We start from the raw sequence: 118502 nt of genomic DNA on the forward strand, positions 1-118502 counted from the left end.
ATGGGGTTTCACCGTGTTGGCCAGAGTGGTCTCGAACTCCTGACCTCAGGTGATCTGTCCGCCTTGGCCTCCCAAAGTGCTGGGACGTGGGCCACCGCGTCCGGTCAACTTTTAAAATTATTATTTTAAGTTATTTTAAATATTTTCAGAGACGGGTATGGGGGGGGGGTTCACTATGTTGTTCAGGCTGTTCTCGAACTCCTGGCCTCAAGCGATCTTCCCGCCTCGGCCTACTTCAAAGCGCTGGGATCACAGGCAGGAGCCACCGCGCCCGATCCGAGGCGGGGTCACTTTTTACTAAAATGTAGACACGGACTACTAAGAATCAGGAAGCCAGATCTGGCCGGAGTTCTGTCCAAAGTCGGGTCCAAATTCACAGATGCCGGGACGGAGACCCAAGTCGGCAAAGGCACCGCTGAGGCTCCCCGCGGGGCTCTTTGACCCAGAGCCGGAGCCAGCCTCGGTTTTCCCGCCGGGAAAATGGGTCTGACGTGGCCCCCTCGGGGCCGTGATACCCGCTGGCACCACTCAGCACGCAGGGCCGGCCCGAGGAACGCAAATACAACCAAGCAGAAGGGGCCGCGCGGGCGGCCACGCCAACCCGAGAACAAAACTCCAGGACCCACCCCGGCCGCCTCTCGCGGCCTCTAGTCTCAGAGTCCCGCCTCCGCTGCGGGGCGGGGCCGAGAAGAAACGAGGCGGGGCCTCACCACGAATGGCTAGGATCCCCGCCCATCAGACTTTCACGGCTTCCGATTGACCAGACTGTTCTGCCTTAGCTTTCAATCTCACGTGCCTTACTCGCTTGCGTCATTGACTAAGTGCACAGCTCGTGTGTGCTTCCGCGGACGGGGATAGTCCGTGTTTTCTCCCCGCGCCGTGGCCCGACCGCCTCTTCTGCGCGTCCCGGCTCCCAGGCTCTGGACCCCACGGGGATTCGGGGTCCTCACGAGGGTGCTCGAGAGGCCGAGCTGAGGCGTTCGGGTCCGAGCCGCCCGGAGATGGCGGAGGGATCCGCGTGGGCCGCCGGGCGGGGCACTCGGGGGCGGGGCAGGGGCGGGACCTGCGCGGGGCGGGGTGGGGCGGGGCGGCGCGGGCGGGGGGCGGAACATGTCTCCCGCCGCAGGAAGATGAGGCAGCGGCGGCGGCTGCGGGCGTAGCGGGCCGGAGCCGACGCGGCGGCGGGCACCGCGGGCACCGCGCACGCCGCTGCCCCAGGGGCGCCCCGGCCGGCCGCGCGCACGGGCCCCGCGGGACGGGCCACGCGGGGGTGGGAGGGGCCCGGGCCACGCGCGCCGCTGCCGCCGCCCACGCGCGACCCTCGGGGGCCCGGCCGCGACGCCCCTTTGTCCGGGGGGGGGCCCCCCCGCTTCATGCCGCCGCCCCCCACGCGCCGCGTGCCCGGCCGCGCCCAGCAGGTGAGCCCGGCGGGGGGCGGGGGGCGCGCCCGGGACCCCCGCGCTTTGTGCCCAGGGAACCCCGGCCCGCCCCGCGCGCGCTTGTTAGGGGGAGCGCGGAGGAAGTCGGGGCGGGGGCGGCGTCGGGGGGCGCCCCGCGGCCCAGGAGTCATTGTTCTCCAACTTCGCGCGGCGCCGGGGGGGCGGCGACGTGGAGGGGCCCGGACCTCGCCAGGCCCGCGCCGCCCCCGTCGGGCCGGGCACTTCGGGAAACTTTGCGCAGCCCCGGGCGGGGGCGCGGGGGGCGCCGGACGGGCTGTGCAACTTAGGCGCGAGGACCGTCCCCCCCAGCCCGGGCGCACGGGGACCCCGGGGCGCCCCCTTTCTGGGGTAGAGGGGGGCCCGGCCCGGGCGCCGGATTTTGGGGGGGGGAGCGCGCGGGAGGGGCGTCCTTTTGTCTGCGCGGGGAAGGTGCCGCGCGCTGCAGGCGCTGGTCGGGGCCGGGCGGGCCGGTGGGGGGGGGGGGCGCGCGGGGAACATCTGCTCCGCGTTAATGCGGGGCGAGGCGGCGGCCGCGCTGCGAGCTTCAAAGGCTCCCGGGCCGCGCAGCCTGCACCGGCTGCGGGGGGGAGGGGGTCCGTCTTCCCGGGCCGCCTCCCCTCGGGAAAAAGGCGTTTCAGCGCCCCCACCCGCTTCGGCGCCGTGCAAAGTGGCTTCAAACATTCTCCAAGTCTCTAAAAGTCCTTGGGACGCCCCAGAAGTCTTCCAGCTCCCGTAGAATGCCCGTTTTAGCTCGCCACCCCCCAACTAAGTCTGTCTTAAAATCGGTTTCAGCTACCCCACAAAAAAGTGCGGTTTCGTAGTCCTCAAAAAAAGTCAGTTTCACACGCCCTCCAAAAAAGAAAAAAACTGAGCGGGGGAGGGGCTGCGCTGGGGCGCCCGCTTCACACCCGGCCTCCAGTTGGCAGACAAAGAGGGGATTTCTCTGCTTCTGAAGTTGGGTCTCCCTCGACCTCGGAGGCCCCTCCCCACCCCCAGCCTCGGAGGTGTCTCCCGGGCTGCCCCCATCCCCACCTAGGGACCCCTGGGGAAAGTCGAGACTGGAGGGGCCTGGAGTGCATTTCTTTGGGACGGAGATTTTTCTCTGTACCTTTTTCTGGGGGTGGAATGGGTTCCGGCAGGTGGATCCCCGATCCCCCATCCCCCATCCTAGAATGGGTCCCCCTGGGACCACGCGGGGGCACCCTGGTCTTGGAACCCTCTCCCCGCTCACGGAGGGCAGGCAAGGGATGTTGTCAAGTTTTGCTTAAAAATAATTCCCGGATACATCCCGACAGTATAGCAACCTAGGGCTGTTTTTTTTTTCTTTTCTGAATACTGTTGGGGTTTTTTGGGGGGAGGGAGATTGAGGGTGGTGGGAAGCTTTGTTGGTCCCTGCATAGGGTGCGCTTCCCCCCCCCCCCCCCGCACTTTAACTCGTGGAGCTTGTAAAAGAGTTTCGTGGTTTTCTGACTTGTGGGTTTCCTTCATGTCGAATTTGGGGGCGACCTGGTCTTCAACAGGCTGTGACATCTGCTGGTGGGGGGGAAATCACCAAATTTCCTTCGGGGTACGGTAGGGCCGGGCTGTTCCTCCCCTTCCCGGGGGGTAGGGGGGCCTCAGAGGGGTAGGGGGGCCTCAGAGGAAGCCCGGGGGTGGTTGGAAATGAGAGAGGTGGAGAAAGGAGAGGTTCTGGCTGCCCTGCGTGCAGTTTAAACTTGGCAACTTGATGCCTTGGTGGTCCCTGGGGGAGTTAGGGAGTTTATGTTTGCACACCCTCCCCCCATTTTTCAGATTGCCTGTGGCCTCTGGGGAGGGCTCTACGGGGACCCAGACTCTGGAATTCCAGCTTCCCTGCTCCTGCTCCCAGGGCTCCCCCTGCCCCCAGGGCTCCGCTGGAACTCAGACCCCAGGGCAGTTGAGGGTTTTTTAGGCTGCTTCCCCACTCTGTGCTTTGACCACTCACACCTCTTCTCCCCTCCCTGTTTCTCCCTGTCCATCTGTCCCCACATCCACCATGCAGGCTTTCCAGGCCTGAGGTGCCCGCCCTGGCCCCAGGAGAATGAACCAGCCGCAGAGGATGGCGCCCGTGGGCACAGACAAGGAGCTCAGTGACCTCCTGGACTTCAGCATGGTGAGCCAGGACCCCCGCCCAGCCCCTGACACCCCTTTGTCCCCACAGTTCACGGGAAAGTTTTCAGGGGAGAGTGTTTGCTGAATACTTCAGTGATGGAGACTCAGCTGTTTGGATGGGAGGCCCCGGTGGGGCTGGGGGAGTGGGCCGCTCTCACGGCAGTGCGTGTGCCATGGGGCTTTCGCCCGGACGCAGCGTGCCACAGCCCACTGCTTTACAGATGGGGAAACTGAGTCCTCAGGGGCATGGTCCTGGGCCCCAGCTTGGCTGGGTAAGCAAACTGCGGCTTTGATCTTCTGATCTGTAAAATGGGCCTAATCAGAGTCGCTTACTCCATTGTAGATACAAAAATTAAAAGTAAATAAAAGGCCATTGCACTCCAGTCTGGTTGACAGTGAGACCCTGGAGACCCTGTTTCAATAAATGGGAGGGGGGCTGGGCACAGTGGTTTCCACCTGTCATTCCAGCGCTTTGGGAGGCTGAGGCAGGAGGATCGCTTGAGGCCAGGAGTTCCAAGTCCAGCCCAGGCAACATAGTGAGACCCCATTCTCAAAAAAAAAAAAAAACGAAATAAAAACAAAACTCAAAAAAATTAGCTAGGAGTGGTGGTAGATGCCTGTGGTCCCAGCTACTCGGGAGGCTGAGGCAAGGAGGATCACTTGAGCCCTGGAGGCTGAGGCTGCACTGAGCTGTGATTGCGCCACTGCACTCCCTCCTGGGTGATAGAGTAAGATCCCTCCTCAAAGAAGAAAAGGAGGGGGTGCCCAGTACTGAGCAGACCACCCTCCGTGAACAGGGCAGGCACGACCTGCCCCATACAGGACTCCCCTGATGGGCAGAGGACACGGGCATGAAACGGTCTGGTTAATTAGTCACACACGGGTGCTGAAGTTAAGCTGCCAGGAGCCGAGCTTGGTCCAGGAGGAGGCTGGGTTGGGATTGAGTGGGAATTCGTAGGTCACTCAGCAGACAGCAGCTCCACGGTTGTGACTGTCACGGTTATCACTTCGGAGCAGGCAGGCCCGGTGGGGAGGGCGGGGTGGCTCCCTCAGAGTCTCAGGTGGTTGGATCTGTCCCTGAATGGCCCGTTTTCTGGCTTGGTGGATGGAGGCTCAGAGGGTGCTGGTCCTCAGAAGTCACACAGCTCAGGCAGGTGCAGTGAGGCTGGAATGCCAAAGCCCCCTGGGGTACCGGCCGCTGCCAGGTGCTGTGAAGGTCCGGGGCCTTGGTTTGCCTGCCGGCACAGTGGGGCCATGTGTTATGGGTTCCTGGAGAAGCCCAGGGACCTCGGTTTGTTTTTTCTGGCTCGTCTACAGATGTTCTTAAATCCTGCTCCCCCACCCCACGCCCAGTGGCAGGGTTTGGGGTTGAAACAGGTTGGGGGAGGCACTTTCAGTCTGAATTTAACCCTCCCGCGTGTGAGGCGCAGGCCACTGAGGTCTGTCAAAAACAAAAGTCCCCAAACTGAAACAACACTGGCCACCCTGCGGAAAAAACAGCCCAAGGGCCAGAGGGGCCAAGGCTCCGGAAGGGCCATGCTGGTATTTTTAAGCCCCGTTTTATTTTTGCCTCCCTGGCTGAGTAACCCGAGGTGCAGTTGGGTTGTTTTTTGTTAAACTGACAAGTCACAGACCGCTGGGCTGGAACAGACCAGCGTTTTGGGGGAGGGGGCACAGGTTCGGCCCCAGGACCTGACTCCTCACCTCAGGCCACTCAGCACGTCTCCCTGTCCCAGGTCGGAGCCGTTCCCAGGTGAGGAAACAGGCTGGAAGCGGCGAGGTGCCCGTCCTCTCCAGTCGTCCCCCCTTGGGCTTTACCCAGAGCTGGAGTTTCACCTCCCTGGCCAGGACGGGGAGGCAGAGGCAGCCCCCGTGACTGCCCGCAGCCCCTCTCTGTTCCTGCATACCTGCCCTCTGCCCCCGCTGCAGAAACTGAGTCCTGGGGGAAGCGCTTCCCTGGACCAGATTCGTATAAAATGGGAGAACAGGGGACTCCAAATATATACGAGGGAGAACTCTAACCCAAGCTGTTCCCAGTGCGCCTGCGTCCTGCCCCGACCCAGGCCAGCTTTGTCGGGAGCGAAAGACCTGCCAGCACTGGCCTGGGCTGACGTGCCCTCCTGGGGTCCCAGGCAGTCCCTGGGCCTGAGTCGGGCTTCAGGGATGAAGGGGGAGCGAGTCCCTGGGACCGAGGCTGTTGGAAGCGAGCTCCCCAGGCCCTGCCGCGTGCAAGCCTCCCATGGGCTCTTGGGTTTCACCACATCCCACGCAGCCGGAGCCCTCAGTCCATTTCTCAGAAGAGGAAACTGATGCTCCGAGGGGTGCGGGGGCTGTTCTGGGCTGCTCATGAGGCCTGCGGAGCCCCCAGGACACAGCCCGGTACCCCTGTGGCCTGTGCCACGTTGGTGCAGCCCTGGTGCCCTAGGGGACAAAGCGGATAGAGACGCAGTTGGCTGTCCCCCACAGCAGGCCTTTGTCTCCCAAATGGGAGGTTGGCCCTTGGAGACCAGGGTCCTGGGGAGGCTGGGCACACGGGAACCTGCGGGAGGGGGCGCGGTCCTGGGCGAACACTGCCTTCAGCCTGGGCGCCACCCCTACCCGCAAGGCCGTTCTTCCTCTCTAGGGCCAGGTGAGAATGCCGCCTCCGTTTCCCCTTCTGTGCGACCAGGGAGTGGGGGACAACCCTGCTTCCTGGGTCCCCTTTGGACCGGTGGATCGTGGCCACAGGCGCTGTGCCTTCACCTCCTGGCTGGCTGGGGAGGGTGTTGGGGATCTTGGCCGCTCCTTAAAAAGCCCCTGGCTCTGATTCCAGCCACTTTGATCACTTGAGCCCCAATGGGAGCCTTAAAACGCAGCCCCTTGGGGCAGGGCGGAGGCTTGTGTTTTTTCTGTGGCAGAAGGGTTTGTTGCCGTTGGCTTTTCTGGTTAATGCCGCTGAGCCCGTTCATCTTTAGGGACTTAGTGTTCTGGGGACGGGTGAGCCGGGCGGGAGGGAGGGTGGCAGTCCCACACCCCTGGCACCCAGGAGCTGGATCAGCTGTGGGGTGCAGCCTCTCCCCAGCCTCTCCAGCTTCCTGCTGGGCCCCGGGCTCCATCCCGTGTCTTCCTCGACCTGCTGCCTGTCTGAGCCTCGGCTTCCCCTTTTGCCAAGCAAACCCATACCCAGCCCTGGTAGGGGGGCACTGAGCCCTACCGCCTGCTCCAGAGCCTGCCATGCGGGGCCAGTGCACACACCGGAAGCGTGGAGCCAGCCAGGGCTCAGGCATCCGGGGACTCTCCACGTGTCCGCCTGTTGAGTAAACCTCTCACTTTTCAGAGCTGAAATGTAAAGACAACTTTGTATCACTGTCAAGAGCTGATAAGTTGTATCGTTTGCCTAAATGGGATATCCCTCCGCCCGGAGCAAAGGCAGGGGGAACGGCGAGTTTTCAGTGGCAGGGACTCTGCCTGGCGGTGCAGCAGGGTCATCGTCTGGAGTTTTCTCACTCTGGGCGTGGGTGTCCAGGGTGCAGCGTCGCTTGAGGGCACGCAAGGCCTCAGTCTTCTGGTCGCTGATGGGACGGAGCAGGACAGGCCGGGCCTAGATGGAGCCCAGTCGCAGGTCCCTGGGCGTCCCCAGCTCTGCTCCCTGCTTGGGTTCGAGACCGGGACTGTAGGGTTTGGTTTGCTGCCCGCCCCGCTCACCTCTCCCCTCTCCTCCCTGCAGATGTTCCCGCTGCCTGTCACCAACGGGAAGGGCCGGCCCGCCTCCCTGGCCGGGGCGCAGTTTGGAGGTTCAGGTAGGACCCCACCTTCCTGCCGGCGCTCGTGGAGTGAGGAGATCAAGGGTCTGTTGAAGATAGTGTGTGGGGCGAGGGAGGCTGGGGGCAGCAAAGGAGGGAGACGGTGGGGAAAGGGCCCCACAGGCCGGGTCGGGGGCAGCGAGCCTGAGGACCCCTGAAATCAGCTGCCATTGCCCATGCGACCTGCCTTGGGAGCCCAAGCCCCTCGTCCCCTTGTCTGTCGTCCGTCCTGCGCCTGGAGCCTGGGTCTGGGGGCTGGGTGGGACTTGCCTTTAGGCGCAGGGTTGGAGCTGGGCCTGTGTGTGGGTGGGGACCTCGAGCATCCGTTTCTCCAATCAATCCACAAGGGGGAAACTGAGGCTCTGGAGGGGGCGTGGTGCGGGATCCTGGCTCTCACTGGATCCCACTCACCTTGTGAGTCTCGACCACGTTCTTTTAAGCACGTATTAGGCGTTTGCTGTATGCAGTCCAAGCACCAGGGTGACCAGCCACTGTGGTTTGCCCAGGACTGAGGGGCAATTCCTGGGACCAGGGGCTTTGAGTGCTCAAACCAGAAACATCCCAGGCTGACCTGGATGAGCGGGTCACCCTCGCTGATGGCACGGCAGTGGGCGGGACATATAGAGGAGACGTGGGGTCCAGGGGTTGGCCTGAAAATCACACTGTGGAACGTGGGCAGGGCTTCACAGCACGCCCAGTGAGGGCCAGGCTGCCCCAAAGCAGGACCCCCAGGGAAGGTCTCCGCAGAGGGCGTGTCGGGGCAGAGCCCTAAGGGTGAGAGGAAGGGGCTGTGGGAGCATGAGGGGAAGAATTTGCCAGGCAGAGAGAACAGCCTGTACGGACGGCCTGCGGTGGGACCGGCTGGTGGGGCGGGGTGGGGGTGCTGTGTTCGTTGCAGGGGCAGCAGGGAGCCCTGGAGGGTTGTGAATGGAGAGAGGGTCTAGTCTGATGTGCATTTGGGCAGCCCAGGCTGGCTGTCGACAGAATTTGGTGGGGGAGGTTGGGACGGGTGCCCCTGATGCTGCTTCAGAGCCACAGGTCTCTTTGTGGCCATCAGCATCTTTCCGGGCAGTGGGGGCCTCAGGATTGGGGCCTCTGAAGCTGTGCCCTTCCTGCCTCCGGGATCTGGGTGGAAAGTGCCATCTTGCAGTTGTCTACCAGAATCCCCCAGGGGTGGGCCCTGGCTGGAGTGTCGGGGTTTTGAGCGGTGGGCAGAGGGGGGTCTGTACTTGGGCACCTGCACCCTCACACGGAGAGGCATCTCTTTGCTGCCCCCACTGCCTCACACTGGCCTTCCCCTCTGCCTGAGGAAGTGGCCACAGGGCTGGCTGGAATATGCTCCCTGAGGCGTGGAAATCCCCAAACAGCACCCTGCCAGCCCCCCGGAAACAGCCCCAGGAACCGCGCATGCCGATGCTTCCCTGTGTGAGGCAGAGGGTCAGGCCCTGGGGGCTTCCTGGAAGAAGAGGCGCAGCTCTCAAGGCCTTCCACCCTCATTCTCCTGGGTCTCTGCCTGGGCTTACAGCAGGGCCTGGTGGGGAGAGTGGGGTGGGAGGTGTTTTCCTTCGTCTCCTGTCCTCTCTCACCCCCTCAGCCCTGGCGTGGACCCCTAGCTGTGAGGTTGGTGCCTGGGTAGCCAAGAGCTGTGGTGTGTGGGCCGCCTGGCCCCGAGAATTCTCCCTCTGGGCTGCCTCTGCCTGGACGCCCAGCCCAGTCCCAGCAGGAACCTGCCAATGTTTGCAGATGTATTTTCCGTGGTTCCCACAGAGTCTCGCCCCGTGCTCCAGCCCTGCCCCAATGCCGCAGGTTGGGAGGGTCTCGCCTTGTCCCCCCACACATCAGGGCGGACGCTTTGGAGGGCCCAGTGAGGGCCCAGTATGTTGCATTTCTTGCCCTTGAGGGATGTGATGTGGCTGCTCCAGCCTGGGACCCCCCAGCTGCTGGACACAGAGGGGTGAACCCCTCCACGCTCAGTCCATGCAGTTAACGCCTTCCTGAGCCTGGAGGTGGTGGAGGATGCAGAGCTCCAAGGCCTGAGTTGGTGGCACCGTCCTCACTGCCTCCACTCCCCCAGGCCCCTGCAGGCTGTGGTGCTGGTCCTCCCGAAGCTCCCGCAAGATGGGCACCTGTTCTGTTCCATCGTCAGGTTCAGCAAGTCGGTGGGGGCGAGGGGCAGAGGGATGCCGGCAGGGCCCAGGAGCTGCAGTAACTCATTTCCCCCCTCCCCGCTTCTCCTCTCTGAGGACCCAGGAAGAGGGGAGTTTGGGGCTCAGCAGGATAGAGGATCCCGGAGCTGTGGGAACCCTTCCCAAACATCGGTTTCTTCCTGGAACAGTGGGTGCAGCTTCCTTCCAGGTGGGGCCTAGTTGGCTTCAGGGACCCCACCCTTCGCCAGGAGTCCCCAGCGCTGATGGGGTCCCCCAGCCGCGTTCTCCACCTTGGCCCCTTCTTCATGCGCCCTGTTCTAGCGCCCTTTTAAGTCACCTCGCTTTTCTTAAGTTCATTTGAAAGGAAACTTTAGATTTGAGAACCAGAAGCCCAGGCGAGAATAAAAGGTGTGCCTGAAAATTAATTAAACATAAGCTTTGCCCTGTGAAGGGTCTGCTTGTTCTTCGATGTTAATTAATATCTAAAAATTGGTGTCGAGAGAGGAGTTAGGTACTGGGCGAGGTGGCTCATGCCTTTAATCCCAGCACTTTGGGAGGCCAAGGCAGGAGGATTGCTTGAGGCCAGGAGGTCAAGGCTGCAATGAGCTATGATTGAGCCACTGCACTCCAGCCTGGGTGACTGTGAGACCCCAACTCAAACAAACAGAAAAGGGCCAGACACAGTGGTTCATGCGTATAATCCCAGCACTTTGGGGGACCAAGGCGGAAGGATCGCTTGAGCGCGGGAGTTAGAGACCAGCCTGGGTAACACAGCAAAACCCCATCTCTACTAAAAATACAAAAATTAGCTGGGCGTGGTGGCGCACTCTTGGGGTCCCAGCTACTCGGGAGACTGAGGCAGGAGGATTGCTGGAGCCTGGGAGGCAGAGGTTGCAGTGAGCTGAGATCGCACCATTGCCCTGCAGCCTGGGTGACAGAGCCAGACCCTGTGTCAAAACAAAAACAAAACAAAAAAGGCATTAGAGATGAACGAATAGGAAACCACGATTTTCTGGTTGTCTGGATTGGAAGACATTTAAAACGGGAATAATTTTTGTACGCCTTCTCCCGCCCACTGCCTCCCATTTTTGGAAACCCTCAGGCACAGGTCTCCGAGTGACAGCTCTTCTTCTGCCAAAAAAGACAGGATCTGAGGCCATGAGAGACACCAGGAAATTGCTTATTGACAGACCAAAGGAAAGTTCTTTCCTAGTTTTCATTTCCCCATCGCTTTCTCTGTCCGTGCGATTGTAAGTGTGACACACACTCACAGTGAAAATCCACAGAACGGCACCTCCGGATTCTGCTTTAAGAGGAAACCCTGGGGGAACCTGGCGCACGGGTTGTTTCCTCTGGGTGAGTGTCTGGGAGTGGAATTGCTAGGACCCTGGATGTTTTTTCACATTGAAAATGTCCCTTGTGCTGGGTGCAGTGGCTCAGGCCTGTAATCCCAGCACTTTGGGAGGCCGAGGTGGGCGGATCACGAGGTCAGGAGATCGAGACCATCCTGGCTAACACGGTGAAACCCCTTCTCTACTAAAAATACAAAAAATTAGCCGGGCGTGGTGGCGGGCGCCTGTAGACCCAGCTACTCGGGAGGCTGAGGCAGGAGAGTGGTGTGAACCCCGGGAGGCGGAGCTTGCAGTGAGCAGAGATTGCACCACTGCACTCCAGCCTGGGAGGCAAAGCGAGACTCCATCTCAAAAAAAAAAAAAAAAAAAAGAAAACGTCCCTTGTGACCCGGCATGGTGGCTCAGGCCTGTAATCCCAGCACTTTGGGAGGCCGAGGTGAGAGGATTACATGGGGCCAGGAGTTTGAGACCAGCCTGGCCAACGTGGTGACAGCACGGCCTCTCTCATTTAATAGGTAACAAAGATCATGTCCTTTGACCTGCCGCTCATTTGATTAATAGAGGGTGGTGGTCTTCTCAGAAGGGGATTGACCCTGTGGATGGCTTTTTGGTGAATTTTCTGTTACTCTCGGGCCCTCGTCCTTGAAGTTGATCCACTTTTTATTCCGAAGTCATTCGGGATTCACAGGAAGTGGCAGAGTGTTCTTCTCTCACCTAGCCACCCCCAGGGGTACCGTCCCGCCCACCCGTGGTGCCACGTCAGACCTAGGAAGCCGACATTGGTGCCATCCACAGATCCTGATCAGATTCCACCAACTTTACACGCACGTGCACGCGTGTGTGTGTGTGTGTGTGTGTGTGTGTGTAGTTCTGTGCAGTTTTGAGACATGAACCTTCCTCAAGCCCAGGAATCACCAATCTGTTCTTCATCTGCATGATTTTTTTTTTTTTTTTTTTTTTTAAAGACCAGGTCTCACACTGTTGTCCAGACTGGAGTGCAGTGGTGTGATCGTAACTCGCTATAGCCTTGGACTTCTGGGCTCAAGTGATCCTCCCACCTCAGCCTTGTGAGCAGCTGCGACCATCTAATTAAAAATATATATATTTTGTAGAGGGCTGGGTCAGCAGCTCACACTAGTAATCCCCAGCACTTTGGGAGGTTGAGATGGGAGGATTGCCAGAGCCCAGGAGTTCAAGACCAGCCTGGGCAACATGGAGAAACCCTGTCTCTGTTTAAAAAAAGAAAAATTTCAACTGGGTGTGGTGGCTCACACCTATAATCCCAGCATTTTGGGAGGCCAAGGTGGGTGGATCACATGAGACCAGGAGTTCAAGACCAGCCTAGTCAACATGGCCAAACCCCGTCTCTGCTAAAAATACAAAAATTAGCTGGGTGTGGTGGTGCGTGCTTGTCATCCCAGCTATTCAGGTGGCTAAGGCATGAAAAGCACTTGAACCTGGGAGGCGGAGGTTGCAGTGAGCTGAGATTGCGCCACTGCACTCTGGCCTGGGGGACAGAGGGAGACCCTGTCTGAAGAAGAAAAAAAGACTATAGATGGGGTCTTGCTGTGTTCTCCAGGCTGATCTCGAGTTCATGAGCTCAAGTGATCCTCCTGCCTCAGCCTCCCAGAGTGCTGCGATTACATGTGTGAGCCGCCGTGCCCAGCCCAATTTTTCACTTTGAGTATTTTGTGTAAATGGAATCCTATAGTTTGCAACCTTCTGAGATTAGCTTTTATTCGGTTATATTACCATAATTCCCTGGAGATCCACCCAAGCTGTTGGCTGTATCTTTTTTTTTTTTTATTGCTGCCTCATTAACTTTTTTTTTTTTTTTTTAAGATCGAGTTTTGCTCTTGTTGCCCAGGCTGGAGTGCAGTGGCGCGATCTCAGCTCACTGCAACCTCTGCCTCCGCCTCCTGAGTTCAAGCGATTCTCCTGCCTCAGCCTCCTGAGTAGCTGGGATTATAGGTGCCTGCCACCATGCTCGGCTAATTTTTTGTAGTTTTGGTAGAGATATGGTTTCACCACGTTGGCTAGGCTGGTGTCAAACTCCTGACTTCCAGTGATCCACCCACGTCGGCCTCCCAAAGTGCTGGGATTACAGGTGTGAGCCACTGTGCCTGGCCGCCTCATTAACTTTTCAGCAACATCCGTAATACAACAATTTACATCACTTTTTTCTTTTTGAGACGGAATCTCACTCTGTCACCCAGGCTGGAGTGTAGTGGTGCAATCTTGGCTCACTGCAGCCTCCACCTCCCGGGTTCAAATGATTCTCCTGCCTCAGCCTCCCGAGTAGCTGGGATTACAGGTGCCTGCCACAATGCCTGGCTAATTTTTGTATTTTTAGTAGAGACAGGGTTTCACTGTGTTGGCCAGGCTGGTCTCGAACTCCTCACCTCAAGTGATCTGCCCGCCTCGACCTCCCTAAGTGTTGGGATTACAGGCATGAGCCACCGCTTACATCACTGTTTCTTTTTTTTTTCTGAGACAGAGTCTCGCTCTGTTGCCCAGGCTGGAGTGCAGTGGTGCCATCTCAGCTCACTGCAAGCTCCGCCTCCTGGTTCACACCATTCTCCTGCCTCAGCCTCCTGAGTAGCTGGGACTGCAGGCGCCCGCCACCACGCCGGCTAATTTTTTTGTATTTTTAGTAGAGATGGGATTTCACCGTGTTAGCCAGGATGGTCTCCATCTCCTGACCTCGTGATCCGCCCGTCTTGGCCTCCCTAAGTGCTGGGGTTACAGGCGTGAGCCACCGCTTACATCACTATTTCTTTTTTTTTTGAGACGGAGTCTCGCTCTGTCGCCCAGGCTGGAGTGCAGTGGCGCGATCTCGGCTCACTGCAAGCTCCGCCTCCCGGGTTCACGCCATTCTCCTGCCTCAGCCTCTCCGAGTAGCTGGGACTACAGGCGCCCGCCACCACGCCCGGCTAATTTTTTGTATTTTTAGTAGAGACGGGGTTTCACCATGGTCTCGATCTCCTGACCTCGTGATCCACCCACCTCGGCCTCCCAAAGTGCTGGGATTACAAGCGTGAGCCACCACGCCCGGCCACAACATCACTGTTTCTTGAGCACTGTGCATTGGACACAAAGCTTGGCTTATTCACTGGGAATTCTCAGTCCTAACAGGTTAGCAAAATAGGTGCAATTATTACCCCATTTTACTGGTAAAGAAACTGAAACTTAGAGAGTTTAGTAACCATCGCGCTAATTTTTTGTATTTTTATTACAGACGGGGTTTCACCGTGTTGGCCAGGATGGTCTCGGTCTCCTGACCTCGTGATCCGGCCGCCTCGGCCTCCCAAAGTGCTGGGATTACAGGCGTGAGCCACCGCGCCCGGCGTCATTTGGCTGTTTGATAATGTTTGGAGGCGCCTGTCTGTCCACCTGCGCCAAAAGTGCTGGGATTCCAGGCCTGAGCCGCTGCGCCTGGCCCTGTTCGGCACTTTGATAACATTTGGAGGCGCCTGTCCTTCCACCTGCACAGGAAGGCTGAGGGCGCCGCGGTCCCCAGTGCGCCAACTTTTCGGTGGTTTCTTTGTCCTTGACTCGGCTGCCCTGTGCATTTTCTCTCTCATTGATTTTTCTTCCGGAGAATCTGCTTCATTGGCAAATCGATATTGATCAATTGATCAATTTTCTGTGTATCGGTATTTCTTCTCTTTCTAAAGTTTTTGGTGACTTTCAGATCACAGGCCCCCTTTGCTGACTTCTGCCCTTTTCCGTTCTGTCAGTGGGGTGTTGAGGGTTCCACCCCGTGAACCCCATCCCCTTGGTTTCCATAATGCATGTTTTTTTCATATTACTGACATTTGTTAGTTGTTTTTTTTTTTTTTTCCTAATTTCCTCTTCAGGTCAGTTTGCTTCAGAGGTTTCTGAGTTCCGAGTTGGAGGTCCTTTCTTGATTTCTAGGTCTCCAGTGCCAAAAATCAGCTTTGGCTTAAACGGTAGCTACTGTTGGGAGGATGCAGAGCTCCTCCGCCGAGGCTGAAACATGGATTCTTTCTGTCCTTCTTCGTGAGTACTTGAGGGATAGTTGGATGTGGAGCTGTGAGGCCTTTGAACCGTATTTAGATTTTTAATCCGTTTAATGTCAGGCCGAGAGCAGCGCCATCCCCCTCTGTTCTGTTTGTCGGTTTCTCTGTTGACGTATTTGGATGCCAGGTTTGTGGGCTTGTGTGGGCTCAGACAGTGGGATTTCGTTGTGGGTCGAGCCATTGTCAACAACAAAAAAAACCCTTCCTTGGCTGGTGGTGGTGGCTCACGCCTGTAATCCCAGCACTTTGGGAGGCCAAGGCAGGTGGATCATCTGAGGTCAGGAGTTCAAGACCAGCCTGGCCCACGGGGCGAAACTCCATCTCTACTAAAATATAAAAAATTAGCCAGGCATGGTAGCAGGTGCCTATAATCCCAGCTGCTCGGGAGGCTGAGGCAGGAGAATCACTTGAACCCGGGAGGCAGAGGTTGCAGTGAGCTGAGATCGCGCCACTGCACTCCAGCCTGGGCGACACAGCGAGACTCTGTCTCAGAAAAAGAAACCTCCCTTGAATTGAAACTTCGATATGAACGTTGCAACCCTTCCTTTTTGTTGGCATTGCTTGGCAGATCTTTGTGCGTCTGGTTGTATCTCCTGAGTCGCTTGTTTCAGAACTGTCTTTTGTTGGCACCGTGTTTTTAAATTAACGACATTAAGCACCCGTCCATCTTCATTTTCAGCTTTTCTTTCCATTATCTTATTTTATGTTTTTCCATCTGTGTGCTTCTGACTCTGGATTGCTTCCCCCGGTGCGTGTTTTCTGAAGCTCTGTGCCGCTTTGCGGCTCTGCCAGTGGGTCTTTTCTAGTTTTGAATAACGTGTTTAAGGCTGTGATTGGATAGCGGTTAGTACTCTGCGTTGTGAATAACACATTTAAACACTCTGTTTCTCGCGCTCTCAACTTCCAAAGTGAAATCTCATCTGCCCTCTTCTGTGAGAAGAAAATTGAGCCTGTGTATTTCTCTTCCCTGCTGGTATTTGCTACCAATAAATTGCTACTTTTAAAAAACATTGTCCGAGGTGGGCGGATCATGAGGTCAGGAGATTGAGACCATCCTGGCTAACACAGTGAAACCCCGTCTCTACTAAAAATACAAAAAAATTAGCCGGGCATGGTGACGGGCGCCTGTAGTCCCGGCTACTCGGGAGGCTGAGGCAGGAGAATGGCGTGAACCCAGGAGGTGGAGCTTGCAGTGAGCCGTGATCATGCCACTGCACTCCAGCCTGGGCGACAGAGCCAGACTCAGTCTCAAACGGAAAAAAAAAAAAAAAAAAAAAAAAACTTTGTATCTGTTCATAATTGTGTATTTGCATCTTACTAGGAAACATTTGTATCATTAAATAGTGACTCTGCTACTTACTGTGAGGGCCTGAGCAAATGACATCTATCCTTTGCGTCAGTTTCCTCATCTGTAGGATGGGGATAATGTAGCCACTGCCAGGATTCAGTGAAATGAGAGAAAACTCACAAAGTGCCCCCAGAGGGCTTTCCTTGTGTGCCTGTCTTGTTATGGCTTCTAGGAATCTCTTGATTCGTAGTTAAATGTGCTCACCATCTACTTCATTCCGTAGAACCCCCAGGCTCTGCCATTTCTTTGAGGATCCATGGGGCTTACGGGCTTAAGACAGTTTTCCCTCTCCGTTTTATTTAGGGGTAAATCAAATGAACTGAACTTCTATAAAATACAAAATTCGTATGGGAGTGTATCCAGTAGGAGGGGAGGAGAAGGGGGGGGGGGGAGGGGAGAGGACTGACTCATGGAAAAAAAAAAAAAAAAAAAAAAAAAAAAAAAGTCTTCTCGTTTTTTAGGGTAAATCATTGAACTTCTTGAACTTCATTCTTTATGTTCCATGTTGGGTTTCCTCTTGTGTCTCTCTTTTTTTTTTTTTTTTTTTTTTTTTTTGAGACGGAGTCTCGCTCTGTCGCCCAGGCTGGAGTGCAGTGGCACGATCTTGGCTCACTGCAAGCTCTGCCTCCCGGGTTTGCGCCATTCTCCTGCCTCAGCCTCCCAAGTAGCTGGGACTACAGGCGCCCACCACCACGCCTGGCTAATTTTTGTATTTTTGGTAGAGACGGGGGTTTCACCCTGTTGGCCAGGATGGTCTTGATTTCTTGACCTCGTGATCCGCCCGCCTCGGCCTCCCAAAGTGCTGGGATTACAGGCGTGAGCCACCGCGGCCGGCCCCGGGTTGGTTTCTGAGCTTGTTTTGAGCGGCAGGTTCTCCAGTCCCCACACTCCGGTGTTGCTGGTGATTCCCATAGACGTGGAAGCAAGAGCGGGATGGGGGTCTCGGTTATCTCTGTGGTCACTGAAATTCAAAGCGGGGCCCTGTTTATCTGAGTTGTTACTTGCATCTGTGCTCGACGCCCACTCTCGGGGCCAGCTCTGCCCTCCAGGGAAACCCCAGGGCCTTGGGGGAGCGGGGTTGCGAGGTGCCCCTGGTTCTGGGGGAGGAGGTTGTCCCCGGTTCTGGGGGAGGAGGTCGCGAGGCGTCCCCGGTTCTGGGGGAGGAGGTCGCGAGGCGTCCCCGGTTCTGGGGGAGGGGGTCGCGAGGCGTCCCCGGTTCTGGGGGAGGGGTGCGAGGCGTCCCGGTTCTGGGGGAGGGGGTCGCGAGGCGTCCCCGGTTCTGGGGGAGGGGGTCGCGAGGCGTCCCCGGTTCTGGGGGAGGGGGTCGCGAGGCGTCCCCGGTTCTGGGGGAGGGGGTCGCGAGGCGTCCCCGGTTCTGGGGGAGGGGGTCGCGAGGCGTCCCCGGTTCTGGGGGAGGGGGTCGCGAGGCGTCCCCGGTTCTGGGGGAGGGAGGTGTCCCGGTTCTGGGGGAGGAAGTTGTCCGTGGTTCTGGGGGAGGAGGTTGTCCCCATTTCTGGGGGTGGAGGAGATTGCCTGTGTTGCCCGCACAGCGTCACTGTGCCTCTGCCCGAGGGCATGTCCTGCCACTTCAGGTGTTCTGGGGACCCCCACTCCTAGGGTGGTGTGTGGTCTCTACTCACTTTCTCTTCAGCCTCAGGTTTGTCTGCTCACGGGTGGGCCACAGGGCCCTGCTTTCCTGCCCCCCATCGCCAGACATTAGGGGCAGACGGGGGGGCTTTGCGAGATCTCGTCAGCCCCCCAACAAGGAAGGGCTCTGTGGTGCCCCAGAAGCGTTTTCTCCCCCACTCCGGATCCTCCTCAGAAGCTGGGAGCATGTGCCACAGCCTGCGGCCCCGGACCAAGAAGACACGACAGGAAGATAAACCCAGGGCGGCCGCAGTGCACCAGCCGGGCCGAGGGCGTCCTGGTCTTTCACCTTCTCCCATAGATTGAACTTAGATAAAATGGAGGCTGGGCACGCCTGTGACCCCATGGCTTTGGGGAATACAAGGCGGGAGGAGCACTTGAGTCCAGGAGTTTGAGACCAGCCTGGGCAACATAGTGAGACCCCATCTCTACAAAATTTTTTTTTAAATTGGCCAGGCATTGTGGCTCATGCCTGTAATCCCAGCACTTTGGGAGTCTGAGGCGGACGGATCACCTGAGGTCTGGGGTTCAAGACCAGCCTGGCCAACATGTATGAAACCCCGTCTCTACTAAAAATACAAAAATTAGCTGGGCGTGGTGGCGGGCTCCTGTAGTCCCAGCTATGTGGGAGGCTGAGGCGGGAAAATCACTTGAACCCAGGAGATGGAGGTTGCAGTCAGCCAAGATCGCACCACTGCACTCCAGCCTGGGTAACAGCAAGACCCTGTCTCAAAGCAAAAGAAAAAAGATTTTTTTAAAATACTGCTCCACCCAAGGAAAGGCCACCCCCAAATTCAAACCTCTGTCTGATCTCACCCGTCGTGACCCCTGGGGGGGCTGGAAATGGGTCTGAGAAGCATCACAAGCTGCAGGGGCCAGACCCAGGCAGGGCAGTGGGACGGGCTGCCATCGGGGTCCTTCAAGATTTTAATTATAAGGAGGAAGAAGAGACAGGGCGAGGCACAGGCTTGGGGGGTCAGAGTGACCCTGTATCGGGTTGCCTGCTTCTACTCCCAAGTAAACGGAACCTGCTTGAGGAGCTGTCGAGGTGTTAATTGGTTTTTAGGTGTGACCGTGCTACTTGGTGGCGGTTGGTGGTTGCTGTTATTTCATTTGCTTTTGGGAGCTGGGTTGTTCAGTATAGCAGGTACTAGCCATGTATACATTTTTAAATGTAATTTTTAATGCGCTTGAAAAAATGCTGGCCATGTGTCCGGCAGTTGGTAGTGTGGCTCCCGTGTTGGGCAGCAGAGGTGGAGAGTATTTTGATCCTCTAGGAAGGTGTTCTTGGAAGCACAGTTATTTATGAGTAAAACGAAGACGTGGAGGGTGGGTGTTCTGGGGGCCTCAGCTGTGTTCCAAGTGGTGCTGAGGACAAAGAGGGGTCCCAGGCTGGGAAGGGGTTCAGGCAGGGGGTGTGGGTGGGGGTCACCTCCTGTGTTGGGGAAGAGGAGAGTGGTGAGGTCAGGAAAGAGTTTGGTCTTTATCCTGAGGACAATGGGGAGCCATGGGAGAGGGTAGAGGGAGGGAGAAGAGCCAAGTTTTGCTTCTAAAGGCTCCACCCGGCTGCCTGAGGATGTCAGCAGACTTGGGAGGAAGCTGCTTCAGGGACTGGGCTTAACCCACGGCTGTAGCTATGGGGCGAGCTGCTGTTCTTTGGGAGGAGGGAAGGTGAGAGGAGTCCCAGGACTTTAGCCTGAGCACCTGAGTGGGGGGCGCATCACAGAGCTGGGGCTGTAGGATGAAGTCCCCAGGCCCATCTGAAACCAGACCACCTGGTGGTGTGCCTGAGGGTTTGGCAGGGGCAGTACACAGGGCTGTGCTCAGGGCTTGTGTCCACCAAGAGTTTTGCCTGCCCGGCATGGTAATCCCACTCCTGGTATTGAAGTCTGTCGATTGGGTTTCTTGTGCAGAGGCAGCTGAGCCACCTGGACAGTCTTCTTCTGTATCAAGGTCAGCCGGCCTTCTCCGGAAAGGACCAAGGAGTGAATATTTTTGGCTGTGCAGGACAGATGGTCTCTATTGGAATTAATTCAACTCTACTCTTGCAGCAAAAGCAGCCGTAGATAGTACATGGACAAATGGGCACAGTGTGTGCCAATAAAACTTTATTTAAAAAGCAGGCAGGGGGCCAGACGTGGTCCTTGTGTACTATTTGCAGATCCTCGTGCAGACAAATCTCAGTCCTACCCGGTGTTTACTGAGCGCCTTTTGAAGCCCCCCTCTCCCATTTGCCAGTGAGCCACCAGGCAAAGACCAGTCCCCAATCCCTCTCAGGAGGGGACCCAGCGGGGACCAGGGCTGGGAAACCGCCAGCCTGGAGCGTTCCTTGGCCACCGATGGCCTCTCTGAAGCAGCATCTTTCATTGTTATCCTCACGGCGGCCCAGGCAGGTGGGCAGCTTCCACACCCTGTGACTGGAATTGGAACCGAAGCCCAAGGGGTGGGCAGCTCCTGGGGCCCTCTCCCCAGTGCTCCCGCGCCGTCCACTTGCAGGCCTCTCCCAGGGCAGCCAGGCTGGCCCAGGGCAGGAAGGTGCCCTTCCCGGGTAAAACTCTGCGGTGCTTCACCAAAGAAATCACAGAAAACCACACTCTGACAGCAGCGTCTTACTCTATTAGTACATTTTAATTAGAACAGGAGCAAGGGATGCATTATGAATATTCATGGTGGGCTATTAACATGCATAATTAATCGGGGGGATTTTAATAACTGTATTAATGTGGGGGATGTCCTTATTTTTGTCATTTCTAGGAGGAGGCCAAGGCCGGGTGAGGGAGGGTTCCCCCAAAGGGCAGATTGAGGCCGCACTGCCTCTGCCAGGGGCCCATTGGAGTGAACTTTCGTGGTGATCCCTGGGCATGGGGCCCCAGGAGGCCCCCCACCACGCCAGGCCTTCCGGGGGTGAGGGCTGGGGTGGCAGGAGCCTCCCGTTTGCTCAGTTGGGGGTCTCTGCACCTCCTGGAGTACTGACTATGGCCAGAGGGAACCAGACAACAGGCAGGTGGTATAGAGGCAAACTGAGGCCCAGAGGGTGCCGGTGCTGTGCCCACCCCCACACAGCCAGCCCACCCTGGCCTCAGCAGCTGCCCTGTTCGCCAGGGCCCACGTGCAGGACCAGGATCTCGGGGTGCAGATGGCCCAGACCTGGCAGCACATGCCGTGTGGATTCCTGGAGACCACAGGAGCCCCCTGCCTGGCCCCCAACCCAGCCAGGGCAGCATCCCAGCCCCCCACTCATAATCACATTGGAAATTTTTGATTAGAAAATAAAATCTAAATGAGGTGCATGAATATTCATTAGACTTGGAGATTAATATGCATAATTATGCAAATCAGACAGCAATTAAACACCAATACTCCCCGGGGAGGAATGATTAACACAAAGGCACTGAAATAGAAGGATGCGATTTGAAAGAAGTTTCTGGTGCGGATGAGCAGGGAGGGCAGAGGGGCAGAGGAGCCTGCAGAACAGCCTGAGGTTGTGCCTGTCACAGACGTTGGCACTGGGCTGGGTCCCCCAGGCCTGGCTGTCGAGAAGCCTCTGGACTTGAGAGTTGGACACGGACACCCCCAGCCCTGCAAAAGTAGGGCCTGTTTGTAATTCATTTATAGAGAGGGAAACCGAGGCAGGGCGGCAACCCCGTGGTCAAGCGGAGGAGGCCCAGGGCCGCTCCTGCTTCTCCAAGGGTGTGCTCTGTGGCCCCTGATGGAAGGTGGAAGGATGCAAGCAGGCCCGCCCTGCCCAGGGCAGAAGATTCTGGAGTCCTGGGCGTTGCCCGTGAGTGTTCTGAGAGATAAGCGCCCCGCCCGCCCCGCCCTGGGACCAAGGTCCTCCTGCCATCCCTTGCTGTGCTGGGAACTCCTGCCCCATGCAGGCTTCTGGTCTCTGCACTGGGCTTGTTCCTGGGTGATGAGATTCGGCTCCACCCTCACGGGCTGCCAGCCTCCTGCCCGGTGGGTGAGCCTCTGCTGCTGCTTCAGCAAAGGGTGGCCCCACTTCCCACACTGGCAGGTGGGGACAGGAAGACCCTGGGCCTCCCCAGAGCTCATAGTTTAGCTTCCATACCCTCATGCTGTCGTGAGCCTTTCTCACAGGGTCAGAAGAGTCTGCACCTGACACAGAGACCCCAGCCCATGTAGTCAGGGCTGGGCCAGAGGGAGGGACTTGGGGCTGATGGGGAGGAGGCTCGGCATGAGAGCGAGGTCTCTGCCCAAGGAGGGCATGAAAGCTGGGGCTTCAGTGGGTGGGTAGGAGTTCGCCAGCAGAGAGCCGATGGAAGAGTTAATTTAAGTTTATGGACCTGTGAGTGCTCCGAGTCCCAGGGTGTCTGGGTGTTAGTTGCTGACTGGTGTCCTCATGAGTCGGGCTGGGTGAGGCTGGGTTAGGAAGGGTTCCACAAGCCCCCTGCGTCCACTGAGGTTTGCCCCTGAGACGACAAACCGAAACTTTTAGAGCTGGGCAGGCGTGAGGGTGACCCATAACTCTCTCTGTCCTGCCTGCAGGTCTTGAGGACCGGCCCAGCTCAGGCTCCTGGGGCAGCGGTGACCAGAACAGCTCCTCCTTTGACCCCAGCCGGGTAGGAGTCCCCGTGAGGCCTGAGGCCCTGAGTTTCCTGTCCTCAGAGTTGGGGGTAGGGGGTGTGGGGAAACTGAGGCTGAGAGAAGGGGCCAGCCTTCCAGGGGTTTGGACTGGGAGACGTGGGTTTGAGTCCTGCCTCTCCAGCTGTAATACGGGGTGGGGGTGGGCTATGGAGCCCCAGCACCTCTCATCCCCACCCCATCTCCCCTAGACCTTCAGCGAGGGCACCCACTTCACTGAGTCGCACAGCAGCCTCTCTTCATCCACATTCCTGGGACCGGGACTCGGAGGTGAGTGCCTGGCCTGGTGCGGTCCCTCTGCTGTGCACAGATGTGCAGATGTGGGCCTTGGCATGGTCAGTGCACGCACAGCGCCTGGCAGGTCCCCAGCGTTCACCCAGAGGGTGTGGACAGCCGAAGCCTCTGCCCGTTCTGGGAGCAGCTGTGGGAGGTGCAGGGGACGCGGCCCGGACTCCCTGGCACAGCTCTCTGCAGCTCGGCTTCCCTGCCTGAGTGTAGAGGCAGGGAGGCCGTTCCAGACCCCACTTCCTCCCTGGGATTTCTGCAGGGCTCCTCCTGCTTCCCGGGGAGGGGTCAGCAGGGCTGGCCTGTGCCCGCTGGGAAGGAGGCGTAGGAGTTCTGGAGACTGGGGAAGGCGGCCAGCGTGTGCGGTGGTCAGAGCCCATGCCCTTCCACAGACCGCCCGCCCGCCCTCCTTCCCTGGGGGGGCCCTCCTGTTAAACGAGAGAATCATGACTCAGGCCGCGCTTGGTGGCTCACACCTGTAATCTCAGCACTTTGGGAGGCCGAGGTGGGTGGATCACCTGAGGTCAGGAGTTTGAGACCAACATGGTGAAACCCCGTTTCTACCAAAAATGCAAAAATTAGCCAGACATGGCGTTGGGCACTTACAGTGCCAACTACTCAGGAGGCTGAGGCAGGAGAATTGCTTGAACCCAGGAGGTGGAGGCTGCAGTGAGCCGAGATCACGCCATTGCCCTCCAGCCTGGGTGACAGAGCCAGATTCCATCTTAAAACAAAAAAAGAAATGACGACTCAGGCCTGGTGTCTGGTCCACCCCACCACAGAACCTGGGCAAGCGCCATCTTCTGAGCCTCAGTTTCCCCCCTGTGGGAAAGGGGCTCTCTCAGAACCTTCTTGGAGGGAGGCGGTGAGGAGGTGCCCAGCTCCGCAGGCCCTGCCCAGTGCCGGGTGGGGGTTGGTGCCTGGTCTTGGGAGTATTCCAGCCCCGTTGCAGGCTCACCCGTGCTACAGGGGAACGAACCGACGCTTGGGAAGGGCACTCTGGCCGGGGGTCTGTGGCTGGGTGGGGCTGACCGGGGCGCCCTCCTCCAGGGACCTGGGGCTGCGGCTGGGACGGTGTCCCGTGTGCCGTCCCTCCTGCGGGTGACCCAGGAAATCCCCCGAGCTTCACACCCTCAGCCTCCTGCAGGAGTGTCAAGTGCTGTGCCCCGGGGTTCGGGGGGCTCAGGTAGGGGTCTTGGGGGGGTCCCGCTGTCGTGGTCAGCCTCCTGCCCCAGTGCCTCAGCTGTGGAATTTGTGGTTTCGTCCCTCAGTCACCCTGGGATGCGGGATCCTTCCGTTCTCTGGAACCCGACAGTTTGAGGCTGGGTTTTCGTGGTGCGGTGGGGGTGTGTGCTGCTTAGAAGCCGGGAGCTGTGGGGCGCTGGACCTGCTGCAGGGCCCGGGTGCACACCGTGTACCCCTCGGCATTGTTGGCTGGGGGGGAAACTGAGGCCCGGAGGACTTTGGGGGACCCAGCCTTTTCCCTGGACCCTGAGGGGCAGCCCCTGTTTGGGCCCCACAGCAGGGCAGGGATGGTCCTGTCTCGCTTTGCCCAGCCTAGGACTTGGCGTACAGTAGGGTCAGTTGGCGTCCTGAGTAGGAAGCGAACAGCGTGAAGGTGGGGCAGGTGTGTCTGGGGCCCACCACGTGCCACGGGCGGTTTCTGTCCATTCGCCATACGGGGCAGGTGAGGCCTGGCCTCGCCCCCCTGCCTGGGGTGGCCCCTGCACCTGGGAGGCTGGTTCCCCACTGGCTGTTCCTTCCTCCCGACCTCTTCTTCATACCCCTGATGGCCCCAGGGTGGGCAGGGCTGACGTGGGCAGTTCCCATGGCCCGGCCAGCAGTGCCCAGAGCCCAGCCGTGTCCCACCTGCCACCCCCACGGGGGGGGCCTGGGCCATAGCCAAGCAGCTTGGAGAGGGCAGGCGGGGGTCCCAGGGAGGCATGGGGAGCTTTTGGCATAACCTCAGCCTCCTAGGGCCTCAGTTTTCTCACCCGAGGAGCCGGGCAAGTGACTGCTGTGGCTGGGTGTGGCCTGAGGGGTGGGTCGTGGCCATCATCTTCCCCATGTCCCCCCGGTCACCAAGATGAGGAAACGGGAGGCAAAAAACAGCAGCATTTGTTCCCGGAGTTGGGAAATCGTTGAACTTTTAGAATTCAAAAATCGGGAAATTTTTTTCCTGGTTTGAGAATAACGTACATTACTCGATCGCGTGTTCCAGCCCCTCACAGCAGCCCCAGTCACATTCCATGCCCAGTGTCAGCCAGAAGGGGATTTAAGTGGCTCCGGTCTTGAGTAATCTGGGTGCCTGCTTCAGGCAAGGCTGGATCCAGGTGTCTCTGCATCAGCCCCAGGCCCTCCATGCTGGGGGCTCGCCCTGGCCAGCTGTCCCCTCCATAGCTCCGAGGCCTCACCTGTCCTTTGTCACTGAGCACCCCAGGGAAGTGCTCATTGGCGGAGCGCAGGTCACATGCTCATTCGTGAATGAACCCTGGCCTGAAGGCTGCATGCTGGGCACTCTGGGGGATCCTGTGCCAGGGGAACCCAGGGGCCTGTGTGCTGAACCTGGTGCGGTGTGCACAGGCCCCGGGGCTCCCCGTCAGGGCCCCCAGGCCTCTCCCCTGGGACAGGCAAATGCCTCTGACCCCAGCACCCCAGGGCATCAGCCCCTCAACACTTGGAACAGAGGAAACTGAGGCTCTGGAAGGGCAGGGGCCTCAGCACGAAGCAGGGCCCTTGTGAGCTCTGCTGTCCCCTTCCCGCCCCACCCCTGTGAGCTCTGCTGTCCCCTTCCCGCCCCACCCCCTGTGAGCTCTGCCGTCCCCTTCCCGCCTCACCCCCTGTGAGCTCTGCTGTCCCCTTCCCGCCTCACCCCCCATGAGCTCTGCTGTCCCCTTCCCGCCCCACCCACTGTGAGCTCTGCTGTCCCTTTCCTGCCCCACCCCCTGGGCAGGGCTTGTGTGGGCTGCAGATGCTCAGAGTTGGCCCCGAAATCATCGAGGACCCTTTCTTGTCCCCAAGCCTGTCACTGGTGGGCAGGAGACGGGCACACTGAGGGCAGGGCTCTGCGGGAGATGGGCACACTGGGGTCAGGGCTCCCCGAGATGGGCACATTCGGGTCAGGCTCTGCTGGCGTCCTGCCGTGGCGCTCTCAGTCGTGTGCACTTACTGAGAGCCTGTTGTATGTGGGCACATGTCAGGCACTCGGGGGGCCTCAGGATATTCCTTGGGGTCACCTCCCACTAACCTTCCTTCTCCCCTTGCAGGCAAGAGCGGTGAGCGGGGTGCCTATGCCTCCTTTGGGAGAGACACAGGCGTGGGCGGCCTGACTCAGGTGAGGGGTTCGGGCCGGGCCGGGGTATATTTTAATTTTAAACAAGTCTGTCACCCACCCTCTCTGATCTTCAGAAGCTCTCCTGGCTCAGCTAGGTTCTGTTTGCTTCCTGATGGCAGCGAAACCAGGCTGGGCTTGGGCCAGGGTGGGCTGGGTGGATGTGGACCGGGAGGAGTGGGGAGGCAGATGAGGACCAGGGAGGCCAAGGCCTGCGGGGCTGCCATGCTGCTCAGCTGGAGGGGCTCAGTTGCCCGCTCACCTGAGTGGCAGGCAGGAAAACAGGCCGCGCAGCAGGGCTTTGCAGGTGTGGAGCCCCTGGGGAGCCCATACAACAGGCCCCTGTGCAGCCGAAATCCTCACCCACGCTGGCCCTGGTTGTGAGGCTGGGGAAGGATGTTGGGGGCTGTGAGCAGCCGCAGGGGTTCCGTGCAGTCTCTGGTGCTGGGCACCCCCGGGGTTCCTCCCTCACCCCAGGACTTCATCTCTGTCCCCGCTGTCGGCTCCTGGCTCTCGGTGGGGCTCAGCCTTGTCACAGGTGGGGCCGTCTGTGTGCTCACTGTGCCCAAGCCAGAACAACAGCAGCCACAGTGATTGAGGGCCAGCCGGGTGCCAGGCTCTGCACCGCGGGCAGACTCGCGTTTCCCAATCAGTCCCCACAACGAGGGGCCGCGGCCTACGTGCCCATTTTAAAGACAGGAATACGCAGGTGCCCAGGCTCCCCATCCGAGAAGCAGAACTAGCTCTCGGGCCCTGCTCTCTGGCGCTCCCTGGTGACTCATCGAGTCCTGCGGTGGCCACACAGGGTGCGGGCTCAGGACAGGCCGGGCCTCGGGAGAAGGCCCTGTTCTGGGTGCTGGGCCCACCCTGTGGGGCCACTGGATGATGATAGAACAGATGAATTTTTTTTTTTTTTTTTTTTGAGACGGAGTTTCACTCTTGTTGCCCAGGCTGGAGTTCAGTGGCACAATCTTGGCTCACTGCAACCTCCGTCTCCCGGGTTCAAGCGATTCTCCTGCCTCAGCCTTTTGAGTAGCTGGGATGACAGGCACCCGCCACCATGCCCAGCTAATTTTGTAGTTTTAGTGGAGATGGGGTTGCTCCATGTTGGCCAGGCTGGTCTTGAACTCCCGACCTCAGGTGATCTGCCTGCCTCAGCCTCCCAAAGTGCTGGGATGACAGGCGTGAGCCTCCGCGCCCGGCCTTAGAACAGATGAAATGCAAGAGTCACTTCCGGGACCTGGCTCAGGGCATCCCTGGCTTCCCAGGAAGAAAGCCCGTCTCACACTAACATGTACAGAATCCACCCGAGGGCTTTACAAAACAAAACCAAAAAGATAGGAAGCAGCCGGGTGCACAGACGCTGAGCCACGCAGCCTTGTACTTTGCATCTCAGAATCCAGGGAGCAGCCCCTTGGGTTAGCCACGCTGGCTCTGTTTCTCATCTTTCGTTCTTCGTGAAAACAGCAGTGTGGGATGCGGTCAGTCTCGAGTCAGAGAAACATGGCAGGTGTCAGAGAGAAACGCTGTGAGCAGGCAGAAGGGGCATCACCCACCGAGGGGCGGGTCCGAGCGGCTTTGGCCTTTGCAGTTTTCTCTTGATTGGAACAGCCTGGGGTCTGGATGCCAGCTGGGCGCTTCCTGACCACCTGCTCCCCACCAGGCTGGCTTCCTGTCAGGCGAGCTGGCCCTCAGCAGCCCTGGGCCCCTGTCCCCTTCGGGCATGAAGGGGGCCTCCCAGTACTACCCCTCGTACTCCAGCAGCTCCCGGCGGAGAGCGGCGGACGGCAGCCTAGGTGAGTGGGGTCTGGCCGGGGCATTGGGGGCTTCAGGGAGGGAGCCTGCAAAGGGAGGTAGGGGGCCCCCCGTTAGCTGAGGGCACCAGAGGGAGCAGACCCCGCACCTTCCAGGTCCTGGCTGGACGCCGGGTGCTCGGGCCGTGGGAGGGATGGACGGTGATGGGGCTCAAGGCCGGGGCTGGCGGGCGTGACAAGTCCAGGGAGAGGTTCCTACGAGCCTCTGGTCCCGAGGTTCCTGTAGCTGACGGGCGTGGGCTCTGCCATGTGGTCTCTGTGTAAGATGCCTCGTGGGGCTGCATCGTGGCTCCTCTGCGCTGAGCCCTGCTGCTCATGCCGGACAAAGCTTGCACACACGGGCATCCCCCACGAGGCGCATCACAGCCTCGGGCTCAGGAGCACTGGACGGCGCCTCGAACTACCTGGGGCGCATTCCACGCGGTGCAGTCGCCAGGCATGGTGGCAGTCACCTGGGGTCCCAGCTTCTCTGAATGCCGAGACAGGAGGATCACTTGAGGCCAAAAGTTGGAAACCATTCTGGGCAACATAGGGAGAGCCCATCTTTGCAAGAAATTTTAAAAATTAGCAAAGCATGGGCCGGGCGCAGTGGCTCACGCCTGTAATCCCAGCACTTTGGGAGGCCGAGACGGGCGGATCACGAGGTCAGGAGATCGAGACCATCCTGGCTAACACGGTGAAAACTTGTCTCTACTAAAAATACAAAAAATTAGCCAGGCATGGTGGCGGGCGCCTGTAGTCCCAGCTACTCGGGAGGCTGAGGCAGGAGAATGGCGTGAACCCGGGAGGCGGAGCTTGCAGTGAGCCGAGATCGCGCCACTGCACTCCAGCCTTGGCAACAGAGCAAGGCTCCGTCTCAAAAAAAAAAAAAAGAAAATTAGCTAAGCATGGTGGCACACACCTGTGGTCCCAGCTACTCAGGAGGCTGAGGCGGGAGGATGGTTTGACCCTGGGAGTTGAAGGCTGCAGTGAGCTGTGATCACACCATTGCACTCCAGCCTGAGCAACAGCGCAAGACCCTGCCTGAAAAAAATAAGCGTGAAGTCACCCACAAAAAGCACAAAAACATAAAAGATCTTGGCTCTGAGTAGACCAAGGACAGGAGCCCCGTGATGCGGGAGGAGGCCTCTGTTCCGCCTCGGCTGGGCACGTGCGCCTGGGCCACTCGGACTTTTCCCGCTCTGTGCACGTCCGCGAGTGATCAGGAAGGCGCCTGAGTGCTGGTTTCCGGGTTATGGATTTTATCCTGTAGGCGAGTTTGCAGACAGCAGCCCCGAGAGGTGAGGCCTGACTGCGTGTGATAGTCGGGGCCGTCTTGGAAGGAGAGTGGGGCCAGGGAGCTTCTCAGCAGAGCCTTGGCTCAGAATCCACCAACTCCTCGTTTTCTGAACTGCGCATCGCGGGAGAAAACCATTGTGGTTCTTTTACGTCTTTGGAGCCATATCATATAGATAGACCCGAGGCTTTTTGTTGTTGTTGTGTTTTTGAGACGGAGTCTCGCTCTGTCGCCCAGGCTGGAGTGCAGTGGCACGATCTCAGCTCACTGCAACCTCCGTCTCCCGGGTTCAAGTGATTCTCCTGCCTCAACCTCCCGAGTAGCTGGAATTATAGGCTCCTGCCACCACGTCCGGCGACTTTTTGTATTTTTAGTAGAGATGGGGTTTCACCGTGTTAGCCTGGATGGTCTCGATCTCTTGACCTCGTGATCTGCCTGCCTTGGCCTCCCAAAGTGCTGGGATTACAGGCGTGAGCCACCATGCCCGGCTGACCCGAGGTTTTAATTTATGAAACGGGAACTGGGAGGGTCTCTCCTCCAGGGTGTAGGGCAGGGGCTGTTCTCATGGCCAGTGGCCAGTTCTCACCCCTCTTGCTCCTGACAGACACGCAGCCCAAGAAGGTCCGGAAGGTCCCGCCGGGTCTTCCATCCTCGGTGAGTCGCACGAGGGAGAAGGGACCCCACAGCTCATCGGTGGCAGTTCCAGGCCCTGTGTCCTGGCGAAGCTTGGGAACACACATGGCGGGGTGGGCCCTGAGCGGACAGGCTCCCTGCGATTTCTGAGCCAAGATCTGAGCTCTGACCTGAGGCCGCCTGCAAGGGAAGGCAGGGAAGTTCTTCCCTAGGTCCAGCCTCTGTCCATCTTGTTTTGAGAGAAAGGCAGTTCTGGTGGCTGAGGCCCCTTTAGAAAGGGCACAGTTGGGCCGGGTGCGGTGGCTCACGCCTGTCATCCCAGCACTTGGGGAGGCCAAGGCAGGTGGATCACCTGAGGTCAGGAGTTCTAGACCAGCCTGGCCAACATGGTGCATCTCTGCTAAAAATAGAAAAATTAGCTAGGCGTGGTGGCGGGCGCCTGTAATCCCAGCTACTTGGGAGGCTGAGGCAGGAGAATCGTTTGAACCCGGGAGGCGGAGGTTGCAGTGAGCCAAGATCGTGCCACTGCTCTCCAGCCTGAGCAACAGAGTGAGACTCCCTCTCAAAAAAAAAGGGGGGGCCACAATTGGGGCTCCCTGTTACATCCTCACGGGTTCAGGCTGCCCCACATCCCTGCCTCCCTGCCTCCCTGCCTCCCTGCCAGGCCCCGCAGATGGTCCAGGCTGCTGTGCCACACTCCTGCGGTCTCATCTCGCTGGAGGGAGAGGAAATTTGCCGATTCCCTGGCTCAGTAGCCACCAACCACCCTCTGCCCAGCGCCTGTGCTGGCCCCAAGAGCCCTGGGCATACGTCTCCTCACCCCTCGAGCCGACCAGCTCCCCAAAGGCCTGGGTTCCCAAGCCAAAGGCGTGGTCAGGCTCTGCTCCCAACAGTATCGCTCACTCCCCTCCCCCAGGGTGCACTTTCTCTGCCCTGAAACCACCCCCCCAGTTTCTTACATCAGGCCCACCCGGCACACTTCCCACTCCAGCACAGCGGCAGACGTTACCAACTGGCCCCAGCCCCACAGTCCAGGCAGTGCCAGCCAGTCAGAGCTGGCGCTTATCACAGACCCCTCTTCCTGTTACTTGAGTGAAGGACAAATGTTGCTCTGGGGCCAAGGGAAGCTCAGCGCTGGAGGATTGATTCCAGCTGGGGAACAAGGGAGAAGGGTGGGATGGGGGTTTTGGAGCTGGGGTTTTGATGGCTCAATAGGAGTTTTCTGGATTAAGGAGGAAAAAGGCTTAGTAGGCAGAGCCAGATCCAAGTCCTCAAGTACAAAGGTCAGAAGTTCAGGGAGGTGGGAGGTGGGGTTTGGAAAAGGAGTAGGAGTGAGAGACCAGGACACCGTAAGAACCTCAAACTTGGCCAAGGGGCTGGGATTTACCTAAAGAGGGGGGTGGCTTTACAGGGAAGGGAAACGGGGTGGTAGATGTGCTACCAGGAGAGGGAACAGGAGGCCAGCAAGGTGTGTGGGCTGATTGACCCCGCGTGGCCCCTCTGTCCTGACCGTACACCCCCCACCACCCACCTGCCCGCAGGTGTACCCGCCCAGCTCAGGTGAGGACTACGGCAGGGATGCCGCCGCCTACCCGTCCGCCAAGACCCCCAGCAGCGCCTATCCCGCCCCCTTCTACATGGCAGGTACACAGCAGGGCGGGGGCTCACCAAGGACGGTGGGGCAAGGCTGGGGTTCCCCGCCCGGCCCCCGCCTTACCAGCCCCCCTCCGCAGATGGTAGCCTGCACCCCTCAGCCGAGCTCTGGAGCCCCACCGGCCAGGCGGGCTTCGGGCCCATGCTGGGTGCAGGCTCGTCCCCCCTGCCCCTCCCGCCCGGGAGCGGCCCCGTGGGCAGCAGTGGAAGCAGCAGCACGTTTGGTGGCCTGCATCAGCACGAGCGCATGGTAGGACCCAGGGCAGGGGGCAGGGGGTGGGCGGAGGGTGGCAGTGCCCCATCTAACCCACCCTCCTCCTGCCTGACCCTCCTAGGGCTACCAGCTGCACGGAGCAGAGGTGAACGGCGGGCTCCCGGCTGCATCCTCCTTCTCCTCGGCCCCCGGAGCCACGTACGGCGGCGTCTCCAGCCACACGCCGCCGGTCAGCGGGGCCGACAGCCTCCTGGGTATGGCCCCTCCCTAGGATGCGGTCTCTCCGAGGGGACACTGAGCTCCAGGCAGGGCCTGGGTGGGCTCAGTGGGGGTGGCGAGGACTCGCGTTTGTCGGGCCTGAGAGCAGGTTGTCATCGGTTCTCATCGTCCGCTGTCTGCAGGGCCTGCCACGTGCATTGGGCTTGGGATGTCTGGAAACAGATCTTTGAGGAGCGGCTTTCCCGCCTTACAGCCGGGAAACAGGCCCAGAGAGGGACTCACCCACCCAGACCCAGAGAGGGACTCACCCACCCAGGCCCAGAGAGGGACTCACCCACCCAGGGTCCCCTGCCAGCAGCCTGTCCCCAGTGCCTCAACTCCTGCGGAGGCCGGTTTCAGGGGGTCAGACAGAAACGACCCAAGTCAGGCTGCTCTCCCCAGCGCAGCGGTGTCTGTGCGGGACGGCAGAACGCAGGAGAGCTTGCCATCAGCGGCGGCGCCCAGGCCGGGTTGCGTGGGCCTCACCTCTCTCCACCCACAGGCTCCCGAGGGACCACAGCTGGCAGCTCCGGGGATGCCCTCGGCAAAGCACTGGCCTCGGTGAGGCGTGGGGCATGGGGGGTGGCCGGGCAAGTGACCTGAGAGGCCGGCCCCTGACCGCCCATCTCTCCTGGTCCTCCTCGCAGATCTACTCCCCGGATCACTCAAGCAATAACTTCTCGTCCAGCCCTTCCACCCCCGTGGGCTCGCCCCAGGGCCTGGCAGGTCTGTGAGGGTTTTGGTGGGGAGGGGAGGCTGGTTCTGGTGCCTGCGCCTTGCCGGGATAGGCAGGCAGGTGGGAGGGAGCAGGTCGCCCCCAGGGGCCCGTGGCATGTCTGGTCAGGAACCGACAGTGAAAGAGAATCCCCCGTGGGCTTGTGTTCCACTGGGCAATCCAGGAAAGCTGCCTGGTGGAGGCAGCCTCCAAGCCAGCCCTCCAAGGCTATAGCACATAACCAGGCAGTGAGGGAGTGCTGGGAGGTGACATCCAGGTTAGGTCACAGCACAGGCAAAGCCAGGAGGCAGGACCTGGCAGTTCACGCTGCGTGAACATGAGGGGACACTGGCGTGCACAGCAGCTCCCAGATCCGATGGGGCCAGCGGTGCCAGGGCTGTGGCCTGGACTCTAGAATGTGTGTGTGTTGCCATTTGCTCACCCACCGGCTATTTATTAGGTACTGTTTACCCCGCGCGGGGCTCTGGCACGGTGGGGCAGACCCTCCTATCCCTGTGAGGACGTGCTTATTGGCAGGGGGTGGGGGGTCAGGTGCAGGAGGAGGGGGAGTGAGAGCTGGAGGTTTCCAGAAGGCCTGGGTGGTTAAAAACACCCGTGAGTCCTCACCTCTGTCCCATGGGAAGCTCCAGGAACCCTCACTTTACCTCAGCCTGTCTGGTCCCGCCTGGAGCTTGCCACTTCCTTGCCTGCTGCTGGAGCCCAGAGTGGGTCAGCTGGGGTGGGGGCAGCATGGGGAGGAGCCCCCTACTGTGTGCCGCCGAGCCACTTTACCCTCTGGGTGGGGAGTTGGATTTTGTAGATGGGGAAACTGAGGCTCAGAGATGGGAATGGCGGTATCCACTGGGCACCCAGCGTCCCTGCCTGGCGGGGCTGAGAGCAGCTTTGCGTCGGTGTGGGGTGCCCTGGAATGGCCATCGTGGGCATCACCAGAGGCTGGACAGGTGGTTATGAGTCCCTCCCCATGGGCATCAGGCCATGCTCACACCCTGACCCTTGCACCCCATTCACGTACCCCCACCCCCTTCCAGGGACGTCGCAGTGGCCTCGAGCAGGAGCCCCCGGTGCCTTATCGCCCAGCTATGACGGGGGCCTCCACGGCCTGGTGAGCGCCCGTCCTGCCCCGCCCCACCCTTCCCCTGTCGTAGGACAGATGCCCCTTGAGAAGGAGAAACCTTTTAGTTAATTTCTCGTAAATAAGCCCCCAAGCTGTTACTGAGGTCTCACGGCCACCCAGGCACACACATTTTGTGTGTGCTCCCGGACACCATATGCCTGGCATACGCAACTTTTTGGGGAAGGGGAAAATGGGACCACCGGCCACTTGCATGCAGAAGGGACATGAATGGGGGCCTGTGGGGTCCCGCGGCTCAGGCCCCTCACCACCCATCGCCCACCCTGCAGCAGAGTAAGATAGAAGACCACCTGGACGAGGCCATCCATGTGCTCCGCAGCCACGCCGTGGGCACAGCCGGCGACATGCACACGCTGCTACCTGGCCACGGGGCGCTGGCCTCGGCTTTCACTGGCCCCATGTCGCTGGGCGGGCGACACGCAGGACTGGTGAGCACTGGGCGAGGGTGGGGCTGGGCAGTGGGCGGGTACCTGGCTCCCCCTGATGCGCCCCTCTCCCCATGCCTGCAGGTTGGAGGCAGCCACCCCGAGGACGGCCTTGCAGGCAGCACCAGCCTCATGCACAACCACGCGGCCCTCCCCAGCCAGCCAGGCGCCCTCCCTGACCTCTCTCGGCCTCCTGACTCCTACAGTGGTAAGCCTGTGAGCTTGGGACTGTCCAACCCCTGGTTCCAGTTGGGGAAACTGTGGCACTCCAATGGTGGGAGTCAGGGTGGGAGCCCAGGGCAGGTGCGGTCACTGTGGGGGCACCTGGTGACACGGGCACCCCAGTCAGCAACTTCAGGAGGGTGGGTGAGACCAGCGGGGCCGGCGTTGGTCCTGGGCGTGTGAGGTGGACGGCTCTGGGCTGCCTCTTCATTCGCCTGCTCCCAGACGCTGTGTTCCTGGCAGCGCTCGACACTGGGGAAGGGGAGCGAGGGGTGCAGCGGGATGCTTCTGCCTCGGGAGACGGAGCAGGAGCTCGCTGCACAGTACAGGTGCCAGGGAGAAGGAACCAAGTGGCTGGGGTGGGTTGGGGGTTTTGTGTGGCTTTGAAGATGGTGGCCCGGGAGGCCACAAGGTGATATTTGGGCAGCGTCTGGGAGGAGGCAAGAGTCGGCAGGTGCCTGGAGGAGGAGGGTTTCAGGCAGAGGGCGCAGCCCAGGCAAAGGTCCTGGGGCTGGACGGCACCTGGGAGGAACAGCCAGGAGACCCGTGGGGCTGGAGCAGAGCGAGGAGGCGGGGAGAGGGAGGGGGGGAGAGGGAAGGGGGGAGGGCAGGGAGAGGGGGCAGGTCAGGTCATGCAGGGCCTTGTGGGCTGCAGGGAGGACTTGGGATTTGACCATGAGAGAGGTGGCAGCCATGGAGGGCTGCGGGCCGAGGACAGATGGGACCTGACCCAGGTGCTCACAGAGATCCTCTGGTGGCTGCTTGGAGGACAGACTGTGAGTGGCACCGGGAGACCAAGGCAGAGGCCACAGGGCTGGTCCAGGGGCCTTGGAGGGGTGAGCAGTGGGTAGGCCCTGCGTCTCCTGAAGGCGGGGCCCACAGGATTTGTGACGGACAGGACTTGAGGGTGAGAGAAGGCAGGGCAGCTCTGGGATTTCTGGCCCGAGCTGTGGGTGACACTGGGGCTGGGAACCCCGTAAGGAAGGGGACAAAGGAACAGGTTGGGGACAAATCTGGATCTGGGCCTGGGGATTGTCGAGCGTCTCAGACACCTATGAGAGGCCCAGGAGAAGGCGGGGTCATTGTGGGCCCTGTCCTGGCCCTGCCCCCTCTACCACCCCAGGAATCCTGCCTGCCTTCTGGGCAGCCTTTCCAAGTGCCTTGATTTTATCACCCCTAGGCCAGGGCATCTCACCGCAGCAGCTCTGCCCCCAGGGGACACTGGGTGATGCCTGGGGACATCTGCAGTTGTCAGGGCTGAGGGGTGCTCCTGGCATGGAGTGGGTGGGGGCCAGGGATGCTGCTCAGCACCCTGCAGTGCCCAGGACGGCCCCACCCCAGAGAAGGGTCCAGCCCCACAGGTCAGCAGTTTCCAGGGGCGGCCCCAAGCTTAGTCTTTTACCCATAGGTTCCCTTCTGTTTCCTTCCTGTCCTTCAGTTCATGTGCTGAGGCCTGGGCTGGTTCTGGTGGCTGGCGTTGCCCGATTGCACCAGAGTTCACTGTGGGGAGCGGGCGCATTTCTGAGGCTCCTTCTCAGGGTATGGGGGTCTCGGGGGTTGGAAGCTGGTTTGCTCCGTGTGAGCCCTGACTCTGATTCCTGGACTTCCCAATCCCGGGTTTTGGGGGTGGCCCAGGCCCTGCTGAACGCAGAGTGGCCACATTTGTTTGGGGCAGCTGTGTGCCCTTAAGCCACATGTTTTGCAATTACTGTTCTTGAGCTTCATGAACACAGCATCCCACTAGCGTGTTCTTTACACCCTGGTTTGCTGGCTCATGTTGTGTGTGGGGTACATGTGTGGTGTGAGCGGCTGGGGTCCCACTGTGAGTGTGCCATTGGCCCTGGCCCGGGCGTGGGGCACTAGGTCATTCCAACATCATGCTTTCCTGCCAACCTGCTGATCAAGGGTGTGATACACCTGTCATCAATTCAGAGGAAAGGCTGATGAATTATTTTCCAAAGCAGCCAAGTTGCCCTCCCACAGGCAAGATTTTGAATGTTCAGGTCTTTCAACTTTGCTGGCTGACTGGGTATGAAAGGGTAGCGCATTGCCACTCTAATTTGCATTTCCTTAATCTCTTGATGCGCTGAAGCGGACAGACTTCCACGTGTTTTCTGGCCATGTGGTTTCCTTGTCTGTGAGATGCCTTTTTGGATACTTGTTTTTCTACTGAGCTACTTTCTTTTTGTCCTTTCCCATTGATTTGTCAGTTTTTTATATATGTGGGAAATCACCTCCTTGTTGGCTACATCTGTGGTGGGTGTCTTCTATTCTTTGGCAGATGCTTTTATTTTCCTGGTATCTTTGCTGATCATGAACTCTCAATTCTGATATAGTTGAGCTTACTGATTTTTGTTTTTTACTTGGTTTGGTTTGGTTTGTTTTGAAACAGGGTCTCCCTGTCACACACAGTGCAGGGGCGTGATCACAGCCCACTGTAGCCATGACCCCCTGGCCTCAAGTGATCCTCCCACCTCAGCCTCCCAAAGTGCTGGGATTACAGGCATGAGCAAGCCATGGTGCCCAGCCTCTGTTCTTTTAAAAGCAGCTCCTTGAGCACTTGCTTGGACAGCTCTTGGACTAAAATGAGAATGATAAAGATTAGCATAGCATCTGCACAAGGGTGACATGGAAATTCCTGAAGCCTTCTAAAGTTTTTTTTTTTTTTTTTTTTTTTTTTTTTTGAGACAGAGTCTTCACTCTGTCACCCAGGCTGGAGTACAGTGGCACAATCTTGGCTCACTGCAACTTCTGCCTCCTGGGTTCAAGTGATTCTCCTGCCTTAGCCTCCCAAGTAGCTGGGATTACAGGCACCCACCACCACAGCCAGCTAATTTTTTGTATTTTTAGTAGAGATGGGGTTTCACCATGTTAGCCAGGATGGTCTTGATCTCCTGACCTCGTGATCCACCTGCCTCGGCCTCCCAAAATGCTGGGATTACAGGTGTGAGCCACTGTGCCCGTCTGAAGTGTTCCATACTTTTAAGTTAACAATTGAAACAATTTACTTTTCCCAAAAAAGAAGAGCATTCTTTTAGCATCTTAGTAGATTCCTGCCCTTGAGTTGCCGCAGAATTTCTACACACTTTGTTCCAAAGGTGGTAAAACTGTTTCCCTTTCATCTTGTGGTCCTTAATCTGACTGGCATTGGTAGCTACACATGGCGTGAGGTAGGGATCCAGTTCTGGTTGTTGGTTTTTTGTTTTTATTTTTGGCCAAGACGTGGTTTTTCCAGGAAAGCCCAAGCCCCTCTCACCACAGGAGCACACAGAGATATGTCAGTTGGCCCTGGAGGCCGACGCAGGCCCCTGACCCCAGGCCTGTTGCAGGGCTAGGGCGAGCAGGTGCCACGGCGGCTGCCGGCGAGATCAAGCGGGAGGAGAAGGAGGACGAGGAGAATACGTCAGCAGCTGACCACTCAGAGGAGGAGAAGAAGGAGCTGAAGGCCCCCCGGGCCCGGACCAGGTGCCAACCCACCCCTCGGCCCTCCCCACCCCCACCCCATCAGGATACACACGTGCACAGGCCACACGCACACCGCACCCACTCTGGGAGGCCGTCGGCGGGCCCCACGCTCTTCCCCCAACCTCACTGTCTCCCTCTGGCCCCCTCCCGGCGCCCTCCCCGTAGCCCAGACGAGGACGAGGACGACCTTCTCCCCCCAGAGCAGAAGGCCGAGCGGGAGAAGGAGCGCCGGGTGGCCAATAACGCCCGGGAGCGGCTGCGGGTCCGCGACATCAACGAGGCCTTTAAGGAGCTGGGGCGCATGTGCCAACTGCACCTCAACAGCGAGAAGCCCCAGACCAAACTGCTCATCCTGCACCAGGCCGTCTCGGTCATCCTGAACTTGGAGCAGCAAGTGCGAGGTCAGTGGGGGCGCGGGCCACCAGCGTCCCCGCAGCGCCACCCTCCCTTGTGTTCCTGCCCTCACTCTCCTTCCCCGCCCGCCTTCCTGGAGCCAGCCCTCCCTCTGCAGCAGTTGCCTCCTTGCAGTGACTGTGCCCTTCACCCCCCTGACCACACTGCCATGACTGTCCCCTCCTGACTGCTGGCCCTTCTCCCTGCCTGCCTCAGCATCCCCTCCACAGTGGGAGGACTGGACTCTTTCTGGAACCCTAGTCCTGCAGGCCTGGGCTCTGTGGCTCAGAACTGCATCTCCCGGCTCCAAGGGCTCCCACCTGCCCTGGTCTTCCTTTCTTGGGAAGCCCAGAACGCAGCTCACAGAGGCAGTGTACCCCGAGCCCAGAGACAGGAGCTGGTGTGCAAACCACCCTGGCCTCTTCCCCTCAAGCAGATGCCACGCAAGGCCACATGAACCCGTCCCCTGCCTCTGACTCAGTTTCCCTCTCTGAAGGTGGGTGTTAATCACCCCCATTTCCCAGGGCCAGGGGGGTGAAGGATACAGACAGACCCTGTCCCCACCCCCAGATGTGAGCTGACTCCTTCTCCCTGCTGGCGGCTGCTTCCTTAACTCCTTCCTCTCCTCGCCTGCACCCCGTTAACCCTTTCTCTCCTGCAGCACTGTTGCTGGGACCGGAGCCAGAGCCCCGGCCCGGCCCACCCGCTGTCCCCTCAGCTCTAAGGTTTCCGAGTCTCCGCAGCCGTGTGTGGCACGCCTCACACCCCCCAAGCCCGCCTCTCTGCTGTCTGCCTTCCGCTCTCCCCTCCATCCCGCCCGTCCGTCCCTCTGCTTCCCGTGGCAGCCCCTCCTCACCTCGCACTTGCTGCCCGAGCACCGGGAGCGGCTGGGCTGCAGCCTCAGGGCGTTTCCTCCCGCAAAGCCCCCCGTCAGGGCTTGCGGGAAGAAACCAGACCTGGGAGCATGCAGCCCCTGGTCCTGTCAGTTTGGTCTGTGCGCTTGTCCTGGGCTCCAGGGGCCGCCCCCGCCACCTGGAGGGATCCCCTCAGGCCCCTAAGGCACGGCGGGCAGGCAGGTGGGTGAGGTAGCCCCCTAGAGACTAAGACAGGGTACCAGGCGTGCTGGGCACTGGGCCAGGCCTTTGCCCATTTCATCTTCACCACAACCCAGAGCAGTGGGTGCCCCGATGGGGACCGGCATCCATTCTACCAAGTAGGAAGCCGGGGAACAGAGCGAGGTCGCCCGTGCAGGGCGGTGCAGCACAGAGGCCTGGGCCGGGACCCGCACCCCCACGGCAGCAGCAACAGCGCTCACTCGCCAGCTGCATGCGGCACGGCCGGAGAGGGGCTCAGCCTTGGGCCTGGCACGGAACAGGCTCTTGGAACCTCAGAGCTCCTACTGCGACCATTCACGGTGGCAGTGACAACGGGGTTCCCAGAGGCCTAGGGAGCCGGCGTTCCCAGCCAGGGGCAGGTGCGACAGGGGAGGGCTCATCTTGGGGCAGCCGGAGTTCACTGTAGGGGGCGGGTGCATTTCTGAGGCTCCTCCTCAGGGTGTGCGGGTCTCGGCGGATGGGAGCTGCTTTGCTTCATGTGAGCCCGGACTCTGAGTCCTGGACTCCCCAGTCCCGGGTTTTTGGAGTGGCCCAGGCATTTGCCTGCTGAGCCCGTGTCTAAAAGGCCTCCTCTGTCCACAGTGGGTCTGGCCAGGCCTAGCTGTCCATCACCCCGCAAGCGGCTGCTCTGAGCAGGGAAAGTCAGCATCTTGAGAGGGAAGAACAAAGAGAGGAGCAGGCACTGGGCATCTCCTGCCCCCAGCCCTGCCCTGGGGCCCACAGAGTGAGCAGGGTCAAGGGAGAAGCAGCTACCCTGTGGGCTCCCAGATGGGGAAGTAGGGCCCCACCTCCCTCCACAGAAATGTCTGAGAACAGACAGACCTTGGTTCTTCCTGGGTGTGACCACATCCACAGCCTCCCCTAGAGCTGAGTCTAAGGGCACTTGCACCTGGGCAGCCAGTCACGCACACACACAGGTGCCCCACCATGGGGCTCTGCTGCATTCCAGGGAGTGCGTTCCCTGTGCACACGGAGGAGCACATTTTCATGCATGTGACAACACACACATCAGCATGTGGACCCGCGCTGCTGCCCACACCAACACCAGCCGTGTACCCACACTGCTGCCCATACCCACACCAGCCGTGTACCCACACTGCTGCCCATACCCACACCAGCCGTGTACCCACACTGCTGCCCACAGCAACACCAGCCGTGTACCCACACTGCTGTGCCCACCAACATAAGCCATGTACCCACACTGCTGTGCCCAAGCCGTGTACCCGCACTGCTGCCCACACCAGCACAAACACGAGTAGCTGGATGCCCTCTCCACAACCCAGCCCTGCCCTCCCACCCAGCCTTGGTGCATCACTAACAGAGGCCTCGGTGCTGTGACCCAGCAGTACGGACGAGGTGCTGTCCCTGGAGGAGAAAGATCTGAGGGACCGGGAGAGGCGCATGGCCAATAACGCGCGGGAGCGGGTGCGCGTGCGGGATATTAACGAGGCCTTCCGGGAGCTGGGGCGCATGTGCCAGATGCACCTCAAGTCGGACAAAGCGCAGACCAAGCTGCTCATCCTGCAGCAGGCCGTGCAGGTCATCCTGGGGCTGGAGCAGCAGGTGCGAGGTAGGCTCCCCGGCCAGGGCTGCCCCAGCACCCTCTCCCTTCCCCACACCCAGGTGCAGATGCCAGGGTCCTCCTGTGCTTGCCGCCCCCGGACTGTGTCCATGTCTCTCTTTGTGGCTGGACTCAGACCCAGTGATGTTCCCCAGACACCCCCTGATACCCACTCTTTTCTTTACAACCCTCCACCCCATTCCCCCCAGCCTTCTCAAGGAAGGAGCTGAGAGCCGGAAATACAGGAGGCCACACGTGATGGGGCCCTGCCCCCACCCCCTCCTCCCTGACATCCTACCCCCCACTCCCATCTCATGTCTTCCTCCTCCCGGGGACCGTCTCCCACAGAGCTCTCCCCCCTCCCCCCAGAGCGGAACCTGAATCCCAAAGCAGCCTGTTTGAAACGACGAGAAGAGGAAAAGGTGTCGGGTGTGGTTGGAGACCCCCAGATGGTGCTTTCAGCTGCCCACCCAGGCCTGAGCGAAGCCCACAACCCCGCCGGGCACATGTGAAAGGTATGCCTCCGTGGGACGAGCCACCCGTGCTCAGCCCTGTGCCCTGGGCCCAGAACGGCCACTCGAGACCCCGGGCTTCATCCACGTCCACACCTCACACACCTGTTGTCAGCATCGAGCCAACACCATCCTGGCGAGGTTCGGCGTGATGGGGGCGGCCAAGGTGACGCTGGGTCCAGGAGCTCCCTGGGGCCCTGGCCTACCACTCACTGGCCTCGCTCCCCCTGTCCCCGAATCTCAGCTACCATGTCACCCTGTGACCTGTCCCATGGATCCTGAAACTGTGTCTTGGCCCTGTTGCCTGGGCTGACAGGAGCATTTTTTTTTTTCCAGTAAACAAAACCTGAAAGCAAGCAACAAAACATACACTTTGTCAGAAAAGAAAAAAAATGCCTTAACTATAAAAAGCGGAGAAATGGAAACATATCACTCAAGGGGGATGCTGTGGAATCCTGGCTTACTCTTCAAAAGCCACCAGCAAATTGTGCCTAAGCAAAATATTTTTTTTAAGGAAAATAAAAAGAACATTAGTTACAAGATTTTTTTTTTTCTTAATGTAGATGAAAATTAGCAAGGATGCTGCCTTTGGTCTCTGGTTTTTTTTTAAGCTTTTTTTTTGCATATGTTTTGTAAGCAACAAATTTTTTTGTATAAAAGTCCCGTGTCTCTCGCTATTTCTGCTGCTGTTCCTAGACTGAGCATTGCATTTCCTGATCAACCAGATGATTAAACGTTGTATTAAAAAGACCCCGTGTAAACCTGAGCCCCCCTGCCCCCCCGGAAGCCACTGCACACAGACAGAGCGGGGACAGGCGGCAGGTGTTTTGTTTTTTTGATGTTGGGGGTTCTCTTGGTTTTGTCGTGTGGAAAGTGATGCGTGGGCGTTCCCTGATGAAGGCACCTTGGGGCTTCCCTGCCGCATTCTCTCCCCTCAGGAAGGGGGCTGACCTGGGCTTGGGGGAAGGGACGTCAGCAAGGTGGCTCTGACCCTCCCAGGTGACTCTGCCAAGCAGCTCTGGCCCCCAGGGCTACCCCACATGATGCCTTCCCCAGGCCCCCCTAAGCTGCTCTCCCTTGGAACCTGCACACCTCTCTGAAATGGGGCATTTTGTTGGGACCAGTAATCCCTGGCATGGGGACCACACCCTGGAGCCCAGTGCTGGGGACCTCATGGACACCCTGCCCTTCACTCCTTTGCCCCAGGGACACAGGCTCATGCTCTGCACTCTGGCTGAGGGGATGCCACTCAGGAGCCAGCACAGGACACCCCTCACCCCCCAGCATGTCCCCATTACACCGGAGGGCCATTGTGACATAGACAGGATGCCAGGGGCCTGGCCGGCCTCCCCCAATGCTGGGGAGCATCCCTGGGCCTGGGGCCACACCTGCTGCCCTCCCTCTGCGGGGTCCAAGGGCAAGAGTGGCTGGAGCCACTGACGCCTGGAGGTGGCTTGTCTGAGCCCCATGAAGGCCTTGGGCTGCGCGTCCAACCCTGCTGCAGGACCAGCAGGGTGGCTCCTCGGGCCCATCTGTGTCCCGTGTCCCAGCACCCAGGCCTCTCTCCAGGTCCCCTTTTCTGGTCTTTGCCATGGGGGTAACCAGCTCTTCCCAGCTGTCTGGGGACTGTCTTGGGTTTAAAACTGCAAGTCTCCTACCCTGGGATCCCGTCCAGTTCCACACGAAGTACGGCGATGGTCACTGTGGCACCCACGTGTGGGCCTGGCTAGCTTGGGCGCCTTCATGTGCCCTTCGTGCCCGTCTCTGCATTGAGGCCTTGTGGACCCCTGGGCTGGCTGTGCTCACCCCAGCAGCAGGTCGGGCGTCTCCCGCCGTGCCACCCCTGAGACTCCCACCATTACCCCCAAGAGAGCCTGTACTGCCTGACTCCCCTCCCTAGACTGGCTTGGGAGCCCGGGCCCCATGGCAGATTCAAGGGAAACCGCAAGGCCAGCTCAAGGCCTGGGATCTGCCCCCAGTCCCGACCAGGCGGAGGGGAGGGGCTGTCCGACTGTCTCTCCCTTCTCGGAGGCTTCCCCTGCTCCCCGGGGGTTTGATCTCTTAAGGGCATCTGCCTCTCCCTCGTTTTGCTCCTGGCGCTGCCCCTGGGTCTGGGTGGGCAGTGGCCCCGTAGCCTCTGGAACTGTGCGTTCTGCATAGAATTTAAACGAGATTGACCCACCTCAAGGAGGAAGAAACAGCAGTTCTGGGGGACCACAATTATGGGGGGGTGGGGGGGTGTGCTCTGAGTGCCTCAAGATGGTTTTCAAAAAAATTTTTTTTAAAGAAAATAATTTTATACGTGTCAACACAGCTGGCTGGATTATTGGGACTTTTAAACGATCCTCTTTCAAGTGGATTCAGAGACCTGTCCTGTATATAACAGCACTGTAGCAATAAACGTGACATTTTATAACGATGCTCTGCAGTCCCCGGGTTCTTTCTGGTGTCACATGTTTAGGAAGGGAAGTGGGGGGCAGGGTCAGAGGTCTCGCCCTAAATTCTCGGCCCCTGACGTTCACCTCGGGTGCAGCAAGGACCCTGGTCCGCCGTGTGCACTGGGCTTCCTCGAAGCAACTCCTCACTCTGAGGAGCCCACAGCTCCCAGGGTGGTTGGGAACCTGCACGTGTACTCAGGGCTCCAGGCCACCTGGAAGCAGGATTGGCTCCTGGGGAAAAGCAGCTCCCTGGGGGCTGCACTTGGGCGCGTAGGAACCATCCAGGACCTGTGGTCCTCCCCATCTCCCAACGTCGCCCCGGGCTGTTGGGTCCCACTTCACTGCCCCTTCCTGCTGCCGAGTCGGCTCGAAGTCTGAGCCTGTCACTGCCCCTCTGAAACCTTCCACGGCTCCCTGTTGCTGGCAGCATCGACTCCACACTCCTTAGTGCGGCATTCGCGACTTCCAACCGGACACCCACGGAACCCACGGACAGGGCTCTCGGGGGGAAGGGGTGTGGCAGGACCTGTGGGGGCGCTGCTCATCCCAAAGTGCCCACTGGCATCTGCTGCTCTGCCTAGGGACTTCCCCGCTGCATCTCTGCGAGGACACAGCTGGACTGCCCTGCTCCCCTACGGGGTTGGGGTGGAAGGAGTGCCTTCCTGGCCACTTGGAGGGGGGTAGCCCCCAGGCGAGAGCCCTTTGGCGCACAAGTGTCTTAGGGAGGAGAAGGCTCAGCACAGTGACTCACGCCTGTAATCCCAGTACTTCAGGTGGCTGAGGCGGGAGGATCGCCTGAGGCCAGGAGTTCCAGTCCAGCCTGGGCAACACAGTGAGACCCCATGTCTATAATTTTTAAGGGGAAGAGAGTGGCCAGGAGTTGACAGAAGGTGCTGAGGGGGAGCCCTGTCCACCACTCTACCCAGCTCACCTCTAAATTCATGCTGGAAGACAACTTTTAAAATATACATTGGCCATGCGCGGTGGCTAACGCCTGTCATTCCAGCACTTTGGGAGGCTGAGGCGGGTGGATCACTTGAGGTCAGGAGTTCAAGACCAGCCTGGCCAACATGGTGAAACCCCGTCTCTACTAAAAATACAAAAATTAGCTGGGCATGGTGGCGCATGTCTGTAATCCCAGCTACTTGGGAGGCTGAAGCAGGAGAATAGCTTGAACCCAGGAGGCGGGGATTGCAGTGAGCTGAGATTGCACCACTGCACTCTAGCCTGGGTGACAAAGCGAGACTGTCTCAAAAAATTAAAATTAAATTTGTTGTACCTGGTGACACGCACTTGTAGTCCCAGCTACTTAGGAGTCTCAGGTGGGAGGATCGCTTGAGGTGGCAGTGAACTGTGATTGCACCCCTGCACTCCAGCCTGGGCAACAGAACCAGAACCTGTCTCAAAAGGAAAGGGTGGGCCGGGCACGGTGGCTCATGCCTGTAATCCCAGCACTTTGGGAGACCAAGGCGGGCGGATCACGAGATCAGGAGATCAAGACCATCCTGGCTAACACGGTGAAACCCTGTCTCTACTAAAAATACAAAAAATTAGCCAGGCGTGGTGGTGGGCGCCTGTAGTCCCAGCTACTCCGGAGGCTGAGGCAGGAGAATGGCGTGAACCTGGGAGGCGGAGCTTGCAGTGAGCCGAGATTGCGCCACTGCACTCCAGCCTGGGCGACAAAGCGAGACTGCATCTCAAAAAAAAAAGGGGTGGTGGAGGGGACGTCCAGATGGTCCAACAAAATAACAAAAACCAGCTCAAGAAACAAAAGGGAAGTTCTATGTCATGTTGAATGGCTTCAGGCACAGCTGAATCCAGGCGTCATTACAAATCTCCATCTCTCAGCTCTTATGTCACTGTCTCTGGTGAACTCTTTTTTTTGTTTGTTTTGAGACGGAGTTTCACTCTTGTTGCCCAGACTGGAGTGCAATGGCGTGATCTTGGCTCACCGCAACCGTGATCTCGGCTCACTGCAACCTCTGCCTCCCGGGTTTTCAAGCAATTTTCCTGCCTCAGCCTCCCGAGTAGCTGGAATTACAGGCATCTGTCACCATGTCCGGCTAATTTTGTATTTTTAGTAGAGATAGGGTTTCTCCATGTTGGTCATGCTGGGCTCAAACTCCCAATCTCGGGTGATCTGCCCGCCTCGACCTCCCAAAGGGCTGGGATTACAGGCGTGAGTCACCGCGCCTGGCCCCTGGTGAACTCTTAACGTTGTGGCATCTGGAAACTCTGGGCTGACGTTCCAGCAGCCCTTGTGTTCCTGTCCTTTCTCTTAATAGTCTCTATGTCAGCCCTTGCATCCCACTTTTTTAAGTTTCCACCAGTGGGAAGAGTCTTATTCAGGTGCTCGCTGATCCCAAGCTCGAAAACCGCAAGGCAACTGGAAAGTTCTACAAACAATGCCCAGGGCCGGGCCCGGTGGCTCACACCTGTAATCCCAGCACTTTGGGAGGCGGATCACTTGCAGTCAGGAGTTCAAGACCAGCCTGGCCAACATGGCAAAACCCTGTCTCTACTAAAAATACAAAAACTAGCCAGGTGTGGTGGCTCACGCCTGTAGTCCCAGCTACTTGGGAGGCTGAGGCAGGAGAAGCTTGAACCCGGGAAGCGGAGGTTGCAGTGAGCCGAGATCGCGTCATTGCACTCCAGCCTGGGCCACAGAGCAAGACTCCGTCTCAAAATAAAACAAAAAACAAAAAACAGTGCCCAGACTGTGGTGTCCAAAACCTATTTCCGGCTCCCACTCTGAGTCCTTAACCAGGGATAGGGATGGGTTAGCACCCGCAGCCCCCAGAGAGCTGCAGGCTTGGAGAGTACTGAGGGGCTGATACCAGGAGGACAGGCCAGGGTGGGCAGACGAACCCATGGTGTCCATTCCTTATCACGAGGCCTGCAAGTGACTCTGGCGCCCGAGAGACAAATCACGCCCAGTGCCCCGTCTAGGCTATGGCCTTTCCGTTCACGCTGTAAAGGTGCCTGTGGGTCAGGCAATCCAGGAGGGCTTCCTGAGGGAGGCAACTCTTGAAAATAGGGGAAAAGGCACAAAAGTGCAATGGCGGTGTCTGGGAATATGCCCCTCTTCCCTCTGCCCACACCGGCCCGGTGTGCAGGGGGGAGGCTGGAGGCTGGGAGCTGAGTGAGCATGTACGGTGCTGCGCCGGGTTGTGGGAGAGCAGAGGAAGCAGGGACTGGAGAAAGGCGAGCCCAAGCGAGCCTGGTGCGGTGAAAAGGAGGCAGAAAGACCTGCCAGTCATCAGCTAAGAGCATCCAGAGACGTTCACCATGCACGGAGCCAGGCCTCCCTCTGCTGCCGGAATGAGGAATAACCCAGGCTCGCAAACGGAAACCGGCAAAGAGATTTCCGACAGGGCCTCCAAGCAACGGGCAACACTGAGGCTCAGGGAAGCACTGCCGCTCGACCAAAGTCCGACATTGAATCAGGAACAACGCCTGACGCCTCCAAAAGTGGGCTCCAGTCCCAGCTCTTCCCCTCTGTGTGACTCTGCGCAAGACCCTTCCCCGCTGGACCTCAGTTTCCTTCATTGTAAATAACGTTCTGGCACGTACTAGGCGCACAAAATCACTGGCAGGTAGCCCGGCGGAGCCCAGAAGCACAATCGGCCACCAGACCACGTGGCCAGAAAGCCACGCCCTAACCCCGCCCACTCCGGGCCACCTCTCCGTGGTCGTCCAACCCTCGCCGGAAGTTACTGTAAGTGGCTTCCGGGTCTGCGCGCACAGCGGCGGATGATGTTTTTTTTTCCTTCCCCCCCCACCCCCTTCCCTGCGCGCGTGCGCGCCGCGGCCGCGCCTGCGCAGTGTGGCCGGGTTAGCCGGACAGGGTGACCCTGAGGGTGCGACTCCGCCGCGATGGTGGCCCGGTTCCTGGGCCCGCGCTACCGGGAGCTGGTCAAGAACTGGTGAGGACGCCGCCCCGTGGCCCCATCCGCGCTCCCGCCTCGGCCCAGCCCCGCGCCGCTGCGTTCCGTATTTCTGCGCGTTTCCGGGGGCCGGGCCGGGCCCAGGTCCCTTGTGCCCGGTGACAGAGGGGGAAACTGAGGGCGAGAGGCGGAGCGGCGCGTCCTGGCGTGAACGGGACGTGGCGGACCCAAGGCCAAATCCCAGCGTGCCCGGCTCCGCGGCTAGGCCGCTGCAAGCCTCAGTTTCCCCATCTCTACCGGGGGATCCGAATGGTGACCCCCTGGACGGAAACGCCCAGAAGGCGCCGAGTCCCGATCCCCAGCCCAGCACGCGCATCTTCGGCCTTTGCCACTATTTTGGTTTTTTATGATTTTTAACAAGTAGCGTGAAAGCTTCAGCTGCGCCTCAGCCCACGTGGGCAGCGGGACTGCATAGGGGTGGCGCCCATAGAAGCCGGGCTGGGGGTGGCCTCCGTAGGGTTGTCTGGTGTTTCCACGTTGGGTGTTAAGAAGCAAGGCCTGGCTGGGTGCGGCGGCTCCCGCCTGTGATCCCAGCCCTTTGGGAGGCCGAGGCGGCCAAATCACCTGAGGTCAGGAGTACGAGACCAGCCTGGCCAACCTGGTGAAACCCGCGTCTCCACTAAAAATGCAAAAATTAGCCAGGCATGGTGGTGGGTGCTTCTAATCCCAGCTACTCGGGAGGCTGAGGAAGGAGAATCGCTTGAATCCAGGAGGAGGAGGTTGCAGTGAGCTGAGATTGCGCCATTGCACTCCAGCCTGGGCGACAGAACGAGACTGTATCCCAAAAAGAAAAAAGGAAAAAAAATGCAGCAAGGCCTTAACCGGGTGCAGTGGCTCCGGCCTGTGATCCCAGTGCTTTGGGAGGCCCGGGCAGGAGAATCACTTGAGCCTGGGAGTTCAAGACCATCCTGGACAACACAATGAAACCCCATCTCTAAAAAACAAAAAATTATTAGGGCATGGTGGCATCTGTCTGTAGTCCCAGCTACTGGGGAGGCTAAGGTGGGAGGATCGTTTGAGCCTGGGAATTTGAGACCAGCCTGGGCAACACAGCAAGACCCTGTCTCTACAAAAAAATTTAGAGCTGCTGGGCACAGTGGCTCACACCTGTAATCCCAACACTTTGGGAGGCCGAGGCGGGTGAATCACCTAAGGTCAGGAGTTCGAGACCAGCCTGACCAACATGGAGAAACCCCGTCTCTACTGAAAATACAAAATTAGCCAGGCATGGTGGCGCGTGCCTGTAATCCCAGCTACTTGGGAGGCTGAGGCAGGAGAATCGCTCAAACCCGGGAGGTGGAGTTTGCAGTGAGCTGAGATTGTGCCATTGCACTCCAGCCTGGGCAACGAGAGTGAAACTCCGTTTCTAAAAAAGGAAAAAGCAAAGGCTTATGATCGGGAGCATGTCCGGAAGCCAGAACATACTTCCTCCATCCCAGACTGGGGGACAGGTTGGGGACAGGGTCTGCACGGTGGAGCTGACTGGGACCTTCAAGTGGAACGTGATGGTGGCGTTTTACAGCGTGGGTAACTCAGGCCTGGGATGAGGAAGTCCGCTCCTAGCTGAGCACCCAGCGGCCGATGGTAGCCAATGCAGCCCCTCCCGGGTGCAGCAGGTCCACTTCTGTGTTCAGGCACAGCGGGGACCACCTGTCATCCGTGCTTTCATCCAACAGCAAGCAAGCATTTATTTATTTATTTATTTATTTATTTATTAAATTTATTATTATTATTTTTTGAGACGGAGTCTTGCTCTGTCGCCCAGACTGGAGTGCAGTGGCGCCATCTCAGCTCACTGCAAGCTCTGCCTCCTGGGTTCACGCCATTCTCCTGCCTCATCCTCCCAAGTAGCTGGGACTACAGGCGTCAGCCACCACGCCCGGCTAATTTTTTTTATATTTTTTAGTAGAGACGGGGTTTCACTGTGTTAGCCAGGATGGTCTCGATCTTCTGACTTCGTGATCCACCTGCCTTGGCCTCCCAAAGTGCTGGGATTACAGGCGTGAGCCACCGTGCCCAGCCCAACATTTATTGAGCACCTACTATGTGTTAGGGGCACGCCAATAGACCGAACGCTTGTGGGCGGGCATTCTGGTTGGTGGGCAAGGAAAAGTAAAGAAATGAGACCTGTGGTGTGGGGCTGACCTAAAATAATGAAGTGGGAGAGGAAGGGGTGCAGACACCTGTGTGCGAGGGGCCGTGCAGGGCTGTGCCACCAGGCAGTGGCTTTGGGAGGCTAGGGAGCAGGTCTCATTCCCAGGAGGCACTGTGGGGTTGTGTCTCAGAGTCTCAGACTCAGGACTGAGAGGGCCACAGTTCACCAGCTGGGGACCCTGCAGTCCACACCCCTTCTGGGCCCTGCTGGGGCTTGCTTTGAGGAAGGGGTTGTCATGGCGACGAGGTCGTTGGTCAGTGTGGTCATGGTCTGTATGTCCTTCCTCAGTGGCTAGTGGAAATCAGGTTTTGTGGGCTGTTCCCGCACTGTCCAAATCCACAGGGTCCTACATGGGGTGACCAGGATGATAGGGGAGGCGGAGGCCAGCCCACTGGGCATATGTATGAGCAGGCTTCTCTGGTGATTAATAACCCAGGGCTGGGCGCAGTGGCTCATGCCTGTAATCCCAGAACTTTGGGAGGCTGAGGTGGGTGGATCCCTTGAGGTCAGGAGTTCGAGAACAGCCTGGCCAACAAGGTGAAACCCTGTCTCTACTAAAAATATAAAAATTAGCCAGGCGTGGTAGTGGATATCTGTAATCCCAGCTACATGGGCGGCTGAGACAGGAGAATCGCTTGAACCCGGGAGGCGGGGGTTGCCGTGAGCTGAGATCGTGTCATTGCACTCCAGCCTGGGCGACAGAGCGAGACTCTATCTCAAAATAAATTAAAAAAAATAAAAAATAAATAAATAAATAAATAAACTTATCCAGAATGCCATCAAGACACAGGTGCAAAGATTCCTGCCTTGTTGGTGGCATCTGCCTCCGAGCCAGGTTCCAGGAGCAGCTGTGCGTGCCCCCAGCTGGTGAGCGGGCACCTGGCCTGCACTTGGAGAGTCTCTGGTGAGGCCCCTTGGGGCGTCTCTGGTGAGGCCCCTTGGGGCAATGGGGGCAGGGTTTGTTCATTCGCCTCCAGGAGGAGCGCCCCCTACCGCCCCAACATCCCAGCTGTGTGATTCGCTATGATCCGGGGAGGTGAATCGGATTTTTTTTTTTTCCCCGAGACAGAGTCTCACTGTCGCCCAAGCTAGAGTGCAGTGGCACGATCTTGGCTCACTGCAACCTCCACCTACAGAGTTTAAGTGATTCTCCCACCTCAGCCTCCCCAGTAGCTGGGACTGCAGGGGCGCACCACCACACCGGGCTAGTTTTTGTATTTTTAGTAGAGATGAGGTTTCACCATGTTGGCCAGGCTGGTCTTGAATTCCTGACCTCAGGTGATCCGCCCCTCTGGGTCTCCCGAAGTGCTGGGATTACAGGTGTGAACCACTGCACCCCGCCTGGAACTGGATTTTAATTTCAGCCCTCTGTTGGCCAGCAGTGGGACCTGCAATCGTTATCTAGTGCTGTGTACATAAGAAATGGTCTCCCAAAATTAGCTGCTTAAACCAGCAAATACTCCTTATCTCACAGTTTCACTGGGTGCACCAAGTCCACTCCTCAGGCTCTCTTGTGAGGCTGCAGTCTCATCCGAGGGTGTGACCGGGCAGATCCGTTTCCAAGATCACTCATGGGGTTGTTGGCTGGACTCATTTCTTTCTTCCCTTTTTTTTTTTTTTTTTTTTTGAGACGGAGTCTTGCTCTTTCGCCAGGCTGGAGTGCAGTGGCATGATCTAAGCTCACTGCAAGCTCCGCCTCCCAGGTGCATGCCATTCTCCTGCCTCAGCCTCCCAAGTAGCTGGGACTACAGGCACCCGCCACCTCGCCTGGCTAATTTTTTATTTTTTTGGAGACGGAGTCTCACTCTGTCGTCCAGGCTGGAGTGCAGTGGCGTGATCTTGGCTCCCTGCACGCTCCACCTCCCAGGTTCACGCCATTCTTCTGCCTCAGCCTCCCGAGTAGCTGGGACTACAGGCGCCCGCCAGCACGCCCGGCTAATTTTTTGTATTTTTAGTAGAGACGGGGGTCTCACCGTTTTAGCCAGGATGATCTTGATTTCCTGACCTGGTGATCCGCCCATCTCGGCCTCCCAAAGTGCTGGGATTACAGGCGTGAGCCACCGTGCCTGGCCCAGTTTTTTATATTTTTAGTAGGACGGGGTTTCACCGTGTTAACCAGGATGGTCCCGATCTCCTGACCTCGTGATCCGCCCGCCTCGGCCTCCCAAAGTGCTGGGATTACAGGTGTGAGCCACCACGCCTGGCCCTCATTTCCCTCTTAGCTGGAGGCTGCCATCAGTTCTCTGCTATGTGGGTCCCTTCATAGGGCAGCTCACAGCATGGCAGCTGGCTTTTCCAGAGGCAGCTAGAGGTTGCACAAAGGTGCCCAAGATGGAAGCCAGTCTTTTTCTTTTTCTTTTTCTTTTTTTTTTTTGAGACAGAGTCTCACTTTGTCGCCCAGGCTAGAGTGCAATGGTGCAATCTCGGCTCACTGCAACCTCCACCTCCTGGGTTCAAGCGATTCTCCCGCCTCAGCCTCCCAAGTAGCTGGGATTACAGGCATCCACCACCACGCCCAGCTAATTTTTGTATTTTTAGTAGAGACGGGGTTACACCATGTTGCCCAGACTGATCTTGAACTCCTGACCTCATGTGATCCACCCGCCTCGGCCTCTCAAAGTGCTGGGATTACAGGTGTGAGCCACCATGCCCAGCCTCTTTTTCTTTTTTAATTTTAATTTTAATTTTTTTTGAGATATGGTCTCATATTTACCCAGGCTGGAAGGCAGTGGTGTAGCAGCCGTTCATTGCAGCCTCTGATTCCTGGGCTCAAGAGATCCTCCTGCCCCAGCTTTCCTAGTACCTGGGACTACTGGCATGTGCCACCACACCTGGCTAATTTTTTTTTAAATTTTGTGTAGAGATGGGGTCTCACTTTGTTGTCCAGGCTGGTCTCAAACTCCCAGGCTCAAGTGAGCCTCCTGCCTCAACCTCCCAAAGTGCTGGGATTCTCCTTGTGAGCCTCCGTGCCTGAAGCCAGTCTTTTGTCACCTGACCTCGGCAGTGAGGCCTCATTGCTCGTGCTGCATTCTGCGCATTAGAAGCCTGTGCCCGGCTGGGCGCAGTTGCTCACGCCTGTAATCCCAGCACTTTGGGAGGCTGAGGCAGGCAGATCACGAGGTCAGGAGATCGAGACCATCCTGGCGAACACGGTGAAACCCCGTCTCTACTAAAAATACAAAAAATTAGCCGGGCGTGGTGGCGGGCGCCTCTAGTCCCAGCTACTCAGGAGGCTGAGGGAGGAGAAAGGCGTGAACCCGGGAGGCAGAGCTTGCAGTGAGCTGAGATCCCACCACTGCACTCCACAGCCTGGGCAATAGAGCGAGACTCCATCTCCAAAAAAAAAAAAAGAAGCCTGGGCCCAAGTAACACTGTGTGAGGGCGTGAACGCCAGCAGGTGGGCTTGCTGGGCCTTCCTAGAATCTGCTGGTCCCAGGCAACTCGGAGGAACTCTCACAGCGTGTGCCGTGGTGGGCAAGAGCGTGGGCTTGGAACCTGAGGCCTCGATCCTCACCAGCTGTGTGGCCTCAGGTGAGGGCCTCGCCCTGTCTGTTGCTTGGTGTCCTCACCTGGGAACAGGGACTGTGATGGCGGCACTTGCCTGAGTCCTGCAGCTGTGGCGGGGATGGATGAATTTCTGCAGACTGCAGCAGACCGGACCCATCATCATGGTGGTTGCAAACTTACAAACACCTACACATGCCCCAGGCCCAGCCTCCCCCCAGCTCCGCTCCCACCACGGCAGCCCCTTGAACAGTTACTGGCTTCCTGAGAGCCAGCAGTGTGGGCAGGGCCTGTGCTGCTTGTGCCAGCCCGCAGGGCCCACAGCACTGGGCGGGCACAGGTGCCAGGCCCGTGCCTCACCTATCACCACTCAGGATGGGGGGCCAGGGGTGGGCAGGAGAGGGTCTTGGAGAAAGCGTCCAGAGCAGGCCTGACCATCCCCTCTCCTCTTGCAGGATCCCGACGGCCTACATGTGGGGCGCTGTGGGTGCGGTGGGGCTGGTGTGGGCCACCGATTGGCGGCTGATCCTGGACTGGGTACCTTACATCAATGGCAAGTTTAAGAAGGATAATTAATTACACAAACCCTTCACAGACCCCTCTGGTAAGTTTCAGTGGGTTGCAGTGGGTGGACTGCATGGTGGCCGGATGGCGGCCAAAGAGTGGGTTCTCCAGGCTCCCAGAGCCAGGGCGGCAGGCCTCAGTTTCCCCTGGAGAGGCCTCTGCATTCGAGAATGGGGCCCTGGGTGCCCTTTCTGGCATCTCCCGCCCACGGGCACAGAACTGTCTGCCCCGTAGCCTTGGGTTGTGTGACTGGGGCATGGGCCTTTCCCTCTCTCTGGACAATCCCAGTTAGTCTTCGAGGCAGACCCTGTTTCCATCTCAGTGGGCACCCCAGCCTGAACTGGGTGGGGGCCCATGTTACAGACAGATGGGGAAGGTGGAGGCTGGCCCACAGTGGCTGGCCACCCCATGCGCTCTTGCAAGCACCTATGAGGCCCTGGACGCATCCACTTGTTTCTCCAGCGTGCCAGCTGCCCTCTTAACCACAGTGCCTGTGGCATCTGCCCAGTGCCCACATGACAGTCCCATGTGGCCCTGCTCTTACACCCCCATTTTCCAGGTGCCTGCCTGAGGCCTGAGGCCATGCCACTGTTTGAACCTGGGCCTCAGAGCCCTGCTCTGGTCTGTGTTCCTCCCTACTGCATGGAGCCCGGGGCCTGTGCTGCATCGGTGTTCCTGCCAGGCTCTTGTCCCAGGCCACTTCTGCAGCCAGCTTCATATGGAAGGGACATTTCTTTTTTTTTTTCTTTTTCTTTTGAGACAGAGTCTCGCTGTGTTACCAGGCTGGTATACGGTGGCGCAATCTCAGCTCACTGCACCCTCTGCCTTCCGGGTTCAAGCGATTCTTGTGCCTCAGCCTCCCAAGTAGCTGGGACTACAGGTGCCCACCACTACATGCAGCTAATGTTTTTTTTTTTTTTTTTTGAGACAGAGTTTCGCTCTTGTTGCCCAGGGTGGAGTGCAATGGCGCGATCTTGGCTCACTGCAACCTCCACCCCCCGGGTTCAGGCGATTCTCCTGCCTCAGCCTCCTAAGCAGCTGGTATTACAGGCATGTGCCACCACACCTGGCTGGTTTTGTATTTTTAGTAGAGACGGGGTTTCTCCATGTTAATCAGGCTGGTCTCAAACTCCTGACCTCAGGTGATGCGCCCGCCTCGGCCTCCCAAAGTGCTGGGATTAGAGGCGTGAGCCACTGCGCCCAGCCTGGAAGGGACACTTCTACTCACCCTGCCTCGTCCACTCTCCCTCCAGGTGTCTGGTGGCGCCAGCTCCTCCCACCGCAGCGCCTGCTGCATCTGGAGCAGCCCAAGCCTCAGGATGGACAAGAGGAAATCCACAGCTCAACTTCAGACTTCTTAAGTTTCTGAAAACAGCTTGGATATTTTAATGCACGTTGCATTAAACGTCACTGAAACCTGCTCCGTGCCCGGATGTTGGTCGTGCTGGTGGCGTGGTTACTGTGACTGTAGCTGGAGTGGCACAGGTGACCCAGGCGTCCTTTCAGCTCCAGAATGTTGCAAATCTAGGAGAGTTTTCCAATGGCTGACAGAAACTGCTTATTTAAACTGTTTCATAAGTAATATCTGCAGTATGCTTGTCCATTGCTGCCTTAACAAGTTACCCCACACGTAGTGGCTTAAAGCAACGAACATTCACTATCTCACAGTCTGTGTCAGTCGGGGATTTGGGAGTGATGTATGTGGGTGGTTGTGGCCCAGAGTCTCTCATGAGGTTGCAGTTAAGACATCAGCCAAGGCCACTTCGTCCGAGGAAGGCTCAACTGGGGCTGGAGCCACTTCCAAGCCAGTGCCTTCACGTGGCTGTCGGTGACAGCCGCAGTTCCTTCCCATGGGGACCCCTACACAAAGCTGCTTGAGCATCCTCACAGCATGGCCTCTGCCTTCCCTAGAGCAAGTGAACCAAGGGAGAGGAAGGAGAAAGCTACAGTGCTTTTATGACCCACCCTGAGAAATCTCACGCGGTCACTTCCACCACACCTTGTTTATCAGAAGCAAGCCCCCGAGGTCCAGCCCACATGGAAAGGGAGGAGAATGAGGTTCTGTGTTTTGAAGGGAAGAATATCAGAATTGGTAGACATTTCAAACCATACATTAGGGGTACAAAAATGAAAAGGCTGGGAGTGGTAGCTCATGCCTGCAATCCCAACAGTTTGAGAGGCAGAGGAAGGGGCATCACTTGAACCAGGAGTTCAGTACTAACCTGGGCAACAAAGAGGCCCCCGTCTCTGATAAAAAGAAAAAAAAATGAAAAAAATGAACAGGGCCGGGCGCGGTGGCTCACGCTTGTAATCCCAGCACTTTGGGAGGCTGAGGCGGGCGGATCACGAGGTCAGGAGATCGAGACCACAGTGAAACCCCGTCTCTACTAAAAAATACAAAAAATTAGCCGGGCGTGGTGGCGGGCGCCTGTAGTCCCAGCTACTCGGAGAGGCTGAGGCAGGAAAATGGCGTGAAGCCGGGAGGCGGAGCTTGTAGTGAGCCGAGATTGCGCCACTGCACTCCAGCCTGGGCGACAGAGCGAGACTCCGTCTCAAAAAAAAAAAAAAAAAAAAGAAAAAAAAAGAAAAAAATGAACAGGTATAAAAAGAGAATATGGTACAAAGTCACACTCCCTGATAGAGCTGCCCAGTTTTTTCCAGCTCTTGCCAATCTCTGAGCCGAGACTGCACCACTGCACTCTAGCTTGGGCAACACAGTGAAACTCAATAAAAAAAAAAAAAAAAAAAAAAATCCTAGACATACTGTCTGCATACATAAGTGTGTTGACGGAAATAGCCATTATATCAGTCTGCTAGGGCTGCCATAACAAAATACCACAGATTTTGCATGGCTCAAACAACACAAATTTATTTTACTTATTTTTTTTTAAAGACAGTCTTGCTCTATTGCCCAGGCTGGAGTGCTGTGGCATGCTCTTGGCTCACTGCAACCTCTGCCTCCTGGGTTCAAGCAATTCTCCTGCCTCAGCCTCCAGAGGAGCTGGGATTACAGGTGCCCACCACCACACCTGGCTAATTTTTTGTATTTTTAGTAGAGATGGGGTTTCACCATGTTGGCCAGGTTGCTCTTGAACTCCTGACCTCAGGTGATCCGCCTGCCTCAGCCTCCCAAAGTGCTGGGATTAACAGCTGTGAGCCACTGCACCAAGCCTATTTATTGATTTATTTTTGGAGATGGAATCTCACTCTGTCACCCAGGTTGCAGTGCAGTGGCATGATCTTGGCTCACTGCAACCTCTGCCTTCAGGGTTCAAGTGATTCTTCTGCCTCAGCCTCCCGAGTAGCTGGGATTACAGGTGCCTGCCACCACGCCCTGCTAATTTTTGTATTTTTAGTAGAGATGGGGTTTTGCCATGTTGGCCAGGCTGGTCTTGAAATGACCTCAGGTGATCTGCCCACCTCGGCCTCCCAAAGTGCTGGGATTATAGGCGGGAGCCACTGTGCCCGGCCAGATTTTGTTCTGATTTTTAAAAAAACATTGGCCAGGGGTCTGTGCGTGGTGGCTCATGCACCACTGCACTCCAGCCTGGGTGACAGAGCCAGACTCTGTCTTAAAAAATATATAAAAAGTAAAAAAAAAAAAAAATTGTCTGCAGGCTAAGTGTAGTGGCCCACACCTGTAATCCCAGCACTTTGGGAGGCCACGGTGAGAGGATCGCTGGAGCCCAGAAGTTTGAGGCTGCGGTGAGCCATGATTGCGCCACTGCACTCCAGACTGGGTGGCAGAGTGAGACCCTGTCTCAAAAAAGAAATTGTGTGGCTTAAGCCCTGAATCTGTAGGTTACCAGACCCCAGTAGCAATGAGCTTCCCCTGCCTATTTCTGTATCTACTGTCCTGGCACTTAAGTCCTGGAAGGGAAGGCAGAGACTTCAGCATGGTGGCACTGAGGCCCTCGCCAGCCCAGGAGGTGACAGGAGCTGGTGGATGGGGTCCTGGGTTTATTGCCACGCTGAGTCACCGGACTCTGCTGTAAAGAGGAGCAGTCTCTTGGCCCCATTAGCCATTTATTCAGTCATTTGTTTCTACCAGCATCCACTCAAGGACAGTTTTTCTTTTTTCTTTTTCTTTTTTTTTTTTTTTTTTTGAGACAGAGTCTCGCTCTGTTGCCCAGGCTGGAGTGCAGTGGCGCCATCTCAGCTCACTGCAACCTCCACCTCCCGGGTTCAAGCGATTCTCCTGCCTCAGCCTCCCGAGTAGCTGGGACTACAAGCGCCCGCCACCACACCCAGCTAATATTTTGTATTTTTTAGTAGACACGGGGTTTTGCCGTGTTAGCCAGGATGGTCTCGATCTCATGATCCACCCGCCTCGGCCTCCCAAAGTGCTAGGATTACAGGCATGAGCTACCACGCCCGGCCTTGATGACATTTTTTCTACAGAGTATAAATCATTTATAAACTGTAATTTTGTTGCTCAAGTTGTCCTCTCTGTTTGGCCATCGTGAGCCCCTTCCAAATGGGCTCCTGTGTGCATTTGATATGTCCCGGGTCATTTTTTCTGTTACTGAGGTGAAATTCACATAACATAAAATTAACCATTTTAAAGTGTGCAATGAAGTGTTTTAATACATTCACATTGGTATGCAGCCACCGCGCCCAACCTGGAATTGGCCATTTTAAAGACTGTTTTATCTACTTACTTATTTTAGACAAGGTCTCGCTCTGTCAGCCAGGCTGGAGTGCATTGTCACAATCATAGCACAATTTTAGAAATAATCTTGGCCGGGTGCGGTGGCTCACGCCTGTAATCCCAGGACTTTGGGAGGCCGAGGCAGGTGGATCACCTGAGGTCGGGAGTTTGAGACCAGCCTGACCAACATGGAGAAACCCCGTCTCTACTAAAAATACAAAATTAGCTGGGCATGGTGGCGCGTGCCTGTAATCCCAGCTACTTGGAAGGCTGAGGCAGGAAAATCGCTTGAACCCAGGAGGCGGAGGTTGCAGTGAGCCGAGATCGCACCATTGCACTCCAGCCTGGGCAACAACAGCGAAACTTCATCTCAAAAAAAAAAAAAAATTAAAAAATTAAATTAAAAAATAAATAAATACATAAATAAATAATAATCTCCCAGCCGGGTGTGGTGGCTCATGCCTGTGATCCCAGCACTTTGGGAGACTGAGACAGGCAGATTGCTTGAGCTCAGGAGGTTACAGTGACCCAAGATCACGCCACTGCACTCTAGCCTAGGCAACAAAGTGAAACCCTGTCTCCAAACAATAATAATCTCCCTTGCATGGGGGCAGGCCTTGCGCTGGCTGCCCTAGTCAAGTACCATGGCTGGTTCTGGGGTGTAACTGCCTGGCTTTGAGTCCACGGCATAGCCTTTCCTGTCTCCGTGGGAGCACTGATTCTTCCATGGCAGCCCAATGCTATGGGGCCTCCGTCTCAGGCCAGTAACCAGCTACTGAGCTTCTCAGGAGACAGAGCTGGCTGTCTCACCTCACCTCACCACGAGGTGGGGTGAGCGGGGCATCCGACCATCATCCACCCATCCATCCTGATTTATTCAGTGCTTCAGTGGTCAGCACAACATCCCGAAAATGTGCCCATTCCGCCGGCCGCTGTGGCTCACACCTGTAACCCCAGCACTTAGGGAGGCCGAGGTGGGCGGATTACTTGAGGTCAGGAGTTCAAAACCAGCTGGCCAACAAGGTGAAATCCCATCTCTTCTAAAAATTCAAAAAAAATTAGCCGGGCGTGGTGGCGAGCGCCTGTAATCCCAGCTACTCGGGAGGCTGAGGCAGGAAAATTGCTTGAACCCGGGAGGCGGAGGTTGCAGTGAGCCCAGATCACGCCATTGCACTCGAGCCTGGGCAATAGAGCGAGACTCTGTCTCAATCAGTCAATCAATCAATCAATAAATGAATGTGCCTGTCCTACTCCCTGGAACCTGCAGCTAAAGGGACTTTGAAAATGGGATGAGATCTTCAGACGGGAGAGCATCCCAGATTGGGTGGACCCAGTGTCAACAAAGGAGTCCTTAGAACCAGGACAGTGTCTCCAACTGGAGGCAGGGGAGCACGACAGCTAGACTCGGTCCTTGAACACCTCTGCAGGCCTGCCCAGCCCTAGCCTTGGGAGGGATGCTGTCAGGGGGAACTGGTTGGGGGCAGTCCACCCGTTTCCCTTTCAGGATCCCTCTGGCTGGCTGGGGAAGGGGTTAAGGGGAGACAACAGGGGGTGGGCGATTCCACAGGAAGGTCCTGGAACTCTCCCGGCCAGAGATGGTGGCTGGACTAAGGTGCAGGGGGTGGAGTCGGGGAGCGGGGGCCTCAGATTCCTGAATTTTGAGGGGTCAAAAAGCAGCTGGGCGGGGCGCGGTGGCTACGCCTGTAATCCCAGCACTTTGGGAGGCCTGAGGTGGGCTGATCACCTGAAGTAAGGAGTTCGAGTCCAGCCTGGCCAACATGGTGAAACCCCGTCTCCACTAAAAATACAAAAATTAGCCGCCCATGGAACCAGCTACTTGGGAGGCTGAGGCAGAACAGCTTGAAGCCGGGAGGCGGAGGCTACAGTGAGCCAAGATCGCGCCTCTGCACTCCAGCCTGGGTGACAGAGACCCCGTCTCAAAAAAAAAAAAAAAAAAGCTACTGGAGGGAACTTGGGGGCATGGAGGGGGTGGTCACGGGAGATGTCCCCCAGATTTGGACGCTCATAAAAAGCTCGGAAGCTGGGAGACCAGGAGGGCGTGGAAGTCGAGGTCCAGTCACTGGGCCAGAGTCCCCAAGACTTGGGCTGGAGAAAGGTCGGGGGAAAGGACCCCACTAGTCCGAAAGCATGTCCCCGCGCACGCGCACCAAGCGGCCGGGGGAAACAGGGCACAGTGAAAGGAGCTGCGCGGGCTCCGGGCACAGCTGCAGGGCACTAGCAGCTCGCAAGGCACAGGGCGCAGGCGCGCACGCCGCTTGAGTACCCGCCCCCTCCTAGCGCGCTGATTGGCGGGGCCGTAGAGGGGCGGGGGCCTGGCGCCGCGGCTGCGCAGCGCGGGGCCCCGCGCGGGCGGGTGGGCGGAGCGGGCCCCCCGAGCGGGGGCTGGCGAGCGCGGGGAGGGGGCCGAGAGGGCGGCAAAGCCGGCGCGCGCCCGGCTGGGGGCGGAGGGCGGGGGCCCGCGGGCCGGAACAGCCGCGGCAAGTGGCGGCGGCGGCAGCGGCAGCGGAGGCAGCTGAGGCGGCGGCGGCGACCGGGGGTCCGGGCGGCGGCGGCGGGCCCGGCGGCGGGCCGAGGAGCCGGGCGCAATGGAGCGGAAGAGGTGGGAGTGCCCGGCGCTCCCGCAGGGCTGGGAGAGGGAAGAAGTGCCCAGAAGGTCGGGGCTGTCGGCCGGCCACAGGGATGTCTTTTACTATAGGTGAATGAGCGCGCCGGCCGCGCAGGGCCTCAACGGGCGCCTCCCAGCGGCCTCTGCGGCGGCCTCGGCGCCCCTGCCCCGGGCCGCGGCCTGGGCCCCGCGCGTGCGTCGTGCGTGCGTGCGTGCGTGCGTCTTGCGTGCGTGTCCGCCCGGCGCGCGGAGGCCCAGTGCGCGTGCGCCGTTTGTTGGGCCGCATGGCTTTCCGCCGGCCGTTCGGGGACTGGCTGCCGGGCGGCGACTGCGGCCTTTGTTCGTGCGCGCTGGGCCAGGGGCGCCTGGCGGCGGCCAGATGCTGCCGGGAGGCAGGGGTGGAGGGTGGGCTGTCCTTTTGGTTCCCGTGAGACTCGGGGGGTGCCTTGGGGCGCTCCTGGGGTGGCGCAGAGCCCGAGGGGGTGACCAGCCGGGATTTCGGGGAGCAGGGCTCATGGGGGCATCGGGGAGGGCTTGCGTGAAAATATGGGTTCTTGGGCTCACCCCAGTCCTGGGAATAAGCGCCTCAGGGTGACTGGTCTCCCGCGCAGCGTTGCTTTTTTTTAAAGGTATTCCCCCGACTCCTTCCGAGTCCTCTGGTCGTCTTGGGTCGTGGCCCCCTCAGGGTAGAGACCTGAGGCTTGCGTCTTTCCGAGCCCACCTGACGGTAGTCTTTGCTTGGATGTTATTGGTGGTCGAAGGCTTTCAGAGACCCCCCCCTCCCCAAATTGGAGCAAGGTGCTGCTCAGAAATGTCGCGGGGAACCCCCTCCGTGGAACAAAGACTTAGTCGCCTGCTGCAGCCAAGCCCCGGACAGTCGGCCACCTGCTGTTTGTCCTCCTTTTTTTTTTTTTTTCCTGGCTTGGGAAAGATGCTTTTGATTCTGGGCCAGCCTTGATTGCGCCCTCCCCTTGGTTCAGTGTCCCGCGGCGCTTTCAGGTCCCCCAGGAGGGGAAAGCGGCCGCCTGCCATGTGCCGATCACCTGGGTAAAGGGGGGTGTGTGGCGGGTCCTCCTTTTTCCCACAGCTCAGGGTTGTGGGCCAGAGACCGCCCAGGTGAGGGCGGGTGGTTTCCACGAGCCAAGGAGGGTCAGAACGACCGCTCCGTCCACTGTGCACTTCGGTCCCCTGTGGTTCTTGACTGTCCCGGTTTGGGGAGATAAAGTGAGGAAAGTGAGCGGGGAAAGGATGGCTGTGATCAGAAGCAGTGTGTGGGGCCTCGTCCTGCAGGAGGAGCTCAGGGACTGGTTCCTGGAAAGTTGGAGGACAGCAAGAGAGGGGAAAGTTGCTCCCCAAGTGTGTACCCTTATGAGCTGGAACCCTGTAATTGCAGGCATTGGCATAGTGGGACTGCAATCCCTGTCTCTGAGGGACAGGCTCGTGCATCCCCCTTTGGTACTCGCCCCCTTCACTGGCTCTCTGGCTCTTTAGAAAGCCTGCAGCCCTGTGTTCTGTCCTCTGTCAGGAGGCCGGGCCTGCCCGCACGCTCCTCCAAGCACGTTTCTGGGCTTCCTTCTCCCAAAGGCTGCCGTAGAGTCCACGGCAGGTCTGTGTCGGCCTCTGCAGCCCCTTGTCAAAAACAAGCCTCCCCAGCACCAGGCGCTGCCTGGATCCCGACCATTCAGCCAGGAGTGAGGCGGGCCCTCCCGCTTACAGGTGACAGCCAGGGCACCAGCCATTTCCCATTACAGCCGTGGGTACAGTCCTGAGATCTGCGGTGACACATGCTGAAATCTGGGAGGGCAGATGACGGGGCCTGAATGAGACTGGGGTCAGGGAGGGCCTCTCTGAGGACGTGACATTGAGTGACAGGGAGAGGCGTCCAGGCAGCAGGAACCCCCTAAGAGGTGGCTGCAGCTTGGGAGCTAGAACCAGGGCCAGCTTGAGCGGAGTATCCTGAGGCTGTCATCACCCCACCTCTCATTCCCACTCTGGGCCCTGGCCCTGTGCATGAAGGTCTAGCAGTGGAGAAAAGCAGGGACAAGCTCTCCTCTAAACAGGCTAGAGAGTTCAGGTTTCTCTACAGATGGTGAAGCCCGACTCAGCCCAGAGCCACCCTCTGCAGGTCTGGGGCCCCAACCCAGGCTTTAGTCTGAGGCTGCAGGCTCCCAGACTGCCTTCTCTCTTGGGGGTGCCTGGGAGAGTTCAGGCTATGATGCCCCCTTTTTTCTATACGTGTGGTTTGATCAAGGCTATTCTTTTTTCATTGAATAAAATCTCAAGGACATCTTTTTGTGTCAATAGATGGGCATAACCTTTATTAAAAATTGAGATACAATTCACATTCCACAAAAGCTACCTTTTTTTTTTTTTTCTTTGAGACAGGGTCTCACCCAGGCTGGAGTGCAGTGGTACAATCACAGCTTATGCATTCTCGACCTCCCAGGCTCAGGTGACCCTCTCAGCTCAGCCTCCCAAGTAGCGGGAATTACAGGCCCGTGCCACATACCTGGCTTATTTTTATAGAGATGGGGTTTCGCTGTGTTGCCTAGACTAGACTGGTCTCGAATTCCTGGACTCAAGCAATTAACCTGCCTCAGCCTCTCAAAGTGCTGGGATTACAGGCGTGAGCCACTGCCTGGCCAAAGCTACTTTTTAGAAATATACAATTCAGTGGGGATTTTTTTTGGAGACAGAGTTTCACTCTTGGCCCAGGCCACAATGCAATGACGCGATCCCAGCTCACTACAATCTCTGCCTCCCAGGTTCAAGCGATTCTCCTGTCTCAGCCTCCCAAGTAGCTGGGATTACAGGCATCCGCCACCATTCCCGGCTAATTTTTGTATTTTTAGTAGGGAAGGGGTTTCGCCATGTTGGCCAGACTGGTCTGGAACTCCTGACCCCAGCACCTCAGACTCCCAAAGTGCTGGGATTACAGGCGTGAGTCACCACACCTGGCCACCAGTGGTTTTTAGTACATTCACAAAGTTGTGCAACCATCACTAATTCCAGAACATTCTCATCACCCTGAAAAGCAGCTCTGTCCTCATTAGCAGTCACTCCCCGCTTCTTACTCCCCCAGCCCCTGGTAACCGCTAACCCCCTCTATCTTGCATTTGCATTCATTCATTTATTTTGAGACAGGGTGTTGTTCTGTCACCCAGGCTGGAGTGCAGTGGTGCAATCAGCTCACTGCATCCTTGACCTCCTGGGCTCAAGCGATCCTGCCTCCTAAGCCTCCGGAGTAGCTGGGACTACAGGCATGTGCCACCATGCCCAGCGAATTTTTTATTTTCATTATTATTTATTTTGAGAAGTAGTCCCGCTCTGTCACCCAGGGTGGCGTGCAGTGGTGCAATCTCGGCTGACTGCAACCTCCACCTCCTGGGTTCAAGCGATTCTCCTGCCTCAGACTCCCGAGTAGCTGGGATTACAGGCCCCCACTACCACCCCCAGCTAATTTTTGTATTTTTAATAGAGACGGGGTTTCACCATGTTGGCCAGGCTGGTCTCGAACTCCTGACCTCAGGTGATCTGCCCACCTCGGCCTCCCAAAGTGCTGGGATTACAGGTGAGAGCCACTGCGCCTGCCTTCTTTTTTTTTTTTTTTTTGAGACCGAGTTTCGCTCTTGTTGCCCAGGCTGGAGTGCAATGGTGCAATCTGGGCTCACTGCGACCTCCACCTCCCGAGTTCAAGCAATTCTCCTGCCTCAGCCTGCCAACTAGCTGGGATTATAGGCATGTGCCACCATGCCTGGCTAATTTTGTATTTTTAGTAGGGATGGGGTTTCACCATGTTGGTCAGGCTGGTCTCGAACTCCTGATCTCAGGTGATCGGCCCACCTTTGCCTCCCAAAGTGCTGGGATTACAGGTGTGAACCACCGCATTTATTCTTTTTGAGAGGGTGTTATTGAGATACAGTTTATGTACCATACAATACAGTCATTTAAAATGCACGAGTCAATGGTTTTTTTAGCATATTCACGCATTTACGGATATGGGCAGCTATCCTCAGATTCAATTTTAGAATTTCCATCACCCCAGAAAGAACCCCAGGCCCATTTACCACTGCCTTGTGCGCCCACCCCCAGTCTTAAAAACCAGTCTGTGATCTGTGTCTCTTGTTCGCCTTCTACCTTTTTTTTTTTTTTGGAGACACAGTCTTGCTCTGTCACCCAGGTGGGAGTGCAGTGTCGTGATCTCGGCTCACTGCAACCTCCGCCTCTTGGGTTCAAGCCAATTCTGCCTCAGCCTCCCAAGTAGCTGGGACTACAGGCGCGTGCCACTGTGCCTCGCCAATTTTTTGTATTTTAGTAGAGACGGGTTTCACCATGTTGCCCAGGCTGGTCTCGAACTCCTGAGCTCAGGCAATCCACCCACCTCAGCCTCCCAAAGTGCTGTGATTATAGGCATGAGCCACCACGCCCGGCCTTGTTTCCCTTCATCTTAAAAGGCAGAACAGCCTCTCTTTGGGGTGACCGGAGGCAAAGAGCTGTTGGGAGTGTTTTGTGGGGTCTCTTCTTCCTTCCTTGTGGCTACGCGAAGCCTGAGTGTGAGCCTCTGGTTTCTTGGTTTCTTTCCACTGCCCTGGGCAAACCAGCTTCGATTTAACATCAGCCAGCCCGGAGAGTAATTAAAAGAGTAAGTCCCAAAAGTAAATTCTCCGGGAAGAGCCCTCAGTGGTTTCAGACCCCCAGGCACTTGTCCTCGTGCCCTCCCTGAGGCGCCCTGTCCTAGTGGACATGCTGGAGCCCGCCCGTGTCCCTGTGGACCATGGAATTTGCCCGGGGTTGAGGGGCGGGGGTGGAGAGAAATAAAACTTCCTGTGATCTATGTATCAGCCCAGTACATAGATCCTGGATAGAGGCGATTGAGCTAAGCATGGGACCAAGCATTTCTGTGCAGTGCCTGCAGAATTGAATTTCCTTCTGGCTATGGGAGATTCTTCTGAGCTGTCTCAGTTGTCTGACATACGGCGTCTGCCATGGGCCAGGACGTCTGGGGCAGGGGCAGAAGAGGACAGGAGGAGCCTGCCCTAGAGGATTCTGGGAAAACAGCAAAACAGAGCTACCCACCAATCTCAGGCTGATGCATTAGTAATAAAAGTGACTGTTGACTGAGTTTATAGACATAATATGTTTGAGGTACCTGGCCTAGTAAGCACCATACAAGTGCTATTATTTCTAAATGATTTTATTGAGATAAACCAGCCAGGCATAGTGGCTGCCGCCTGTAATCCCTTTGGGAGGTCGAGGCAGGAGGACCTCTTGACATCGTAAGTTGGAGACCAACCTGGGCAACATAGGAAGACCCCATTTATGCAACAAATTTAAAAATTAGCTGGGCATGGTGGGGCACACTTGTAGTCCTAGCTACTCAGGAGGCCAAGGCAGGACAATCCCTTGAGTCCAGGAGGTCAAGGCTGCAGTGTGCTATGATCACACCACTGCACTCCAGCCTGGGCAATAAAAGGAGACCCTGGGTCTAAAAGTAAAAATGAAAAAAAAAAAAAAAAAAAAAAGAAGCGGCAGGGCGTGATGACTCACACCTGTAATCCCAAAGCTTTGGGAGGGAAGATGGGAGGACTGCTTGAGCTCAGGAGTTCCAGACCAGCCTGGACAATGTGGCGAGACCCTATCTCTATAAAAAAATATAAAAATTGGCTGGGTGCGGTGGCTCACGCCTGTAATCCCAGCACTTTGGGAGGCCAAGGGGGCCAGGTCATGAGGTCAGGCACCAAGACCATCCTGGCTAACACTGTGAAACCCCATCTCTACTAAAAATATAAAAAATTAGCCGGGCATTGTGGTGGGCAGCTGTAGTCCCAGCTACTCGGGAGGCTGAGTCAGGAGAATGGCGTGAACCCAGAAGTCGGAGGTTGCAGTGAGCCGAGATCGCGCCACTGCCCACTCTAGCCTGGGTGACAGAGCGAGACTCCCTCTAAAAAAAAAAAAAAAGGTTGGGCATGGTGACTCACACCTGTAATCGGAGGCCAAGGCGGACAGATCACCTGAGGTCAGGAGTTCGTGACCAGCCTGGCCAACATGGTGAAACCTGGTCTCTACTAAAAATACAAAAATTAGCCAGGTGTGGTGTACTCCCAGCTACTCAGGAGGCTCAGGCAGGAGAATCACTTGAACCTGGGAGGTGGAGGTTGCAGAGAGCCAAGATGGAGCCACTTCACTCCAGCCTGGGCGACAGAGTGAGACTCCATCTCAAAAAAAAAAAATTAGCCAGGCGTGGTGGCTTGTGCCTGTTGTCCTGGCTACTTGGGAGACTAAGGTGGAAGGATCACCCTAGCCCAGGAGTTCAAGGTTGCAGTGAGCGGTGATTGAGCCACTGCATTCCAGCCTGGGCGGCAGTGAGACCCTATCTCCAAAAGGAAAGAAACGAAGTCCCGTCCCTATCAGCAGCCACTCCACATCCCGCACCCCAGTCTCTGGCACTATGCATCCCCTTCCTGTCTGAATTATCCTGTTTTAGACATTTCATAGAAATGGGATCACACACTGTGTGGCCTTTTGTGTCTGGCGTCTGAGTGTGACGTCCTCAAGGTGCATCCACGCTGTGGCCTGTGTCAGAGCCTCGCTCCTTTTCATGGCTGAGTCGTGTCCCATCGTGTGGATGGGCGTTTGTCCGTTCGTCCATTGAAGGCGTCTGGGCTGCTTCCACCTTCTGGCTCCTGTGGTAGGGCTCCTGGGGACATCTGTGTAGAAGCGATGGTGTGGATGTGTGCTCATTTCTTGGGCAGATACCTAAGAGTGGCGTGGCCGGGTCATCCGGAAACTTGGTGAAGAGCTGTCAGGCTTTTCCAACATGGTTGTTCCATCTTACATCCCAACCATGATGGTGATGTGTTGGGTTGGGTGCTTGTCATCCTGTAGTGTGACCACATGTGACACACAGGGCAACCCATAGGTGGGTGTCCTTATGTCCTGGAGAGGATGAGTTGCTGGCGCTTGTCTGTGGCAGGCTGAGCGCAGAGCCCTGTGTCTGAGAGCAGGTCTGTGTTTACCTGGCTGCCTTGTTGCGAGCTCTGCAGTCGGGTTATGCCCAAGCAGCTGTTAGGGCCTGGCCCCAGATGTTAGAACGAGACCCCTTCCCAGTCTGGCCCTGCTGCTGTAACCCCAAGGTGGAAGGAGATTGCTTTTAGGGCTGTCCCTCACATACCTGTTCCCCGTGGGGTCTTTTCTCAAGAATGTGACCTAAATTCCATTTCTGGAATGTTCTGGAAATGTGAGCCATCCTCCCAGAGCCGGGGCCCAAACTCCTGTAGGTAGTAGCGTTTGTACCCGAACTCAGCGTCTGCTGTGCCTGACGCTGCCAGGGTCTACGGCGGGGAGGATTCAGAGGGGACGGGGGTTGGGGGTCTGGGGCAAGGATCCGATGTGGAGGCTGGGGCTAGGGCCAGGGTATGAGGATCGGGGCCAGCGCTCTGGGTCTGGGGCTGGCGCCCAGATCTGGGGGCCAGTTGTGGGGTGCTGGGGTCTGGGATGAAGGTCTGGGGTCAGGGCCGGGTTGGGGTCTGGGGTCCGCCCGGGGCGCCGACCGTCCCGCCTCCCTGCAGCCCGAGCGGGAAGAAGTTCCGCAGCAAGCCGCAGCTGGCGCGCTACCTGGGCGGCTCCATGGACCTGAGCACCTTCGACTTCCGCACGGGCAAGATGCTGATGAGCAAGATGAACAAGAGCCGCCAGCGCGTGCGCTACGACTCCTCCAACCAGGTCAAGGTGAGTGGTGGCGTCACGCAGGTGACGTCGGCGCGGGGCGTTCTAGGCGGGGACGCGGCCATGACGTGAGCTGCAGGCGACACAGCTCGGCGTCCTGAGCGCAGGAGGTCACAGCGGGTTGAGGGCACAGACCGGAAGGCGCAGGCCACAGGGTGCAGAGCGCAGAGCGCATGGCGAGGACGCGGCCTGCGGCGGGGGCTCCAGAGCTGGCCGGGCCGACCCTGCGGGAGCGGCCTCCGCGGACCGTGGGGGTCCTGGCGGGCGCAGGGGAAACGAGGGGCGCCGGCAAGGCGGGGGGTCACCCGGGCCCCGCACCCCTTGAGGCTCCGCGCCGCCGGGGAGCCCCCAGGCCGGACTGCATATCCTTCCTCCCGCAGGGCAAGCCTGACCTTAACACGGCGCTGCCCGTGCGCCAGACGGCGTCCATCTTCAAGCAGCCGGTGACCAAGATTACCAACCACCCCAGCAACAAGGTCAAGAGCGACCCGCAGAAGGCGGTGGACCAGCCGCGCCAGGTGAGCTCAACGCACAGCGACCCCCAGCCCTCTCGGCCGGCTTGTTCACTTTGGTGGGTGGACGTTTGGAATAAGATCGTACGTGGAGCGGACGGAGTGAGCGCAGGAGTTCCAAGCTAGCCCGGGCAACATGACGAGGCGAAAAACAAGTAAAAAATTAGCTAGACGTGGTGGCGCGCGCCTGTGGTCCCAGCTTCTCGGGAGGCTGAGGTGGGAGGATTGCTTGAGCCCAGGAGGCTGAGGCTGCAGTGAGCTGTGATCGCACCACTGCACTCCAGCCTGGGGGACGGAGCAAGACCCAGTCCTGCGGTCCCCTCTTGGAATGCGCAGGGCATTGGTTCCAGGATACGCCCCACCCTCAACCCCCAGATACCAAAATCTGGGGATGTGCAGGCCCCTCATAGAAAATGGCCTAGTATGGCCTCGCGCAGTGACTCACGCCTGTAATCCCAGCACTTTGGGAGGCCGAGGCAGGTGGATCACCTGCGAGGTCAGGAGTTCGAGACCAGGCTGACCCAACATGGTGAAACCCCGTCTCTACTAAAAATACAAAAATTAGCTGAGTGTGGTGGCGGGCACCTGTAATCCCAGCTACCCAGGAGGCTGAGGCAGGAGAATCACCTGAACCCGGGAGGTGGAGGTTGCAGTGAGCCAAGATGGTGCCACTGCACTCCAGCCTGGGTGACAGAGCGAGACCCTGTCTCAAAACTAAAATAAAAATATTTTTAAAAAATGGAAACAGTCTAATATTTACACGTTACCTGCAGGTATTTTCTAGGTTCCTCATGAGGTGTAGATGCTTGTGACACTCCTTGTTGTGTGTGTTTTATTCATTTTTTTTAGTTTTTCATTTTTGAGACAGGGTCTCTGTATATTGCCCAGGCTGGTGTCAAGCTCCTGGCCTCAAGTGATCCTCCCACCTAGGCCTCCAAAATTGTGGGGATTACAGGTGTGAGCCAACTCACCTGGCCAGCTGTTGTATTATTTTTATCTTTTTTTCCCCCCAAATATTTTCAGTCTGCAGCTGGTTGGGTGTGTGGTTTTGGAACCCACAGATACAGGGGGTTGACTGCCCATATGTGACTGTGTAACCTACTTGTTAAAAACCTGAGAACCGTGTGTATTTTCTTTTTGTTTTTTCTTTTTTTCTTTTTTTGTGTGTGTGTGTGACAGAGTCTCGCTCTGTCAACCAGGCTGGAGTGCAGTGGCAGGATCTTAACTCACTACAACCTCTGCCTCCTGGTTTCAACTGGGTTCAAGTGATCCTTCCACCTCAGCCTCCTAAGTAGCTGGGATTTCAGGTACCCGTCACTACGCACGGCTGATTTTTTTTTTTTTTTTTTCTTTTTTGAGGTGGAGTTTTGCTCTTGTTGTCCAGGCTGGAGTGCAATGGTGCGGTCTCAGCTCACTGCAACCTACACTTCCCGGGTTCAAGTGATTCTCCTGCCTCAGCCTCCTGAGTAGCTGGGATTACAGGCACCCGTCACCACACCCGACCTTTTTTTGTATTTTTAGTAGATAAGGGGTTTCACCATGTTGACCAGGCTGGTCTCAAAACTCCTGACCTCAGGTGATCCACCCACTTTGGCCTCCTAAAGTGCTGGGATTACAGGCGTGAGCCACCCCATGTGTATTTTTTATTCTTACTTACGAACGTCCACTGGATCCTTGGCTGTGGAAAGCCTGGGCAGGGTCTGGAGACCCAAGGCAGTGGGAGGGGAGATGCCCCATTGGGACCCAAATGGGGCAAGGAGGCCAGGTAGGCCTCCCTAGAGCCCAGCAAGGACCTGGAGTGGGGAGAGGGCAGGGCTGCTCTTGAGGTTCACATTTGTGTCTGGGGCAGCTCTTCTGGGAGAAGAAGCTGAGCGGCCTGAACGCCTTCGACATTGCTGAGGAGCTGGTCAAGACCATGGACCTCCCCAAGGGCCTGCAGGGTGAGCGGGCACCCTGAGGGGAGGCGGAAGGGGATGTGCCGGGTGGGTTGGAGGCGCTGCAGGTGCCCTCATCTCCTGGCAGGGTGGATGGCTGTTCCTGCTGTGGGTGCTTAGGGCAAATCTGCCTGCGACGGGGGCAGGAGGAGGGGACCCAAAGGGGTTGGGGATGGGTAAGGGCACTTGGGCTGGGCTCTTCATTCTTGACCTTGGAGACCCTGCGGGTGGGGCTTTGTGGCTTCCAGGTGTGGCGCAGGCCTGGGGCTGTTTTCACCTGCTGGACGTGCAGTTTTGCCATGGAGATCATAAATACACAAACAAGGACAGCTGATTTTGCTCCCGTACCCTCCCAGCAGGCCCACACCACAGAACAAAGAATGCAGCTCTTGCATGGTTTTTGTGGTGTATGGCTTTGGTGGTGGTTTTTTGAGACAGGGTCGGCTGGGTACAGTGGCTCACACCTATAACCCCAGCACTTTGGGGGGCTGAGGCAGGAGTTTCACTTGATCTCAGAAGAACTTCGTGAGAAGAACCCCATCTCTACAGAAAATACAGAGCAAGGCCGGGCGCGGTGGCTCACGCCTGTAATCCCAACACTTTGGGAGGCCAAGGCGGGCAGATCACGAGTTCAGGAGATCCAGACCATCCTGGCTAATATGGTGAAACCCTGTCTCTACTAAAACTACAAAAAACTAGCTGGGCGCAGTGGCGGGTGCCTGTAGTCCCAGCTACTCTGGAGGCTGAGGCAGGAGAATGGCGTGAACCTGGCAGGCGGAGCTTGCAGTGAGTCGAGATCGTGCCACTGCACTCTCCTAGGTGACAGAGCGAGACTCCGTCTCAAAAAAAAAAAAAAAGGAAAATACAGAGCTAGAACCCGTCCCAGAAAACAAAAGGCAGTCTTTCCATGGTCCATGCTGAAGTACAGTGGTGCCGTTACTACTCACTGCAGCCTCTACCTCCCGGGCTCAAGTGGTTCTCTCAGCTCAGCCTCCTGAGTAGCTGGGACCACAGGCATGCAGCACGACACCTGGCTAATTTTTTAATTCTTTCGTAGAGACAGGAGTCTCACTATGTTGTCCAGGCTGGTCTCGAACTCCTAAACTCAATCAGTCCTCCCACCTCGCCCTCCCAAGATGCTGGGATTACAGGCGGGAGTCGCCGCGCCTGGCCTAACTTGCTTCTTTTTCGGTTATGAATGCAGTAACACAAGTAGGAGAGGGAATTTAGAAATGGAACCCGAGTCGGGGGGAGAAGGTGGCAGCTCCCATTCTTGGGGCATTTCCGTGGCCTGTCTGGGCCATAGCTGCCCCGTGGTGACGTCTCCACTTGCGGCTGTTTGTCCACTGCCTGGCAGGGGTGGGACCTGGCTGCACGGATGAGACGCTGCTGTCGGCCATCGCCAGCGCCCTGCACACTAGCACCATGCCCATCACGGGACAGCTTTCGGCCGCCGTGGAGAAGAACCCTGGCGTGTGGCTCAACACCACGCAGCCCCTGTGCAAAGCCTTCATGGTGACCGACGAGGACATCAGGTAGCCCCTTGGCCCGGCCCTTGCTCCTCCACCCTGTCTCTTGTGGTCCCCGTGTGCCTGCGTGCTTCCCATCTCCCCACAACGCTGCTGGGGTTTTGAAACAGAGATAGCCAGGGCAAGGGGACCCATCGTCGGAGCAGTATGAACTGTTTCACCCGCGTGTTGGGTTCAGGGCGAGCCAGGCTCCCCTTGGAGGAACATTTGTGAAAAGAGTATGGTCCTTTGAGCCTGTGAGGACTGGCTGTGCTGGGTGCTGGGCTCCATGTTGGGCCCTGGAGATGGAGGGACAGGGCAGGCCAGGGCGCTCTGCCTTCAGGGAGATGGCTCAGGGTGCCTGCTGAGGGGTGGTTCTGGCGTGCAGAGCCTTGGAACGCACAGCAGGGAACACGGCCGCTCAGAAACAGGCAGCAGTCAGGTGAGGCTGAGCAGCCCACGGGTGAGGGGCCCTCCTGCAGGCCTCAGGGCCGAACCCACGTCCAGTGTGCAGAGTGGACGCAAGGCCCCCCGGTGATGGAGGCGCCTGCAGGAAACTCTGGAAGTGCTGGAGAGAAGACGGGGCCTTTCACGTTCAGTGCAGCACACGGCTTAGGTCAGAGGAAGGAAAGGAAACTTGACGGTTCCAGAAACAAGGAGCCGAGGCCCGGAGCGGCCAGGGAGGCGCTGGGCATGCAGGTTTCCTGTGGCAGCAGCCGGGGTTAAAGGCCCCTGGGCACAAGAAGAGACCCTGTGCCCCCACGCAGGGTGAAGAGAGGGACCTGAGACGCCACCCCCGCAAGCACACAAACTGGGCGCCAAGAGTTCCGTCCGGAGCGGCTGGCGGCATCCTCCTCCAGCCGTGGTACCTTTGGGCCCCTTCATTTGGGTTTGAGGTCCATTTACACTCTCCACACACTCAGACAACTCCCCGAAAAAGACGGTGAAATAGGAAGACTTGTCAACAAAAGAAAAGAACACTGTGAGAAACAGCAGGCAGATCATTAAAAGCCCCGCAGAACTTGCAGAAATAAGGCTGGGCACAGTGGCTCACACCTATAATCCCAGCACTTTGGGAGGCCGAGGCGGGAGGATCACCTGAGGTCAGGAGTTCAAGACCACCCTGGCCAACATGGTGAAACCTCATCTCTACTAAAAATAAAATAATTAGCTGGGTGTTTTGGCGCATGCCTGTAGTCCCAGGTACTCGGGAGGCTGAGGCAGGAGAATCACTGGAACCCGGGAGGCGGAGTTGAGATCCTGCCACTGCAATTCAGCCTGGGTGACAGAGTTAAAAAAATAAAGTAAGAACTTGTAGAAATAGAAAAGGGCATTGAAATTAGGAACTTGGTGGTGGGTTCAGCTGGAAGTGGGGTCCTGTCTGGAAAGACGACGAGCTGCAGTCAAGTAGGTGAGCCAGAGTGTTCCGGGTGGTGGGGACAGAGAGAGGGAGCAGCTCAGGTCTGCGGGAGCCGCTGGAGAGAGACCCCGGGGGCAGGGGGCACCTGAGCCTCGGCCACAACTGGGGAGAGACACAGTCAGCTTCACCTGGGAGTGAAAGCAGAACAGAGACAAGGAGGGGTTCTTTGGGCAGCCGAGGAGGGAGGCAGAAGCCCGTGCTGCGGCCCAGGAGGTGGCAGGCAGAGGAGCGGCCACCCTGGAGTGCCCGGCATCAGCCTGTGGGCCCCGAGGAGGCCCCCATCCCTGGTGGTGGGTTGAGACGAGGGTGTGGATTCTTTTTCTCAGGCCCCCCGAGCCGTGGTAAAGGAGTGCACACTGGTGCGTAGTGGGCAGTGGAAAGGTGACCCCGGGCCTGTGAGGGTGGGGGTGCCGTGGGCTGATGGTAGCTGATTTTGGTGAGGCTTTTTTTTTTTTTGGCAGAGCCTGACTCTGCTGCCCAGGCTGGAGTGCAATGGCACGATCCCAGCCCACTGCAACCTCTGCCTCCCAGGTTCAAGCTGTTCTCCTGCCTCAGCCTCCCAAGTAGCTAGGATTACAGGCGCCTACCACCACATCCAGCTAATTTTTATGTTTTTAGTAGAGATGGGGTTTCATCATGTTGGTCAGGCTGGTCTCGAACACCTGACCTCAAGTGATCCGCCCACCTTGGCCTCTCAAAGTGCTGGGATTACAGGTGTGAGCCTCTACCTGGCCTGGTGAGGGTTTTCCTGCCCCACTCAGTGCCTGTCAAGGAACAGGAGCAAGGGTTTACACAGCTGAGCCCAGGGGAGGCTCAGGGCCAGGTCTGGAGACTGAGGGGTCAAGTCCCTCCCTTGGTCCCAGTAGAGGTGGCAGGTGGGCCATCTGGGAGGGTGGCAGACGCTGGTGATGGCCGGCGGCAGCCGGTCGTTCTCTGCGTGGATTGTGAAGGGAAGGGTGGCACGAGCCAGGGCTGGTCCTGTGGCTGCCTGTGGATCCCTCGGGCCTCCCCTCCCAGCCAAGGTCCCCACGTTCATCCTGTGTCCACGTCCTGCTGGCCCCTCACCTGGGTGTAACGCAAGGTCCCTGTGTCCCCAGGAAGCAGGAAGAGCTGGTGCAGCAGGTGCGGAAGCGGCTGGAGGAGGCACTGATGGCCGACATGCTGGCGCACGTGGAGGAGCTGGCCCGTGACGGCGAGGCACCGCTGGACAAGGCCTGCGCTGAGGAAGACGACGAGGAGGACGAGGAGGATGAGGAGGAGGAGCCCGACCCGGACCCAGAGATGGAGCACGTCTAGGGCAGGTGCTGCGGGGCCATGGGGGCTCCCTGGCGTGGGGTCCTGGCAGTGGGGCCTGCCTGGTGAACACATGTGGTCGGGATGACGGGCGCCTCCCAAGAGCTCCCCATCTCCCCAGCAGAGCCCAGGCGTCCCCGTCCCTGGAGTCGCTAAGCCAGCCCTCCCTGTCCTTCCAGAGGCCCTGCCGAGAGCCCGTGCTGCCCGCTGGAGCCGCCTGCAGACGCGGCCCTCGGCCCCACGTGAACCAGGCTCGGCGGCTGAGCCCAGCCCTGGAGACACCCAGGAGGAAGGCCGTGCTGCTGGCTCCCTCCTCGGCCCGTCCCCACTTCCCGGGGCCTTGGGGCACACAGCTGGGGCTGCCCCCACCCGAAAGACCCTCCATGCTCGTCCTCTACAGGGTCCGGCTTCGGGAAGTGTGGGTGCTCCTGGGCCCTGTCCAGCTCCCTACAACCTCGGGGCTCGAGACCAGCTCCTCTCCACACCCACTGTCCCAGCTCCTTGAGACTGGAGAGCAGCCAGCAGGTGCCCGGCAGCTCGGCGCCAAGGATCACTGACAGCTGGGAGGGTTTCTCGGTCTGAAGGTGTAGTTTCGAAACTCACATCATCCACTGTGCAGCGTGAGGACGGGACTGGTCTGCTGTGGGGGATGTGCAGGACGGCGCCACCCTCTGCCCTGCCACGCGGCTGGTGGCGCCACAGACCCTCACCGTGCCTGAGTGGCATGCCCAGGAGGCCGCCCTCCTTCAGTAAATCTAACAGTCGAGGCACGTCATTGGGCGGCCTTCCCGGTGTGCTGACGCCAGCCTTCGCTTCCGAAAACCAAACTCCAGCCGCTGCCAGTCGGGGCTCGGTCGCCCGGCGCTGCCAGAATGCTCCACTGCCAGCCAGCCCCCCTGCCTCGGTTTCCCTTCTGTTTAGTGGCGACACAGGCACCCAGCTTTGGGGTGGTGCTGACGCTCCCAGGGATGCCAGGAGCCACTGGGACAGGGCGAGGCGAGGTGCCCGTCTCTCCAGGGAGCTTCTGGCCCAAGGCCGTCTGAGGGATCTGCTCCTTAACCCCCAGTGCCTTGGCGAGGGCAGGTTCCAAGCCACAGACGCCTGCCCTGAGTGGACTCTGCGGCCAGTCCCTGGTGCCCTCCTGGCCCTGTTGCCCAGTGAGGGCTCCTACAGGTGGGTTCATTGGCCTGGGCCCAGCGAGCCCCCACTTGCATTGACCTTAGGCCCATAGAGAGGGCCTGTCTCGGCGCTGCCTCAGCCAGGATCTGGTCGCTGTCCCGGTGGGGACTGATGGGCAGAGTCGCCCCTGTGGTTGGACTGTGACCATCCCTGATGGGGCCTGACTGTGGGAGCTGAGGAAGCGCCGCGCCGCTGTCTGCCCTCCAAGGACACCCGTGGGGGCAGTGGGCTGGCAGCTTCCTGCTGCTCCCTGTCAGAGTCAAAGCACAAATCCTCAGGACGGGCTTAAGGGCCAGGGCAGCCGAGGAAAGCTCCAGGTGGGGACCGCGTCTTCCTGGGGTCGGTGTCCACTGGCCAGGACCCTTTGCCGGCCCGAGGTCCCCAGGTGCTGCGGTGGGGCGACCTCCCCTCTGTCTGCCTGGTGGAGGGGGCCGTGGGCGTGGGGACGTGACTGAATAAAGCCACCGTGGGTGGATGTGCTTGGAGCCTGGAGTTTGGTGCGTCCTCTAGACTTTGGTGCCCACGTTTGAGCTTCTGCCTTTGGTTGGGTGATGAAAGGCTGAAAGCGGTGTGGGGACAGGGCCAGCAGGTCCCCCAACATCGCGGACATTCACAACCCCAGGACATTCACAGAGTCAGGCTTGGGGGTGTTGAGAGAAGACCAGGCCGGCCTGGGCATCTGTGGGTGAGGGCCGTGCCCCCTGAGGTGCCGCTGTCTAGCCTAGGGATCGTGGGTCTTGGTCCTGCTGCCCTGGTGAGGAAGATGGGCTGGGGCTCAGACCCAGCACCGCTCCTTCCAAAGGAAGGGAAGCAGGAGGGGCTGCCCAGGGGGGAGGGCTCCCCAGGTCCTCAGGTCCTGCACAGCCGCTGCAGGAAGGGGAGCTGTGCCCCGGGACCCTGGACTTTGGCTCAGTAGTCACGGCCACGAGAAGCTGCTTTCTGGACCTGAAGGCTGGGAGGCCACCCTCCCCTCACTTGCTGGGCACTCAGAGACCCTCTGTCTCCCTCTTCCCATCTCCCCGTCTCCCTTGGTCTCCCTCTGTCTCTGTCTATCCCTGTCTCTCTCTCTCCCTCTGTCTCTGTCTCTTGCTCCGTCTCCCTCTGTGTCTCTCTTTGTTTCTTGCTCTCTCTCCTGTCTCTCTCCCTCGGTCTGTCTCTGTCACTTGCTGTCTCCCTCTCTGTCTCAGCCCAGCTTCCTGTCACTGACAGACCGCTATCAGTCCCTCTGATCCCATGGTTCCGGCCATGTCCTGGCCTTGGTCTGAGATGTGATGACCCCCACCCCTGCCACAGGGCCCTCCCCACCGGAAGCCCATCCAGGCCCTGGGCTGTCGCTGTTGCCGAAGCTCGAGGGTCCTTTCCTCTCTCCCTGAAACCTTGGGGACCCCCACAGGCCAAGGCAATACTGACCTTTGCTAGAGGTCGTGCCCAGTGAGAAGTGAGTTGTAGGCGTGGGCACCCGGGGGGCCAGCCCAGTGCTCAGGCCCTCGTCAAATTCCCTGCCCTGGAAAAGTCTCAGACCCTCAGGCTGAACCCCCTGGGCACACCCAGGCCCCACACTCCAGCCCCAGAACCCAGACCTGGCACGGGGCGGGGAAGCCTGAGCTCCCAATGCTGAGATCTTTCGTGCGGGTCTCATGACCAGCCTGCCCTGTGCGGTGCCAGGTCCCATCCTCAAAGGTCACTTCACTGCCCCCAGCCCCACCCATGTCTTAGCCCCAAGACCTTCTGGGACTTTATTTTTTTGAGACAGGAGTTTCGCTCTTCTTTTGCTCTTGTTGCCCAGGCTGGAGTGCAGTGGCATGATCTGGGCTCACTGCAACCTCCACCTCCTGGGTTCAAGCCTCAGCCTCCCGAGTAGCCACCACCCTCAGCTAATTTTTGTATTTTTAGTAGAGCCGGGGTTTCACCGTGTTGCCCAGTCTGGTCTCGAACTCCTGGCCTCAGGTGATCTGCCCGCCTCAGCCTCCCAAAGTGCCGAGATTACAGGCGTGAGCCACCACGGTGGCCCTTCTGGCACTTGCCAGCAGCAGCAAGAGCCTCACGTGTCCCCCGCCTCCCCTCAGACCAAGCTCCCCACCACTGCCGCCACAGAGGGTACCAGGGAGGAGAGGCTTCAGAACCCCGTGGCGAGGATGCACCTCCCAGCCCTCGGGCTCAGCCGCACGGACCACAGGGCTCCCGAGTCTCAGCAACACCAGCTAAGGGGCATTGTGCCTCTTCCGCCACACCCAGGGCCCGTGCCTTGCTGTCCCTGCAGCCCCCAGACCCAGGCAGACAGGGACAGCCCTTCGGACCACCCCACACACTTGCCACTGCAAAGATCCCTGGGGATGACCCTCACCTGTGTGTGTCCCTCATGGCTGTCACAGCAAATCTCCAGGAGCCCGGAGGTGCCCATGGAAAACACCCCCAGCTTCAGGAACGTTCTTTCGGACAGGGTCATACCGGAGCAGGACTCAGCTTTCTGGTAGCAGGTGGCTGGGGGGCACTAACTGTGAGATCCTGTCACGCTCATACCAGATTCAAGGGGTCCAGAAAGTGTAAACAAGTCAAGGGCCCGTCCAGGGATGAATGAACACAGCCCGGCCCAGCCACACCGTGGAGCAGGACTCGGCCATGGACAGGAACCGGCCACGGCGCAGATGCCCCTGGAGGAGTCCACCTTTGGCGAGCGACACACAGACGCCGACGTGGCGTGCGATCCCATTTGTGTGAATGTCCAGGACAGGCCGATTCAGAGACAGGAAGGGGACGTGTGGGTGCCAGTGACTGGGGATTACGGGGAGTGGGGGGAATGGCTAAAGGGCACCCACAAAAAATGATAACGGGCCAGGTGCGGTGGCTCACGCCTATAATCCCAGCACTTTGGGAGTCCGAGGCGGGCGGATCACGAGGTCAGGAGATGGAGACCATCCTGGCTAACACGATGAAGACCCGTCTCTACTAAAAATACAAAAAATTGGCCGGGCGTGGTGGCGGGCGCCTGTAGTCCCAGCTACTCGGAGAGGCTGAGGCAGGAGAATGGCGTGAACCCGGGAGGCGGAGCTTGCAGTGAGCCGAGATCCCACCACTGCACTCCAGCCTGGGCGACAGAGCGAGACTCCGTCTCAAAAAAAAAAAAAAAAAAAAATGATAACGTTCCACAATTTTTTTTTTTTTTTTGAGACGGAGTCTTGCTCTTGTCACCCAGGCTGGAGTGCAATGGTGTGATCTCGGCTCACTGCAAGCTCCGCCTCCCGGGTTCACGCCATTCTCCCGCCTCAGCCTCCCAAGTAGCTGAGATTACAGGCATGTGCCACCACCCCCAGTAGAGACGGGGTTTCACCATGTTAGCCAGGCTGGTCACGAACTCCTGACCTCAAGTGATCCGCCCACCTCAGCCTCCCAAAGTGCTGGGATTACAGGTGTGAGCCACCGTGCCTCACCAAAATTGTGTACTTTTTTTCTTCTTCTTCTTTGGCACGGAGTTTCGCTCTTGTTGCCCAGGCTGGAGTGCAATGGTGCGATCTCGGCTCACCGCAACCTCCTCCTCCCGGGTTCAATAGATTCTCCAGCCTCAGCCTGCCGAGTAGCTGAGATTACAGGCACTCATCACCACACCCAGGTAATCTTTGTACTTTTAGTAGAGACGGGGTTTCACCATGTTGGCCATGGGCAAAAGAATTTTGTTGAGGGTAAATAAGATGAGACCACAAAACTGCCTTCCCTGCTCAGTTTTAATTTTCACAGTTTTAATTTTTAGCCTTCTCTGGTTACCAAAATAATGCACACTCACGGCCGTTCATTTGAAGATGTTTCCGGTTAACGTGTGTGAAGTGGGTTTCTTGAGATGTAATTTACAAGCGATAAAATGCTCCTGTCTCTGCTGTCCTGCCTTCCTTCCTTCTCCATCACAGGATTCTCCCTGTGCATTTTCCTTTTCCTTTCTGACTTTTGTTTTGTTTTTTGAGATGGGGTTTCGCTCTTGTCGCCAGGCTGGAATGCAGTGGTGCAATCTCGGCTCACTGTAACGCCTCCCTGGTTCAAGCAATTCTGCCTCAGCCTCCCAAGTAGCTGGGATTACAGGTGTGCGCCACCACGCCCGGCTAATTTTTTGTATTTTTAGTAGAGACGGGGTTTTGCCATGTTGGACAGGCTAGTCTCGAACTCCTGACCTCAGGTGATCCACTGATCTGCCCACCTTGGCCCCTCAAAGTGCTGGGATTATAAGCGTGAGCCACTGCACCTGGCCTTTTTTTTTTTTTCTTTGTTTCGAAGCAGGATTTCACTCTGTCACCTAGGCTGGAGTGCAGTGGTGTAATCTCAGCTCACTGCAACCTCTTGCCTCCTGGGATCAAGCAATCCTCCCACTTTAGACTCCCAAGTAGCTGGGACCATAGGTGTGTGCCATCAGACCTGGCTAATTTTTAAATTTTTTGCACGGGCTGGGCAAGGTGGGACACGCCTGTAATCCTAGCACTTTGCAGGGCCTAGGCAGGCAGATCACTTGAGGTCAGGAGTTTGAGACCAGTGCAGCCAACACGTACTAGAAAGCACAAAAATTAGCTGGGCATGGTGGTAGGTGTCTGTAGTCCCAGCTAGTCGTGAGGCTGAGGCAGGATAATCCCTTGAGCCAGGGAGGAAGAGGTTGCAGTGAGCTGAGATCATGCCGCTGTACTCCAGCCTGGGCAACAGAGTGAAGGGATTCTGTCTTCAGAAATATAATACTAATAAATAGGCCAGACACAGTGGCTCATGCCTGTAATCCCAACACTTTTGGCCAGGCGCGGTGGCTCATGCCTGTAATCCCAGCACTTTGGGAGGCCGAGGCGGGCGGATCATGAGGTCAGGAGATCGAGACCATCCTGGCTAACGCAGTGAAACCCCGTCTCTACTAAAAATACAAAAATTAGCCGGGTGTGGTGGCGGGTGCCTGTAGTCCCAGCTACTCAGGAGGCTGAGGCAGGAGAATGGCGTGAGCCCGGGAGGCGGAGTTTACAGTGAGCCAAGATCGCGCCATTGCACTCCAGCGTGGGCAATGAGAGCCAGACTCTGTCTCAAAAAATAAAATAAATAAAAATAAATAAATAGATTTCTTGTAGAGACAGGGGTCTAACTGTGTTGACCAGGCTTGTCTTGAACTCCTGGCCTCCAGCGATCCTCCCACCTTGGTCTCCCAAAGTGTTGGGATTACAGGCACCACATCGGGCTCCTTGTACTAAATATAATAAAAGCAATAAGACAATAAAGCAAACCCAGGTCCCCCGCTGGCCCCAGAAGCCTCCTCTTTTAACTCCACCATTTTGCCTGCCCTCCAAGCCCGCCTATGCCTCACCCGGGGCGGGGGGTGGGGGTTGATGCTATTTTCATCCACAAACGTTTACAAATGAATCTCTCAAAGAACACTTTTTTAAAACTTAAAATATGTATTTTTTCTTATGGAAGCTTTCAAATGTACACACCAAGCAGCCGGGGGCGGTGGCTCACACCTGTAATCCCAGCACTTTGGAAGGCCAAGGCAGGCGGATCACCTGAGGCCAGGGGTTCGAGTCCAGCCTGTCCAACATGGTGAAACCCTGTCTCTACTAAAAATACCAAAATTAGCTGGATGTGGTCCCAGCTACTCAGGAGGCTGAGACACAAAAATCACTTGAGCCTGGGAGGTGGAGGCTACAGTGAGCTGAGATCTCCCGACTGGCCTCCAGCCTGGGTGACAAAGCAAGACTCCATTCTCATAAACAGAAAACAAAACCAAGATCTGTACCCTAAGCAAGACGATGGATCCCCCAGGCCCACCCCCAGGCTTCATCAGCGATGATCACAGCTCCTTGTCTCCCATAACCCCCACCCTGCCCTTCCTATGTAATTTTCTTCCAACATTCTCCTATGAAAAAATGTCAGACGCGGCTGGGCGCGGTGGCTCAAGGCTGTAATCCCTGCACTTTGGGAGGCCAAGGCGGGCAGACCACCTGAGGTCACGAGTTCAAGACCAGCCTGACCGACATGGTGAAACCCCGTCTCTACTAAAAATACAAAAATTAGCTGGGCATGTTGGTGGATGTGTGTAGTCCCAGCTACTCAGGAGGCTGAGGCAGGAGAATCGCTTTAACCCAGGAGGTGGAGCTTGCAGTGAGCTGAGATTGTACCACTGCACTCCAGCCTGGGCAACATAGCTAGACTCTGTCTCAAAAAAAAAAAAAAAAAAAAAGAAAGACAAAGAAAAGAAAAAGTAAAAAACATCAGACCCAGAGTGGGCCTGAAAGATTTTCACAGTGACCACGATACAGCCACCACTTACACCAGTGCTTCCCACCTGAGGTGACTCTGGGCCCAGAGGCCATATCTGTGGGCATCTGGGCTGTCACAACCAAGGAGGTATATTATGGGTTGAATCATGCCCCCACAAAGATGTCTGTGTCCTCGACCCCACAACTTCTGAATGGGACCTTGTTTGGAAAGAGGGTCTCTGCAGACGTGATCAAGTTAAGCCAAAGTTGTACGAGAGTGGGGTGGACTCTCATCCCGTGACTCCTGTTCCCATGAGAAGAGGGAAACCAGGACCCATATAGGGAGATGTGGGTGTGTGAAGACAGAGGCTGAGGTCAGAGTGATGCGGCCACAATGAGTGATGAGGCCTAGAGTCCCCAGAAGCTGGAAGAGGCAGAAAGGACCCTCCCCAGAGCCTTTGAAGGGGGCATGGCCCTGCCCACACCTTGAGTTTTGACTCTGAGGCTCCAGAACTGGGAAAGAATTAAATATTCATTGTTTCATTCATTCATAAATTCATTTGTTTATTAGACACAGGGTTTTTTTGTTTGTTTGCTTTTGAGACAGAGCCTTGCTCTTTTGCCCAGGCTGGAGTGCAGTGGTGTGAGCTCGACTTGCTGCAACCTCCACCTCCCGGGTTCAAGCAATGCTCCTGCTTCAGCCTCGCAAGCAGCTGGCACTACAGGCTCACACCACCACACCCGGCTCATTTCATATTTTTAGTAGAGACAGGGTTTCACCGTGTTGGCCAGGCTGATGTAGAACTCCTAACCTCAGGTGATCTACCTGCCTCGGACTCCCAAAGTGCTGGGATGACAGGCGTAAGCCACCACGCCCGGCCGACAATGCCACTAATAATTGCAAGTGGCTGGGCATAGTGCTACCCACGTGTAGTCCCAGCAGTTTGGGAGGCTGAGGCAGGAGGATTGCTTGAGCTCGGGGGTTCTGGGCCGTAGTGAGCTATGCTGGGCCAGTGTCTGCATTAATATGATGACCTTCCTGGACTGGGAGGACCACCAGGTTGCCTAAGGAGGGCTGAACCCGCCCAAGTCAGAAACGGAGCTGGTCAAAGCTCTCATGCTGATCTGTCCTGGGGTCACACCTGTGAATAGCCACTGCACCGCAGCCTGGGCAAAGAGCAAGACTCCTTCCGAAAAAGAAAAGAAAAGAAGAGGAGAGGAGAGGAGAGGGAAGGGGAGGAGAGAAGGAAGGGAGAATCCTGGCTGACACGGTGAAACCCTGTCTCTACTAAAAAATACAAAAAATTAGCTGGGTGTGGTGTTGGGCACCTGTAGTCCCAGCCACTCAGGAGGCTGAGGCAGGAGAATGGTGTGAACCCAGAGGCGGAGCTTGCAGTGAGCCAAGATGGCGCCACTGCACTCCAACCTGGGTGACAGAGCGAGACTCCGTCTAAAAAAAAAAAAAAGAAGGAAGGAAGGGAGGGAGAGAAAGGAAGAAATAAAGAAGAACGAAATAAAGAGATGAAAGAAAAGGAAGGAAGGAAGGAGAAGAAAGAAAAGAAAGAAAGAAAAAGAAAGACAAAGAAAGAAAAGAAAAAGAAAAGGAAGAGAAAAGAGAATGAAAAAAGAAAAGAAAGAAAAGAAAAGGAAAAGAAGAAAGAGAAAGAAAAGAGGAAAGAGAAAGAAAAAGAGGAAAAGAAAGAGAGTGAGAAAGAGAAAGGAAGAAAGAAAGAAAAGGAAAGAAAGAAAGAGAAAGAAAGGAAGAAAAAAGGAAAGAAAGAAAAAGAGAGAAAAGGAAAAGAGAAAAAAGAGAAAGGAAAGGAGAAAAGGAAAAAGAAAGAAAAGAGAGGAAAGAGAAAGAAAGAAAGAAAGAAAAGAAGAGAAAAGAAAAGAAAGAAAGAAGAGAGAGAGAGAGATGGAAAAACAATTCCAAGCACGGGCGTGCACAAAACAGAAGTCCAGGACCCCAGGAGGGGAAGTGGGGCTGGACGCAGCCTGGGGTCAGGAGAGAGATTTTGGGTGGGGAAGGGCTCCAGGCAGGGGGATCCTGACCCTGCCTGCCTGGAGGAAGTGGGCAGAGAAGCCACCAAAAGGGCCCAGCAGTGGGTGGCTGTGGCTGAGGGACTAGATGAATGGCTGAGGGGGACCCAGGGTGTGTGAGGCTGGGGGAGGGGACAGAGGAGAAGCCTTGCTAGGAGGGCCCTGCCTTTGGTCCAAGTTTGCACAGCCAGCCAGGGACAGGTCTGGTAGAAGAGGGGGGCAGGTAGACCCAGCCAGGCAGGTTTATCACAAAAAACCCCACCGGCACAAGGAAGGCCCCGAAGGACAGCTGGAGGAAGAGCCACTGGGAAAGGGTGGCTTTTTTTTTTTTTTTTTTGAGAGGAGTCTTGCTCTGTCAACCAGGCTGGAGTGCAGTGGTGCAATCTCGGCTCACTGCAACCACCACCTCCAGGGTTCAAGCAATTATCCTGCCTCAGCCTCCCGAGTAGCTGGGATTACAGGTGCCCGCCATCACGCCTGGCTAATTTTTGTATTTTTAGTAGAGTCGGGGGTTTCACCATATTGGCCAAGCTGGTCTCGAACTCCTGACCTCGTGATCCACCCGTCTCGGCCTCCCAAAGTGCTGGGATGACAGGCGTGAGCCACCGCGCCCGGCAAGGGTGGCTTGAGAGGTGGACAACGCCCGTTGCGGGGAAAGGCACCTCAGAGGAGGGTGGGGCTCCACATGGAGGGTTCTGGCTGGTGTGAGCCTGCCCTCGCCAGGGAAGCACCACTGTGATAGAGAGGTCTCTGGCTGGGGGCACAGTGACCGGGTCTGTGGCCTTGGGCGGGGCGGAGGAGGTGGCGTGGAGGAGGTGGCCTGACCCCAAAGCCTGGAGCCAGCCAGAGGGGAGCTAGGGGAGACTAGGGGAGAGGGACCTCAGGCCCTAGGGGGTGCATGATTGTGGAGCTGTCCCTGGCACAGAGGCTGGGGGTGGGGCAGGGGCCTGATCCTAAAGCCCACCCTGATAGCAAGGGGTACTTGGGGACTGGGACCCCAGGCCCTGGGGGGTGCACCGTGGGGCGAGGGGTGGACCCTGGCACAGAGGCGGTGGGCGGGGCAGGAGCCTGACTTCGAAGTCCAGTGGGATAGCGAGGGGGACTTGGAGAAGACCCCATGCCTTTATGCAGGGAGGTGGGGGTCCCGGGCACAAGAAAGCGGGCGTGAAGCAAGGGACCTCGCTTGGGGGCGAGCCGGATCTCTAGCGGGAATTGGGGAGCGGGACCACGGGCCCTGGGGCGCGCGAGGCGGAGACTCTCAGGCTCGGAGCGTGAGCTCTGTCCAGGCCGGGGATGGGCCGCACACACTTGCAGCAGCGCCCGCACGTGCGGATGCGCCCGGGTTCCCGCCGGAGCGCCGAGCAGGGGGCGGGGCCTGGACCACGTGTCCGGCTTCGGCCCGCCCCTGGCCCGCCCCCGGCCCCGCCCCGCGCGCCTGCGCTCTGGGGGCCGCCCATTGTTGGGCCGCGGTGTGACGTCGCGGGGGCGGGGCCGGGGCGGGGCCGCGGGAGGCGGCGGGAGGGAAGGAGCGTCCCGCGCCGCCGCCGCCGCCGCCGCCTCGGCCGCCGAGGAGCCGCCGCTGCCGCCGCCGCCGCCGCCGCCGCCGCCGCCGAGCCGCAGCCAGAGTCGCTGCCGCCGCCCGGCCCGGCCCGGCCCCGAGCAGCCCCGCGCCGCCGCCGCCCCGCCCGCCCGGCCCCCCGTGCCCGCCCCCGCCGCTGGATGCAGGCGGCCGGCGGCCCAGCTCGCAGAGGCGGAGGGCGGCGCGGGCGGCGGCGGCGGCGCGGGCGGCAGGAGCGCGGGCCCCAGCGCTAGCGCCCGCCATGCCCAGCTCGCTCGGCCAGCCCGACGGCGGCGGGGGCGGGGGCGGCGGCGGCGGCGGCGCGGGGGCGGCGGGGGAAGACCCCGGACCCGGACCTGCGCCCCCGCCCGAGGGCGCCCAGGAGGCCGCGCCCGCGTCCCGGCCGCCGCCCGAACCCGACGACGCGGCTGCCGCGCTCCGCCTGGCGCTGGACCAGCTGTCGGCGCTCGGGCTGGGGGGCGCTGGCGACACGGACGAGGAGGGGGCGGCCGGGGACGGCGCAGCGGCGGCGGGCGGCGCGGACGGCGGGGCGGCTCCGGAGCCTGTGCCCCCCGACGGACCGGAGGCCGGCGCGCCCCCGACCCTGGCCCCCGCCGTGGCCGCGGCCCCCGGGTCGCTGCCGCTGCTGGACCCCAACGCGAGTCCGCCGCCGCCGCCGCCGCCGCCGCCCCGGCCTTCGCCCCCCGACGTGTTCGCGGGCTTCGCGCCCCACCCCGCGGCCCTGGGCCCCCAGACGCTGCTGGCCGACCAGATGAGCGTGATCGGCAGCCGCAAGAAAAGCGTCAACATGACCGAGTGCGTCCCGGTGCCCAGCTCCGAGCACGTCGCCGAGATCGTGGGTCGCCAGGGTGAGTGGCCCTTGTCGGGGGTTGCTGTCCTGGGGGTCCCCGCACCGCCCGCCCCGGGGAAGGGGGTCGCCCGAGCCCAGCCCAGCCCGCGCCGGACGCCCCGCACCGGACACGCCCCGCGTGGGCTCCGGCCTCGGCCGCTGCCTTTGCGCCTTTGTCCTGCAGCGGCCGCGGGAGAAAGTTGGGCGCAGCCCGCGCTCCTCCCCTGCGCGCTCCGGCCCCGCCGCCGCCTTTGTCTGGGCCGCCTCCAGCCCGGAAAGGCTCCCGGGAGCCGCGCCGCAGCCCAGGCCTTCGGCCGTCCGCAGGGGCACCCCGGAGAGGGGCTCGAGGGCCCGGGGCTCCGGCCGGGCGGGGGGCGCCCCACACCCAGCACAGGCGGCGGGGCGGGGCAAGCGCAGGTTTAGGGGTGGCTTAGGGGGGCCGCCTGCAGGGCCGGGAGAGAAGGCTGACAGTACAAAGAGCGCCCGTCTCAGTCTCCAGCCTGGGGCCCTGACTGGGGTGGGGACGGGACCGGGCTGAAGAGGGTCCCTGCTCCACCCTCCGGCCCCGAGTCAGGGATTTCGGGGCCTGGGGAAGGACCGGTTGTCAAAGCCATTTCTGGGGTGCAGCCTGCTGGGCAGGCCGGCTGGCGGCAGGCCCCGGGTGTGGGGTCCAGCGGTGGCATCGTCGGAGCTTCCCTCTGGCCGCCCCATTGTTCTCTTTGTTAGAGAGCGAGGCTGAGATTTGCAGGGTGACATCAGGCCGGCCGCTGCTCATTGGCCCCCGAGCTGCGGGGCGGGCGGGCGGGTGGTGGGCAGTGCCTGGCCCAGCTCACACCCACCACCCCGTTAGCCACCCGCCCGCCTGCCTCCCTCAACTTTCTCCTGCCTTCCTGCCACCCCTCCCCGCTCCTGGGTCCCCGCTGACCGCCATTGATCAGCCAGGTTCTAGAACTTGGGGTGGGGCCGCAGGACACTTGGGCTGGGGGTCCTTGCTTCTCCCGGGCCCTCGGGAACCCAGGCCAGAGAAAGGTGTGGGGGGCTGGGATTGCAAGGCCATCTATGGCCCTGGCCCCAGGCGGCGGACCACCAGGGTGCCCTCCCCTCCGCCCCTTCCCTCGGTCCAGGTGGGTGGGGCAGCACGGCCTCCTGTCTTTTGGTCGTTCATTTGTCCGGCTCATGGGGGGACCCACGGAGGGTCAGGCATGGTGCTGGGCCGGAGAAGCAAGCTCTGGAGTGGTGGGTGGGGAGGGACTGGGTGCTGTCTCAGCCCTGCTGGCTGCCCTCAGTGGAGCCCCCTGGCAGGAGGGCATCCTACCGTCCTGTTACTGCCTCCCCATTGAGGCCTTCCACCCGGCCTCCATGTCCCATACCCAGGGCCTAGAACGGGACAGCTGCCCTGTGCAGAGTGTCCGGGAGCCTGTGGAGACAGATGTCCAAGCCGAGGCCTGGGGACCAAGTGCCCAAAGGCACGAGGCTGAGCCGCCAGGTGGTGGAGGGTGCGGCTGTGTTCTTTGTGAACGCGCCTGTCCTGGCACCCAAGGGCCTTTGAGCGAGGCTATGGCCACACAGGGGTCTGGCAGGAGTCAGGGTCAGGCTGAGGGCTTCTAGACTTGTGGCCTCAGGGTGGGAATTCTCTAGGGGCAGGTCCATGGGAAATGGAGTCCGTGGGCACCAGGCTCAGCCCCCCCACCTCCGGACTGTGCGTTCTGCACCCATTTACTGGGCTCTTGCTGTAAGGTGGCGGTCAGCAAGGCAGGCCCTGGGGCACAGTGGGGGTGGGGGTAGAGTGGTCCCTGATTGCTTGTCCTACAGGCCGCCGTGTCCCTGCGGCCCTGTGGCCCTGCGCAGATGACGACCCCTCTCTGTGATGTGCGGACGTCTCACCTCCATTAGAGTAGAGGGTTCTGGGGCAAGATGCTGGTTTTATTTATTTATTTATGAGACGGAGTTTCGCTCTGTCACCCAGGCTGGAGTGCAGTGACGTGATCTGGGCTCGCTGCAAACTCCGCCTTCTGGTTTCAAGCAGTTCTCCTGCCTCAGCCTCCTGAGTAGCTGGGATTACAAGTGCATGCCACCACGCTCAGCTGATTTTTGTATTTTTAATAGACGGGGTTTCACCATGCTGGCCAGGCTCCTCTCGAACTCCCAGCCTCAAGTGATCCACCTGCCTTGGCCTCCCAAAGTGCTGGGATTACAGGTGTGAGCTACTGTGCACAGCCAGTTTTATTTGTTTGTTTTTATTCTAAAAATTTTCTTGTAGAGACAGGGTCTGTTGCCCAGGCTGCTCTTGAACTCCTGGCCTCAAGCGATCCTCCCACCTTTAGCCACCCACAGTGCTGCTGGGGCTCCTACAGGTGTGAGCCACTGTACCTGGACCCAAGTTGCTGGTTTTAATCTCAGCTCCAGGTCACACACAGCAGCCACCCCGTAAGTGGAGTGCGGGTTGCCAGGGATGCAACCGTGAGTACCAGGACAGGTTGGCAGCTTCAGTAGTCCTTACATCTTCCACACTGTAGAACCATCTGTGGCTCCCAGCTTCTCCCACCCACCTCGTTCTCAAGCATACCTTTCAATGTCCTTTGTGCCCCAGCCCTGCCCCTTTACTCACCTTCCTCTCCACCCTGGGGCTCTCTGAACTTCTCATGCTTCTCTATCAAACCCAAGCTCCAAGGCTATCCCTTTCCTGGAGGCCAGGAAGGGTGCACCTGTCCGGCCTCCCCACCTAGACCAGAGTCACACAGGCCTGGCACCAGCCCTCTCCCCGATAGCCACGTGCTGTTCTCTGAGCTTCAGTTCTCTTGATCCCAGAGGGGGTCCGAGTGCTTTCTGGGCAGACTGTGGTCATTCATACCCTCTGAGTTCCCACCCATCCGCTGGAGGCTCCAATTCATTCGTTTTCTTTTTTTTTTTTTTTTTTTTTTGAGATGGAGTCTTGCTGTGTTGCCCAGGCTGGAGTGCAGTGGCGCTATCCTGGTTCACTGCAGCCTCCACCTCCCAGATTTAAGCGATCCTCCTGCCTCAGCCCCCCTAGTAGCTGGGATTACAGGCACGTGCCACTGTGCCCGGCTGGTTTTTGTATTTTCAGTAGAGATGGGGTTTTGCCATGTTGGCCAGGCTGGTTTCACACTCCTGACCTCAGGTGATCTGCCCGCCTCGGCCTCCCAGAGTGCTGGGACTACAGTCGTGAGCCACCGCACCCGGCCATTGCCTAGAATCTTTATTGAGTGCCTACTGTGTGCTAAGCCTATGCCAGACTTGACCTGCCCCATCTCACTGAGGCCCATGATGTGCCCCAGGGAAGGTCCTGCAGCTCCCAAGTCACAGATGGGGAGGCAGAGGCTGCAATTGGTAAAGGGATAGGTAAAAACTGAGGGGACAGCAGCACTTCGAGAGGCTGAGGCAGGAGGATCCCTCCTGCCAGGAGGTCCCTGGAATCGAGACCAACGCGGCCAACATGGCGAAACGCTGTCTCTACAAAAAAAAAAAAAAAATAGAAAAATCAGGCATGGTGGCACGCTCCTGCGGCCCCAGCTACTCCGGAGGCTGAGGCAGGAGGATTACTTGAGCCTGGGCGGTTGAGGCTGCAGTGAGCTATGATCTTGCCACCGCTCTCCAGTCCAGGCAACAGAGCAAGACCCTGTTTGCAAAACAAAAAACAAAAAAATCATGGGCCGGGATTCAAACCCTAGTTTCTCTTGTGGGTCAGCAAAGAAAATTTCAGATTCCAAAGCTCGAGGGCTGGGGGCGAGGGGAGGCAGCGCTGTCTGGGAAACAGGCAAAGTGGACATCCAAAAGGACAGCGTCTCCCTCCAGCCGGCCGGCAAAGGCGCTCTAGGGGACCTCCGGCTCTGCTCCTGATGAGGCCCCAACATGTACCCTCCTTTCTCACCCCACTTGCCGGGCACCCTGGGTGAATCTGTGCTCGGAGGCGGCCTCTCCCCCTGCACGTTCCCAGGGACAGGATCCAGGGCAGGTGCTTGGTGGCGGCTGGGTCTTCAGTATCTTGCTGGGGCCTGTACACAGGTGTTCTGTGGCGAATGAATGAATGAGTGAGTGAGTGAGTGATGTCGAAGGCAGGGCTTGGACTGGAAGCTGCTCAGGGCTCCCTCTCTCCGCTGTTGGCACAGGCCGAGGATACTGATTTTCGATGGTCCCCCTCAGCTGCGGGAGGCGCCCGCCTCGCTGTTTCCCCTCCTGTCCCTTGTTCCTGGCTGAAGTCCTAGAGGCTCTTCCTCTTCTCCCATCCCTGCAGGCCTCAGGTTTTCCCCGCGGCTGGGGACAGTGCTGGGGTGTTGGTGGGGACCATGCTTGGTTTTCCTATCTGTACACTGCAGAGCTAGAAAGAAAGGGTCTGCTAGGCAACCTCCACACGGCAGACCCGACTGAGAGTTCTGGCATTAGTACAGTGTACATGTTCCCTTCATTCCCCAAGGGGTTTTTTCTTTTCATTTTGAGACAGGGTCTTGCTCTTGTCGCCCCGGCTGGAGTGCAGTGGCTCAATCTCGGCTCACTGCAGCCTCCACCTCCCGGGTTCAAGCGATTCTTTCACCTCAGCCTCCCGAGTAGCTGGGATTACAGGTATCTGCCACCACCACGCCAGGCTCATTTTTGTATTTTTAGTAGAGACGGAGTTTTGCCATGTTGGCCAGGCTGGTCTCGAACTCCTGACCTCAGGTCATCCGCCTGCCTCCACCTCCCAAAGGGCTGGGATTACAGGTGTGAGTCACCATGCCTAGCGGTTTTTTCTTGTTGTTGTTTTGTTTTGTTTTTGAGACAGGGTCTGGTTCTGTTGCTCTGTCCCGAGTGCAGTGATGCGATCGTAGCTCACTGCAGCCTCAACCTCCTGGGCTCAGACGATCCTCCCACCTCTGCCTCTCGAGTAGCTGGGACCACAGGTGCGCACCACCACACCCAGCTAATTTTTTTTTCTTTCTTTTTTTTTTTGAGGCTGAGTCTCACTCTGTCGCCCAGGCTGGAGTGCAGTGGTGCAATCTCAGCTCACTGCAAGCTCCGCCTCCCGGGTTCAAGTGATTCTCCTGCCTCAGCCTCCGGAGTAGCTGGGATTACAGGCGCCTGCACCACGCCCGGCCAATTTTCGTATTTTTAGTAGAGATGGGGTTTCACCATGTTGGTCAGTCTGGTCTCGAACTCCTGACCTCGTAATCCACCGCACCTGGTCCACACCTGGCTAATTTTTTTTTTTTTTTTTTTTTTTTTTTTTTTTTGAGACAAAGTCTCAGTCTGTCGCCCAGGCTGGAGTGCAGTGGCGTGATCTCGGCTCACTGCAACATCCACCTCCCAGGTTCACGCCATTCTCCCGCCTCAGCCACCCGAGTAGCTGGGACTACAGGCGCCCACCACCACGCCCGGCTAATTTTTTATATTTTTAGTAGAGACGGGGTTTCACCGTGTTAGCCAGGATGGTCTTGATCTCCCGACCTCGTGATCCACCCATTTCGGCCTCCCAAAGTGCTGGGATTACAGACATGAGCCACCATGCCCGGCCATACCTGGCTAATTTTTAAAAATTTTTTGTAGAGGCTGGATGTGGTGGCCCACACCTGTAATTCTAGCACTTTGGGAGGCTGAGATGGGAGGATCACCTGAGCCCAAGAGTTCCAGACTAGCCTGGGCAACATAATAAGACCCTGTGTCTGCAGAAAAGCTTTAAACAATTAGCCGGGCGTGGTGGTGCATAACTGTAGTCCCAGCTATTCGGGAGGCTGAGGTGAGAGGATTGCTTGAGCCCAAGAGGTCAAGGCTGCAGTGAGCTGTGATGGTATCACTGCACTCCAGCCTGGGCAACAGTGAGAACCTTTATAGAGACAGGATCTTGCTATGTTGCCCAGGCTGATCTCGAACTCCTGGCCTCAAGTGATCCTCCTGCCTTGGCCTCCCAAAGTGCTGGAACTACATAACGGGTGTGAGCCACTGTTCCTGGCCTGGGAGGGGGTTTTGACATCCCTGTTTGACAGCTGAACCAGCTTCCCTCCTCCCCACCAGACCCCTCAGCTCCCGCTGGCTTCCATGGTGGCCCAGGTCTGGGATGCTGCTGTCCTGCGTCGCCCGGCTGCCTGGCTGGGGGCGGCCGCGTGTTGGACTGAGTGTTGGCTGTGGGGCCTTGTTCTCGCCCCATCCTGCTTCCAGAATCCTGCCCTTGCTGTTGCCTCAGCGGCTCCCTGGCGTTCACGTTCGCCTGCCTGCCATGGCAAACCCATCCAGCCTGGGCTGGCGGTCTCGGCTCCCACGCCAGGACTTGTGGTTTCATTGGTGAGTCCGTAGTGCACGGTCATTGCAGCCAGGACCCTGGACGGGCTGGATGAGTGATGCCCGCTGGTGTGTGTGCTGCGTTGGGGCCCGAGGCCCTGCCCTCGTATGGGGAGACTTGGCTGCTGTGGGTTGGGGGTGTGGGACAGGTCAAGGCCAGACTCTGGAGTGGTCACTCCGATTCCCAGGCATCTCAAGCCCTCCGAGTTGGAATCCTGGGGACATGGCCCACGAATCTGCATCTCAGTGCCTGCCAACCTTCCGTGTCCCCCAGAGCCCATCCCTCAGGCTTCCTGTCCCTCTGGCCTTGCTGTGTCATTTCCAGTGGGGCAGGGGTGGGGCCGGGATCACTCCTGGAGCCCTGATTCTTTGGTCTCTTGGGGTCTTGATGTGGGTGGAGTTTTGGGGGCCAGCATGTGTCAAAGCAGAGGCAGCACCGATGAATTGAGCTCCAGCTCCATCTTTGAGGTCCTAGAGGCCTTCTAGCTGTGAGGTCTCCACCCAGCGCCACCGTCTGGGTTAGGGCAGGATGGAGTAAGGGGAGGGGGAGGCACCAGGTCCCTCCACTGCCCCGACGCACGCGTGGCTCCCAGCACCATCCTGGTTTCTGCTCAGACAGTCACACGCCCCCTTCCTTGCCACCCTCATCTCCCAAATTTGTCATCTCACCCAGACCAGACTTTCTGTGACCACAGCCTGTGAGCTCAGCGGTGGCCACGTTGGGGCAGCCTTTCCCATGTGTAACCCTCTGGAGACCCGGGGCAGCTCCCAGATCAGCAAGGGAGGACCCCATGCTGTACCCTGGCAACGCTGGCGGGCTCTACCTTCTGCTGGGTCGGCCTGATGGGGAACAGGCTCACTTCCTGCCTGTGGGCAGGGCCAGCGGAGCCTCCATCTGTGGGTGGCACCTCCTGCCCCAGCCTTGCTGGGTCTCCGCTCCCTGTGTCTCAGTTTCCTCTCCTCAAGGAGGATCTGCCTAAAGCAAACACTGGGCTGCAGTGAGACCTGCCAGGGTGGCTGCCGGGAGCCAACGGCCTGGTCGTGGCCCTCTGAGGGCCTGTGAAGCCAGGCCTGTTACCTTCCCCTTTCACAGTGAAGAAACAGGCATAGCAAGGTCCCCCGAGTGCCCAGGGACTCCCCAGCCCCATCCCCTGGCCTCAGGGAGGCAGCTCAGAAAGTGAGGCATGTTAGGAGATACTCAGAAGAGCAGGCCCCACCCGGTGCAGTCAGGGTGGGCTTCCTGGAGGAGGGGGACACCGGACTGCACAGAGGAATGGAGGGGACTGGGTGCGATGGAGGCGAACAAAATGCCGCGACTGGGAGGGACAGGTGTGGTGGCGGCGCAGCTGAGGCGGGAAAACTGCAGTTCCCCTCCGAGCGGGTGCACCCCCGCCACCCCTCCCAGGGTCCTCCCTACCGAGCCCCTCCGAGTGGGTGCACCCCCGCCACCCCTCCCAGGGTCCTCCCTACCGAGCCCCTCCGAGTGGGTGCGCCCCCGCCACCCCTCCCAGGGTTCTCCCTACCAAGCCCCTGGGACCACCAGCCTCCAGGCCCCACGCCTTCCATCTTCCTGGCCCAGGCAGTTTCTGACTTCTTCCCCATCAAAAGTGCTGATCCTGCTCATTTTATCTCTTGCACTGTGGGAGAGTTAGCAACACTGTTTTCCTCTCAGAGCCACCTTCTGACTGTATTGAAACATCCTTGCAGCTCCCTCTGCTTCCCCAGAGCCTGAGGGGTTGCGGGCAGTGGCTCAAAACTCCTTCAAGGGCCGGGCACAGTGGCTCACGCCTGTCATCCCAACACTTTGGGAGGCCGAGGCAGGAGGACTGCTTGAGCCCAAGAATTTGAAACCAGCCTGGGCAACACAGTGAGACCCCATCTCTACAAAACATAAAAATAGGCTGGGCGCGGTGGCGCCTGTAATCCCAGCACTTTGGGAGGCCAAGGCAGGTGGATCACCTGAGGTCGGGAGTTCAAGACCAGCCTGGCCAACGTGGTGAAACCCCGTCTGTACTAAAAATAAAAAAAATTAGCTGGGTGTGGTGGTGGGTGCCTGTAATCCCAGCTACTCAGGAGGCTGAGGCAGGAGAATTGTTTGAACCTGGGAGGCGGAGGTTGCAGTGACCCGAGATTGTACCACTGCACTCCAGCCTGGGCAGCAAGAGTGAAACTCCGTCTCAATAACTAAGCTGGGCATGGTGGTACCAGCTCTGGAGGCTGAGGTGAGAGGATCACTTGAGCCCAGGAGTTGAAGGCTGCAGTGAGCTATGATCACACCACTGCACTCCAGCCTGGGTAACAAGAGTGAGACGAACTCAAAAAAGGAAAAAAAAAAAAAAAACCATTAAGGCCTCAGGGGTGGGGTAGGGATGTCTGGGACCCCAAGAAGGCCACACCTGGTCAGCGGTTGCCTAGACAATCAGTGAGGAGACCCCTGCCTCCCACACTGACACTCATGCCCCCCACCAGGTCAGACCCCCAGCCCAGCGAACAAGAATGAAGCCACAGCAGGCCCCTCAGGGTCCACCTGGACCCTTCCGAGGCATCTGGAGTCAGGGTGCGGGCGTCGCAGTCCGGCCGAGACCTCGGCTCCCCTTAGGCCAGGGTCTTGGTAGCCTGAGGAGAGGGTCATTTGGCCGGAAGGAAATTGTAGGCAGTTTCCACAATCTGAATCTCGGCTTCCCCTCCTGTGGGGCTGGGAGGTGGTGTCAGAGGGTCTGCAGTTGCTCTCTGGGCTGACACAGTGGGGGCTTGAAACCATGGAAACGTCTCTTCTGTCATTTCCGTAAGATAAAAGTTCCAAGTCAAGGTGTGGGCAGGGAGGGCTCCGTGGGGCAGGGCGGGGGGCGCCTTCAGTTTCCAGGGGCTATGGCAGTCCTTGGCTTGTAGAGGTATCACTGCAGTCTCTTGTCTTGTGTCCTCACAAGGCCAGCTCCTCTGTGTATGTCTCTCTTTTTTTTTTTCCTTCTTTTTTTGAGACAAGGTTTTGCTCTGTCGCCCTGGCTGGAGTGCAGTGGTGTGATCATATAGCCCACTGCAGCCTCCACCTCCCGGGCTCAGGTGATCCTCCCACTTCAGCCTCCTGAGTAGCTAAGACTACAGGTGTGCACCACCACATCTGGCTAATTTTTTGTTGTTGTTTGTGGTAGAGATGGGGTCCTACTATGTTGCCCAGGCTGGTCTCAAACTCCTGGGCTCCAGTGATCCTCCTGCCTCACATTCCCGAAGTACTAGGATTACGGGTGTGAGCCTCTGCACCCTGCCGCTGTGGCTCTTTTTTTTTTTTTTCTTATTTGAAATGGAGTCTTGGTCTGTGGCTAGGCTGGAGTGCAGTGGCATGATGTTGGCTCACTGCAACCTCCACCTCCTGAGTTCAGGCGGTTCTCTTGCCTCAGCCCTCCCCAGTGGCTGGGATTACAGGTGTGCGCCACCACACCTGGCTAACTGCGGCTTTTTTTTTTTTTTTTTTTTTTTTTGAGACAGTCGCGCTCTGTCACCCCCAGGCTGGAGTGTGGTGTTGTGCGATCTTGGCTCACTGCAGTCTCTGCCACCCAGGTTCAAGCGATTCTTCTGCCTCAGCCTCCCGAGTACTTGGGACTACAGGTGCCTGCCACCACGCCTGGCTAATTTTTTGTATTTTTAGTAGAGATGGGGTTTCACCATGTTGGCCAGGCTGGTCTTGAGCCCCTGACCTCGTGATCCACCCGCCTTGGCCTCCCAAAGTGCTGGGATTACAGGGGTGAACCACTGCACCCCGCTTTTTTTTTTTTAGTTGGAGTCTTGCTTTGTCGTCCAGGCTGGGGTGCCGTGGTGCAATCTCGGCTCACTGCAACCTTCGTCTCCTGGGTTCAAGTGATTCTCCTGCCTCAGCCTCCCAAGTACCTGGGACTACAGGTGCCTGCCACTACACCCCGATGATTTTTTGTATTTTTAGTAGAGACAGGGTTTCACCATGTTGGCCAGGCTGGTCTGGAACTCCTGACCTCAAGTGATCCGCCTGCCTCGGCCTCCCAAAGTGCTGGGATTACATGGGTTAGCCACCGGGCCCAGCCAGCCCTACCTATTAATTACTATCAACGCCGCATATTAGGGTCCAGCTTATGAACTTGGGGGAAACATTCACACCCCAGCCGTTACACTCTGCGGTTCCAGGTGAACATAAATTATGGCGCACACCTTTCAACCTAAAAGAGGGTCCCCTTGCGGTCTTGATTTTAGGCCAAACTCCAGAGCCCAGGGGGAAACTGAGGCTGAGGGAAGCAGGGACATGGAGTGTCTGAGGATAAAGTGTTGGGCACAGGCTGGGAGGTAGGGGCTCCCTCACTGGCCCTGCAGCCTGCATGCCTAGCGGGGCTGAGCTGCGCAGGGGGCTCTGGGTCACCTTGTCCTTCCCCTCCCTCCCCGACAGGCTGCAAGATCAAGGCCCTGCGGGCCAAGACAAACACCTACATCAAGACCCCGGTGCGGGGCGAGGAGCCGGTCTTCATCGTGACGGGCCGGAAGGAGGACGTGGAGATGGCCAAGCGTGAGATCCTGTCGGCAGCCGAACACTTCTCCATCATCCGCGCCACGCGCAGCAAGGCCGGCGGTCTGCCCGGCACCGCCCAGGGCCCGCCCAACCTCCCCGGACAGACCACCATCCAGGTGCGCGTGCCCTACCGGGTGGTGGGGCTGGTGGTGGGGCCCAAGGGCGCCACCATCAAGCGCATCCAGCAGCGGACGCACACCTACATCGTGACGCCCGGGCGCGACAAGGAGCCGGTGTTCGCGGTCACTGGGATGCCCGAGAACGTGGACCGCGCGCGCGAGGAGATCGAGGCGCACATCACGCTGCGCACTGGCGCCTTCACCGACGCAGGCCCCGACAGCGACTTCCACGCCAACGGCACCGACGTCTGCCTAGACCTGCTCGGGGCGGCCGCCAGCCTCTGGACCAAGACCCCCAACCCGGGACGACGGCCCCCCACGGCCACGGCCGGCCTCCGCGGGGACACAGCCCTGGGCGCACCCAGCGCCCCCGAGGCCTTCTACGCGGGCAGCCGCGGCGGCCCCTCCGTGCCGGACCCAGGCCCCGCCAGCCCCTACAGCGGCTCCGGCAACGGGGGCTTCGCCTTCGGCGGGGAGGGTCCCGGTGCCCCGGTGGGGACGGCCGCCCCTGACGACTGCGACTTCGGCTTCGACTTCCTGGCGCTGGACCTGACTGTGCCCGCCGCGGCCACCATCTGGGCGCCTTTCGAGCGCGCCGCCCCCTTGCCCGCCTTCAGCGGCTGCTCCACGGTCAACGGAGCCCCGGGACCAGCCGCCGCCGGCGCCCGGCGCAGCAGCGGGGCCGGGACCCCCCGCCACTCGCCCACGCTGCCGGAGCCCGGCGGCCTCCGCCTGGAGCTCCCGCTGTCCCGCCGCGGCGCCCCGGACCCGGTGGGCGCGCTTTCCTGGCGACCCCCGCAGGGCCCCGTATCCTTCCCAGGCGGCGCCGCCTTCTCCACGGCCACCTCGCTGCCCAGCAGCCCCGCGGCCGCCGCCTGCGCCCCCCTGGACTCTGGCGCCTCCGAGAACAGCCGCAAGCCCCCTTCGGCGTCCTCGGCCCCGGCCCTGGCGCGGGAGTGCGTGGTGTGCGCCGAGGGCGAGGTGATGGCTGCGCTGGTCCCCTGCGGCCACAACCTCTTTTGCATGGACTGCGCCGTCCGCATCTGCGGCAAGAGCGAGCCCGAGTGTCCCGCCTGCCGCACGCCGGCCACCCAGGCCATTCATATCTTTTCCTAGAGCGCGGACCGCCACGTGGCCGAGGCCTCCGCCGCCATCGGGGCCATCTGCGGGGGCCGGGGTGGGCGCGGGAGACGGGGCGGGACCCGGGGTGGGAGAGGGACGGGGAGGGGGCGAGGGGCGGAGGCCGAGGGGCAGGGAGGTGGGCGGCGGCCAGTGTTTACAGATGAGCTTTAACTGCCGTCCCAGGCGTGGAGACGGAGACCCCGCAGCCCGGCGGCGCCTCAGCCCTGCAAGGACAGTATTGAGTGGTCAGGTTACAATAAACCGGAGGAAAAGGTCCGCTTGCACTTTTTTTTATTTTTTTATTTTTAGACACCCCTCCCCTCCAGGGTGATCCTTACAAAACAAAACAAAAAACGCGATTTTTCCAGCGCTCAGTGTTTTTCCTTTTGTCCGGAGCCGTTTTCTGATTTGACTTTTCTCGCCGGCCGGTCTCAGGCCGCACAGACGTTCCAGAGGAGGAGGGTGACATTTTTACTCCCTTTTTGGGGCTAACCATTTATGCTTTTGTACATCAACCATGCGCGGCCGGAGGCGGGCAGGGGGGCGGGGGCGAGGGGCGTTCCAATCAAATTTCTAACTTTCTGTTAATTATTAATCCCCTTTCTACTGCGGTTTCTGTTGTCATTTTTTAAATTTTTTTAATTTTTTTTTTTTTTTACTTTTACTTTTTACCTCTTGTGTATATGTAGGGAATTTATAGGGAAATATGTACTTTATGGAATAAATTTTAAGAACTAAAATATATTTTATTTTAAATAAAGTAATGGACCTTTAATCTTACACAGCTAAATTACTGATTATATATTTGCTGAGCTGATTTAAGGGTTAAAAAAATTGTATCAAGAGTTTTATTTTTTGACTTCAAAGCCTTCTTAATAAAGCCTCTTTTCTACATGTGAGCACACGGCTTCAGCGTGGTGTGGGGGGTGGGCACCAGGAGGGGAGACCCTGGGGCAGGGGACACCCGGATCCAGCCCCTCACCCCCCAGTTCGGTGGTCCAGGCTCTCACCCCGACCAGGCACTGTCTCTTGTTCCAGAGGAAGGAATTGGGTCTGTGGGGGAGGGTCTCCCCGTGAGCAAACCTCAGGTACCCCCCCCATCCCTGTGGGTGTTCAACCATGGATTCCACGGAGAAAGGGGACACAGGCTGTCCTTCCTCGAGGACATCTGCGCAGCTCTCTGGGTGTGTGGGATCCATCCCAACAGACCATCCGGCAGTTATGCAGGTGGGGAAACTGAGGCCTGGAAATGCCCGTCCCAGGTTTGACCCCGATGCCTCCTGGTCTGTGAAGGACGTTTGAGCCGTGCTCATCCCGCTACTGCTCTGGGAGTCATGACACATGGGGCCACCAGATGTAGCTCTTCAGGGCTGGGGTTGAGACCACAGGCTTGCCGGGTGCAGAGGCTCACGCCTGTAATCCCAGCACTTTGGGAGGCCGAGGCAGGTGGATCACGAGGTCGGGAGATTGAGACCATCCTGGCTAACACGGTGAAACCCTGTCTCTACTAAAAGTACAAAAAAAATTAGCCGGGCGTGGTGGCGGGCCCCTGTAGTCCCAGCTACTTGGGAGGCTGAGGCAGGAGAATGGCGTGAACCCAGGAGGTGGAGCTTGTAGTGAGCGAGATCACGCCACTGCACTCCAGCCTGGGCCACAGAGCGAGACTCCGTCTCAAAAAAAAAAGAAAAAAAAAGAGACCACAGGCTGGACCCATGGTGAGCCGTCCCAGCACGCCGTCCCAAAATGTCCAAGAAGCCCCTGGGTGTCAGGATTGGCCACTCTGGGGACAAGGAAGGGGCCAGGCACACAGGCTGCAGGTTTGGGGAGTGGACCTTGGGGAGGGGCCTGGGACTTAGAACCCACTAGGGAAAGAGAAGCACGTGTGGAAAGAGGCCTGGAGAGCTTCCAGAAGGAGGCGAGGAGGCTCAGATGGAGAGGAACCACCAGAGATAGACACCTGAGTTCGAGCCCAGCCCTGCCCAGGCCCCTGGCCTGGAACTCCCTCCTCTGCAAAACGCGGGCTGTTTCGAGGCCCAAACTCCCTCTCGGTGAGACTGAAGGGCGTGTCATTGGTTGAATGGAGTGCCCTCACCAAAATAAGGGGTCCCCCAGAAAGTGAGAATGTGATTTTATTTGGAAAAAGGGTCTTTGCACATATAATTAAGGAACTCAAGATGAAATCATCGTGAATTAGAGCAAGCCTTAAATCCAATCATGAGTTTTTTTTTGTTTTTTTTGTTGTTTGTTTGTTTTGTTTTGTTTTGTTTTTGAGATGGAGTCGGTCTGTCGCCCAGGCTGGAGTGCAGTGGCACCATCTCGGCTCACTGCAAGCTCCGCCTCCCGGGTTCACTCCATTCTCCTGCCTCAGCCTCCCGAGTAGCTGGGACTACAGGCGCCCGCCACCATGCCCGGCTAATTTGTTGTATTTTTAGTAGAGACGGGGTTTCACCGTGTTAGCCAGGATGGTCTCAATCTCCTGACCTTGTGATCCGCCCGCCTCGGCCTCCCAAAGTGCTGGGATTACAGGGGTGAACCACCACGCCCGACCATGAGTGTTTTTGTAAGACAGGGAGAGGGGCCAGGCGCGGTGGCTCATGCCTGTAATCCTAGCACTTTGGGAGGCTGAGACGGGCAGATCAAGAGGCCAGGAGATCGAGACCATCCTGGATAACACGGTGAAATCCTGCCTCTACCAAACATACAAAAAATTAGCCGGGCATGATCTGGACTCACTGCAACCTCCGCCTCCCAGGTTCCAGAGATTCTCCTGCCTCAGCCTCCTAGGTAGCTGGGATTACAGGTGCCCACCACCACGCCCGGCTAATTTTTGTGTTTTTAGTAGAGACAGAGTTTCACCAAGTTGTCCAGATGGTCTCAAACTCTTGCCCTCGTGATCCGCCTGCCTCGGCCTCCCAAAGTGCTGGGATTACAGGTGTGAGCCACCGTGCCTGGCCAGGAGGGACTGTTAACCTGGGTCTGGCCACAGCTGTGCAGAGCTGCTGGGTTCGGCTGCAGTCTGTGCCTCGGCCAGACTGCAGAAGGCCACAGGGAGGGGCGGGTGTGAGGACGCCCCCTCCCGTCTCTGCAATTGGGTCATGGAGAGAATGAGAGCAGCCCCCAAGGGGTCAAGGGATCAAAGATGGGACAAATATCAAAGGGGTGGAGGAGAGTCTTTTGGAAGGATATGGGGGTTCCTGCAGCACCTGGGTTCCGATAGAATGGGCAGAAGAGGACGATTTTGTCTGGTGCTGCAAGGAGTCAGGGGCTGTCATGGAGCAGCTCTGCTTCTGGGGAGCCCCAAGTGGGGTCAGTTTGTCACCTAACTGCTGGGGAGGCTGGGGAGAGGAGAGGCACCTCCAAACTGGGAGGAAGCTGGACATGGTGGCACACACCTGTAGTCTCAGCTGCTCAGGAGGCTGAGGCGGGAGGATCACTTGAGCAAAGTGAGGTTGAGGCTGCAGTGAGCCGAGATTGCACCACTGCACTCCAGCCTGGGGGACAGAGCAAGACTCTGTCAACAACAACAAATTGGGAGAAGAGAGGAGGTGACAGGGCTAGGCACAAAGACCCTGGGAGGTGGGGTGGGGAATTGCCCGGCAGAAGGGAATGACAAAGCGTGAGGAGGCTGCTGGGTGACCCGCCAGGGCAGGGCCCAAGTCTAGACTGGCCAGGACCCGCTCTAGGGGTTTCTGAGAGATGTAGTGATAGAGGAGCTGAGGCCTCCCTGCCAGGGGCCGGGGTGTCACCATGCTGGTCCCAGGACTTCCGGAGACATCCGAGGGATGAGCTCACTCCCACTGCAGGGTTGCTCAGCTGACACATGAGAGTCTGAAGTGTCTGTGGCCTTTGGGGACAGCCCAAGAGATGGCCAGAGATGGATTCTGTTTTTGTTTTTTTTAAGAGACAAGGTCTTGCTCTGTTGCCCTGTCTGGAGTGCAGTGGTGCAATCATAACTCACCGCAGCCTTGATCTCCTGGGCTCCAATGATCCTCCCACCTCAGCCTCCCTAGTAGTTGAGACCACAGGCACATACCGTCATGCCCAGCTAATTTTTTGTATATTTTTAAATTTTTTTTGTAGAGACATAGATTCTCAATGTTGCCCAAGCAAGTCTCGAATTCCTGGCCTCAAGTGATCCGCCCGCCCCAGCCTCCCACAGTGCTGGGGTTACAGGCATGAGACACTGCATCTGGCCCAGTCTGGATTCTTAAAGTTGCTGCCCGAGGCCCTGGATCCAGCTGTGCCTGAAAGCCAACTTTTCCATGCCAACCTTTCCATCATCAGAGTTAACAGGAGTTGGAATAACTCAAACTCTAACCACCTACAGGGACCACATTTCTGACCAAGGAGCTGGAATAATTTTCTGGAGGGGCTGGGCAGCAATGGCAAAGCAAGGAAGGACCCGTGCATTGTCCCCTCCATGTCTCGGCACAGCTCAGGGAAGCCAAGGGCTGAGGCCTGGCCTGTGTCCTGGGCACAAAGTCTCATTGCTGTAGTCACTCACCTCCTTTGACTCATGGACTTGGCATGGTGGGGTGACCCTAGTCTAATGTCTGCTGAAAACCCTCTGTTCCAGGTCTCATCAGACACAGGGGACACTGAGGGGCAGGGCGGTGGTTCTCCCATCTGTAGGCTCCACGGGGGAAGGATACACCACCCACACATTGTGTGTCCCTTGGGATGTCCCCAGGGTAGAGACCGTGCCTCATGTCCACCATGCGCGAGGAAAATGGTGGGCTCTAGAGTCAGATGCCTGAGCCCGTCTGCCGCGCCACCTTCCTGGGCTGTCCCTGGACGTGTCACTTCGTCTTCTCAACCTCGTTTTCTGCATCCGTAGGATGGGGAATTAGGGGCTTAACCAAGGGTAAGCCACCAGCTGGTGAGCAACAGAGCCTGGCACAGGGCAAGTGCTCAGTAAGAGCTGGCCCACTATAGGCACCCTCGCAATCACTGACCTCAGATGCTTACATTCTGGAGGGGATGGATGGGTGGGTGGGTGGGCAGGTGAGTGAATGGATGGATGGATGGATGGATGGTGAATGGATGGGTGGATGGTTGGATGGATGGATGGATGGATGGGTGGATGGGTGAACAGGTGGATGGGTGGACAAGTGGATGGGTGGGTGGATGGATGAGAGGGTAGGTAAATGGTGGATGGATGGATGAATGAATGGATAGATGAGTGGGTGGATGGTTGGATGGATGGATGGACGGGTGGGTGGATGATTGGATGGATGGATGGATGGATGGATGGATGGATGGATGGATGATGGATGGATGGATGGATGGATGGACAGGTGGGTGGATGATTGGATGGATGGATGGATGGATGATGGATGGATGGATGGATGGATGGATGGATGGATGGATGGACAGGTGAGTGCATGGATGGGTGGATGGGCAGGTGAGTGAGTGAATGGATGGGTGGATGGATGGATGGGTGGGTGGGTGAATGGATGGGTGGATGATGGGTGGATGGGTGGACAGGTGGATGGATGGGTGGATGGATGGGAGGGTGGGTGTATGGATGGATGGATGGATGGATGGATGGACAGGTGGATGGGTGGGTAGATGGATGGGAGGGTGGGTAAATGGATGAGTGGATGAATGGATGGATGGATGGATGGATGGATGGATGGATGGATGGATGGATGAGTGGGTGACTGGATGGGTGGGTGAATTGATGGATGGAGGAATGGGTGGTTGGATGGGGGGATGGGGGAGTGAGTGGACAAATGGATGGATGGATGGGTGGGTAGGTGAATGGATGGGTGGGTGGATGGATGGGTGGATGGGTGGACAAGTGCATGGGTGAGTGGATGGATGGGAGGGTGGGTGGATGGATGGATGGATGGATGGATGGATGAAGAGATGAGTGGGTGGATGGTTGGAGATGGATGGATGGGTGGGTGGATGGTTGGATGGATGGATGGATGGATGGATGGATGGATGGGTGGATGGGTGTGTGGATGGTTGGATGGATGAATGGATGGGTGGATGGGTGAACAGGCGGATGAGTGGGTGGATGGATGAGTGGGTGGATGGTGGGATGGGTGGATGGGTGGGTGGATGGTTGGATGGATGGATGGGTGGATGGGTGGACAGGTGGGTGGATGGGTGGATGGATGGGTGAATCAGGAGCTCAGAAGAGGGATAGATGAATTCTGCCCAATGAATTCTGCTTGGGGATGCTGCAGAAGGCTAGACAGGGGCTGGTTGGATGTGGGGGTCAAAGGGAGACAGTATGGCAAAGGTGTGGAGGTGGGATGACAGGGCACACTCAGGGAACAAAGAGTAATCAGAGAACAGGTGAAAATAATGGGAGATGATTTCAGAAAGTGTATTGGGATATGGTCTTTGGCTTCTTCAGTCTCACTCACCCCCTGCACAGAACTGTGATGGGAGCCCCTGTTTTTGCTGCAGTCTAACTACCTCACCCCTAAAAAAAAACGCACACCAGCATGTGCTGGACTTCACCAGCCAATAGAATTTAAATCTAAATTTAAATGTAATGACCCCTCAGGTGGCTGGTGGCTCCTATGTTGGATCTTTCTAGAATCTTCTAGAATGTTCTAGCCCAGCGTTGTCCAATTGAACTTTCTACAATGATGAAAACGATTATGGGAATGGTCTAAATCTGCACTGTGTGATACAGAGCCACCAGCTGTGCATGATTTGTCACCTGAAATGAGGCGAGGACAACTGGGAAGCTGAATTTTTTATTCTACTGATCTTGAATTTTATTTATTTATTTATTTATTTATCTGAGACAGGTTATTGCTCTGTCACCCAGGTTGGAGTGCAGTGGCGTGATCACGGCTCACTGCAACCTCCGCCTTCCGGGGCTAAAGCGATTCTCCTGCCTCAGCCTCCCAAGTAGCTGGGATTACAGGCACCCGCCACCATGCCCGGCTAATTTTTGTATTTTTAGTAGAGATGGGATTTTACCATGTTGGCCAGGCTAGTCTCGAACTCCTGACCTCAGGTGATCCACCCACCTCAGCCTCCCAAAGTGCTGGGATCACAGGCGTGAGCCACTGAGACAGGCCTTTTTTTTTTTTTTTTTTTTTTTTTTTTTTTTTTTTTTTTTTGAGACAGAGTCTTTCTCTGTCACCCAGGCTGGAATGCAGTGGCACAGTCTCGGCTCACTGCAACCTCCACCTCTTGGGTTCCAGCAATTCTCCTGCCTCAGCCTCCTGAGTAGCTGGAATTACTGGCATGTGCCACTGTGCCTGGCTAATTTTTTGTGTTTTTAATAGAGAGGAGGTCTCACCATGTTTCCCAGACTGGTCTCCAACTCCTGAGCTCAAACGATCCACTTGCCTTGGCCTCCCAAAATGCTGTGATTATAGGTGTGAACCACCTGGCCCGGCCTTATTCTTTTGAGTCAGGGTCTTGGGCCAGGTGCGGTGGCTCACGCCTGTAATCCCAGCACTTTGGGAGGCCGAGGCGGGCAGATCACGAGGTAAGATCGAGACCATCCTTGCTAACACGGTGAAACCCCGTCTCTACTAAACATACAAAAAATTAGCCGGGCGTGGTGGCGGGCGCCTGTAGTCCCAGCTACTCCGGAGGCTGAGACAGGAGAATGGCGTGAACCGAAGAGGCGGAGCTTGCAGTGAGCCGAGATCCTGCCATTGCACTCCAGCCTGAGCAACGCCAGGTTCTGGGACCCCTGGACACACATCTCATCAAGGACCAACCAGGGAAGAGGAGGCAGGGGTGCCAGCGTGCCCAGAGGCAGTGGGAGGAGAGTAGGGGGGACAGAGGTCCCGAGGCGGTTTGGCTCTGGGTCCCCACCCCAATCTCATCTCGGTTGTAATCCCCACGGTGGTCCCCACGTGTGGAGAGACGGAGCAGGTGGGGGGTGATTGGACCATGGGGGCGGTTCCTCCATGCTGCTCTCTGATAGTGAGTGAGATCTCACGAGATCTGATGGTTTTATAAGGCAGTTTTCCCTGCTCTTCCTCCCTCTCTTTTCGCCTGAGTCAGGTGAGACGCGCCTGCTTCACCCTCCACCGTGATTGTAAGTTTGCTGAGGCCTCCCCAGCGGTGCAGAACTGTGAGTCCATGAACCTCCTTTGTTTATAAATTACCCAGCCTTGGCGGGGCGCGGTGGCTCCCGCCTAGAATCCCAGCACTTTCGGAGGCCGAGGTGGAAGGATCAATGAGGTCAGGAGTTCGAGACCAGCCTGGCCAACATGGCGAAACCCCCGTCTCTACTAAAAATACAATTAGACGGACGTGGTGGTGGGCGACTCTAATCCTAACTACACGGGAAGATGACGCAGGAGAATTGCTTGAACCTGGGAGGCAGAGGTTGCGGTGAGCCGAGATCACACCACTGCACTCTCGCCGGGGCAGCAAAGCGAGACTCCATCTCAAAAAAATAAATGAAAATAAATAATAAAACAATAAATTGGCCAGGTGCGGTGGCTCACGCCTGTAATCCCAGCACTTTGGGAGGCCGAGGCCGGCGGATCACGAGGTCAGGAGGTCGAGACCATCCTGGCTAACGAGGGGAAACCCCATCTCTACTAAAAATACAAAAAATTAGCCGGGCGCGGTCGCGGGCGCCTGTAGTCCCAGGTACTCGGGAGGCTGAGGCAGGAGAATGGCGTGAACCCGGGAGGCGGAGCTTGCAGTGAGCCAAGATCGCGCCACTGCACTTCAGCCTGGGCGACAGAGAGAGACTCTGTCTCAAAAAAAAAATAAATAAATAAGTAAAATAAATAAAAAATAAAATAATAAAAAAAGTTTGCTGAGAATGCACATGTACCCTAGAACTTAAAGTAGAATAAATATGTATAATAAAAATAAATAAAAAACAATACATTACCCAGGCTCGGTCGTATCCTCCTGCCTTGGCCTACTAAAGTGCCGGGATTGCAGGTGCGAGCTCCTGCACCAGGCTTCACAGTGAGAGTTATAAGCCAGAGACCTCCATTCTTGTGGTCCCTGAATTACTGGGCGGCGGTGGGGGTTGGGGGGGACGGTTTGTGGAACACAGACGGGAATTAATTCCATAGGTGTTTATTATAATTGATTGAGCGCCTTATTGCTAAAGCCCACAGTGGGTAGGCTCTCTCGGCTGGGCGTTGTGGCTCACGCCTGTCATCCCAACACTTTCGGAGGCCGAGGTAGTTGGATCACATGAAGTCAGGAGTTCGAGACCAGCCTAACATGGCGAAGCCGTCTCTACTAAAAATACAAAAATTAGCCGGATGTGGTGGTGCATGTCTGTAATCCTAGCTACTCGGGAGGCTGAGGCAGGAGAATCGCTTGAACTCGGGAGATTGAGGTGAGCCAAGATCACGCCATTGCACTCCAGCCTGGGCAACGAGAAACTCTGTCTCAAAAAAAAGGGGGCGCTCTCTCCTACCCCACTGCCTCCCCGACTCCATCGCGAACCCATCTCCTTCCCCATTTCGACCCCACAGCTGCCAGGCTGGACCAGAACGGCACGTTCTCTGTTGCCACCGTGTGGCCAGCGCCGCACATGACACCCTGCCCAGCAGCTACATCGGAGCCCTGAACCCCCGGGAAATTCCCGGGAGATTTGTCCAAAGTGGAGACGCAGGTCTCTTCGCTCGGGGCTGCGAGCTTCCCCCGCGCACAAACGGGCGCACCTGCTCCCCCCACCCCGTTTTCCTGCCCCTGGCCGACACTCGCCCAGCATGGTGGTGGGCACCTGTAATCCCAGCTACTCCGGAGGCTGAGGCAGGAGAATTCCTTGAACCCTAGAGGCTGCAGTGAGCTAAGATCGCAAAATTGCACTCCAGCCTGGGGTGTAATAACGACACTCCATCTCAAAAAAACATATAAGTAGGATTTCACATGGATACAATCCATCAGTCTTACTCAGGATTCCTCAGTTTAACTTGTGATCGTGTGTGTGTGTGTGTGTGTGGTGTGTGTGTGTGTGTGTCATGTCTTTAGTCTCCTATAATTTGCTGGCCTGGGTAGATTCGTGTATCCACCATCGTGACATGGAGCATTTCCATCACCATCAGGATCTCTTGCTGTTTGTGCACCCTCCCCCCACCCTCATCCCTAACCCTAATTCCATTTCTAAAATGTTATATAAACTTTTTTTTTTCTTTAGACGGTCTTGCTCTGTTGCCCAGGCTGGACTCCACTGGTGCAATCACAACTCATTGCAACCTAGATGAGCTCCTGGGTTCAAGGCATCCTCCGTCCTCAGTCTCCCAAGCAGCTAGGACTACAGGTGTGCATCATCATCCTTGGCTAATTTTTTTTTATTTTTTATAGAGCTGGGGTCTCACTATGTTCCCCAGACTGGTCTGGAACTCCTGGGCTCAAGTGAGCCTCCCACCTCACCTAGCTGAGTAGCTGGGACCACAGGCACACCCCACCATGCCTGGCTAATTTTTTTTTTTTTTTTTTTGAGACGGAGTCTCGCTCTGTCGCCCAGGCTGGAGTGCAGTGGCGTTATCTTGGCTCATTACAACCTCCGCCTCCCTGGGGCAAGTGATTCTCCTCCCTCAGCTTCCCGAGTAGCTGTAACTACAGGCACCCGCCACCATGCCCAACTAATTTTTCTATTTTTAGTAGAGACGGGGTTTCACCATGTTGGCCAGGATGGTCTTGATCTCTTGACCTTGTGATCCGGCTGCCTCGACCTCCCTAAGTGCGGGGATTACAGGCCTGGGCCATCGCGCCCGGCCAGGACGGGCTTTTTCCACTCAGTGTAATTCTCTGGAGCCATCAGGATTTTGAAAACTCCCTGTGAGACCCAGGTTGACCTACTTACCAGCACCCCATTTCTTCATAGATTGAGGAGAACCAGCGCCTCCGTGTCCCCATCTGTAAAGTGGGAGAGAAAAGGTCCCTGCTCCCGGGGCGTTGCCAAGGTGCAAGGAAGCTTTATGACGCCCTACACAGTTGCCACGGGCAGCAGCCAGTCCTGCTGGCCCCAGAGGTAGCCGCCCTTGGCCCCGCCTTGCTCGCCGGTGATCGGAGGAGGCGTGATGTCACGTGCTCCCACAGACCAATGAGGAGGTGGTCCGGAGGCTGGGTTCAGCTGTAGCCTCAGCGTGGGAAAAAGGGTAAAATGGAACTTTGGGGCCGGGGGCTGGACCTCACGCCTGTAACACCAGCACTTTGGGAGGCTGAGGCGGGTGGATCGCCTGAGGTCAGGAGTTCGAGACCAGCCTGGCCAACATGGTGAAACCCCGTCTGTACTAAAAATAGAAAAGTTATCCGGGCATGATGACGTCTGTAGTACCAGCTACTTGGGATCCTGAGGCACGAGAAAATCTCTTGAACCCGGGAGTCGGAAGCTGCAGTGAGCTGAGAGCACGCCACTGCCCTCCAGCCTGAGTGACAAGAGCGAGACTCTGTCTTAAAAAATAAAATCGAGGTTTGGAAATTCTTGCCAGGACAAGTTTTCCCTCTCTCAGGGTTAAATCAGTGGTTTCCAAAAAGAAAAAGAAGGAGAAGGAAGGAGGAGGACAAAGAGGAGGAGAAGTAGGGGGAAGAAGAGGGGAGAAGGAAGAAGGGAAGAAAGAAAAAAAATCTTTGAGCCAGGAGTGGAGTGAATTCATGACCATTTCTTGATGTTCCAATCCTTGTCAGCACCCAAAAAAGTGAGGCTATTAATTTTATTTCTGGCAGCACACAGTTCACTCGTCTAAGGAAGATTCCAGAAACTTTAGCACGAGGGCGGTGTGGGTGCTTTGCCATCTCTGGAAGTTCTTATACCTAGAAATAAGAATTGGCCCGGGAGGTTAGAAAATTAATATATTCTGTGGTTGGTTTATTTTTAATAAACTACCATTGTGGGCTCGGGGCGTGGGAGACGGTGCAGATTGTTGCTGTTCTTGACGCCCACAAGCAGTTGGAAATAAATACTCTAGGTAGGTCATTTTGCAAGACACCCAGTTAAACACTCTGAGGATGTTTTGTCTTTTTCTCCCCAGAAACAAATGTTCTGGGCAGAAATGAAGCTGTTTCTTGCATGTTTTGGGTTGTGTATTAGTTAGCTATTGCTGGGTCACAAATTACCTTCAACTTTGGTGTCTGGGCCAGGTACGGTGGCTCACAGTAATCCCAGTGCTTTGGGAGGCTGAGACAGGGCAATTGCTTGAGGTCAGGAGTTTGAGTCCAGCCTAGGTGACAGAGACAGACTCTGTCTCGCTATAAAAAAAGAAAACAGGCCGAGCGCCGTGGCTCACGCCTGTAATCCCAGTGCTTTGAGGGGCAGAGTCGGGCAGATCACCTGAGGTGAGGAGTTCGAGACCAGCCTGGCCAACATGGTGAAACCCTGTCTCTACTAAAAATACGAAAATTAGACAGGCATGGTGGCGCGTGCCTGTAATCCCAGCTACTCGGGAGGCTGGAGAATCGCTTGCACCCGGAAGGCAGAGGTTGCAGTGAGCCGAGATGGCACCACTGTACTCCAGCCTGGGCGACAGAGGGAAACTCTGTCTCAAAAAAAAGAAGAAGAAGAAGAAGAAGAACTTGGTGTCTTGAAATAACAACAAATTTTTTTTTTTTGAGATGGAGACTCGCTCTCTCGCCCAGGCTGGAGTGCAATGGCGTGATCTCCAATCACTCAATCACTGCAAGCTCCACCTCCTGGGTTCATGCCATTCTCCTGCCTCAGCCTCCCGAGTAGCTGGGACTACAGGCACCCGCCACTACGCCCGACTAATTTTTTTGTATTTTTTTCTTAGTAGAGACGGGGTTTCACTGTGTTAGTCAGGATGGTCTCAATCTCCTGACCTCGTGATCTGCCCTCCTCGGCCTCCCAAAGTGCTGGGATTACAGGCGTGAGCCACGGCGCCCGGCCAACAAACACTTCTTATGGTTTCTGCAGATCAGGAAGTCGGAAGTGATTTTGCTGGGTAGGTCTGGCTCAAGGGTGTTCCTGAGGTCACACTCAAAATGTCGGCCAGGGGCTGGGTGCGGTGGTTCATGCCTGTAATCCCTGTACTTTAGGAGGCTGAGGAGGAAGGATCACTTGAGCCCAGGAAGTAGAGGCTGCAGTAAGCTGTGATTTTACCACCTCACTGCAGCCTGGGGGACAGAACGAGACCCTGTCGTTTAAAAAAAAAAAAGTTGGTCGGGCGCGGTGGCTCACGCCTGTAATCCCAGCACTTTGGGAGGCCGAGGCGGGCGGATCACGAGGTCAGGAGATTGAGACCATCCTGGCTAACACGGTGAAACCCCGTCTCTACTAAAAATACAAAAAAATTAGCCGGGCGTGGTGGCGGGCGCCTGTAGTCCCAGCTACTCGGGAGGCTGAGGCAGGAGAATGGTGTGAAACCGGGAGGCAAAGCTTGCAGTGGGCCGAGATTGTGCCACTGCACTCCAGCCTGGGCGTCAGAGTGAGACTCCGTCTCAAAAAAAAAAAAAAAATTGAAGTTCTCTATAGGATGCCACAGCACTGAGGAGATAAAGATACCTGTTTAAACCATGACATATGGTAGGGCGTGATGGCTCACACCTGTAATCCCAGCACTTTGGGAGGCCAAGGTGGGCGGATCACCTGAGGTCAGGAATTCGAGACCAGCCTGGCCAACATGGTGAAACCCCATCTTTACTAAAAATACAAAAAATTAGCTGGGTATGGTTGTACACACCTGTAATCCCAGCTACTTGGGAGGCTGAGGCAGGAGAATCGCTTGAACCCGGGAGGCAGACGTTGCAGTGAGCCGAGATCATGCCACTGCACTCCAGCCTGGGAGAAAAGAGCGAGACTTCATCTCAAAAAAAAAGAAAAAAAAATGGCATAATAACCCACGATTGTTGATATGGGAAAGTCAATAAATGTCTTAACTTCTAACAAAAGTTTTTCTTCTTTGGGGCTTTCTTTTATTTAATTTTATTTTTTTATTTTATATTTTTTTTGGCAGAGTTTTGCTCTTGTTGCCCAGGCTAGGGTGCAGTGGCACGATCTCGGCTCACTGCAACCTCCACCTCCCGGGCTCAAGCAATTCTCCTGCTTCAGCCTCCCAAATAGCTGGGACTACAGGTGAGTATCACCACAGCTGGCTAATTTTTGTATTTTTAGTAGAGACGGGGTTTCACCATGTTGGCCAGGCTGGTCTCAAACTCCTGACTTCAGGTGATCCGCCCATTTCAGCTTCCCAAAGTGCTGGGAATACAGGCGTGAGCCACCGTGCCCGGCCGGCTCATTTTGTTTTTAAAGGCAGTGATGCACTTGCTCTGTGTTTTCTCTGCTTGCTTTTGTTCCTCTCTCACCCACACTCCATTCATGTGGGGTCCCTGGGGCATCTCCAAATTCTCCCCACTGATTCCTCCTCCTAGGTCTGGCCATACCAAGGCACATGACCTCCCCTGACCCATCCCCCTGCTTCCTCCCCCTGCCCCAGCCCAGCCTGCCTGCAGCTTTCTTTACTCCCAACAGGGGCCCCAGTGTCTGTTTTGGTCGTATTTTCTCTCCCATCCACAAATGCTGGCTTTGCTTCATCCCCCATTCCATAAAAAGCAAAGAGTTGGCTCCGTCTCCACAGATGCAGCAACACACACAGGCACAGGGCCGAGAGGGGACGCGGGGATGCTGCCATGTGTCAGTTATTCTCTCCAGGAAAGTGAGCGTAGGAAACAGATGGGAAAAAACTAGGAGACCCTGCCACTTCCCAGAAACAGAGGGGGCCCAGGGACAGGTTGTGGTGGACCCTGGGACTTGAGTTTGATTTGTTAAGGTTGCAATTTTGTGACAAAGAAATGGCATCCAGACCGAGCGCAGTGGCTCACTCCTGTAATCCCAGCATTTTGGGAGGCTGAGGCGGGTGGATTGCCTCAGGTCAGGAGTTCAAGACCAGCCTGGGTAACATGGTAAAACCCCATCTCTACTAAAAATACAAAAATTAGCCAAGTGTGGTGGCACACGCCTGTAGTCCTGGCTACTCAGGAGGCCGAGGCAGGAGAATTGCTTGAACCCGGGAGGAGGAGGCTGCAGTGAGCTGAGATCCGGCCACTGCACTCCGGCCTGGGCGACAGAGTGAGATTCCATCTCAAAATAAATAAATAAATAAAAATAAAAGAAATGGGCCAGGCGCGGTGGCTCATGCCTGTTATCCCAGCACTTTGGGAGGCTGAGGTGGGCAGATTGCCCGAGGTCAGGAGTTCGAGGCCAGCCTGGCCAACATGACGAAATCCCGTCTCTACTGAAAAATGCAAAAATTAGCTGGGCATGGTGGCACACGCCTGTAGTCCCAGCTATTCAGGAGGCTGAGGCAGGAGAGTTGCTTGAACCCAGGAGGCAGACGTTTCAGTGAGCTGAGATCACACCACTGCACTCCAGCCTGGGCGACAGAGTGAGACTCTGTCTCAAAAAAAAAAGAAAAAAAGAAAGGAGACCAGGTGCAGTGGCTCACGCCTGTAATCCCAGCACTTTGGGAGGCCAAGGCGGGGGGCTCACAGGTCATGAGTTCGAGACCAGCCTGACCAATATGGTGAAACCTCATCTCTAGTAAAAATAGAAAAATTAGCCAGGCATGGTGGCACATGCCTGTAATCCCAGCTACTTGGGAGGCTGAGTCAGGAGAATCGCTTGAACCCGGGAGGTGGAGGGGGCAGTGAGTCGAGATGGCACCACTGCACTCCAGCCCGGGCTACAGAGTGAGACCCTGTCTCAAAAAAAAAAAAAAGAAAATCTGCATTTTACTTTCAGAATTGATAGAATATGGTTCCAAAGGGAAAGAGCTGTGAGGAGGTCCCCTGGGAAGCTTCAGACCTGCTGGGTGGCCTAGGACTCATCACGCCCCCATTTGAGTGCTGGAGTGCCCTGCCTGCAGATGGGTGGTCCCAGGACACGCTGTGATTGGCAGGAGGCCGTCCCCACCTCGACCCCTCTCTCGCCCCCTGCATCACTGACCTCAGCGAGGGGCCACTCCGGGGACATTGCTCCCTGCTGCGTGTGAGGTGCAGCATGGGCTTGGGAATGTGCAGCGTCTCCCGGGAATGCCGTTTCTTCATTGCTTTTTTATTTTTTTTTTCCTGATTACAGAGGAAATCCGCTTTAGGAATTAAACACTAGGCCTGTAAATATGTCGGTTCCTATCTCGAAGTTGGGGTCTAGGGTCTCTCCTCTTGGGCACTGTGGACGTTGGGGCCAAGCCATTCTCTGGGGTGGGGCCGTCCTGGGCATTGCAGGGTGCTGAGCTGCGTCCCTGGCCTTCACCCGCTCCATGCTAGGAGCAGCCCCGTCATCAGGCCCACAGATGTCCCCAGACATAGCCTAGTGTCCCCTGGGGACAGAATCACCTCCCCACCATTGAGAACAAATACTATTCTTTTTTTTTTTTTTTTGAGACGGAGTCTCTCTCTGTCGCCAGGCTAGAGTGCAGTGGTGTAATCTCGGCTCACTGCAACCTCGGACTCCCCGGTTCAAGTGATTCTCCTGCCTCAGCCTCCAGAGTAGCTGGGATTGCAGGCATATACCACCCCGCCTGACTAATTTTTGTATTTTTAGTAGAGCCATGTTGGCCAGGATGGTCTTGAACTCCTGACCTCATGATCCGCCCGCCTCGGCCTCCCAAAGTGCTGGCATTACAGGCATGAGTCACGGCACTCGGCCGAGAACAACTAGTATTCTAACGGCTAAGGTGGCCAGGCGTGGTGGCTCATGCCTGTAATCCCAGCAGTTTGGGAGGCCGAGGCAGACGGATCAGGTCAGGAGATCGAGACCATCCTGGCTAACATGGTGAAACCCCATCTCTACTAAGAACACAAAAAATTAGCTGGGCATGGCGGCGGGCACCTGTAGTCCCAGCTATTCGGGAGGCTGAGGAAGAAGAATGGCGTGAACCCGGGAGGCGGAGCTTGCAGTGAGCTGAGATCGCACCATCTGCACTCCAGATGTCAATGATGCCCTTTTGTGCGCACCTCCACGAATGTCTCTCTTTTTTCTTCTTTTTTAGACGAAGTCTCGCTCTTGTTGCCCTGGCTGGAGTGCAGTGGCGCCTTCTGCAAACTCCCTGTCCTGGGTTCAAGCGATTCTTTTGCCTCAGCCTGCCAAGTAGCTGGGATTACAGCCACTCCCCACCACGCCCAGCTGATTTTTGTATTTTTAGTAGAGATGAGGTTTTTCTATGTTGGACAGGCTAGTCTCGAACTCCTGACCTCAGGTGATCTGTCCACCTCAGCCTCCCAAAGTGATGGGATTACAGGCGTGAGCCACCGCGCCTGGCTGAATGTCTCTTATATATACACACACACATGCGTGTATTATATATGGAGGCTGGTAGGTGGGAACATCACTTATCCCTCTTATTTATTTTTAATTTAATTTTTATTTTTTGAGACGGCGTCTCGCTCTGTCACCCAGGCTGGAGTGCAGTGGTGTGAACTTGGCTCACTGCAAGCTCCACCTCCCAGGTTCATGCCATTCTCCTGCCTCAGCCTCCTGAGTAGCTGGGACTACAGGCGCCCGCCACCACACCCAGCTCATTTTTTTTTTTTTTTTTTTTTTTTTTTTAGTAGAGATGGGGTTTCACCACGTTAGCCAGGATGGTCTCAATCTCCTGACCTCGAGTCTGCCCGCCTCAGCCTCCCAAAGTGCTGGGATTACAGGCGTGAGCCACCACGCCAGGCTGCTAATTTTTGTATTTTTAGTAGAGACGGCGTTTCGCCATGTTGGCCAGGCTGGTCTCGAACTCCTGACCTCAGGTGATCTGTCTACCTTGACTTCCCAAAGTGGTGGCATTACAGGCGTGAGCCACCGCGCCCAGCCTATTTTTTATTTTTATTTTTTGAGGAAAAGTCTTGCTCTACCACCCAGAGTAGTGGTGGAGTACCGTGGTGCAATCATAGCTCACTGTACCTTCGAACTCCTGGGCTCAAGCAGTCCTCCCACCTGGGCCTCCTGAGTAGCTGGGACCACAGGCATGTGCCACCAGGCCTGGCTTTTAAATTTTTAGTAGAGACAGAGTCTTCCTATGTTGCCCAAGCACGTCTCAGACTCTTGTCCTCAAGTGATCCACCCGCCTCAGTTTCCCAGCCTGCTGGGATTACAGGCGTGAGCCACCGCACTCGGCCTCACTTCTCCGTCTTTTATGATGAGTTTCTGGGGTTGATAATGGGAACTTGGAAGTGAAACTTCACACAGAATCACACTGCTGGCAGGGATTCCAGAGAATACATGCCCCACTTAAACAGGCAGGGAAACTGAGGCCTGGATGTGCCTGGAAGTGGCCAGCTGGGACTGGAGCCCCGGTCTCCTGATCCCGCGTCGGTCTAGGTGGAGTTTTCTCCAGCATAGGATACACCTCTGAGCACCTTAGCAGACGCCCCAAGCACAGCCCAGGAGCCTCGTACTGAGAATTGTGGCTTCAAGTGCTAATGAGGGGGCCAGGCACAGTGGCTCATGCCTGTAATCCCAGCCCTTTGGGAGGCCGAGGTGGGAGGATCTCCTGAGACCAGGAGTTCAAGACCAGCCTGACCAACATGGTGAAACCCTGTCTCTAGGCCGGGCACGGTGGCTCACGCCTGTAATCCCAGCACTTTGGGAGGCCGAGGTGGGCGGATCACGAGGTCAGGAGATCGAGACCATCCTGGCTAACACGGTGAAACCCCGTCTCTTCTAAAAAATACAAAAAAAAATTAGCCGGGCGTGGTGGCGGGCGCTTGTAGTCCCAGCTACTCTGGAAGCTGAGGCAGGAGAATGGCATGAACCCGGGAGGCGGAGGTTGCAGTGAGCCGAGATCGTGCCACTGCACTCCAGCACTCCAGCCTGGGCGACAGAGCAAGACTCTGTCTCAAAAAACCAAAAAAACAAAACCCTGTCTCTATTAAAAATACAAAAATTAGCCGGACATGGTGGCGCATGCCTGTAATCCCAGCTACT

At 57.5% G+C, this 118502-nt stretch overlaps 4 protein-coding genes and 1 non-coding gene across 28 annotated transcripts; all 5 read left to right on the forward strand.

The window, feature by feature from the left end:
* Positions 1–1317: 1317 nt before the first annotated feature.
* Positions 1318–43935, forward strand: TCF3 (transcription factor 3). 22 transcript variants are annotated; one of them, XR_004026368.1, is made up of 19 exons: positions 1581–3570; positions 7276–7348; positions 22395–22468; positions 22682–22760; positions 26042–26109; positions 27770–27902; positions 29801–29850; positions 31371–31473; positions 31563–31732; positions 31818–31950; positions 32457–32515; positions 32602–32680; positions 33719–33792; positions 34092–34455; positions 37799–37934; positions 38100–38335; positions 40786–41012; positions 41373–41518; positions 41852–43935. XR_004026368.1 is itself a non-coding variant. In XM_030795892.1 (18 exons), the coding sequence occupies exons 2-18, from the start codon at positions 3499–3501 to the stop codon at positions 41513–41515; spliced, it is 2046 nt and encodes a 681-aa protein (XP_030651752.1). In that variant the 5' UTR covers positions 1318–1418; positions 3460–3498; the 3' UTR covers positions 41516–43935. The 22 variants fall into 22 exon arrangements, 18 of the variants coding, with proteins under 18 accessions (XP_030651752.1, XP_030651761.1, XP_030651768.1 ...); XM_030795892.1 differs by lacking the exon at positions 40786–41012 and adding an exon at positions 1318–1418 and having other exon boundaries at positions 3460–3570; positions 41373–43935; XR_004026371.1 differs by lacking the exon at positions 40786–41012 and having other exon boundaries at positions 38135–38335.
* Positions 37024–37127, forward strand: LOC115831029. Its single transcript, XR_004026580.1, has one exon. It is a non-coding gene; the product is annotated as a U6 spliceosomal RNA (small nuclear RNA).
* A 3792-nt stretch (positions 43936–47727) lies between the features above and the next one.
* On the forward strand, positions 47728–55544 carry LOC100605939 (cytochrome b-c1 complex subunit 10). Its single transcript, XM_004091078.3, has 3 exons — positions 47728–47879; positions 54015–54163; positions 55377–55544. Exons 1-2 carry the CDS (start codon positions 47830–47832, stop codon positions 54133–54135), a joined length of 171 nt encoding a protein of 56 aa, XP_004091126.1. The 5' UTR covers positions 47728–47829; the 3' UTR covers positions 54136–54163; positions 55377–55544.
* A 5681-nt stretch (positions 55545–61225) lies between these two features.
* MBD3 (methyl-CpG binding domain protein 3) lies at positions 61226–77463 on the forward strand. Of its 2 annotated transcripts, none has more exons than XM_030795924.1 (7): positions 61226–61490; positions 68969–69128; positions 69506–69643; positions 71487–71577; positions 72929–73106; positions 75597–75800; positions 75972–77463. In XM_030795924.1, the coding sequence occupies exons 1-6, from the start codon at positions 61381–61383 to the stop codon at positions 75793–75795; spliced, it is 876 nt and encodes a 291-aa protein (XP_030651784.1). In that variant the 5' UTR covers positions 61226–61380; the 3' UTR covers positions 75796–75800; positions 75972–77463. The 2 variants fall into 2 exon arrangements, with proteins under 2 accessions (XP_030651784.1, XP_030651785.1); XM_030795925.1 differs by having other exon boundaries at positions 61236–61394.
* Positions 77464–87034: 9571 nt separating this feature from the next.
* Positions 87035–100566, forward strand: MEX3D (mex-3 RNA binding family member D). Of its 2 annotated transcripts, XM_030795943.1 has the most exons (3): positions 87035–87647; positions 98304–99644; positions 99848–100563. In XM_030795943.1, exons 1-3 carry the CDS (start codon positions 87041–87043, stop codon positions 99904–99906), a joined length of 2007 nt encoding a protein of 668 aa, XP_030651803.1. In that variant the 5' UTR covers positions 87035–87040; the 3' UTR covers positions 99907–100563. The 2 variants fall into 2 exon arrangements, with proteins under 2 accessions (XP_030651803.1, XP_030651802.1); XM_030795942.1 differs by having other exon boundaries at positions 98304–100566.
* The last annotated feature ends 17936 nt before the right edge of the window (positions 100567–118502 follow it).

Source organism: Nomascus leucogenys, chromosome 17 (genome assembly GCF_006542625.1).
Source record: "Nomascus leucogenys isolate Asia chromosome 17, Asia_NLE_v1, whole genome shotgun sequence".
Lineage (NCBI taxonomy): Eukaryota > Metazoa > Chordata > Mammalia > Primates > Hylobatidae > Nomascus > Nomascus leucogenys.

What these genes read in the sequence shown, in the direction of transcription:
- TCF3 (XM_030795892.1), top strand. Translation starts at nt 3,499, where the DNA reads ATGAACCAGCCGCAGAGGATGGCGCCCGTGGGCACAGACAAGGAGCTC. An exon ending in GCCTCCTGACTCCTACAGTG is followed by an intron (nt 34,456 to 37,798) that starts GTAAGCCTGTGA and finishes GGCCTGTTGCAG; the next exon opens with GGCTAGGGCGAGCAGGTGCC. An exon ending in CTTGGAGCAGCAAGTGCGAG is followed by an intron (nt 38,336 to 41,372) that starts GTCAGTGGGGGC and finishes CCCTCCCCCCAG; the next exon opens with AGCGGAACCTGAATCCCAAA.
- LOC100605939 (XM_004091078.3), top strand. Translation starts at nt 47,830, where the DNA reads ATGGTGGCCCGGTTCCTGGGCCCGCGCTACCGGGAGCTGGTCAAGAAC. An exon ending in CGGGAGCTGGTCAAGAACTG is followed by an intron (nt 47,880 to 54,014) that starts GTGAGGACGCCG and finishes CTCCTCTTGCAG; the next exon opens with GATCCCGACGGCCTACATGT.
- MBD3 (XM_030795924.1), top strand. Translation starts at nt 61,381, where the DNA reads ATGGAGCGGAAGAGGTGGGAGTGCCCGGCGCTCCCGCAGGGCTGGGAG. An exon ending in CCTCCCCAAGGGCCTGCAGG is followed by an intron (nt 71,578 to 72,928) that starts GTGAGCGGGCAC and finishes ACTGCCTGGCAG; the next exon opens with GGGTGGGACCTGGCTGCACG. An exon ending in GTGACCGACGAGGACATCAG is followed by an intron (nt 73,107 to 75,596) that starts GTAGCCCCTTGG and finishes CTGTGTCCCCAG; the next exon opens with GAAGCAGGAAGAGCTGGTGC.
- MEX3D (XM_030795943.1), top strand. Translation starts at nt 87,041, where the DNA reads ATGCCCAGCTCGCTCGGCCAGCCCGACGGCGGCGGGGGCGGGGGCGGC. An exon ending in CGAGATCGTGGGTCGCCAGG is followed by an intron (nt 87,648 to 98,303) that starts GTGAGTGGCCCT and finishes CCTCCCCGACAG; the next exon opens with GCTGCAAGATCAAGGCCCTG. An exon ending in GCCGGCCACCCAGGCCATTC is followed by an intron (nt 99,645 to 99,847) that starts ATATCTTTTCCT and finishes CTGCCGTCCCAG; the next exon opens with GCGTGGAGACGGAGACCCCG.